Genomic DNA, 144179 nt, shown 5'->3' with positions numbered 1-144179 from the left:
GAAAGGAATCCATCAAAATCCTTGAGGAGAACACAGGCAGCAACCTCTTCGACCTCAGCCGCAGCAACATCTTCCTAGGAACATCACCAAAGGCAAGGGAAGCAAGGGCAAAAATGAACTATTGGGATTTTATCAAGATCAAAAGCTTTTGCACAGCAAAGGAAACAGTGAACAAAACCAAAAGACAACTGACAGAATGGGAGAAGATATTTGCAAATGACATATCAGATAAAGGGCTAGTGTCCAAAATCTATAAAGAACTTAGCAAACTCAACACCCAAAGAACAAATAATCCAATCAAGAAATGGGCAGAGGACATGAACAGACATTTCTGCAAAGAAGACATCCAGATGGCCAACAGACACATGAAAAAGTGCTCCATAGCACTCGGCATCAGGGAAATACAAATCAAAACCACCATGGGATATCACCTCACACCAGTCAGAATGGCTAAAATTAACAAGTCAGAAAATGACAGATGCTGGCGAGGATGCGGAGAAAGGGGAACCCTCCTACACTGTTGGTGGGAATGCAAGCTGGTGCAACCACTCTGGAAAACAGCATGGAGGTTCCTCAAAAGGTTGAAAATAGAACTACCCTATGACCCAGCAATTGCACTGCTGGGTATTTACCCTAAAGATACAAACGGAGTGATCCGAAGGGGCACGTGCACCCGAATGTTTATAGCAGCAATGTCTACAATAGCCAAACTATGGAAAGAACCTAGATGTCCATCTACAGACGAATGGATAAAGAAGATGTGGTATATATACACAATGGAATACTATGCAGCCATCAAAAGAAATGAAATCTTGCCATTTGCGACGACGTGGATGGAACTAGAGGGTATCATGCTTAGCGAAATAAGTCAATCGGAGAAAGACAACTATCATATGATCTCCCTGATATGAGGGAGAGGAGATGCAACATGGGGGGTTGAGGGGGTAGGAGAAGAGTAAATGAAACAAGATGGGATTGGGAGGGAGACAAACCGCAAGTTTCTTTTTGTGGGATTGACGTGAACATTCCTTGGTTCCATAAAGGCCCACCTCTTGCTTGCTTATTGTTTGCTTGCTTTTTAAAATCAGTTCTTCCCCATTTCACATTCCCATTCTCTTTCCCTATGTAGCCAACAATTCTCACATGTTTGATGTATATACAGTTGACTAGTGTCCCCTCTAAAAAATTCATGGCTACCCAGAACCTATAAGTGTGACCTTTCTTAGAAATAAGCTCTGTGTGGTTATAATCAAGTTATGACAGGTCATACTGGATCAGGAGAGGCCCTTAAATCCAACATGACTGGTGTCCTCATAAGAAGAGAGAAATTTGAACACGGAGAAAGACCAAGACATGCAGAGAAGGAAGGCAAAGGCAGGGATTGGAGGCATGAATCTGCAAGCCAAGGAAGACCAAGGATTGCCAACAACCACCAGAAGCAAAGAGAGTCATGGAACAGATTCTCCCTCAGAGTCTCTAGAAGGAACCAGCCTTGCCAACACTTTGATTTCAGACTTCTGGCTTCTAGAACTGTGAAAGAATACATTTCTTTTGGCTTAAGCCATGTAGTCCATGATATTCTCTAGCAACCTATGAACCTCATACAATGGGAGCCCTTCCATGATTTTTTCTTGAAAAACACGAATTGGGGCACCAGTGCGGCTCAGTGGGTTAAGCCTCTGCCTTGGGCTCATGTCATGATCTCAGGGTCCTGGGATCAAGCCCCACATAGGGCTCTCTGCTCAGCAGGGAGCCAGCTTCCCCCTCTCTCTCTGCCTGCCTCTCTGCCTACTTGTGATCTCTCTCTCTGTCAAATAAATAAATTAAATCTTAAAAAAAAAAAAGAAAAACACGAATTGCCTCATCTGACTGTAATCTTAATCCACACAAACAAGATTGCACTGGGAATCACTCCTGCTTCCTTCTCATTTCCCGTAGCACTTTCTTTGTGACATACCCATGGCATATGGACATCCACGAGTGTATATTCCCCTGCTCCCAATCCACCCAAGCGAGGGGCACCCGGAAAGCTTCAAGCTCCCTGCTGTCACAAACAACTGCAATAAACACCTGCACACATGTCAAATGGCTTGCGTGACAATTTCTTCTGTTCCCATACCCAAAAGTAGGATTGCTAGGTCAGAAGGACTGTGCCTGTTTCATTGAAATAACAGCTAGTAGACTGCTTCCCAGAAAGGCCGTACTTTTCTGACTTTCAGCAAAGGCTTCTACCCAACCCCAACGCAGCAACACTTGTCATTACATGACTTTCTGTATTTGCCAGTTATAGGTATAAAGTCATGCCACATTTTTATTTGTATTTCTCTGATTAATAATGAGTCCAAGCAACTCCTCCTATGCCTGTTGGCTTTCTCTATAAATTACCTGTTTGTATCCTTGGCCCATTTTTTTTTTTCCTATTGGGATCCTGTTTTATTATTGATTTGAGGGAGTTCTTTATGTATTCTAGATCAGCAGTTCACATATTGTGAACAGGAGGATGGCTCCTGGTTACGCTTTTAAAAATAACCTAAAGCAAGAGCTCTGGTTTACATTCATTACATCTAGCAATATTTACCATTTCAGAAAACAAGACATTTTAAAAGATTTCTTAACTCATGTAAAAAGAATAAGAAACTCATTATATATAGACCTAAGTAACATTTTCACAAGAACGAACTGTTCTTTCTAACAAGTGACTTAGTGAGAAGAGGAGAAATGTATTTTCATTTTTCCAAATTTTTTTTAATATGTGACTCGGTCAAAGACAATTGGATACAGCATTTCTGTTATAATGTATTGTTTTGGTTGAGTATAGGAAGAAATATAGTTGGGAAAGAAAGTAGTATTTTAATAGCCTTTGCTGATGATTTTAGATATTCTTCTTTGATAATACACCACAGCTCACACTTGGTAGTTTCTTAAAGGCCACTTGTAAGGTGGAATCCAAAACTATCTCAGTGAGCTTTCTGTATGTACTCTATTCTATAGAATCTTACTGGTCTACCTTGCACTTTCAATGGCTCTTCATCCATGCCTGGCTTTGTAGCACCATTCATTGTTCATTTGGAAATATCAATTCACAGAGTGGTACAGATCTTCCATATGTTGACATATTTCGTTATACAGTATCCAAAAATGCACAATTTGTTAGTATCACTACCAATCTCAGCAGAGGAGTCTTGAAGTTATTGGGAGGCTATCAAGCTTGCGATGGCGGATCAGCTTTTCCAAAATTCTCATTTTCCTTGAAAGCATGAATTGTTATCATATCACCGACATCCTGTTAGTCCTCTTCTTTGAAGTGACAAGCTCACTTTATTCATTTCACAGAACGGGAGGTGGGAGGTACTGGGATGGGAGGTACATAAAGTGTTTTACTTTCTGTCTCAAAGACTCTGTCCTGAAAATCTACCAAGGCCAGCCACCGACACAGCCAGGCCTGCAGTTACCGCAATTACCCGGAATTGGAGCGGGAGGGAAGCCCCAGTTCAGAAGACCCCTCACCCAGCAGCAGAGGGCAAGCTCAGCCTGTCCTGTGACCACCTGTCTGGGAAGCCTTCTGGCCCCACAGATAAGGGAGCTGCCTGCAGAGACCCCTCTCCAGCTGGAAGAACTTCTTAGGCTCACATGTCTGACCAGTGAAACAGATAATAACAGCACCTTCCAACCACAATTCACTGAGCACCTGTTATCTGCCAGACTCAAGCGCGCAGCAGTGAACCAGCCAGACAAGGCTTGGCCTGGAGGCATTTATGTTCTGGTGGTCAACATGCATGGGGTCCTCTGGCCAAGATAAGGGGTAGGAAATGAAAGCACAAACATCAGGCCAGGCTCACGGGGTGACCTCGTACTACTGAAGAGGCTCAGGGCATCGTCTAATCTACTGGCCCACATCTGATAATTCCACAACCCCTCCCAATCCCAAATACCCATGACATGATAATCACCCTGACTCGGTCCAAATAATTCAGTTCGCTCATATAAAATCACTGCAGCTCAATAAAATATTTGAAATGGTTCCTGCACATCCCACCATGAGTGCCCCTAGGTCTGAGCATCACAGATGAGTCACAGAAACCTTACCCTTCAATATAGCTGGGACAGATCAAAGACGTGAGGAATTCTAAACAAAACCATCACAGTCTCTCTCCCTCCGCACTCTTTCATTCACACACACACAAGCGCGCGCCCTTTATGCCACCATTAAGACTCCATTCTTCTAGGGTCCTCAAGGAATCTTGGTCTCCTAGGAGTGCATTCTAAAATGCAAATAACCCAGGAGGGGGTCACTCCCACTGCCATCAACAGTTTACACTTCAGTTAACAATTAACTCCTCAGAAGAGGTTTATGGCTTGCGGGACTCTACCACCAGCTGTCCCACAGCCAAAGAGCCCCAGAACATCGGGAGAAACTCAGGCCTAGAACGGGGATGTGTCTTCCCCAGATCACACAGCCACTGGCAGGACAGTGCAGTAGAGAAGCCCCGACCCTCTCTCCTAGCCTCTGAGGCCTCCTATTCCTTTGGTAGAAGGACAGGCTCCCAAAGGAGAGCCAGGACAGCTCTCATCCAGAAGGGCTCCCTCTGCACCATGTTCCTGAGGCACAGGGAGTGTTCTAGAACCTACCTCAAGGCCACTCAATGCTGGTTCTACAGAGTTCATGGGGTTGCCTCTAGCCCCTGGCTGTGCCTCCTGGCCCAGCCCTCAGCCAGCCTCCTGACCCCCGGTGACCAGTCACTGGGCTCCCCCATTTGGCTTCCCCTTTCCTCTGCCCTGTGCCATGCCAGCCCCCTTAGCCCAGCTTGGGATCCTCGGCATAGGCCCAGCTTCAGGTATCTTTTTCTGTCCAGAAAGAGGCATCCAATAGCTATCTGATACACTCCTGTCGCAGAGCACAAAGGACACCCCCAGATGGGTGGCAAGATGGAAGAAAAGATAAGACATCTAGGAAGCGAGGAAGGGAAATGGTGGGTGTTCCTGCGGCAGAGCCTAAAGCAGGCTGTGTGCACGCCAGGGAAAGTAGAGGAGAGAGAGGAAAAAATACCCAGTCCCCATATCACCCTGAGCTCCCAGATCAAGCTCGGCTGGGCATCAGCCCTGTCTCTGGACTTTCCAATTACATGAAAATTCCTGTTCTCTTTTAAACGAATTTGATTTGGATTTACTGTGTAGCGTACAGCCAAGCGCACCTTTCTTGGATCCAGAATTTCACGAATCCACCAATTGAATCCTGAAATTCAATATACGTTTCTGGGGAGTTGAGGCATCAGGGGTGAATACACCCACACCCTAAAATTTCCTCTCAGGGCTTCCGCACTATTTTCACTAACAGCCCCCCCTTGTACGGACATTAAAGATCAACACACGTCAGAGCTTCCCAGATTGTTGTATTTACAACAGAAAACGTTGGGGATGTTCTAACTTCTGCAGCCACCACTGTCTGCCCCAGGGGCGGCTCACTCTGACCTGAAGGCAGGGCAGTACCGATGGGGAAGTTCACCCTTTCCTCCCCCCCTCCTCTTTCCCACCCTCTTCACCCCTGCCAGCCTTCAAAGGGTTAAGCTGGACAAGTAGCTTTTCAGAACAGCTGGAAACAAAATGCTGCCCCAGGCTGACAGCAACCAATAAAAGGTCAGGGGGTTGAGGGAATCGCTTTCCATGGGAATAATTTTCTAAGAGAAATGACAAAGTTATTTAAGTCACCAGGTGGGAAGCATAAAGGACAGTCTTTCTTGGTCCTCAAGAAATGGGTGATGTTAGACCTCACAGAGTTTTGCTTGTCTCTGATTTATAGAATGAAAGCACAATTAATTTTGCATGTATATAATGAAAGCAAAAAATGTTTATAATGTATTATATAAATAAAATATATGTATATCATATATGTGTGTGTGTGTGTGTGTGTGTATATATATATATATATATATATATATATATATATATATATACTTTTATTTCGCGAAACAGGGTCCCCTTTTTAGGAATAAGCACGAGAGAAGGGAGAGAGGGACATAAAATGTTGATACCCTCTGACTGAGTAATCCCACTCTTGGGAATGCAACCCCAAGAAATATATTCAACAGGGAAAATAAGCTTTATGTGCAAAGATGTTCACTGCAACATTATTTATGATAGGGAAAAAGAAACCTAATGGCTCAGTGAAAGGGGGTGAGTCAGTAAATTATTGCACATCAGCGTGAAGGAATATCACAGGCCACCATAAATGCAAAGTAACAAGATGGGAAATGTCACCTTAAAAAAGCAGTCATCAAACAATGTGCACAGGCTGATTGTGTCTATGTTGTTTTGTATCTTGAGTACACAAAGACTAGAAAGGGAGAGGTCCTCTTTCTCTCAGCTTTGTTTAATGTTACTTTCTTTTCTCTGAATAAAAACATAATGTTGGGAGGCGCCTGGGTGGCTCATTCAGTTAAGCAGCCAACTCTTGATTTCAGCTCAGGTCCCAATCCCAGGGTCCTTGGATCGAGCCCCAAGTAGGGATCCATACTCAACATGGAATCTGCTTGAGGTTCTCTCCTTCCCTCCCTCTGCCCATCTCCCTCTTCCCCTATGCTCGCTCTCTCCTATGCACACTCTCTCTCTCTCTCCAGGATGAATAAATAAATCTTAAAAAAAAAAAAAAAAGGGGCACCTGGGTGGGTTAGTTTGTTAAGCAGCTGCCTTCAGCTCAGGTCATGATTCCAGAGTCCTGGGATCGAGCCCCGCATCAGGCTCCCTGCTCAGCGGGGTGTCTGCTTTTCTCTCTCCCTCTGCCTGCTGCTCTGCCTATTTGTGCTCTCTCTATCTCTCTGTCAAATAAATAAATAAAATCTTTAAAAAAAAAAAAAGTCACGTCGCTGTGGAAATGAAGATGTTCATAAATGTGGTTTAGGATGTGCACAAAGGTGACAGTACACCTCTGTGAACATATTAAAAAAACACTAAATTAAACACTTTCAATGGGAGAACTGTATGGTATATGAGTTGTTTATCAATAAACCTGCTATGAAACATCACTTTGTTTTCAAAAAATGTGAACCACTTTCAGTGAAGAGAGAAAAAAAATTTTGTTTCCAATTTAAGTAAGAGAGCCATTTAACAGCTGGATTATGCAAGATTTTTTAATAAATTCTCCACATAATCTATTAAGTTGGTGACAAATATGATCTCGGGCCCTGTTTTAACCAAAGCACACCCAATGTACTTAAGGAGACAGGTTCCTCCCTGGTCCCTCTTGAGATGGGACAGACACAATTGGAAAAGAATTTCCAAAATCAGGCAGACGGAATTCAAATCACAAATCGACAGCTTAATCATAGTATTGCTGAGGGCAGCTGACTTATCCCCTCCAAGCCTCTGTTTTCTCTTCCATAAAATGGAGCCATTTCCACCTTCCCGATGTGGTGGTCATGAAACTCAAAAAACATCATGTACGTAAAGCTTCTGAGACCCAGAAGACATTCAGGAGCTGCTTAATTTTTATAGGAATACAATACAGAGATGCAACTGGACTGGGTTTTTTAATTATTCTGGGTTTTGTTCAGAGGAAGGGGTCCCCCCATGACAATACCAAAGGGACTTCTGCCCATGACAAGCCTGGTTAGTAGTCTGCACACGTCTGTCTGTCAGAGCTGCATGTGTCTGAACTACCCCCTGAGGAAGCTGAGGTGTTTTCTCAGGGGCTGACCACTGGTCCTGGTCACTGGTCACTCATCCCCAACAGCCTGACCCAACAGCAACCATGTTTGTCCATACGGCCCATCCCACAACACCCGCGCCTGGGAAGGCGAGAATTTCATCCTTCATCCACAGGATCCCAAGCCAACCGCTCAGTTGGATAGACTGGAATCAGCTAGACCAGTTCCCAAAAGTTCCCAAAGCCATCGAGATGCTAACTGGAGATTTCCATCCACAACAGAACAAAACTTCCCCCACCCTATAGCATAAGAGTGATCACAGCCTTGGGGTCATAAAGTCCTGGGCTTGATATTGTCTCTACCCTCCTTCTAGCCTTCAGTCAAGTCTCAAACACTTACTTATGTCTAAATTCAGTTTACCTCCTTTGGAAAATGGGACTTGCCACAGTCTGACTCATACTGCACAGAAGATTAAATGAGACAAAACACCAACATAAACATTCTCTGACACATGACGGATGCCCAGTAAATGGTCATACTCCTCCCCCTACACTTCCTCATTATGTTTTAATTGATGGGCTTCTCTTCTAAGACAGGCTCACCCTCTTCCTCGTTCTCTTTCTCCTACTTCTGGGCCCCACGCCCACCCTCTGATTTCTTCTTCCCAAACCAACAAGTCCAAGAACATAAGCCTCCAAATATCCATCAGCACCAACTCGGCCCACGGCATATGGCCCCACACAACCTTGCCATGATCTCATCCAGTTGGACTGTTATTTTTATAGACTGGTATTAAGAAGCATAAGCCAGAAATTTTATATACACTGTCACGCTGGGTATTCTCAGGCCTGCAGTGCAGATGGAGCGTTCCTAGAATTTTATGGTGCAACACATGGGCCTCTGTCCTCCTCTTCAGACCTTCCACATTCTCCAGGGTCCAGAGGTAAGTGCTGAAGAGCTCCATGCTCCATCCTGCCCTCTCTTCTCCTCGTTTGCCAAATGAGATCCCCTGCCCTTGCCACAGTCAGCCAAGCAGCCACAGCTTGGAGAGAAAGAGCAGATTGCCAGGGGAAACAGGGAACAACGCAGGCTCCCGGGCGTCCCACCACAGGGGAGAGTCATTGGTTCAACAACCCATAAACCAGGAAGCTGAGCTGTTTGTCCCCGACAAGCAATCCTGCTTCTCGATGCCCAGGAACTAGGAACATAGCATGGAGGAGGGCTGCGAGAGCAAGCGTTCCTATCCCCCAGCCTCCCACTGAGGGAAAAACGAGAATTTCACAACTGTTGGATGTGTATTAGAGTGTTCAAAACTGTAGTAATTCATCTCTATAAATTATGAAACATAAACCATGGGTGTTTGTTCTATAATTATGTCATCATTCATATATATATGTGTGTGTGTGTGTATATATATATATATGCATATATATATATATATATATCTTTTTCCTTTTTTTAATGGAATTTTTAAAAGATTTTATGTATTTAAGAGAGAGTGAGAGAGAGAGAATGAGTGGTGGGGGAGGGGCAGAAGGAGAGGGAGAAGCAGACTCCATTAAGCAAGGAGCCCAATGCCAGGGCTTGAACCCAGGACCCAGGGATCATGACCTGAGCTGAAGGCAGATGCTGAACCAACTGAGCTACCTGGGCACCCCCCATGTTTTGTTTTGTTTTGTTTTGTTCCTAAAAGTAGAATGGCAAAGAAAAAGGTAAAAGCACTTTGGTCTAACAAAAGGGAGGGCGGATACTTCAGTAGCAAGAATCCCCCCACCTCCCCCACCTCCCCCACCTCTCTCTCTCTCTCTCTCTCTCTGACTTACACTGCTTTTCCTCACTTATTACACGCATTTCTGACTCTCAGTCACTCAATAATTTGCTGTCATCAGCTGTGGTTTCTTTCTTGGTAACTGTAATTATTTGAAAACAATGTCAGCATGATCGTCGTTCCTCGTCCTCCCTGGCAACTGCTCCTGGCTTCGCCTCTCGCATGCCCCGTCTTGCTCCCTCTCCCACCGGCTCCTGTGCTTCTTCCTCTCCTCTTTCCGCCTCACCCTTCACCTGGTTGGGAACATCTCTGAAAGACAAGGGACAGGGTCCCCAGCATTGGTACCCATGGAGCAACCACCACTGCCCTCACACACAGTAAATGGGTTCAAGGCAGAAACTGGCAAACATGTTAACCATCCCTGCAAATATGGTGGTGATGCCACGTGTATGTGACGAATGTGTCCCACCACGGAGGACCCCAGAAGGGACACACAGATCCCTCTCTCCTTCACTCAGACCACAGGGCAGAACAACTTCAGAAAAATGAAGGGCTTGGGGCGCCTGGATGGCTCAGTGGGTTAAGCCTCTGCCTTGGGCTCAGGTCATGGTCAGGGTCCAGGGATCGAGCTCCCTGCTCAGCAGGGAGCCTGCCTCCCCCTCTCTCTCTGCCTGCCTCTCTGACTACTTGTGATCTCTCTCTGTCAAATAAATAAATAAAATCTTAAAAAAAAAAATGAAGGGCTTGTTCTCAGCCTGAGGTTCAAAGGAAGAGAAGATGAATGTTTGCAACCACATTTGGCATTTTAAAAACGTTAATAAAATCCATGCACTGACCCAGAGGAGCTCTACACAGGCTGGTGACCTTGTCATAATTCTCTGTTTGGGCCCCACACAGTATTGTCTCACTCTGGCGTAACTGTTGAGCTCACACAGATCAAAGACCCGGAGATGACAAATGTATGTCTTATTAAAATAAAAAGTAAAGAAAATAGTGACTACTTAACAAAATAGCATGGTTAGTGTGGGTAGAGGAATCTTCCTAAACACAAGACTAGTAGGCAAAGAATCTTGAACAAAGTGATCCTTCATAGAGAAATAATTGGGAATCTCTGAATTGAACCTCACTCTAAAAGAAAGACTTCTTGGTCAAGGTCACCATAAAAAATGACCCTAAAGTGACAGGAGCAGCTGTCATCAGTCTGGAACTCCTCCTTAGCTTCCCAGGAAATTATGCAGAATGGACATCCTCATGATTCATTCTACCAAGCGCTGAGAAAGTGAAGTGACCATTTCTACCCTTTGATCCACATCCCCACAGTCCAAGGATGGCCGCTGAGGATTTCCTAGTATTGGATACATGGTCTCTAACAGGCTCAAAACGAGCATCTTAGCCTCAGACTGCAAAGATGTGGCTAAAAGTGTAGCACTCTCTAAAACACTGCTGGGAGTCTGGAAATGCATTCCTTCCACTAACCCAGATAACTTTGCCATCTTCCAAAATCTCCTGCAATCTCACCTCTTCCCAAAACCCTGGATTTGTGGCGATCATGGCAAGCTGCTCTTTTGGACCTATCCCTTCCCACAGAGTACATTACGCCCTGCATATAAAATACATTCATGTCAATAATAACAGGCCATATTAGCCATTATTTCCCACTCACACCTGATGCGTGAGGGCCCCCAGCCAAGGGAGACCCCAGAAGTGTATATCACAAGTGTTCCCCCCCACAAAAAAACATGACTGACCCTATTCTTACTACTTTGGGGATCCCAGAGGTGAGGCCACCACTGCCTACCAGGCTATACCCTATAGCAAGGCATCTTGCCCTGGGCCCTTTGACCACAGTTGAGCCATTTCTGCCCAGAACTATTGCCACCTGCATGATCACCTTGGGTGTTGTCCCTGCTGGGGACCACCAAGCCTGACAGCCATCACTGTCACTCCCACTAGATGGGCCATCTCTGTTGGTTCCCTTCACCTCCATCAGCAAGCTAAAAGAAAATACCCCTTCCTCTTTTATGCTAAATGCTGCTAGAGGGATATTAGGGCAGCACAGCTGTGCTCCAGAGCTGCCTAAGATTTTGAGAGAAAACAAGTCCTCTCAATCTCTACTCACAACCCTCCATCTCCAGAAGACCTGGACATGAGTCTTTGGTGGTACTGGACCATAGGCAAATCTGAGATGAGAGTCACTGGGCCATGGATAATGTATTGGCTTCCTTCCAATGGTTGAAGCTTGGTAATGACGTCAAGCCCATTTCTCTGTTGCCTTGGACCCTCACAAAGAGCTCTTTTCTGGGAAGCCTCTCAGTCCCTCATTAAAAACATTCCAGAAGGATCTGCAGGTGTGCTTGGAGACTATCATCTGCTATCACCTACCTTTCATTTAAGGAAGAACACATTACCACTGGAAAAGACACTGCCCTCAAACAAGAAAGTGTGTGCGTGCGTGCGCGCGCGCGCGCGCGCGCGCGCGCGCGCTTTCCCTTCCTACAGCCTAAGGTATGAGGGAGAGAAAGAGTAAGGGCATATAACAAGAGTTTTTGAATCTTGGGCCTGGGCTATTTGAATCTTGGGGTGTGCAGATTTGATTTTGGCAGGTAGAATGCGTCAGAGGAAGAGTGTCATCAGAAATGAAAGTGTAAAGAGAGGTTAGGGTTAGTTAAGCTCAACTACATAACAGGGTGACCACTTACTCGGCCCTCTTGTCACAACTTAGAGAAAATACTGTCACAGACTGGATAAAGATTCATGCTGACAATCTTCTGGAATCACTGTACTGTATCCCTCCTCTTTCCTTATATAACTCTAGGAACCAAGCCCACCTTTCTTGTCCCACTTACGTGAATGAGGACACATTAGCAACAAGTTGTCAGAGCTGAGGAAGAATCCAAACCTCCATCTTGAAGGCAAGTGCTATTTCTGTGACAGGATCCTGTCTTTATTCAATACCCATAGGCCAATACCTAGCAATTCCACATAATTTGTACAACTATCTTTGCCGCTCTACCCTAGAATGCACTGACACTTGAAAGCCCATTGGTAAAAGATGACGGTAAGAAGAGTAATTCAGAAGAAGGTAGATTCCTCATGTGGGTCACCTCAGTGATTTCCACCAATGGCTTCATGCCTATCTCCCCATTACCCAATAACAATGGATAATCTCTGACCCTCTTTCTTCTCACTCTCTTCTTGTCTCTCAAACCAGGGCAGACAACTGGTTTACCATTTTTAAGTTTACCATTCCACTGTAGAGTTCAGTTTGGTAACCAGTACATTTTTCATCTATATCCCACATCCCAGAGACTATTGCTAAATAAGTCATGTAGAAACAGCATTGTGGAGTCCCCCCAAAATTCATATACTGAAGGCCTGATTCTCAATGGGATGATATTTGGAGGTAGAACCTTTGGGAAGTAATTTAAGTTTAGATGAGGTCACGAAGGCGGAGCCCTCTCTATGGGCTTACAGGCCTTATGAGAGGAAGAGACACCACAGAGCTCTCTCTTTCTCCATCATCTAAGACATAATAAGAAGGCCACCTACAAGCCAAGAAGGGAGCCCTGACCAAGAAGCTGACCATGCTGGCACACTGATCTTGGTCTCCCAGACTCCAGAGCTGTGAGAGTTTTATTTATTATATTTATTATAACAGCCAGAGCTGCCTGAGACACCATACAATAATGAACATAAACCCATTGACATCCCTAGACAAACAATCAAAATCCAGATTAACCTTGAGCTTGGAGACCATGAAAATGGCATCAACATTTTATGGCCGAGGTCACAACAACAGCTGAATTGCTCAGAAGCCCTTAGTAAGCAGCTTTCAAGTTCTTATTGAGTAAATTGATGGAAAAAAGAGAGAAAGGCATTTCCTGCAGTCAGTTCTGCTGACTGTAACCAATAATGATCGGACTTTACTCGATCTTACTGATACGAACACTCCTTAGTCTCCCGTACTTTGGTGAGAGGGTGAGAGAGGAAAGATGGCGCCATTGTCATGGCTGCCTCAATGGCTCCCCTTCTCCAGAGGCCTCTGAGGTGTGGCACTGAATACTGTTGTTCCAGAGCCACCAAGACTGTTCTTTTACAAAGCACTCACGTCTGCCTGAGGGGGCGGGGGTTTCTGCCAATGTAGAAAAAAGAACAAGGCAAGGAATTGAAGATGTGTATCCCCGAGTCCCCCAAAGGAGGTATGGAACTGCGAAATCCAGTGGCTGTGGCTGTAGCTGCTCTAATATCCTGCATTTCCTCCACCAAGACGTCCAACACATGATTCCTGTGGAATCCAGGCTGTCCGCAAAGATGAGTTTTGTATTCTTACTCCTGATAGTGTGTGTAGCTTCCTCAAAGGAGCCAAAAATTCAAATTCCCCAGAAATCCTCCTTTACTGGCTCACTGGGGAAAGTAGGACATGGTTGCTACTTTTTGCCAGTTCTTGTCAGAAAAAAGACAGACTCTACTTGACTTCCTGAGGGCAGACAAGGAAGACTGAAGCCCGCAAAACCTGAATGTACTGTAGAAATTCTTCTTCATGCAGCAAACCAGGCAGAGGCTCTGGTCTCTGAATTAACAATCCCCTAAGATCTGTGCTTGTCATCCACTCTTTTAGAGAGGCTCGGGGAAATCTTTCCTGCCTTCCTGCTTAAATCTCGTGTGCCTGTTTGTAATAAGGCTAGGAAATCTTTTCAAAGAGGCCTCCCAGAAACTTGAGAAGGGGCTCCCTGCCCCCCTCTACCCACTGATCTGACTGCTAATCCCCAGCTGAGGTACTGGGGAACCCCAAAACGCTGTCTGGACCCCAGGTCTGAGAATTGCCGTGTCAGTAAGAGAAGGAGGCACACAGAGAAGGGGCAGCTGGACTGTCAGCTCCTGCCACGAAAAGCATGATTGATGAGAAGCCCGGCAGAGTTCCTGGCTGGCTCGCAGAGCGGAATACGTATGCAAACCAGTAATGCTCACGGGGGAGTTCTGCGTGCCATGAAACAACCCAAAGGCACAGTATGAACTGTTTTAGCCAGTGCACCCCCTTCCTTGGAGAAAGACACTGCCCTGGGACTCAGTGAATAGAAAGGTGCCAGAGAGGCAAACTCAGCCCAGAACCCTGTTGATCTTGGGAGTGATTACGGATCACAGAGATCACTCCCACAGAGAAGCCAAAGCACAGGTAGCCAAGGGTCTGGAGGGAGAGATGAAAAAGAGGGCGCTGCCCCTGAACCTTGCCAGCACACCACCAAGGGCAGTGCAGGGATAAGAACACGGGGCGCAAGTTTAAGGGCAAGAGCCTACTGTGCTTCAGGGAGCCTGCCCAGAAATCAAACCGAGCAGAGGAGCGACCTGGAGAACTGACACCTCTGGGGCGCCTATAACGTACCACACCCCACATCACTCGAGTGTATTCTCGCCATCCGTGGCAGGCAACGATTCCCCCCGTTTCACAAATGAGGCAGGTGAGCATCAAGGAACGTGTCTAATGTCATAGTAAATGAAGGACTGGAAATTCCAATGCACATCTGTCGACTCCAGAGCCCATCCACTACAACAGCTCGTAATATTCTGCTCCAAGAAAAATTACATCTTCCTTAGCGTATAAGAAGTAAGGACTTTTTCAGGGCACCTGGGTGGCTCACTCCATTAAGCAGCTGCCTTCGGCTCAGGTTATGATCCTGGGGTCCTGGGGTCCAGGCCCATGACCAGCTCCCTGCTCAGTGAGGAGCCTGCTTCTCCCTCCCGCTCTGCTCCTCCCCAACTCATGCTCTCTCTCTCACTCTCAAATGAATTAGAAAAAAAAGAAAAAGAAAAAGAAAGGACTATTTCTTCGCCTCCTTAGCCAGCAAGCCCAACCCCTGCCCTCCCCTGGCCTGCACAGCCAGGGTGACGCTGTCCCTTCTCCCTCCCATTCCAGGCACACCATCAGGCCATCTTTTACTAGATCCATCCTAAACCCTACCCAGGGGCCCCGCGATCTGGAAGAATAATCCCTGCTAATATACTATTGTCCGCCAGTAATTGCCTTCCCCTGGTTCCACCTTCTCCAAAGCCGTGGGCAATTTCTCCCAGCTTCTACCTTCTTGAAGCTTTTGTTTAAGTCTTTACAAGACACGACTTTCCAAAGAAATAATTAAGGCTTTCATGCCCCACACTTTTAACAAATATAGTTTGACCTCGTTTCATCCCTTTGGATGGAAGCTGTTTTCTGGCACCTTAAAGGGATTTCCATTCAATTATCCTCCGGAATCCTCTTTTCTCTTCTTCTGTCTTTCAACACAAAAAGCTTCCCATTTGCCTCCAAAGGTGAAATTAGGTGCTTGCCCATTCAGCAGCAGGCAGAGTTTTAAATTGGATGAAGTAATAATGCTTCTTTGAATTTCAGGGCAGCCTTCAGAGAAAGAAATTAGAATCTGCCCTCCAAAGCGGCTCCATCATTTTTGGTGACTTCTATTCTCCAGGCTCTGGGGAAAGGGGCAGAGGCAGAGCAGGGATTCACACAAACAGACAAAGAGTCTTTTTAAGAAGTTTATTTGGCAGTTAGGATAAAGGCGGGCCGATGGTCCCTCAGCCCTCAGTGTTCCCGGACAACCTCCCCCTCAGCCTCTGTCTCACGCCTGGAGGAAAACCTTCCAGAGCAGGACCCGAGGGGTGAGCACCACCAAGTCAGTAACATTTGCTTTTCAATAGAGGAGAATTAATTCAAAAGGAATGATGATTCAAATCAGACAGAAAGCACTAGCGGGGAGAAAATGAAAACAAATGATTGGGATTCATTTGACCTGAGCCTTCATCCTTTCACTTGAAACAATTTCTCCCCGGACATCAGACCTGAAGATGAACAGCTTCCTCACATTCTGCATAAAGCATCTAAATGTCTCCCCTCCTCTCAAGACTACCCACTGTATGTGTGTGCGCACACACACACGCGCGCACACGTGCGCGTGCACACTCAAATCCTAGGCATCCACAAGAACTATTTATGGGACCAACCCGACCGATTGGCACCTTCTTAGTAATTGGATGTATTTTCAGTAACTGATGGAAAGATTCATCCATACGCCTTCTCCGGCAGGTGTAATACTTTTACTGTCAGCGCCCACTGACTTCATCCCAAGAAAAGTAGGGAGTATGTAACAAAGTGACATGTCTCTGGGATAACCTGCCAAATTTATAACAAAATTGAGGGATTCACCTGTCTAATTAATCCAGTGTCACCTGGCAGAGGAAAGGGCCTAAACAGCTCACAAAAAAAAAAAAAAAAAAAAAAAAAAGAGCATGTTTTGATGAATTCTGGGAGAGATGAGGTAGGGCAGCAGGGAGACTACAGAGCTCCCAGGAGTCCTAGAAAAGGTCAGGGGCAGGCAGGAGGGAACCAAAAAGCAGAAGCCAGCCAACAGAGGCAGCCTTTCCTGCTTCTCAATGATGCCTGAGACCAGACCGGGTCTTATTCTATGAAATCCCCTAAACGTGGTACATCCAATGCTCAAAAACCCATCAACCCAAGAGCCTTGTGTGATTTGGAAGCATATCTTTCCAAAGGAGAAACCTGCCCTGAACTAAATGAGCCTTTCCAGGAGCTTTCTCCTTTGATAGGCACATTGTTCCCCATCGTGCCTCTAAATTATATCCATCTTCCCACCTTGTTTCCATGAGGAAACCAAAAACTTAGAGCACAGGTTGTTCCAAAACGTACCAGAATATTTGCACCCACCAGGCACTCTTTGCCAAAAAGAAAAAAAAAAAAAGAAAAGAAAAGGGAGGGGTATCCAGACCATTGCCTACCCAGCCCAGAGGGACAACACACTCCTATAGAATCGGGCCATGTATACCCAGCCTCCCTTTTGAAAATGTGGAATTCCTCAGCTATTCGTTTAACCGACTATTCTCACGAGGCTCAAGCAGGTTGCTGGACCCCCTCCCCAGGGTTTCGGATTCAGCGGGTCTGGGTTGGGACCTGAAAATGAACGTTTCTAATCAGTTTCCTGGTGACGCTGATGTTGCTGGTCCAAGGACCCTCTGTGAGAACCACTGATCTCAATGACAAATTCTTTTATTCGTGTGAAGTCTAGCCCTTGCAGTCAACTTAATTCCATCTCTAACATGCCCCAAATTGGGGAGTCAACAGTTTGCCACCAGTGTTTCTTTCTTTCCTTTTTGTTTCTCATCCAGATAAAGATGGCTACAAACTAACAGTTATGGCAGGAAATGAATTCTAAAAATCCAGGCTACCACCCACACTGGAAAATGATTAAAAGTGAATTTGGAATGCCTGTAGCAACTCATTTTTAAAAGGCACCAAAAACTGGAAACAAGCCAGGTGCCTTCAGGTGGGTAACGGGTCAAGCCAAATCTGGCCCATCCTTACAATGGAATCTTCTTCCTCAACAAAGGGGAATGGATCATTGATACAGAGTAGCAACTGGGATGGATCTCAGGGCCATTGTGCTCAGGGAAAGAAAAGGCAGTCTCAAAAGGTGGCCTTCTATATTCCTCCTTTTATAGACCATTCTCAAACTGATGGAAGTTTCATGATCACTGAAGAACAGATCAGCAGTAGGGGTTGAACTAGGGGAGGCTATGCCTATAAAGAGGGTCAAGGACATTTTTGCGGGACGATCAAACAGTTCCCTTTCCCACATTGTGGTGCAGCCATCCAGATGTGGTGGAATTTCATGGAACATACGCTTTTTTTTTTTTTTTTTAAGGAGCTCATGTAAAAGTAGTAAAAAGCTGAATAAGATCTGAGGTCAAAGTCAATGTTTTGATCATTGTGCTACTGTGTTAGATCTTATCGTTCAAAAGCTAGGTAAAGGATATGGAAACTGTACTATTTTTGTAACTTCCATAGATGTTTAAAATGATTTTAAAAGAAAAGCTTTTGTTTTTTAAAACACCCAGGCATGGAGAGGAGCACAGAATTTATTTGCATAAACTCTGAGTAAATATGGGAGGCAGTGGTTTGAGGTGGAAACACTTGGTGGGCTGGAACAGGTTATGGTCCTGAATCTGTTACTAAGGCTGCAGAGAGACCCCTGGCAAATTACCGAATCTCGCAGACTCTAGTTTTCTCATCTGTAAAATGGGAAGGGGGTTAGACTATGATTTTTTTTCCCCAACATTTCTAGTTCCCACCTAACACCAAAGTGTTTTCCATTATGTAAGCCTCCTGCACCTGAAAAACAAAATCTCCTAAAACATCCTCGTGAAGTTTCTGTTGGTTGCTGACTTTGACAAATCTGTGGGAATTCCTTCTTCCAGTTTTACCGTGATTCCAGTGGTAGTCAACAAAGGTGCCCAATTCTGCCCATTGAAACTTGAGAGGTCCCCTCTCTCATTTGTCTCCATCACTCCTCAAACCCAGAAATATGCTGGGCTGAGCCCACAGCAGGGCTCAGAGGCAAAACCAAAAAAACAAAAAAAATCTACATCTGGGGAAGAGGCAAGCTAGGACTTAGCAGTGAGATGCTAACGTCCATGCCCAAAGGACTCGAGGAAATGCAGAGAATCAAGAATAGCTCGTGAACAAGAAAGACTTCCATAAGTCCGTAAGCTCTGGGCATGCAGGGCAGATATGTCAGGTTCCTGAGCAGAAGCAACTCCTTAACAGCCCGTAAGATAAAAACCTGCTCATCGCCAATGCATAATAAGGAAGAAATGCTAGCTGGCAGGGGAGCCTTGGTGGCTCAGTCGGTTAAGCATCTGCCTTTGGGTCAGGTCATGATCTCAGGGTCTTGGGATCAAGCAAGGTCTAGCTCCCTGCTCAGCTCCCTTCTCATTCTCTCTCTCTCTCTCTCTAATAAATAAATTAAATCTGAAAGAAAGAAAGAAATGTTAGCAAAGATACTTTGAGTTTTTTAATAGCTCAATTATCAGGAAGAGGCATATGGGTTCGTATTAGGACAGAAAGAACAGACAATACCGCCTTTTCAAAAAAGGAAACTTAAAGACACAATTAACTAGAAGTCCAAAGATAAGGCAAATTCCTGTGTTGGTTGCTTTAGAGATATACTGCCTGCATTTGGCTGCTGAGCACTTAAAATGTGGCTAGTGAAACCTGAGGTATGTTTTAAATGCATCATACTCACTGGTCTTGAGAGACTTTGTACCAGAAAAGTAAAATATCATTAATATCATTTTATCAAATATCATAATATCATTTATTTAAAAAGTAAAATATCATTTATATTATTACAAATGGAAATTATATTTTTAATAAATGAAGTTAAAACATGTTACTTAAGTTAATGTCACCTGTTTCTTCTCTTTCTCTAATATGGCTCCAAGAACATTTTAAATTACATATGTGATTCACATTATATTTCTACCAGACAGTCCTGCCTCAGCACAATTTTGTCCCCCAGGATATATTTGGCAAAGCCTAGAGGCATTTTTGATTGTTGTGACTAGGGTCGGGGGGTACCATCTACTGGCATCTATCATTGGTTTATCTACTTTAGCAGAGATGCTGCTAAATGTCTTAAAATGCACAGGACAGACTAAACAACAAGGAATTATCTGGACTAAGACATCAACGAGGCTGAAACTGTTCAACCCTGCTGCAGAGAATTCTCTTCTCCACTGCTGACATGACTTGGTTCCTTTTAAGACTGGTTGTCCTGATGGTGGAAAGATGGCCTCCTATACCCTTCTTTCTTGTTGGTGCCTAAGGAAAGAAAGATGGCTTCCCTTTGCTCACTCTCAAGACCAAAGCAGAACTTTCTCCCCCACAGAGGAGTCAAAAATTCAGAGACTTCTTTTGGTGATCAACGGACAAAGGACTACTCTCATTCACAAATTCCAGCGTGATACAAAATATACTTCTACTATGTAATCTGCCCATCATTACTCTCTGAAATAGACCTGGTAATGGCACCGATTGTTACAAGGAGAAATGGCTACCCACACAAACCTTGGGAGATCCCACCCAGTTACTGCAACAAACTGCTTTAAGTAATTCTTGGTATTTTTTATTATCAGATAAAGATGTGTTCTTTTCCACCACGGCATTGGCAAAACAGTGTTCTCATCAAGCGATGTTTAAACAATTAGCTTTATTTCTCCCCCCACTAAATAATCAAATATCTATTTGCTCGGTTCTGGGACCAAACAATCTTTCTTGTTATTATTACTCATTCTTTACATGAAATTCAGTAAACCCTACATGGCATTGTAAATTCAATTGATTTTTCAGAAAATGTAATAGAAGTTAGGTGGACAACCAGAGGAACAGTGAACTGACGGTTTAAGCAAAGACATTCTCCATTTTTAACCAAATCAATATTCAATCACCTTAGTGTCCAGAAAAGCCTATCTTTACAAATAAGGGAAGTGACTTAGGGTTTATGTTATGGAATGGAAAAAACCTGTGCTTTTCATCTTTTTCATTGCAGAAGAGGACCCAAGATTTGGGCAGAAATGAAGCAAGGCAAATAGGCCCTTTTCTGGTAAAAGTAATGAGACATCAGGTGAAAGCCTCTCCAAAAGCCATTTCTTCATACCTCTGCACCTTCATTTTCAAGACATTTTAAAGACATCGCCTGCTCTCCACTTTTTTTTTTTTTTAATCTGAAGTTATCTCTGGGATCCAGAGAGTCTCATATAATTGACGATGTGCTGAATGGACTACAGAGAAGAGAGAACCATGCAGAACTCCCTTCCCCACCACTCGCATCTCCCACCCCACACGTCCCCTACTCCATCCCCTCTCACTCCAGGCTCATAGTTAAAAAAAAGTCTGGCCATCAGTATACGCTTATCTTTTTTTTTTTTTAAGGTTTTTTTTTTTTTAAGATTTTTGAGAGAGAGACAGAGCATGAGCAGCAGGGAGGAGGCAGAGGTAGAGGGAGAGCCCAATTCCCTGCTGAGCAGGGAGTTCAACCCAGAACTTGCTTCCAGGACCCTAAGATCATGGCCTGAGTCAAAGGCTGACGCTTCACTGACTGAGCCCACCAAGTGCCCCTCAATACACTCCTCTTAATGAGGTAACTGGAGAAACCTCTGGGAAGGTGAAGAGGCAGCCCAACCCTTTCCAGCTGTTCTAGCCCCTTCATTTCAGTTTGCCTTGTACCCTTGCCTCCTAAAAGAAATGCAAAGAACAGTATATTTTTGTCAGGGTCACATTAACTGTTGTAACAAAGAAAACCTCAAATGGCCATGGCTTAATGATAAAAAGGTAGTCCTTGCTGGGGTAACACATCAGTATCTCTGCTCCTGGTTGGGGTGGAGGAGGGAGGTCTGTCCGGGGACCTGGGCAGAGGCTCCAAGGGCTCCTACAGGTCCTTCCTAAACCTGCCCGGCGGTCACCTTCCTGGGGCGTTACGGGAAGGTATGCACACTGTTTAACCGCTCCCGCCTCGGTGCTGCCAACATCTGTCCACTCCCGGGTGAAAGTAAGTAACATTCTCGCCTTCTTTTCAGGGAGCATCCTGCCCTGGGGAAGAGCCCGTGGATTTGGGGTAGACAAATCCGTGTTCTCTCCACCACTGATGGCACACCAGCATTTTCATGGGCCTCCCCCCAGCACAACAGACTGGTCTAAAACTTAGTTATTCTAGAAGCCTGGGGCCTATTCCTCCAACGGCACATTTGTTCCTTGCAGCAGGTTAGAAAAGACACATTTTCCAAAGATTGCCAACGCTCACTTGGGAAGGGAATGGGAGTTAGAAACAGGCTCTGAGTTTCTGCAAGGTGGTTTTAAATAGCAGCTCTGCTACTGCCTTCTGCTACTACCAGCCTCCTTAAAGCTCCCTGGAAAAACCAAGATTCTAACAAGTCTTAAATTAGACGTTTTTGCCGGTTTAAAAGACAAGATTCTCCTCTGAAAACACACATTTCAAATCTCCTGTCTTCCCTTTGATTCTACAGGCCTCACATTGAAAGAACTTTCGAGGTTTGAAGCAAAACACATTTGTTTGGCTTGGTTTACTTTGTTGACATGACTTATTTTTTATGTATGACTTTGGGTGTGTGTGTGTGTGTGTGTGTGTGTGTGTGTGTGTGTGTGTATAAATTACTGTCTCCTTATTCAGAGTTGTACATGCATTTTAAGATGGATCCAGAGATTAGTAATTCATGAGATTCTTATAAACCTGAAATCTGAAGAAATGATCATAGATTATATTAGTATAAATGGGACCAGATGTTTATTCTTTGATGTTCTAGAAGGATTCCATCAGCTCCTGAACATTCTCAGCCTGGATGGATGCAAAACCCTCGCCTTCTTTAGAGACAAATACCAAAGTGGGGAGTTCTAACATAAAACCTCGAACAAGTCTATGGCCATTTATTACTTTTAACCTTTCCTGGGATCCTCTTCCACACATGTATTATGTTAGGCTCCTGTTCAAGTAAAGCGCCCGATAAGATTAAGTATTTGTGTCATGACAGAGAAGGAAAAAGATAAATAATAAAGTGAAATACAATGGGACTAGGACCAGAGCACACAGTAGCCTTTACCTTGTCCCTGGTCTCAATGTCACTACTCTTCCTGTGGTTCAGCACTTAACACAACTGCCAGTGAACTTTGCCCCTAACAGTCCATCACCAAATCGCAGAGGTCAGGGGACAAAGAGAGATAAGGAATGGGATGTGAGAATGAGGGCAGAGGATGGAGCCAGTGTCCTGCGGCCAGAAGCCCCCAGTGATGAAGAGTCAGATGGCCAGTCACCGTGAGGTCCATGACTGGAGCCAGAGCACCAGCTGAGGCTGGACGTTCCAAAGAACTCGAAAGTCAAGAGCTGGCAGAAACCGAAGCAGAAAGGAGGTTGGGTGAGGATCAGAGTTAAAAGAGTCCTGATTAACCGCCATGACTAGCCCCAAAATTCCTGCAGCTTGACTTGGCATAGCAAGATGGTAGGTTGGGAAGGCTTCAAGGGTCAAGGTCATGTCTGCCACTACAAGCTGTCAATAATGTGAACAAATGGCTGTGTTTCATGACTTCTTTCTCCATTTGTCCAATGAGCCCCATTAAGTTCTGTTCCAGGCCCTAGAAATACCAAGTTGTAAAGGAGACAGTCCTTGTCCTTGAGGCAATCAGGACAAAGAGAGAAATGGACAAGGAATGAAGTGAACAATGAACGCAGTATAATGAGCAACAGGCACAGGGCTTTGGGAAGCATGGAAGAGGAGTATATAAATCAGAGCAAACCAAGAGGAGGCTAATAAGGAAGATGAGGGAGCATGGCAGAGCCCTGAGCTGATTTTCCCAGGCCTCCAGATCACATACACAAAGGGCTGAATGGCAATCAGCTCTAATATCAGTTATCCATTTCTTGGGAAGCCACCCAAAATATTTATCATTGCTCCTCATTTTACGGGTTTGGGCTGGGCTCAGGAGAGCTGTTCTTTTGTGGTCCTTCTGGGGGTCATTCATGTCTACAGCCATCTGACAGCTCAGTTGGGAGGGATGCTCTAGTGTGGCTGGACTCATGTGCCTGACTGTTGACACTGTTCCCTGGGTTTCTCTCTTTGTGTGGTCTCAGAAAGCACGTCCCAAATACAAAAGGTGATCAAACTGCTGCTTCTGTCATCACTACAAGTGTCCAACTGACCAAGGTAAGCCATTGCATGGGCCATGAGGAGGCGTGGCTCAGAGGGGCAATTATTGTAACAATTGACCAGAGCTCTCTTCTCTGAACGATCCCAGATCCAATATTACGTGCAGTTGAGGCAGAATGGAGGCTGGGTGAGGAGCTTCTCCCCACCACCTGTGTCCATCCTTCAACAGAGGAACCAAGCTTAGTCAGGGGCCTGGGGCAGGAGTCATCTCTGCTGATAGCCAAAGCCTCCAAGCCTAGCCCAGCTCCATTGGGTCAAGATGGAACCTGAGCCCCCTCATGCCTGCCAGTGCAAAGTCACAGGAAACAGGGGCCTGGGCCCAAGTCACCCAATACTTCACAATCCACACACCAGGATAAGAAAGGAAAAAGAAGATGCTAGAGAAAAACTGAACCACAAGGACTGGTGGATATTTGGGAAGAGCAAAAAGAGAACTTGGCAGCTTTGGGGTCCCTCTGAATCCTAGAGATCTAGCTCCCAGGGGTCACAAGCACCCAGCCTGTTTATGTATCAAGACCCTACGTAGTGACCCCCACTCAAAATATGTCCCTCCCCAACCCTGCTACGCATACACACCCAACAATTCTCACAAGAGCACAGAATCTCAGTGTTGTGAGGAACAAGGGAGGTGGCTTATCTGGCCCCTGATTTTTCTGACGAGTAAACGGAGACCCAATGTAATTAAGTCATCAACAAAGTAATAAGTGCAGAACAAGGAGGGGAGCAGCAAAAGGATTAAGAACACAGAATCTTAATTTGTGCTGGATATTAGAGATTTGCAATCCCCTGAACAGTATGATAGTTGCGGGTTTTATTCCCATAACTGATTAAATCAAAATGAGATTTTTTTTTTTTGCTTAATCCAATGATTAGAAAAGATGTGAAGAATCTCAAGAATCTTATTAGAAATAAGTTTTATTCCTAGAACTCTTTTTTTTTAAAGATTTTATTTATTTATTTGACAGACAGAGATCACAGTAGGCAGAGAAGAAGGCAGAGAGAGGAGGAAGCAGGCTCCCTGCCGAGCAGAGAGCCCGATGTGGGGCTCGATCCCAGGACCCTGGGATCATGACCTGAGCCAAAGGCAGAGGCTTTAACCCACTGAGCCACCCAGGCGCCCCCCTGGAACTCATTTGACCATAGCTTTTCTTCCCGGTTTCATTGAGTTACAATTGACATACATCACTGTATAAGTTGAAGGCGTACCGTATGATGGTTTAATTTGCATATATTGCAAAAGGATCATCACAACAGGTGCAGTTAACATCCATCTTCTCACACTGATACAATAAAGAGAAAAGAAAGAAAAAGAAGAAAAAGGGAAAAATTTTCTTCTTGTGATGAGAACTTGTAGGATTTCCTCTCTTATCAACTTTCTTGTACATTACACACCGTTACCTATGTAACTCTTCACTTGGGGAAGACTCAGAGTCAAATCACAAATCTCTTTTGACCACAATCACCATTCAATAATTCACATTAGACTTTTTAAAAATAGACTTTATTTTTGGAGTAGTTTCAGGTGCGCAGCTAACAGGTTAGACTTTACAGCAATAACTGAGTAGGGTTTTTTGATTTGGGGTGTTTTTTTTTAAGATTTTTATTTATTTATTTGACAGACAGCAATCACAAGTAGGCAGAGAGGCAGGCAGAGAGAGGAGGAAGCAGGCTCCCTGCTGAGCAGAGAGCCGGATGCGGGGCTTGATCCCAGGACTTTGGGATCATGACCTGAGCCGAAGGCAGAGGCTTTAACCCACTGAGCCACCCAGGCGCCCCTGGTTTTTTTTATTTTAATTAAAGCCTAAAAACATGGCCACTCCATCACCAGTAGTAAAAAATGAGATCCTAAGATCAAAGAACTTTTTATGAAGCTCTATATATTTTCCTGAAAGATCATGGGTAGATAGGCTTTCAAAACTCAGGACTAGTGTAATTTACTGAAGAAAAATCTCCCCTCACACATATAGCTTAAGGAAACCAGGATCCATCTAAAACCAGCATTTCTCCACCTCAGCCCTACTGACATTTGGACCAGAGAATTCTCCATGTGCATTGAAGGGAGTTTAACAACATTCCTGGATTTTCTGTTCAGTAAATGCCAACAGCACACACACACACACACACACACACACACACACACACACACACACACACATGATCCTCCCTCCCTCATCGCCTCCAACCCCACGTCTTGACAACCAAAAAGTCTCCAGATGTTGCCAAATGCCTCTTGTGGGTAAAAAATCACCCCTGGTTGAAGATCACTGATCTAAGAAAATCAAGGTCAGTCAGAGCCTCAGACACATTTAATACAGTCCATTCTGTTCCCTTTACGTTTGAGAACAATCTAGAGAAATAATTAGAGGTGCGTTTGTCACCAGCTTCTACGTGCCAGTTAAAATGTTTGCCATTCTCTTACTTACTCCTCACAATTTTCTAACTTAGGTATATTATTCCTAAGATCTTTGGTAGAGCATCAAGACTGAGGAGAGAAGGGAGAAATCTTACAGACTTCTGGAAATGTCGAAAGTGAGCCTCTGAGTGGAACAAGGCCAACGTTACATACCGACTCATGACTTCTCACCCTGGTTATGTCTTTTGCTTTAAGACCTAAATCACACATTTTCCTCAGGACTCTCTTGAAGGTTCTTCATTTACTCCATAAAGACTGAGGCCCGACAATAGCTGAGTGTCTTTGCAAATAAATAAACGGGTTTGGGTTTGGTAAAATGTAAAATGCTCCGAGTCCCTGAACTATTGGTTTCAGTGTGTTTCCATCCCAAGGCTACATGGGATGCATTTAGCAAGATTCTTCCTTCCAAGAGAGTAGAAGGTCTCAGACTGCTCAGAATGTTGTAAACACAAGGATCATGCTAGAAAAGGCAGTCAGCATCTTTGCCTAATCTAAGGTCGCTGTGAGAGAGCCCCATCATCCTGGATTCTCCGATCGGCAGCCGAGCCTCAGAGAGCTTCAAACCCCCGACTATGGGGGTGGCAGAGCTCAGACTAGAACTCAGGTCTGTGTGGTGACAAAACATGTAAGCTTAGGATGCTAGCACATTCTCCACAGTTCAGCCTCAGACCAAGCAGAGGGTAGCACCGATTTAGGGAGAAAATGGGTTATACAGTTGACCCGTGAACAACACGGGTTTGTGCCATGTGGGTCCACTTATGTGTGGATTTTTTTTTTTATAAATACAATACAGCACTATGACTGTACTTTCTCTTCCTTATGGTTTTCTTTGTGACATTTTTCCTCCAGATGATGTCATTGTAAGAACCCAGGCTATCATGCACATAACCTACAAAGCCCGTGTTAGTCGCCATTTCTGGTATCAATAAGGCTTGCGCTCAACCGTGGGCTGTTAATAGTTAAGTTTTGGGGAAATCAAAACTTGTATGTGGATTTTTTTACTGCATGGTGGGGGGGGGTCAACACCTCAGCCCCCACATTGTTCAAGGGCCAACTGCACCTAAATGAGGGGAAAATTTTCAGGTCAGTATGATGTTTGAGAAGATCTTCAAAATGGCACTGGAGGGACACCTGGGTGGCTCAGTCAGCTAAACATCAGATTTCGACTCCATTGTGGTCTTGGGGTCCTGGGATCCGGGCCCCATGTCCATCTCCCGGCTCGGTGGGGAGTCTGCTTCTCCCTCTGCCCCTCCCCCCACTCATACTCCCTCACTCTCTCCCTCTCTTAAATAAATGAATAAAATCTTTAAAATACAAACATACATACATACATAAATGGCACCGGAGAGAGACATCCATTTGGAAACATTTTGTATATACTTCAGGGAGAAATGAAATGAGCTCAGGGAGAAGAATTTAAAGATCCCAACTCAGTTAGCAAGAGGAACATGTCTCTGTGTGGAAGCAGGAATTATCAAGGAAGCAAAAGGAAAGAACTGGGTCTGGGAAGGAGCTTGTGAGAACCTGGAGCATCTTGCTATAAGGAAGGCTTGAACTGTGAGGAAAAAAAGGATTGCACTCAGTTGTTTGTTCAAGATTTCCCGGCAAGGTGCCTTTCTCCCTCTGGTTTCATGGTGACCCCATTAAGTCAACCAGGTGTCTGTGAGTCTGTGATGACCCCCCTCTCCTACTCATCCTATTATCTCACAGAAGGAAGCCATTCCAGCTCCCTGGACTGTAAAAGATTTAGGGAGGGCACACACAGTCAACTAACTCTTTCTAAGACCTCAATGACCCTCCATTTGTCCCTAGGAGCTTACATCATCACCAGACACTTGGGTTTTCTTGAGGAGCTAAGGTCGGGAGCTTGCTGTGTCTGGCCTTGGATATGCAGTGGTGTCTGCTGGGGGTTCTCCAGTTTTGAGAACTCTGTTCCAAGACTCCAGGAATGAGGTAAGAAGAAGAAAGCAAACTCATGGCCAGGTAGACTGAGTCCTCACTGTGAAGACAGGTAGTCACAGAGCTGTCCCCTGTTTCTCAGGAAGAAGGGTCTACAGTGCCCAGTGGTGGGGACAGGCCAGGGTCCTCACCAAACACTTCCCTCTGGAAACTGGATATCAAGACAAGAGCATCTGAGACACCCATTTTCACCCCAAGGGCTGCCAAAGCATTCCTGAGCCCCTTCCACGAGGCAACCCAGATCTGATGATAATTCAGCTCCTTCTCAGCTCCAACCAGCTGCCCATCTCCAGGTCTTAGGAGACACAGGACCTTCTGCACGGGAGCATCAACACCAATCAAAAATCTGGTGAAGAAAAGGTCACTCTTACTCATAAAACCAAAATGGATATCTTATGGATCAAAGAACTAAACTCACAAGAATTCTTTTAATTAAAAAAAAAAAAAAAGATTCTGAATGAAAGTCACACCTTAACTGAACTACTTCAAAGACTGTCCCCTCCTCAGATTCACAGATGGGGGTGGCATGGCATGCGGATTAGAAGTTTACTTGTTCCGGGTGTCCCTGCTTCTGGGGGAAGTAAAGGACTCTACATGGGAGTCTCAACTTCTGAGTCCACACCAGACTGACCTCAGGGCCTGGGCTGGGGAGGAGGGTCATGGCAGTGGACACACTGGAAATAGCCACTATTTTCATGGGGCTCAGAGTCCAGCCAGCTGGTTAGAGACCCAACCCAAGAAGAACGTCACAAACTGTTCCTGTCCCTTGGAGGAAGGCCCACTGATAAAAGATAGAGGAGAAGAAAGAGTCCAGACTGAAAAAGCAGACTAGCTTAATCAAAACTTGAGACCCCTTTATTTCTCCCCAGAAGCTCAACTTCTGGTAGCAATGGATTACAAACAGTTTCTCCCCCCCACTCCCCCTCCCCACCCGCCATGCTGATTCTGGCGGGTAAGATCAGGAGGTAGCTATTTTCAGCTGGAGATCCTCACATGGGTTTTATTTTAAGTCTGTAAAGGTGTTTTTGGCGGGGAGGGTGGGTTGTGGAAATACAGATAGAAAATCTTAGAGAGGATGATTCATGGGCTTTTGGCTTTGGGGTTTGTACTTTTTTTTTTTTTTTTTTTTTTTTAATTTTTGTTTTGACAAGAGATACAGGTGTTCCCATTTGGAACATAAACTCTCTTTTAAAAAATTAAAAATGCCTAAAATTCCCCTTTGGCCAAAAAAAGGAAAAAAACAGACAGACAACCTTTGGGGAGACAATACCTTTCTGGCAGGAATTGAATTGTCTGGGATAACACTGTCCAGATTCCAGCGTGGAAACGCACCTCGAGGGGCCTGCAGCAGATCCCGGAGTCACGAAGGGGAAGAGGACCCTCCGCGTCTCAGCCCTGCTCGAAGCTGCCTAAGAGGGCTGAGGGCTTGAGGCCAGGGGCCCTTGAGAGCAGAGGACCCCCGCTGCAGGCAAAGCCCCCCCACCCAGACCCCCACAGGCCAAGTGCAGGCCTTGTTAAGGAAACACCCTTCTCCGTGGAGGTAGGGCAGCTAATTACCAAACCACCACTACAAAGGAAATCACAAAAGAACAATTAACAAGCAAAGGCAGGCACTGACAGTTGAGCCCAGAAAGAAAATTGAGAAAAGTGGAAGGGAGGGAGGAAGGAAGGAAAAGGAAAGGAGAGGGAGGGGAGGAGAGGGGAGGGGAAGGAAGGAAGAAGGGAAGCAGAGGGGGAGGGAGACAAAGTCCTACACGACTTGTCAGGAGCATGTACAGGGGTAGTTTAAATCGTCTCTCTGCTTCTCCGTGATGCTGAGAGTGTTTGCTTGTGAAATCTCGGGGCATTAAGTCTGCCAAAAGCATCAGTGGTGAAAAAAGGCAGTTCCAGCAGACAGCAAGTGAAAGAACAACGAAGACCAATTATTTATGGATTGTTCACCTGAAATTCCCAAGCTTCCGCTCGGCTCAGATTGATCTCCAGTTGGCTAGAGACATCTGTTTTTCCAGTTTTGTCAACATGCCCAGAGCTCCTTTGCATAAGTTATGATTGGCCCCTAAGCTCCAAAACTGGGGTGTTGATTTCACAGCCCAAAAAAAAAAAAAAAGTGTATCTCTAAAATGGGGAAACCAAAATTCCTGAAGTTCAAGTCCTTGCGCGTGATACAGTTCACAGAAGAATTCTTCTCTCCGCTGTGATGAGTTGGAGTGTGCCTCTCCGACCAAAGTCCTAGGTGGAAGCCAGCACCAACCCCCTCCCCACTTCAGTATGTGACCTTATTTGGAAATAGGGTTGTTGCAGATGAAACTGGTTCAGGTGAGGTCACACCGGGGTAGGAGAGCCCCCAATCCAATATGAGCACTGTCCTGATATTTGGACACAGACACCCACTCCGGCAGAAGACCCCCATAAAGAGGAAGGCAGAGCCCCCACAGAGTGATGCCCCACTATCCAGGGAATAGAGAAGACCACCGATAAGGCCCCCGAAGCTAGGAGAATGGCATCAAAGAATTCTTCCGCAGAAGGAACCAACCCTGGGAAACTAATACACGGAATGATTCTGCCTCATGACGCCCTTCCCACTGGGCCCCTTTCCCTGGTCCTCAAAACAGCAGTAAGAGGGGCACCTGGGTGGCTCAGTGGGTTAAAGCCTCTGCCTTCGGCTCAGGTCGTGATCCCAGGGTCCTGGGGTCGAGCCCCGCATGGGGGGGGGGGGGGTCTCTGCTCAGCGGGGAGCCTGCTTCCCTCTCTCTCTCTGCCTGCCTCTCTACCTACCTGTGATCTCTGTCTGTCAGATAAATAAATAAAAAAAATAAAATAAAAATAAATTTAAAAAATTAAAAAAAAAAAAACCAGCAGTAAGAAAAGCAGGCCAGACTGATGGGAGCACTGCCATGGGCCATTTGGCACACTAGACGCTGTTCCCCGGGGCTCCCGTAACGGATCCCCACACATGTAGTGGCTTCAAACTACAGAAATCCATTCTCGTGGTCCTCGAGGCCATGAGTCCAAAATCATGGTGTCAGCAGGGCCGTGCTCCCCCCGAAGGTGCAAGGAAGAATCCTTCCTCTTGCCTCTCCCAGCTTCTGGTGGTTCCAGGCGTCCCTTACCTCGTGGCCACATCACTCCAGTCTTGCCTCCAACGTCACAGGGCCTTTCCTTGCTGGGTCTCAGCTCTCCCTCTGCCCCTCTGCCTTGCTCCTACAAGGAACCAGAGGCCCCAAGAAGTTAAGAAGTTGCCCAAGATGAGAGGAACTTGGATTTGAACCCTGGTTGGTCTGATGTCTCAGTGCTCCTTTCGAGGGACCCTTGTCCTCCATGGGTCCTGTCAGAATGGCTGTGAAGGGGGCAGCTCCAGCCTGGCGGAGCCAGCCCTGAGGGTGAGGGCAGGTGAACGGGAGGAAGAAACCAGGGAGGCAGCCCATCCGTGGAGCCCGGGGCCACCTAGATCCCTGTGGAGGAGTGGACTGTGGGATGCAAGGCGAGATGTGAGCCCCGGAGGAGAGGGCTCAGCGGGGCCAGGGCACAGAGGGGCTTGGATGCCACGGGTACCAGGCTGACCTTTGCCCTGCAGGCTGTGGGAACCCCTGACCACACTAAAGGAGGGCTATTCAGATGCTGGACTCCGGGAACACGGACCGACATGGAAAACTCCACTTCCTTTTGGCCAGTCTGCCTGATGGCCGTGTGCAAGTGTGAGGACTGGTATAACTGGTGTGACTCGGGACCCCTGGGGGGCCGAGGCCTCTGCTCCACCACATCTGTGTATGCTGCACCTACCAGGCTCGGAAACCTAAGCCTAACTCTCAAACAAGCCGGCTTTTTGGAGAAGGCATTTCTGAGAGCAGTGACAGCAAGAGCCAGCAATTACCACCCAAGAGTAAGAACTCCTCTGCTGGGAGGGCTGTAAGCATTCCAAGGCGCCTCTCTCTCTCTCCGAGACTCAGGAAAACAGAACCGGACATAGTCCCTGCACTCATGGGCAGAGAGCCCCGATAATATACCAGGGCAGCACAAGGGCCCAGGAACGCAGCTCATGGCACGAAGCAAAGGGAGAGGCGGCTTCATCCCAAGTTCTGGCTGCACTGGGATCACAGCCGGGAGAGGAGGGAGGGGAGGGGACACACTGAGAGAACACAAGATTGGAGGTCACCTGGCTAGCAGCGGCCCCCTCCGGAGCGCCTGGGAGCCCAGCCGCCCACCCGCCCACCCGCCCCGACTTCCTGCGGGCATACCTGTGGCCGACGTTGGGTAGACTCTGGGCAGGCAATTTGCTGGAATCCTGGAATACACTGGAATCCTGTGTATTCTGTGGGCAGTGCCACAGTCAGACCTACACCTCACTGTAAAAATATTCATGCTTCACCCGGGGGGTCAGCTAGAGGGTGGCTGGGACAGGACCGGCGGTGGAGGGGAGGGCGCCCCTGCAGGGAGTTCTGAAGACCGGCCGCGGTGCCCGGCCCCAGCCTCTGCACTGAAATACCAGCCACGATGTTCCCCACATGTCTAGCGGCTGTCCTTCGTGAACTAGAGAATCTTTCTTAAGGAAAACACAGTTTTTCCCTATTTTTTCTGTGGTTTCCCTCATTGAGGAAAATCACAGAAGTAAGGAAAATCTGGGTGAACTAGGCGGACAGGACCAGCGGCTCATGTAATTAGGCTTGACTTCAGTTTACGTTTATTGAGAATCCACTGTGTGTCCATCAACACTATCTATGGCCTAGCAGCCAGGGCCCCCGTGTTCTCGGGGGGCCTTTCAGGACCCTATGGCCATTTCACCTGAATGAGTTTTATGTAATGATTCAGACCCAACATTTCTCCTCTGTGACCTGCCTGCCCTCCAGCTCCTAGATACAGAAAGGTCAAGAATGGGGAGTCTGGGTGGCTCAGTGGGTTAAGCGTCTGCCTTCGGCTCAGGTCATGATCTCATGGTCCTGGGATTGAGCCCCTGCCAGTGGAGAGCCTGCCTCTCCCTCTCCTCCCCACTCGTGTTCTCTCTCTCGCTATCTCTCTCTATCAAATAAATAAATAAAGTCTTAAAAAAAAAAAAGGGCAAAGAATAGAATGTTTCAGTGCATGGAGCCAGGCTTCCTGGGTCCAATCTTGATGCCACATGGCTCAGTTTCCTCATCTGTAAAATGGGTGATAGCCCCTTCCTTACAAGGCTCCCTTGAGGATCAGTGATCTCCTACCTTATAAGTGCTGAGTCCAGTGCCCAGCACACGGGGAGGCCTCAGCAAGCACCCCCTCTTATTATGACTCAGGGAAACTCAAGTGCCCAGTTCCCTGCTCTGTCTGACAGGTTTCCTTGGCCATATGAGCCAAAGGAATTTCTGCCTCACACAATATCAGATTTTTTTTCAGTCTCCACCCCTCCCAGAGGAGCCCAGGAGCTCCTGGTTAAGTACTTCTAGTTACCAATGATCACAAAATTGCTTCACTGGCCGTAACTTTTCATAATTTATCGGCTCCATTTAAAGTGATTTTAATTACAAATGTTCTAGTTCAGTTAAATACGAAATTAAATGCAGGCAAGTAATTGTATTTCCCCCATCTATTATGTTCGGGAAGAAATGAGAGTGGCTTAGTGTATCCTCATTGTCAAAGGATTTCTCAGCCCACGTGCTCTCTGCAAGAAAGGAACTTTCTGTTATTTGCTAAAGATGTCAGCCACCAGTGAGCCGCAGGGGCTGGGCAGGGAGTGAATCAGATGTCATCAATCTTGCTGGGGTGACAGACAGCAAACAGTTGTCTCCCTGGGGCTGCCCTTCCAGCTCACACTAATCCATTCTCCTCCTGGGCCCTGGAATTCTCTCAGGACTTCCCTGACAAGTGGCCTCCTTCCCCAACTTCCATACTTTCGCTGCCTCCCTCTGTAGCTCAGTTGGGGAAACAGGAGATAGGACACGGGCTGGTGTACCCTGGGTTTATGGGACTCCAGGTATGAACGTCTGTGTGCAGTCAATGTCCCTGGGCAGGCTGGGAAGATAGTGGTTATTCTGTGGCTGGGAGATCTGCAAGTACCAGAAAAATTCTTCCTATGATAGATTTCTTTTAGGAGATGGGCTAAGAGAAAGAACTCTGAACTCAGGTAAGCCTGCCCTACATGGAAACACTCGAAAAGGGGAGCCCCATCCAGGAGCCAGCTTGCCAACATCAGGAGAACTTTCCTGCATGAGCATTTTTTAAAATTGGTAATTGGTTGAATAAAACCGCAGGTTGGTAGAATGATTTGACTCATTCTCATTTCTTCATTACTTGCAAATAAATATTGGGTCCAGAGGTAGGAGTTTTGGAAACAGAACCACTCACATGAGGTGTCTTTAGCCCCCTCTGACATATGAGGAAATTGGGGTTACAGAAATCTGTAGCCAAGAGCACAGGGCTACAAAGGGACAGAGTTGTACCAGACCAGGTCTGTCTGTGGTCCCTGGCTCAGTCAGGGTTAGGGCTGGGTGCCTGTCCCCCTTTATGTGGCCTAAGACAGGGATTAAGTCCACTCCTAACCTTTGTCTCAGACAGAACACTTTCCTCCCACGGCAACCGTGACAGAGCACAACATGTTGTTTTAAAGGGGAGTGGTTCATCTCTCACAATGTCCCAATTTCCCATGCCATCCCAGAAAGAATGGATCCTCCCTTCTCCCCACCTCTACCTCTTGGCTGGGCTGCCCAGGAGGGGAAGTTAGAGCTTCCCTTCCTCCACGTCCCCAACTAGGTGCACATGGCACCAAGACTATGGACAGATTACCCTCCCAGGTCTGAGGAAGAGGGAAGGAAATAACACTGCAGAGCAGTCTTAGCATGTTGGACGGCATCATAAGGGAGGAGAGGAGCAGGTGTTCCGGGACTGGAAGTGCTGGCCCTTTAACTCCTCAGCCTGTGACCTTGGGCAACTTACTAAACTTCCCCATATGGCTTTAAGTCATTCAAGTAGGGCCCAATTTGGGGGGGCTCTCTGCTACTACAGCTAGCGTTACCCTCATACAGCCAACATGCCAAGCTACAGCAAAGGACTTTTTTTTTCCTCCTCTGTGAATTGACTCATTTGAAAAGACATAAAGGTATAGAAACTAAAAACTTAAAAAAAAAAAAGTGTTTATAACATTTAATCCCTTGCTATTACTGAATAGCATTTAAAAAATCATGTGTTGGAGCCTTGACAATTTTAAAAGAATTGTCTTCCTAATCAAAGACATCGGACTTATCACGGATGCCCATGGGGTGCTGAAAATAAATCACCCTTGGAGCAGTCCCAGGAAGGCTCACCGCCCTTGGGCTTTGCTCTCTTGCCCTTGACGGGTCAGCACCAGCAAGCAAAGACTTCACCATTCTGGACCAACAGGCAGAGAAGGTGCGACTTCAGGTAATGAGGATGCTTCCTTACAACGGCCTCTACTATCCTACCTGAAGCTAAGCTCATTTCTTGTCAACAAATACTACAGTGTTTTGTTGTTCTAAGCTTACGAAAGGTTTAACAGTGAATTTCCAAGTTAATAACTCCAAGTCTCTTCTTAAGGAAAAGAATAAAGGCAAAAGATGATATGACCTTTCCAGAAATAGTTCTTTTTCTGATTGCAGAAGCAAGAGGGGTTGACTTCAGTGTATTTGGGAAGTACAGAAAAGCACAAAGTTAAGGATTCTAAATGGCTGGGCATCCAACTCATCAGGAAGTGTGTCTACATGTTACCACTTTACTTTGCCCCAAATTGAAGTCCTGCATACAATCTATTTTGCAATTGGTTTCACGTTGAAAATATTGTAGACATTTTTCCCATTTTACTGTTGTCCTACATCACTTCAAACCTTCTGTGCCCAACCTCCCATCCGGCCTCCTCCCCTCCCACGTGAAGCAGCCAGCCTCACCTCTTCCTTCTCAGAAAAAAACAGAAGCTGTTAGAAAGAAGAAGCTCCCTGATTTTCCTGTAACCGAAGCTACAAACCACCCCACAGCCACACACATGTTTTTGTGCTTCCCTCTACCACGATAGAGAAGGTCATCTTTTGCTAGCTCGTCTTGGCCCTCCCGAATCTACTTTGGGTCCCACCTTCCCCCATGTGGTCAAGATCGCCCCTAAGCTCTTGGCAGAATGATCTAGTAGCCTTCCAGCCTCTTCTCCTGAAAGACTCAAATTCACCTCAAAGCCCACATTCCCAAAACAAACCCATGACTTCTCCCCAAGCCTGACGCTCATCCAATGTCCTTGCCAGGCAGCTGTAGGTGCAAGACACCCGAAGGCGGCCTCGTGCTTTTCTCTCCCTCACACATGTCTGGTCAATTACTGAGTTCATTCACGTTTCTTTTCCAGAGATCTCCTGAATATATCTACTGCTGTCCGTCGCCATCACCACCACCTCCCTGTCTCTCACCAGGGACTCTAAGCCTATCCGGTCTTCCTGCACCCACGACACCCTCCTCCTGCAAGGTCCTCTCCATCTGCTAAAGCATGCCACTCCCTGGCTCAAACCTTCACTGGCTCCCCAGACTCTGGGGATAAATCAAGTTCAAACTGGCTTCCATGGCCCTGCAAACCTGGAGGACACTCACCAGACCCTACACTGCTTCATCTCTCTGCACCTACCACACCGACCATGTCCATGCCCAGACTCCTTCTGCTCTGGCGCACCTGTTCTCCCTGTCTAGAATGTTCTTGCCCTCCTTTCTTCTAGACCCCTCTCTTAAAGTGCCTCTTTCTCAAGAAACCTTTTCTTACTCTCTCTTATGAAGCTTGAATCTCTCTGTTATTCGCTCTCATACTGCTTCGCACTCGTAACAAATGTTACACCTGCAACTTTATCCTCGACTCTGTGTCCGAGGTCTAGCCCCACTGGGTTCTGAGCTCCTCAAGGGCAAGAGTTCAATCTACTCATAGCTATGTCCTCACCACTTAGCCCAGCACCTGCCACACGCTGACGCTTAGTAAATCCTTGAGGATAAATGAGTGAATTCGAGGTACTTCAAACTCAAAAGACTCATTTCTTGTCATTTCTTGTCAACAAATACAACATCTTCCCCCCAGATGTGGTTTTCATCCAATGTGTCCACAATCATGGACTAGCACCGCCATCCACCCAGTAGTGTGGTCAGAAGCCCAGAAGGAATCTCTTATGGATTGAATTGTATCCCCCTCAAAAAGGATGTGTTGACCCCCCCCACTGATCTCCAGCAACCAGCACAGGGCCACACACAGCTGTCAAACGAGTGAACAAAAACCAATCCATTTACTAAAGTACAAATAAGCCACGATGTATTTAACTGATCTTTTTTCTGGCCATGAAGACTTTTTCACCAATGTTTCACCAATAGAGCAGGGCCGCAAGGCATCACAGAGGATACTTTGTGCAAATATCCAATTATTTCCTGAAGACAAATCATTGCAAGGAACAGGTTTCTCGAAGATTCTGAAGCTCGACCTCGTTGTATAGAATTTCTCCAAGTGAAAGAGATACTGACCAGTAGCTGTTGCCAGAGAGGGAGGGAAGCAGGGAGGGAGAGAAAGAAAGGCAGAGAAGGGAGGGAGAGAAAGACCACCATCCAAATGAACAAGGCTCTGTGGGCTTGAGAAGTTCTCTTGGCTGAGCTTGCTCTCCGACCCATTTCCTAGTCCCCCTCTCTCCGTACCCCTGCCAAGCCATCCCTGGGAAAGGCCAAGTCAGACACTCTCAAATCCCAGGGTTTCACATGATAAAGACCCTGAGAGAAAGGGGCCAAGCACTTGGGGGCTTTTTGTTCTGTCCCTTTGTTCCAGCGACTTCTCCCATCTCAAAGGATTTTCAACAGCACCAAGAGCCCCACACTTTGCCCATCCTGGTTCTCACAGACTTCTCCAAGGAAGGACAAAGCAAAGCTGGCACGGACAACGAGGCGGGCAGTCAAGGGGGACTGGGAAACAAGGAAGCCCCGCGAATCTGGCTGGCCTGGAATCTTCAGTTGCTGGAGCAACTGCAAGTTAATGAAATGGGGAGGAGACCGCCATTTTCTTCCCCCTGGCCAGTTGTCATGGATACTGGGATTTGAGATGTGAAAGGGTGAAGGGTTTGTGCTCGAAGAACAGTGCCTTTTTTCACTTGCTCCCTCCAGGTTGGAGTCTTACTCACGGGAGGCTCGAGGAGGGGAGTGACAGGGACGCTCGCTATTCAGGTGCCCCTGTGGCCCACAGCTTGAAAATCCATTCCCGTCTGATGTCCGGCACAAATGCCTAAGCATGAATGGAAATTTCCAGCCACCAAAGCCTTCCCATCTACACAGCAGGCAGGCATCTCTCTCCCCGAACGCTTTCCTCTCTCAGTGTCCTGATTCTCCCAGCTTTGCTCATACACGGGGCCTAAAGGGTTTAGCTTTGGGACCTCCCCAAATCCCTGGCTCCCAGAGACCACCAGTACTTTCCCTCCTCCCCTCCCGACCCTTCCTCCTCCAGGACTGGGCAGGACAAATACAGCTCAGGCCCTTCTCAGACATTGGGTCCCGCCTCTTCCCACTGTGACACTGTCAGGCCCTGGCCTGTGTCCCTGAGCCCTTCATCACCTTATGGCCAGGAGGCCACAGGCTTGAGTGATGGCATCTGGGCTCAGCTCTGCCACCCCCCCACAATGACTTTGGACAGCATATTTAATCTCTCTGAATCTTACTTGTGCACCTGGAAAATGCAAATTGTAACACCTACCATGTAGCTTTGGGGAGGGTGTTCCGTGAGAAAAGGAACGCCACGTGGGGGCTTATAGCAGGCACGGCCAAAATGATGGTGTGTCTGCCTGTCTCTTCATTCCCTCCCCATCTACACACACAAACTCACACACTCACACGCTCCGTTACACACCCTCAGCTTTCCCTTGCTGACCTATCATTTAGTCTTTATCAAGCAGGAGGGAATACAGCTGTTTGACATGAGCAACTCCAACTGTCCATCCGCCCATCCGAACACTGATTTACAGAGGGTCTAATGTGTGCCAAACACAGAGGTCATAAAGGGTCACCAGACAAAGCCACCAGCCCCCTGCTTGTGCCTGCCAGGATGCCTACGGCTGGAAATCAGGGTAATCCTGAGACACTCCCTCAGCCTCCGTGTACCTTCATTTCCCGATACTTGATGACATGGCCTGAAACCCAGGTCACGGCACAAGGGCTATGTGTGTTTCAGTGACCAGGGCAAGGATGGGCTCACGGCTCTGTGCTCGCTCCAGGCTTCCGACAGGCTGCAGCTCTCCAGCTCTGTGGAGGAGTCGGGGGATGGTGGAGGGGGTCAAGCTGACACCAGTATCTTAGACACACTGGGAACAAATGTCGTCGACCTTTCCAGGACATGATCTGACTTCCAAGCATGGTTCAGTTTTTCCTCTGTCCTATGCTGTGTGGGACCTCATGTCCCACGCCTCCCCCTTGGCAGCTGGGAAATGGGGTCGGGGCTACTGGCGTGAAGTAGGGGGTCTGGGTCGGGTCTGACCATAATCATGTTGATGCTGTTTCCCAGGCTAGGAGACCTATGCCGCAGAGTGAAGAAGGGCTCACATACAAACCCCACCTCTCCCTAACACTTAGTTTCCTCATCTTTAAAAGGGGATAATTATACACCTATCTCATAGGATTAGTGTGAGAACTCAAAATTCAAAAATACCCATGAACCATTTTTGCCTGGCAAATAATAAGTACTTATCAATAACGGCCTTATTTTTTATTAGAATTCCTACTACCAGTTCTGTTATGGCTCTAACCATGCAAAAGTCACATGGATACCTCTTAAAGGGAACTAGGACGAGTCATAGAAAACTGACAGCTGTCGATTTGTTTGGAGTAGTGACATTGCGTGCTTTCGACCTTAATTATCTATGTTCACACTATTCCAATATTACTGCAAGAAATAAAAGTTAAAATTATAAGCACAGGTATCTGTGTTTACACTGATTTACAGTAACCACACAAACAAAATATTGAATTTTTATGTTTATATTGTCCTGTATATTTGCATGACATACAGTATTAATTTCTCCTAAAAGAACAGAAAGGAGTATCTGGAAGCATCCATTGAACCCATAACTAGAACTCAGACCACAACCTCAGAAATGTCCCCAGACTCCCTCATCAAAAGGATTAATTCCTTAGTCAGGAAAGTTTCATCTATGAACTTAGCAGGAATTTCTCCTATATGCTTCCTCTGTCCTGCACCAAGGCTGCCAGATAGCTGCCATCAAGCACGAAGCCCACCCTGCATGAAGCAAAAGGTAAATGTTCTAGACTGTTCTAGACACAGAAGATATTTGACCTGCAGGGAGCTGGAAGATCAGCTTGGAAGGAAGAAATACCATGAAGCAGGTAGGAATAAATTAAGCTCTCACTTGGGTAGTCCTAATGAGGAGCTGTTTCATTAAGGAGGACCGTTAGAGACCGAGCTGTTGAAGAAGTAAAACATGTTCAGTCTTGAAGGGTGAACAGAAGCCATTATTCCCACCCAGGAGACCACTTGAGCATTCATATTTTACGCTCAGCCAGTGCACACTTTCCCCCGATGCTGAGCATCGAAGGAGACACAAAATACATACTGATAAAATGAACCGTATTTCCTAGGATTTCAGAGAGAAACAGATCTGCACGGCCACCGTCTACCTGCATCCGTCTGGAGAAAATACACTCACAGCTACTGACCCACACAGACAGAATCTGGGGGTTCTGGGGTCACAGCTACTAACCCACACAGAATCTAGGGGTTCTGGGGTCACAGCTACTCACCAACACAGACAGAATCTGGGGTAGGTCATCCTTTAAAAAAAAAAAAAAAGTGCAGAGATACTGGGGAACGTCTTTTAACATAGAACATTTACGGTGAGCCCACCACTGTCCTGAGCATGTCCCATGGATTATCTCATTTAATCACCATTAGAACGATAACAAATAGATGGGGGAACAGAGACTCAGAGGAATGAAAGAGACAATATTATATGAGGGCAACAGGAAGAATTCGTTTTGCCAGACAAGATGATTATATAGGAGAGACAAAGAAAAAGACTCGGGAGAGTAGTTTGTGCCACAGTCCTGAGGTTCCTGGTTGTGGGTCCCAGGAGACTGATAATCTGTTGGGAGGAATCGAGGTCTCAGAGCAGGTGGGAATATGCTAAGATTTCCTTCAGATTTTAAGATATAAAGTACAAGTGGAAATGAAGCAGACAGAAGCCCCTTAAGACAGCACCACCTTCACTGTACCAAACCCACTGTCCTCTAATCCTCACAACAGGCCTGCAATTATGGATTATTATTTTTTTTTTTTTAGGTTTTTATTTATTTAAGTCATCTCTACACCCAGCGCGGGGCTCAAACTCACGAGCCCAAGATTAAGAGTCACATGCTCTGAGTGAGGCAGGCACCCCTCGATGTAGGAATTATCCTCTCTCCTTAATCCCTTACTACCTGTCATGGGGATATTTCTAAAAATAGCACCCCAAATCACTGTGAACTATTACCCCAAATCATCCTGACACAGGGAGCTTCTAGCATCTGAGAAACGGGCTCTCTGACAGATGATGGCCACTCTCGCCCTGCTCTACCTCCCCTTTCTCTTGACCTTTTCTGTCCTCTGCCCTTGGAGTCTCTGTGGAAAGCCCAGCCCCCCCCAGGCAGCCCTCCACCCCACAGGATCGCCCCAATCCCTTCAGTGCATCTAGGTCAGTGAGGCATTGGGGTCTAAACGATCCACCCAAGTTGATACAGAGAGGAACTGAGACTGGAGAGACTAACTGCTTTCACCAGTGCCCTGACCTTGAATCTCAGCTCCTCGCCCATCACGCTTTTGCTCGGCGGTGCCTCGTACCCACCGGCTGACAGCTTGAAGCGAGCCCCATGTGCTGAGCATCTGACGGCAGGCTCAGCTCCTCAGGACGGGCCCCAGATTACGCTGGAACAATCAGGGCGTGTGGGGCTCGGTCCCCGGGGGCTGTCCCTCAGACCCGCTCCAAAGACCGCCCGCCCCACCATTAGCCACAGAATGCCTGCTGCTGTGCGCAGTAATCCAAATTGGGTTCAAGCCCCCAGCCTCCGTGCTCCATTGTAATGCTCTATTTTTTATTCAGCACCAGATCGGAGATCGGCTAAGACCTCGTGTTGCCAACATAAAAGAAGAAGAAAGATTCGTTAATCCCAATGAAAATGAATTCTTATTTTTTCCCAGAAGGAAAAAGAAAAAAGGAAAATACGAGGGTGTTAACATCAGCTTTTCAGAAAACAGGAAAATCCTTGCCATGGTGAGACGGTTGAAGCAGGCGGCTCTGAGGGTCGAGCCAAAGCGCAGTTACACACCCCTTCACCTCTCGCTGGCTTGTTTTATTATCCTGGATATTCAGACTGTTTGTCCCTGGGATGCTTTTGAATGCGATAATCCTGCCAGCCTTGAAATAGAGTATCAGAGAGGAGGAGGGTCAGAGGTGGGGGAGGTGTTCACAGAATAGAAGAGAACAAGGGGGCAGGAGTGAGCAAGAAAATCTCACCCTATGAAATCAGATATGTTTTTTAGGAAACCCAAGTTTCAGAGCCAGAAGGGACCCTGGGGTGCCTGGGTGGCTCAGGTGGTTAAGATTCTGAGCCTTGATTTCGGCTCAGGTCATGATCTCAGCGTTGTGAGTTCGAGCCCCACATAGGGAGCCATAGGTATCTTGAAGATACCTAGTCACGGCTTCCCATTAAACACACACACATGCACACACATGTACATACAAACATAGAGACATGTGTACACACATACACACAGGTAAACACACATACACACAGATATATACACTCAAACACACACATATATACATACACATCTATGCATACAGACATACACAAAAACATGTGACACAGACACACATACATGTATGCAGACACACACACAAACACGTGTACACACCCATATACACACACACACACACAGCAAGTGAGGTCAACAGAGAAAGTATGAATTGTCTGAGGGAACAATTCAAATCCGTTTAGACCTATAGGTTAAAAGGAACAGGGACTACAACGTGCTCATGTGTCTGGGAAGAGCCTGTGTGAATTTCAGCAACCATCTCCTAGGAGAGAAGACCACAATGACTCCTCTGCATCCAGTCAATACTCAGCACTCCCTCCTCTCTGAAGCCCTCTTGTTGATCTGCCCAGTCCCTTACGAACTGATAATGGTGTAGTGTAGGGGTCTTCGGACCCCTGCCTGGGGTGGTATGGCCCACAAGTGAAGAATGGTTTTTACACTTTTCAAGGATTCAAAAAAAATTTAAGACTGATATTTCATAACACACGAAAATTATGTAAAATTCACATGTTGGTGTCCACAAATAGAGTTTGCATTCGCACATGGTCTGAGGCTGCTTTCACACTAAGTCAAGTAGGTGCGATGGGCACAGCATGGTCTGCAAAGCCTAGAATATCAACTGTCTGGCCCTTTCCAGAAGAAAGACTGCCAACCCCTCGTCACAAGAGGAAGCCTTAAACAGCATGCACTGGGGGCTCTACAAGGTCCTCCACTTTACCTACATGAATATTGAAGCCCTCCAGCCCAGGGTCACCCCTTAGGGGCTGTGTGACCTGGAATAATTTACAAGCATCTCTTTGCTTTGAGTCCCTCATCTGCAAAATGGAGATCATGTTTATTGAAATAGTATCATTGAAACCTAACGGTCTATCTGCTGAGGTCACCCTTCCCTCAGATTTAAATAACATTGGTTCAAGTTCAACCCCATGTCCTGGCAAAGCCCCAAGTCCTGGTCAATATTCTCAAAGCCTTGCATCCTCTTGGTCACTTTGGCTTAAAATTCCAACTCTTTCCAAACTCTGATCTCACTCATCTTCCCTTTCCTCAACTGGTCTCTCTGCTTTGGGCTAAGACTTTATAATTCAGCTAGCTCTCCCTCAAAACAAAGTCCCAGGAGGCACTGTATAAGAAGCAGATTTCATTATTGGTTTGGGGCCATGGGAAGGAGATGACATGGCTAAAACCCAAATAATTTAAAAACAAACATTCAACTTCTCTCATTTCCATAGGCTCATGACTGGCCCACCACACCAGCAATTTCCCAGTGGCAACCTTCTCTGTAGGTTCTGGCCTTCTGCCATGCCAACCCACCCCTCCATATGTACCCATCCCTCCTTGCAATTCCCCTCATATCTCCCTGCTTCTCTATTTCCTGGAGTCCTTCATCCTCAAGATACCCCCAGAAGCTTAATCTCCCCTTCTTATTATGCAGGACAATCTAGCTCACCACCCAGATGCCTACAGTTCCAAAGTCGTAGACTCCATGTTTTTGCTAAACAAAAGGCCCCTTGCTGTGTCTTGCCCTTAGCCCCCAGAACAACTGTCAGAGCCTCATACATACTTTCTCCTTGCCCCAGCAGCATCTAAATGTATATTCAGCGTCCCACTGATATAAATTATATCACCCCCTTGCCCTTAGAAGACAGAAGAACTATTATCAGCAGGTTTGGGGTTGACTTGCTTTTTTCTTTCCATTAAAGTACACAAAGTATCTATCAGGCTGCTTAACATATAAAAAGAACCAATAAGTGTTGTTCTTTCCATGACTTCCTTTGCTTAAAAAAAAAAAAATACAGCCAAGTACCATAATATGTAACAATATATACCTCCCATGGGGATCGCCAACACATCCCTGCCCACAATGGAATTCTCTATCTGGAGAGTACATGGGGGGTGAGGGGGACCGGACTGGGTTGAGAAACACTACCTAGGACAAGGTGAAAAAGATTTGTTTCTCTCCACCATTTAAATGCACCAGGAACTGAATAAAAGTCACCAGAGGAGACTCCTTTGGGGATTTCTAGAGGCTTTTCCTTGACAGCCAGGAAGGGTTGTAAGACTTCGTATCTACTACACCCGTTACTGTGTAACAAAATTCCTCACAACATAGCAATTAAAATAAAAACATTTTGTACGTCTCACATATTTCTGAGGGTCAGAAATTTAGAAAGGCTTAGCTGGGCCATTTGGTCTTCAGATCTCTTGTGAGGTGACCTTGAGGACGTTTGAGTGGGTAGCAGTTATCTGAAGGCCTGACTGGGGCCAGAAACTTTGCTTCCAAGGTGGCCGTTGGTAAGAGGCCCCAGCTTCTCACATACACCTCTCCAGAGGGCTGCTGATGACATGGCTTCCCCTGGTGTGGCTGATCCAAGAGAAAGAGAGAGAGCCAAAAACAAAACTGCAGCACCTAATGACCTAATGTCGGAATGATGTGTCGTTCCCCTTGCCACATAGACCAACCCTGGTACAATGTGGAAGGACACTACACGAGGAGGAGAAATGGACTAACTACTGGCCTTTGGAGCTCTGCAGACCCTCTAGGGTGTTCCAACACATTCCCCTTTCTTACTTAAGCTAGTTTGCAAGTTTGACTCGAAACAAAGATGGGCTGGAATGAGGCGGAATTCTGAGACTAATGCCCCGTATTTCTACCACAAAGAAAGAGAGAAGAAGAAATCCTTCCCACGTAATTGTTGGGAAGCTAACACTACAAATCAAAAGCAAATGAAACAAAAGAATGAGCAGCTTGGATGAGGGTTACTTTGCTGCAACAAATGATTCAAAAACTTAGTAGCTTAAAACGACCATTTACTCTTGTTCACAATTTTGTGGAACTGAGGGGAAGCTCAACGGGGCAGTCCTCATCTAAGGTCCCATGCTGTGGCAGCCACACGTGTGCAGGAGTTGCAATCATGCGACCTCGGCGCAGCTACACAGGGCTGGGTATGCGAGGTGGCTCACTCACAGGGCTGGCAGTCCATGCAGGCTGTCCGCTGGGCACTCAGCCAGGGCATTCAGACGAAGCCCTTAAACATGGCCACTCCAGCATGGCCACCTCAGGTAGCTGGACTTCCTCTATGGTCACAGCTTCCCCCAGAGCAAGCATCCCAAGAACCAGGTAGAAGCTGCGTCACCTTTTCTGACCTAACCTCCAAAGTGGTACAGCATCACTTTTACTGTACTGTGTTGATTAAACCAAGTCATCAGAGTCAACCCAGATTCAGAAAGAGGGACCATAAACCCTATCTTTCAGTGGGAAGCCTGGGTATGGCCAGAGACAACTGATTATCCCAAACACAGGACCTAGCCATGTCAAGCTCTCAGGGGAGAAACAATATGTCCCACATAAGAGTGGCAGGGAGGCAATGTTTACACAGCAATGTCTACAATAGCCAAACTATGGAAAGAGCCCAGAGGTCCATCAACAGATGAACGGATAGAGAAGAGGTGGCATACACACACACACACACACAGGAATATTATGCCCCCATGAAAAATGTGAAATCTTGCCATTTGCAATGATGTGGGTGGAACTAGAGGGTATTATGCTGAGCGAAATAAGTCAATTAGAGAAAGACAATTATATGTTCTCTTCTGACACATGGAATTTGAGAAACAAACAGAGGATCATAGAGGAAGAGAAGAAAACAAAACAAAACCAGAGAGGGAGACAAACCATAAGGGACTCTTAATCATAGGAAACAAACTTGAGGTTTGCTGGAGGGAAGAGGGGTGGAGGGATGGGGTGACTTGCTGATGGACATTAAGGAGGGCACGTGATGTAATGAGTGCTGGGTATTATATAAGACTGATGAATCACAGAGCTGTACCCCTGAAACCAGTAACACATTATATGTTAATTGAATTTAAGTTTTAAAAATGTTATAAAAAAAAAAAAAAGAATCACAGGGAAGCATCTTCCCAGTCAGAACGTATATATCCTTGAGTAGAAGAAACGGTCCTTTTGGTCCAAGACATCTCTCCTGGAAACCTATAGACATCAACCAAACGACATTTATCAAGAAATCTGTTTAGATTCAAATAACAGAAAACTCTAGTCAAACCGCCATAAACAACATAGAAATTTATGGGCACGTATACCTGGAAGTTCCAAAAGAATAGCCATCTTTACAGTTGGCTTAAGTCGGAGGCTCTGCGCACATTTTCCAACCCCTCTCTGTCCTGCCCCTGTTTCATCCGAGCGGGACAGTAAGCAAAATGCAGCTGGTCTGACCCCCATTCATGCATGACTATTTCCAGAGGGGAAAAGAGTGGGCTGCTTCTAGACACTGTCCTAAGAGACTGCAGATGAATGGATTTTTCAAACGTGCATAGCTAGCTCCTCTCCACATATTATTTAACCAAACTGAGTTATATGACCAATATTAGCCAATCGCTGGGGACAGGAACAGACTGACTCTTAAACCAACCAGTCTCACCCTTAACCCCTACGAGTGGGATACCTCCCATGCATGAAGGGAGGATACCTGAACAAAATCAGGATTTTTTTTTAGAACTGAGGAAGTAGGAAACAGATACCAAGGAAATAATCAACGATGTCTGCTCTACTACAGAAAACGAAATCCTAAAACACTAAAATCAAGTATAACCTGGCTTTTGCTACCTTTTTTCTCCACATACAAATACAGAATCAGTTCTCTGGAAGTGAGTCGCTGAATCATTCTGGGCATTTCCAGAAAGCCATTCCCCTGGGTTATAGGCAAGTGCAGAGTCACCAGTGACATCTGTAGCTTTCTCCTGCTGGGCTCCAGGGGCCGGCCACTCACTACCACCAGCTCTGCCAAGGAACTCTGCACCTGCCAGGTATATCCACCTGCGTCCAGAGCCCATGCTCAGTGGAGAGTAGCAACCCAGGGAGAATGTTCTACTGTCTGTTGGGAAGACAGTAAAGCAATTCTGTCTGACCCCAGGGGAGCAACAGGATTTGTTAAAAGAGCTAACTTTCATATTTTAATTGTCACATCCCTAAACCCACATCCTAGAATGTCCATAGAACACAATTATTATTCCTTGCAGATCTTAGCCAGGAGGTAATGTCAGTAACAAAGTCTTGTAAATGGGGGCCCAGAATCGCCTCCTTCTGAATTTAATAACCAAGGTTCTTTTTCTAATTGCATTTGTCATTTCTGACTGCCTCTTCCTTTAAGGTAAATTCTCTCCTAGGAGGCCCTCAACCCTCTCGCAACCTCTAATGGACGGACTCACCAGCTTGCCAGGCATCCCAGGCACCCATGGACCCCAATGGACCAGCTTTATCTTGAGCGGGGACTCCCAACTTGATATCCAGCCAACCACATTCACTGAGGGCAATCTCTTCTCTCCTCACCCCTCTGTTTGCAATCTGTGATCCGGTCATACTGGGCCATTCCATCCACGGGGACACAGAACTCCATCCTCGTACGTATTTGCCACCTCACAGGTCCCAAACACCTGAATTTCTCAAACACTGCTGTCTTTACTAGAACTCTCTGTGGCAACCTAACTCCTTCAACCTTGCAAATTCCTGAACACCCATTAGGATATGAGATTCAGCTCTGCGCCTGCATTATTGACAGAAGAAACAGACCTGCAGTGTTTATAAAATTCAAGGCAGTAACTCTCAGAGCATTCATATTGAAAGATATCTAGAGTCAAAGGGGGGAAAAAAAAAGTATTGCCCTTAGTTCTATTCTAGAACAGGGCTCCGGGGCATTTCCCTACACAGACCATATCACCAGGACGCGTCTGCCAATTAGAGTCAAAAGGCAACCTTTCTGCATCTCTTTCCATCCTCAAGGCCCTTCTACGGCCTGATCTGACCAACCCAGCATCCACTCCTGGACTGCAAGGCAGTTTCTCCCCTGGCTCAGGACGTAGAACCAGATTTAGAGTATCTCTCAAATGAATTGGGGTTTTGTTCCTTCCAACCTGTGTTGAAATTTACAAGACTAAAACAAAGGCACTCAGTTTGCCCTGGCCTTGGCTTTGCCCAGGACACTAATTACCCAACAACAGCACACGTGGGAGACAGTGGCCAACTCTGATTAAGGAGCCCCACGGGAAGGCACTGAGAACAATCTTTTCTTTTTCTTTCAAAGTTGCCTTTGTCTCTATCCCCAGCGGCCACTCTGTCTCCTGCGCTGCTGGGCATGTGTAGCTACAGCTGAGCTGCTGGGCGGACACCATGCTAGAACAGAAGCCCTCCATGCACTGGGTCCCTGCCATAGGCTGGGTCTGGGCAAGATTATCTTTGTGCATGAGCGCTGGTCCTCCAACAATTATGCTAAGTAGAAAGATGAAGCATCAGGAGCCCAGAGCCACAAAAACAGAGAGAGACTAAGCTAGATTATAACCCAGTTCTGTCTCAAAAGCCATGACCCATGCTTCCAGAATAAACTAGAAAGTGTGGTTCTTCCCAAATCCCAGACTTGTGGCCTTTTACAACTGGAAGAGACCTTTCTAATAACCATCATGCTCGGCCAAGGCCCAAGACCATCAGTGAACTCGACAAGAAAACACATCTGATAAGTAACTGGCTTGAACCTAGAACCCAGGTCTCAAACTTTGGGGGTCAGCACTCTTTGCTTTCCCATCTCCTTGCTCCTCCCTCATGCTGTAGCCTTCCCAAGGCATTCTCATCACTGACTGCTGACCGGACTGATCTACGCTGAACAAGGAGAGTTCATTAATTCTACCATCTTGGTAAATGCAGCTGAAAACAAGTATCAATTTTCCAGTTGCAGAAGGAAGAATCTGTAAGTAAGTGTCGATGGGTGGTAGGGGGGGCATTTGTAAGATCCTGTGCATGGAGGAAAAATAGCCATCTGCCCCTCTCCCAGCTAGAGGAACTCTAGAGTAACCCTGGGAGACACTAACCTACTTGGACTGACTAGAAGGCACTCAGCCCTGTGCTGCTGGACTTAAGGAGGCTCACTTGCCCAATGCCTTGCCACCATGTAGTCGGGTGCCTGCCAACGTGCTCATCATCAGCCCAGCACCGTGGTGAGCTGGGGTCTGACTCAGCAAACTCAGGTGTATAGAAACACAGCTAAGAGCCTTGTGATAGGAGGGAAAAGCCCTGGAGGAAAGACCAAAACCACAATAAAATACACCAGCACGAGCCCGCTTCCCCAACCTGAGCCAATCAGGTTGAACCAGATGAAAATCAGGCAGCAAGCCAGACCAAGTGGACCTTGCCCGTGCAATCCTTCCCTGTTGCTCTGCGCAGGAAGGGGACAGCCTGGGCCCCATGTAAGCATATTTGCTCCCAATAGATATTTCTCCTCTGCAAGTGATAAACAATGGGGAGGTCGGCAAGGTGGCTTTGAGCGGAGAAGTCTGTTTCCAAGACCAGTACAGAGAGTTCAAACTCTCCGTATCAGAGGCAGGAAGTGTCCAGGTTGAAACTTACTGAACTCTCCCAGAGAATAAATGGGGGATAAATAATGCCAAACAGACTCCTCTTTTTAATCCATTAAGGGCAAGAGAAGTGACAAAGGTTTTAAAAGACAGTAAGAAATACTGAATTTAAACATCAGTCATAATGGAACGCATGACCAAGGTTAAATCAGCTCATCAGGTCAGAGGACGAGCTCCCACATTGCTCACCCACCACGTGAGTGTCCCAGCACCGGCACTCCCTCACGTTGTTGCTGGAAGAAGGCTCTAGAACATTCAGTGTTTAAGGCACTGTGGTCACTATTCAAAGCGTCCTCCTTGCTTATCCCACTTAAATCTTATGACAACTCTGGGAGTTAGTTACATTACACGCATACAGGCGCACACACACATATACACGCATACCACATACACACACAACACACACACACACACACTGCACAGAAACAGAGGCATGACATGCCCACCATCACCCAATGGTAAACAGGAAAGTTGGGATCTGAACCCAGGAATCTGACATGACATCCTGTGGGAGACATTTGTCATTCATGTAAATGTCCACCCCAGTGCCTGGCACCGAGCGAGCCCTCAGGAGCCTTCGGATTCAGTATTGTTCTCAGAGGTCCCAACATTGGGAAGCACTGCCAAGCAAGGCCTCTCTGCTCATTTGGCGGGGACGCGGAGGGCAAGGCTGTCCAGAGACCAACAGACCCACCCGATGGCCACTTTGGGCCCTGTCCATCCATCAGATGCAGAGTCACGGCCCCTCAAGCATCCGAAACAGGGCGGACACAGCACATGGAATGTAGGGGCCAACCAGAGCCACAGAGATGAACTTTAAAGGTTCAACTCAAGCTTGCAAACTTCACCTTAAAAAATCAAGTGAAAGGCTACCCCAAACATTGACCCCACGTGTCCCGGGGAGCATGACATGTCCTCTGAGGCTCAGACTTGACAAGTGGCCTTTCTGCCGGCCACCAGCTGGGCCCTCCCACAGACTCTCCCTTCCTGAAAATCCGACGGACCTCAGCTGGTGGCAATGGCTTAGCAGCGCACGGGCCGCTGTCTGTGCCTTTTGTCCCCTGGGGTAGCCTCAGATGGCTTCCAGCAATGATTCAGCCCTGGCGAGAAGAGTATACCGTGCGTGCCCATCGCAGCTGCTGCCTCTCACGGAGCACCACCACCCACACGGGCTTACACAATAGGCGTGTTGCACCAGGAGGCCCAGGTGCCTGCCAGGACTGTTTATCAGCCGTGTTATAAAAACCCATGGGAACCTGGCTTTCCTGCCAGCCCGCTAGGCCTGGTTCCTGCTCTGCCTGACTTTCTGACTGAATGTCACGGCTGGGCTTTACGAGGAGAATTTCTTAAATCCACACGACTGCAGAAATACACGAGTGTGGCAATCTTCCCCTCCCTTCACTCATTCCTTAGCAGCAATACTCCTTCCTCAGGAGGTACCAAAATGAGAGAGGGACACCAAGACACTGGGAAACTATTCATGTCATTCCTCCTGGACTTACGCACCCCTGGCCCCAGAGTCACGACCTTGGCTCAGAACCCTCCGTGTAAGATGAGAAGCAACTCGGACGTGTGAACACCTGAGAGGCAGCCCAAGGTTCAGGACTCAGACCCCAGGAAGGCGTGTCTCAAGAGAAGGGCCTAGGCCAGACCTCGCATTTTTGTGATAAAAGAGAACCTGCTCCGTCTTGCAGAACCCATGACTCTCCCTGACGATGAGAAAGCATTTTGCCTGGCTCTCCCTCAGAAGGAGAAGCAGCAAGGACAAACCCCACCAGCCAACAGGGGCCGAACTTTCTCTGGTATCCCTTGTGCTTATCCCATTAGCTGTTCTTTTTTTTTTTTTTTTTTTTTTTTTGACAGACAGAGATCACAAGTAGGCAGAGAAGCAGGCAGAGAGAGAGGAGGAAGCAGGCTCCCTGCCGAGCAGAGAGCCCGATGTGGGGCTCGATCCCAAGACCCTGAGATCATGACCTGAGCTGAAGGCAGAGGCTTCACCCACTGAGCCACCCAGGCGCCCCACCATTAGCTGTTCTTAATCTTCACGACAGCCCTGGAGATGGGCTGAAAGTTTGCCGCTGATCTACAACCACACCAACTCTTCCCTTTTAGGAGAAGGAGGGCTAGACCCCTGATGAGCATTTTCGCACAGAACTTCAATTTTTTCACTAAGCGATAACTGAAGTTTAGTGAGAGATGTCTGTGTATTGCCTAAGTTTAAAAAAAATGAAATTTTTTTTAAATGAAGTTTAAAAAAAATGAAATTTTTTTTAAATGAAGTTTAAAAGGAAGTATATTCAGCATCACTGACCTCTACCTCTGAAACTAGCAATACATTATTATGTTAATTCATTGAATTTAAATTTTTAAAAAAAGAAAAGAGAGAACTATATTCACCGTTCCTTCGTTTTTTTTGAAAAGTCTATGTGGAATTGGACAAAGCACCAACCTGAACGCCTGCCCACCCAGAGATGCTTGCCTGAGTTCTATTTGGATGGCTGGATTCCAGCTGATTCTTATTTTCTTCTTGTTTACCTGTATTTTCTACCAAGACATGGTAGAAAGGGAAAAAGGAAAGGGGTGAAGTTTGGTCTGTGGGTTTCCAGAGGCCAGGATGGAGGTGTGGAGATAGCGTGAGTGGTTCAGTTCATTTCTACTGAGAGAAATGCGGAATGGTGGGACGGCAAAAATGGAGCCCACTTCCAGAACAATTGGCCAGGTGGAAAGCGGGCGTCCACCTTGGGGATGCTTTAGAATCCTGCCAGGGAGAAACCCAGTGGAGTTCTCAGCTCCAGAGCCTCTCTGTAAAAACTCAAGAACCCCGTTTTTTAAAAGATTTTTATTGTTTATCTTTTAAAGATGAAATCGTTGAGGCATAACGTTGGTGATGTGGGAAAGGAGGGGGGATAGGGAAGAGGGAAGAAGTAAGAGGGAGGGAGGGGGGAGGAGATCCCTGTGGGGCTCCTCTGCATCCTGGTAGCGCTAGGGAACTCCACTGAGCACCTAGGGCATCAGGAAGCCCGGCTGAAAAGCAGGAATAGGGGTGCCTGGGTGGCTCAGTGGGTTAAGCCGCTGCCTTCGGCTCAGGTCATGATCCCAGAGTCCTGGGATCGAGTCCCGCATCGGGCTCGCTGCTCAGCAGGAAGCCTGCTTCCCTTCCTCTCTCTCTGCCTGCCTCTCTGCCTACTTGTGATCTCTGTCAAATAAATAAATAAAATCTTAAAAAAAAAAAAAAAGAAAAGAAAAGCAGGAACATGTAGGCCAGTGGTAAATGTTTCTCGACCCCTCTTTGTTCCCAGTTGGTCCAGATTTCTGTCGGGACAGCTACCTGAGAAGAGCTGATGCTCTGTCGTTTAGAAGTCCTGTCCATAATTGAGGGGGTGTCCTTCCCATGAAAGACAGTGATCATGGATGCATTTGCATATGGACAAATTCGTTGTTCATAATTGCTTCTAAAATAATATTTGCGATGTACAAAGTCTGTGGAACACCATTAAAGAAAAGCTTCAAAATAACCTTTAATCTCCCTAACTCAAAATAGCCATCGTCGTTATATCTGGTATATGTCCTTCCATCCATTTTATAATTCATTTATTTTCATAAAATCAAGCACATAGGTCACTCACCTTAACATTCTCAATATGAGATTATGAACACTTATCATCTCTGTAAATATTTTTCTGAAGCTATAATATTCCATCTAGTTTTAATATGTATTTCTTTGATTTCTGGAAATTTTTTTCCTTGTGCATACTCAATATTTTTATTTTTTTCTATTATCAAATTATCTGTTAATATAATTTGACCATTTCTTTTTTTTTTTTTTCCCCAGGTGCCCACAACTTCTGGGTTAATTTAAAGCAGTGATTTTTTTTTTAATTTTTTATTTTTTCAGCATAACAGTATTCATTATTTTTGCACCACACCCAGTGCTCCATGCAATCCGTGCCCTCTACAATACCCACCACCTGGTGCCCCCAACCTCCCACCCCCCACCCCTTCAAAATTCTCAGATCGTTTTTCAGAGTCCATAGTCTCTCATGGTTCACCTCCCCTTCCAATTTCCCTCAACTCCCTTCTCCTCTCCATCTCCCCTTGTCCTCCATGCTATTTGTTATGCTCCACAAATAAGTGAAACCATATGATAATTGACTCTCTCTGCTTGACTTATTTCACTCAGCATAATCTCTTCCAGTCCCGTCCATGTTGCTACAAAACTTGGGTATTCATCCTTTCTTTTTTCTTTTTCTTTTTTTTTTTTTACAGCTTTATAAACATATATTTTTATCCCCAGGGGTACAGGTCTGCGAATCGCCAGGTTTACACACTGCACAGCACTCACCATAGCACATACCCTCCCCAATATCCATAACCCCACCCCCCTCTCCCAACCCCCTCCCCCCATCAACCCTCAGTTTGTTTTGTGAGATTAATTTGACCATTTCTATATTGAAAAGGGAGTTGGGTTTTTTTCCTCATTTATTGTAGCCTTATCAATTTTATTGCAAGTATTTTTTTCAGCTTGGTGTTAACTTTTTAATTTGGTTTTGATCTTCAGACAATTAGCTTTTAATTTACAAGCGTTACATCTTTGAACAATTGTGTTTATGATCGTTCCCCTTCTTTCATACCTTCAAATTCTTCTGAGTGCCTTAAAAAATTAAACATTTAGAGAGGAGTCAAGATGGCGGAGAAGTAGCAGGCTGAGACTACTTCAGGTAGCGGGAGATCAGCTAAATAGCTTATCTAAAGATTGCAAACACCTACAAATCCAACGGGAGATTGAAGAGAAGAAGAACAGCAATTCCAGAAACAGAAAATCAACCACTATCTGCAAGGTAGGACTGGCGGAGAAGTGAATCCAAAGCGACGGGAAGATAGACCGCGGGGGGAGGGGCCGGCTCCCGGCGAGCGGCGGAGCAACGGAGCAAAATCAGGACTTTTAAAAGTCTGTTCCGCTGAGGGACATCGCTCCAGAGGCTTAACTGGGGTGAAGCCCAGGCGGGGTCAGCGCGGCCTCAGGTCCCGCAGGGTCGCAGAAGGATCGGGGGTGTCTGAGTGTCGCAGAGCTTACCGGTATTAGAACGGGGAAGCCGGCTGCAGAGACAGAGCCGAGGAGTGACTCTCAGCTCGGGGTTGCCTTGAACCGGTCGCAGGCTCGGTCAGCTCGGAGCGCGGCCGGAGGCCAGGCTGACGGGAGTCATTGGGCGCTGTTCTCTGAGGGCACACTGAGGAGTGGGGCCCCGGGCTCTCGGCTCCTCCGGGCCGGAGACCGGGAGGCCGCCATCTTCACTCCCGTCCTCCGGACTCTACGGAAAGCGCTCAGGGAACAAAAGCTCCCGAAAGCGAACCCGAGCGGATGACTCAGCCCGGCCTGGGTAAGGGCGGTGCAACTCCGCCTGGGGCAAAGACGCTTGAGAATCACTACAATAGGCCCCTCCCCCAGAAGATCAACGGGAAACCCAGCCAGGACCAAGTTCACCTAACCAGGAGTGCAGTTTCAATACCAAGGAGAGCGGCGGAATTCCAGAGGAGAAGAAAGCAAAGCACGGAACTCATGGCTTTCTCCCCATGATTCTTTAGCCTTGCAGTTAATTTAATTTTTTTTTATTTTTCAATTTTTTTTCTCTTCTTCTGCTACATTTTTTTAACTTTTACCGTTTTCTTTTTTAACGTTTTTTAAATAGTTTATCTAATATATATATATATTTTTTTTTCCTTTTTATATTTTTTCTTTATTGGCTTTCTTTTTTTAATAGTTTTTTTTTTCTTTCTGAACCCCTTTTTATCCCATTTCTCCCCCCTCACGATTTGGGATCTGTTCTGATTTGGCTAAAGCATATTTTCCTGGGGTTGTTGCCACCCTTTTAGTATTTTACTTGCTCCTTCATATACTCGTATATGGACAAAATGATAAGGCGGAAAAATTCACAACAAAAAAAAAGAACAAGAAGCAGTACCAAAGGCTAGGGACCTAATCAATACAGACATTGGTAACATGTCTGATATAGAGTTCAGAATGACGATTCTCAAGGTTCTAGCCGGGCTCGAAAAAGGCATGGAAGATATTAAAGCAACCCTCTCGGGAGATATAAAAGCCCTTTCTGGAGAAATAAAAGAACTAAAATCTAACCAAGTTGAAATCAAAAAAGCTATTAATGAGGTGCAATCAAAAATGGAGGCTCTCACTGCTAGGATAAATGAGGCAGAAGAAAGAATTAGTGATATAGAAGACCAAATGACAGAGAATAAAGAAGCTGAGCAAAAGAGGGACAAACAGCTACTAGACCATAAGGGGAGAATTTGAGAGATAAGTGACACCATAAGACGAAACAACATTAGAATAATTGGGATTCCAGAAGAAGAGGAAACAGAGAGGGGAGCAGAAGGTATGTTGGAGAGAATTATTGGAGAGAATTTCCCAAATATGGCAAAGGGAACAAGCATCAAAATCCAGGAGGTTCAGAGAACCCCCCTCAAAATCAATAAGAATAGGTCCACACCCCGTCACCTAATAGTAAAATTTACAAGTCTTAGTGACAAAGAAAAGATCCCGAAAGCAGCCCGGGAAAAGAAGTCTGTAACGTACAATGGTAAAAATATGAGATTGGCAGCAGACTTATCCACAGAGACCTGGCAGGCCAGAAAGAGCTGGCATGATATATTCAGAGTACTAAATGAGAAAAACATGCAGCCAAGAATACTATATCCAGCTAAGCTATCATTGAAAATAGAAGGAGAGATTAAAAGCTTCCAGGACAAACAAAAACTGAAAGAATTTGCAAATACCAAACCAGCTCTACAGGAAATATTGAAAGGGGTCCTCTAAGCAAAGAGAGACCCTAAAAGTAGTAGATCAGAAAGAAACAGAGACAATATTCAATAACAGTCACCTTACAGGCAATACAATGGCACTAAATTCATATCTCTCAATACTTACCCTGAATGTTAATGGGCTAAATGCCCCAATCAAAAGACACAGGGTATCAGAATGGATAAAAAAACAAAACCCATCTATATGTTGCCTACAAGAAACTCATCTTAAACCCGAAGACACCTCCAGGTTTAAAGTGAGGGGGTGGAAAAGAATTTACCATGCTAATGGACATCAGAAGAAAGCAGGAGTGGCAATCCTTATAGCAGATCAATTAGATTTTAAGCCAAAGACTATAATAAGAGATGAGGAAGGACACTATATCATACTCAAAGGAACTGTCCAACAAGAAGATCTAACAATTTTAAATATCTATGCCCCCAACGTGGGAGCAGCCAACTATATAAACCAATTAATAACAAAATCAAAGAAACACATCGACAAGAATACAATCATAGTAGGGGATTTTAACACTCCCCTCACTGAAATGGACAGATCATCCAAGCAAAAGATCAACAAGGAAATCAAGGCCTTAAATGACACACTGGACCAGATGGACATCACAGATATATTCAGAACATTTCATCCCAAAGCAAAAGAATACACCTTCTTCTCTAGTGCACATGGAACATTCTCCAGAATAGATCACATTCTTGGTCCTAAATCAAGTCTCAACCGGTATCAAAAGATTGGGATCATTCCCTGCATATTTTCAGACCACAATACTCTGAAGCTAGAACTCAATAACAAGAGGAAATTTGGAAAGAACCCAAATACATGGAGACTAAACAGCATCCTTCTAAAGAATGAATGGGTCAACCAGGAAATTAAAGAAGAATTGAAAAAAATTATGGAAACAAATGATAATGAAAACACAACGGTTCAGAATCTGTGGGACACAACAAAGGCAGTCCTGAGAGGAAAATATATAGCGGTACAAGCCTTTCTCAAGAAACAAGAAAGGTCTCAGGTACACAACCTAACCCTACACCTAAAGGAGCTGAAGAAAGAACAAGAAAGAAACCCTAAACCCAGCAGGAGAAGAGAAATCATAAAGATCAGAGCAGAAATCAATGAAATAGAAACCAAAAAAACAATAGAACAAATCAACGAAACTAGGAGCTGGTTCTTTGAAAGAATTAATAAGATTGATAAACCCCTGGCCAGACTTATCAAAAAGAAAAGAGAAAGGACCCAAATGAAATCATGAATGAAAGAGGAGAGATCACAACGAACACCAAAGAAATACAGACAATTATAAGAACATACTATGAGCAACTCTACGCCAACAAATTTGACAATCTGGAAGAAATGGATGCATTCCTAGAGACATATAAACTACCACAACTGAACCAGGAAGAAATAGAAAGCCTGAACAGACCCATAAGCAGTAAGGAGATTGAAACAGTCATCAAAAATCTCCAAACAAACAAAAGCCCAGGGCCAGATGGCTTCCCGGGGGAATTCTACCAAACATTTAAAGAAGAACTAATTCCTATTCTCCTGAAACTGTTCCAAAAAATAGAAATAGAAGGAAAACTTCCAAACTCATTTTATGAGGCCAGCATCACCTTGATCCCAAAACCAGACAAGGATCCCATCAAAAAAGAGAACTACAGACCAATATCCTTGATGAACACAGATGCAAAAATTCTCGCCAAAATACTAGCCAATAGGATTCAACAGTACATTAAAAGGATTATTCACCACGACCAAGTGGGATTTATTCCAGGGCTGCAAGGTTGGTTCAACATCCGCAAATCAATCAATGTGATACAACACATTAATAAAAGAAAGAACAAGAACCATATGATCCTCTCCATAGATGCTGAAAAAGCATTTGACAAAGTACAGCATCCCTTCCTGATCAAAACTCTTCAAAGTAGGGATAGACGGCACATACCTCAATATTATCAAAGCCATCTATGAAAAACCCACCGCAAATATCATTCTCAATGGAGAAAAACTTAGTTCCACTAAGGTCAGGAACACGGCAGGGATGTCCTTTATCACCACTGCTATTCAACATAGTACTAGAAGTCCTAGCCTCAGCAATCAGACAACAAAAGGAAATTAAAGGCATCCAAATCGGCAAAGAAGAAGTCAAACTATCACTCTTTGCAGATGATATGATACTACATGTGGAAAACCCAAAAGACTCCACTCCAAAACTGCTAGAACTTGTACAGGAATTCAGTCAAGTGTCAGGATATAAAATCAATGCACAGAAATCAGTTGCATTTCTCTACACCAACAACAAGACAGAAGAAAGAGAAATTAAGGAGTCCATCCCATTTACAATTGCACCCAAAACTATAAGATACCTAGGAATAAACCTAACCAAAGAGACTAAGAATCTATACACAGAAAACTATAAAGTCCTCATGAAAGAATTTGAGGAAGACACAAAGAAATGGAAAAATGTTCCATGCTCCTGGATTGGAAGAATAAATATTGTGAAAATGTCTATGTACCTAAAGCTATCTACACATTTAATGCAATTCCTATCAAAATACCATCCATTTTTTTTCAAAGAAATGGAACAAATAATCCTAAAATTTATATGGAACCAGAAAAGACCTCGAATCGCCAAAGGAATATTGAAAAAGAAAGCCAAAGTCGGTGGCATCACAATTCCGGACTTCAAGCTCTATTACAAAGCTGTCATCATCAAGACAGCATGGTACTGGCACAAAAACAGACACATAGATCAATGGAACAGAATAGAGAGCCCAGAAATAGACCCTCAACTCTATGGTCAACTCATCTTCGACAAAGCAGGAAAGAATGTCCAATGGAACAAAGACAGCCTCTTCAATAAATGGTGTTGGGAAAATTGGACAGCCACATGCAGAAAAATGAAATTGGATCATTTCCTTACACCACACATGAAAATAGACTCAAAATGGATGAAGGATCTCAATGTGAGAAAGGAATCCATCAAAATCCTTGAGGAGAACACAGGCAACAACCTCTTCGACCTCAGCCGCAGCAACATCTTCCTAGGAACATCGCCAAAGGCAAGGGAAGCAAGGGCAAAAATGAACTATTGGGATTTTATCAAGATCAAAAGCTTTTGCACAGCAAAGGAAACAGTGAACAAAACCAAAAGACAACTGACAGAATGGGAGAAGATATTTGCAAATGACATATCAGATAAAGGGCTAGTGTCCAAAATCTATAAAGAACTTAGCAAACTCAACACCCAAAGAACAAATAATCCAATCAAGAAATGGGCAGAGGACATGAACAGACATTTCTGCAAAGAAGACATCCAGATGGCCAACAGACACATGAAAAAGTGCTCCATAGCACTCGGCATCAGGGAAATACAAATCAAAACCACCATGAGATATCACCTCACACCAGTCAGAATGGCTAAAATTAACAAGTCAGGAAATGACAGATGCTGGCGAGGATGCGGAGAAAGGGGAACCCTCCTACACTGTTGGTGGGAATGCAAGCTGGTGCAACCACTCTGGAAAACAGCATGGAGGTTCCTCAAAAAGTTGAAAATAGAACTACCCTATGACCCAGTAATTGCACTGCTGGGTATTTACCCTAAAGATACAAACGGAGTGATCCGAAGGGGCACGTGCACCCGAATGTTTATAGCAGCAATGTCTACAATAGCCAAACTATGGAAAGAACCTAGATGTCCATCAACAGACGAATGGATAAAGAAGATGTGGTATATATACACAATGGAATACTATGCAGCCATCAAAAGAAATGAAATCTTGCCATTTGCGACGACGTGGATGGAACTAGAGGGTATCATGCTTAGCGAAATAAGTCAATTGGAGAAAGACAACTATCATATGAACTCCCTGATATGAGGGAGAGAAGATGCAACATGGGGGGTTAAGGGGGTAGGAGAAGAATAAATGAAACAAGATGGGATTGGGAGGGAGACAAACCATAAGTGACTCTTAATCTCACAAAACAAACTGAAGGTTGATGGGGGCAGGGGGGTTGGGAGAGGGGGGGTGGGGTTATGGATATTGGGGAGGGTATGTGCTATGGTGAGTGCTGTGAAGTGTGTAAACCTGGCGATTCGCAGACCTGTACCCCTGGGGATAAAAATATATGTTTATAAAAAATAAAATTAAAAAAATAATAAATAAATAAATAAAAATTAAACATTTATTTCTCCCTCTTGCACTTGTTTTTACTTCATTTCTTTAACTTTAACTTTTTTTTATTGTTTGACTTGGTGGAGTTTTTTTTTAATTTTTTTTTAATTAACATATAATGTATTATTAGCCCCAGGGGTACAGGTCTGTGAATCGCCAGGTTTACACACTTCACAACACTCACTATAGCACATACCTTCCCCAATGTCCATAACCCTACCACCCTCTCCCTACCCCCCTCCCCCCGGCCACCCTCAGTTTGTTTTGTGAGATTAAGAGTCTCTTTTGGTTTGTCTCCCTCCCAATCCCATCTTGTTTCATTTATTCTGTTCCGACCACCCAAACCCCACCTCTCAACATCCTCATATCAGGGAGATCATATGATAGTTGTCTTTCTCCGATTGACTTATTTCGCTAAGCATGATACCCTCTAGTTCCATCCACGTCATCGCAAATGGCAAGATTTCATTTCTTTTGATGGTTGCATAGTATTCCATTGTGTATATATACCACATCTTCTTTATCCATTCATCTGTTGATGCACATCTAGGTTCTTTCCATAGTTTGGCTATTGTAGACATTGCTGCTATAAACATTCGGATGCACGTGCCCCTTCGGATCACTACGTTTGTATCTTTAAGGTAAATACCCAGTGGTGTGATTGCTGGGTCATAGGGCACCTCTATTTTCAACTTTTTGAGGAACCTCCATGCTGTTTTCCAGAGTGGTTGCACCAGCTTGCATTCGGTGTGTTTTTTTTTTTTTAATAATTATTTTTCTATTCACAAAATAACTGAATTTTCAATTTAGAAAATTTAAAAAATATAATCACTATAAAAATCTTTATAATCTCACACACCAGATGACCACGGCTAATATTTTCCTGTACATATGTGCAACTGTTTATACTTTTATATTTTTTAATAAAATTGAGTTTGCTTTATATAGGCATGTACTGCTTATATCATCCTTTTTGTTTAACATTACATCATGAGTATCTTATTTGTCATTACATAGTCTTCAAAATTCTTGTTTATAAATATATAAATAAATATTTCATCCTTAGGACTGTGTGATATTTAACAAATTCCCAGTTATTGGACCTTATTACAAATATGATTAAAATATGGAGGCTTTGTGGGCGCCTGGGTGGCTCAGTTGGTTAAGCGACTGCCTTCGGCTCAGGTCATGATCCTGGAGTCCCGGGATCGAGTCCCACATCAGGCTCCCAGCTCCACGGGGAGTCTGCTTCTCCCTCTTATCTTCTCCTCACTCATGCTCTCTCTCACTGTCTCTCTCTTCTCTCAAATAAATAAATAAAATGTTTAAAATAAAATAAAATAAAATATGTAGGCTTTGTATCTATATCTACCTATCATCCATCTATCTATCTATCTATGTATCTTTTTTCTCTGGGATAGATGCCAAGGCATGGAATCTTTAGGTCACAGAGCTTGAACTTTTTTAGAGGTTTTTAATAAATATCCCTCTTCAGAAGAGCTAAATTCATTTAAATTAGGACCTGAAGTCTGTGAAAGTCCCTCCCCACGACACTCTACCAAAATCAAGTGTTTGTTGTTGTTTTTTAAAAATCTTCGCCAATATCACAGAAAAAGAAAGTAACATTTCACTCTAATTTGCATTGCTTGATTAGCAAAGCAGAAGAATATTTTTGCATTTAAATCTTGACTCCATCTGGAATTTATTTTGGTGTTTGAAATAAGGAGCAACTCTGACTTGATTTTTCCCACAAAGAACCAATATCATTTGTTGAAAGAGTCGATCTATTTCCCATTGTATCATGTGTCCTTGTTTAGACCCTAAGCTCTTACACAGATTTGAATTAAAAGATTAACCACTCAGCCTATCACTAATAGGTCTCCTGGTTCGATGACTGTAGCTTTATACATTTTATACCTCTGGTCATCATTTTTTTATTCATATCTCCTTTAGTCCATGTACTTTAGACTTATTGGTCAAATTCCTCCCCAAAAAATTACAGTGGGAATTGTGACTGAGATTTATGAAGCCTGTAGTTAACTTGGAACAAACTAATATATTTATATCATTAAGTCATACAGAATAATAGCTCCCCCTATCATTTGAATCTCCTTTATTATCTTTGTTTTTTTAGGATTTATTTATTTATTTATTTTAGAGAGAGATAGTAAGCAGGGGGAGGGGCAGAGAGAGAGAGAGGGAGAGAATCTCAAACAAACTCCATGCTGAGTGCAGAGCCTGACATGGGGCTCCATCCCAGGACTCTGAGAGCATGACCTGAGCCAAAACCAGGAGTCAGACGTTCAACCGACTAAGCCACCAAAGTGCCCCCTTTACTGTCTCTTAATAAAAATTAGGAGTCTTCATATAAAGGTCCCTTTATAGTATTACTCCTATGTTTTTTGTTGCTATTTTAATACAATCATTTTCCCTACTACGACCTCCTATTCTATTATTGTTGGACTTTGTATAAATGGCAAAGCTGGCTATTTCTTTAGTATATTTTATGGGGCTGGTGTTTTAAAATCTGAGTGTGCATTGAGTTTTATCTATTATGTTCCAGCATTAACTGATATTATCAGGTTTGTTTTGGCTCACATGGCATGACCAATCAAAAAAATTTCCACATACAAAACTGTCCTTGGATTCTTTACATAAATCCCAGTTTTGAATTTAGCTTTCATGATTTCAAATTTTGCATCTACATCATATAAAATATGCACTTATAATTTTCCTATTTGTGCTATCGATGAGAAGTTTTAAGATCCACATTAAGCCAGCTTTGTAAAATTAGAATTATTTTCCATGAGTTTTTTTTCCAGCACAGAAACTAGCTCTTCCTTCAAAGTTTAAATAGCAAGAGAAATTTGTCTGGCCTTAAGATAAATTTTAGAATAAATTCTTTAACAATTTCACATTTCTTCCAAGTATATTGATTTGTTTGAAGCTTTTTATTCTTAGAACAATTTTTATTCTTCCTAGCAAAATGTCTATCATCCATTCCTTTGAAATTTCCCATTTTTCCACAGTATTAATTCCCTTACAATTTTAAAATCTCCAGATCTATGATTATAGCTGTTTATTTCTCTGAATTTCCATTGTCTCTTTTGTTTTCCTAAGTGTTCCAGAAATTCAACCAGAAAACCAGCTCTTAGATTTGTTAGTCAATTAAACCAGGGGGTAGGAGGGCTCTCCCCTTTTAAAATCAGAATTTCTGCTTCAATTACCTTTTCCACTGACTTGCATCTTATTTTATCTCTTACCTGTTTTCCTGAATGACTATGCCATCTATTTCTTTGTATCTTTCTTTTTTAAAAACGTAATCATTTGCTGTTATCATGTGGCCTCTAAGGACAACTTTAGCTACATTTCATATGTTTCTGAGAGAAGTATTCCCTTTCTATTAACTTCCCAATAAACTATTAAGAAATGGATTTGAGTTTTGGAGAGGTATGAGGGTGTCTTCTTGTTCTATTTCTTAAGTGATCAGATAGATATTTTTATTTCACTTTTATTAATAGTTTCGATTTTCACGGCGTTGGAGTCAGAGAACGTGCCCTGGACAGTTTCCACAATCAATCTGGAATCTGCTGATATGTCCTTTGTGACCACATATGTTTTAATCACCGCTCGCAAAGGTCGGTAAAGATGGTGCAAAACATGACACTACTTCACCGTTAACCTCTATTTTAAGCAACATTTGGTTGACACATACGCTATGAGGCTGCTGGGTGCGTGAAGTGGGTTGTGGTGATTAAGCATCAGGCTCCGAGATCAGATTCTTAGTCTATCCCCGATTAGCTGCAATGCTCTAATCCTGGTTACCCTTCATCTGACATGAGGATAATAACAACACATACGTCAAAGGACTTTAAAGAAATAATGCAGGACGCGTGCCCAGCATAGTACTGGGACATTGTACACACTTCAAAAGTACATCTACTGTAGGACATACAACTTACTGACATAACATGACTCTGTTTCCCATTTAATGCGTCTTGCTTTGAAGATCCCTTTTGTGAATGTTAACAGTGCCAGCCATGCTTTCTTGAAATCTGGGTTGCGTGTCCAACTTTCTTTTGTTATTTTATTTTCAATCTCGCCACATTTTATTTTAGAGGTATTCCGTGTCAGCAGACTATATACGTCACTGGTTTTTAAATACAACTTGAAAGCCTTTGTAAAGAGTGTAAATCATATATATTTATCGTCTTAGCTCATAGTTGTCTTATGTCTATCAAATTATTTTGTGCATTTTGGCTGTGAGGTTGTCATGCTATATTTATTTGCTCTCATTTGCTTTTAGGGTCTATTTTTTGTTTGTTTTTTTAATCTACTCTAGAGTTGTGAACTTTATCTTCATCGCTTTAAAAATTCTACCATGATGAATTACTGATCTCTACATCTGAAACTAATAATGTACTATATGTTGGCTGATTGAATTTAAATTTAAAAAAAAAAATTCTACCAATGGCTGGCTTTCATTTTGTTTTGCTCTGTTTTGTTTTTATTTGTTGATGTGAAATTCACATGAAATGAATCATTTTAAAGGGAACGATTCAGTGACACTTTAGTGTTGGCAATGTTGTACAACCACGTCTATTCCTTTAGGTTTTAGCAGGAGGATTTTCACTTTTGGAATCTAATTATCGAAGTTTGCATTTCCCTGAATCAGATGGGGATGACATCAGTTCTTCCTCCTTTCCCTGTTTCTCTATCATGGCTTGAATTTGTGACTCATTCACAATAACTCAGGGTGGGTAGGATTAAATTTCTTTAAACTCTATAACCTCTCTCACAAATTACACCTGTTACTAGCATTCAATTCTGAATCTCGGAAATTTGCATTCTGTTGCCCGGTAGAGTATTATGGGTTGAGTTGTGTCCCCCTCAAAATTCCTATGTTGAAGCCTCAACCCCAAGTAGGTCAGAAGGTAACCATATTTGGAGAGAAGCTATTTTGAGAAGTAATTAAGTTAAAATAAGATCATGAGGGTGGGCCCTATACTAATGTGACCGGTGTTCTTAGAAGAAGAGAAAATGTGGACACAGACACGCACAGAGGAAAGTCCGTGTGAAGACACACAGAGGAGGCGGCTTTCTTGAAGTCAACGGGAGAAGCCTAAGAAGACACCAGCCCTACCTACACCACCACCTCAGATTTTTAGCCGCTAGACCGTGAGACAGTAACTCTCTGCTGTTTAAACCACTCTGCCTGAAGCACTTTGTTATGAAAGCCAATCCAAACTAATGTATGAGGTAATCGCCTTCCTACCCCAGGACCTCAGTACACTCTTTCCATTTCAACACCGCCAGCACTGAGCATACGTGCATATGCGCATGCGTGTGGATGGACACGTAAGCGCACACACTTCCTCTGGTTAATTCCCACCATCAGGGGACCGCTTTTCTGACCATTCCGCCCATCGTTCCATTGCACTCTGTACTTTGAATGCCCAGCCATTTGAACAAAGGCTTATCCACCTGTTCCCGTGACAACCCTTTACTCTGGATCCCCAGGATCTAACTCACGGATTGGCACAGGTCAGGGGCCACCAAATTAATAAACAAATTAATTGAGCAAATTAATAAATGGAGCACTGAAAAAATGGAAGACATTCTGTTTTTGCTACCTGTGTTGTTTTCAGCTTAACACATCCTTGCATACTTGGTCCAAATGGTTTACATTTCCACAGAATAGATTTATTTTCTTCAATTGCTCTGTTCTGGCCCTTAGCCTTTATTTTGAAATGTCTTGTTAATGCCGATTATGAGAACAATGCCCACCGAAAATCTGGCTTGCAGGCAGCAAGTGCAGGTTGACAAAAGCTCACATATTTTTTTTTATGTCACTCAGGCAAACGGAGATGAAATCCATTTATCATGAAGGCAAATACCTATCCTGGAGCCCCCAAGCCCCAAACCTATATCTGACACCATGATTTGCTTAAAATAAATGAATCTGGCTGGAAGGATTGATAGGTATTTTTCGACATATACAAATCTAGATAGTTCATAAAAATATATCCCGTGTAGTCCCCATCCTCAGATCCTGTGGATAATTAAAAGCACACCAATGCATCGTGCTGAATTTTCTGCCAGGAGTTTGCAGGGGAGAAAATAATTATTCTGACAATTAGTCCCAAAGCAGTGTGCTCCTTGTCAGAGAAGGCCAAAGATGCCCGTGCATGCTTCTGTGTCACCTTTTAATAGCTTAATTTGCACACTGATGAGATCTCAAAATCAGTCTAGGAACCCACCTGTATAAAAATGATGAATGAGCTTCGTGTGACTTCTTTATCCTGGGGGCTTCCTACCGAGCAGCATTTGCATATTAGAAACCCTTTGGGTCTCTTCCGCAGAGGCTGCTGGCTTCCAAGAGCCATTCACAGCACACAGTGAGTGCTCTAAATTCAAATTCAACTGCTCTTGTTAGCACAAAGCCCACATCGCCTACCCGGGCGCTGGGTCATCGTCTCTACACAGACCCTTCTCTGCCCTGAAGCAAGTGCCCTTCATTATAGTCTGACATAGTTTTTGATCCCATATTAAAGAAGCACTCCTTTCTAATATAAGAATGAAAAATCTATCTGAAACCAATAATGCCTCTCAAAATTCACACGTGGGGACCTGTCTCCTGCCCTAGGGCTTCTACGCATTGTGCCATCCTCACAGCTCCCTGCCTGGATTCTGCTCTGTTGTCAATCAGGATTTCTCACAGCTGTCAGGAAGCCAGATAAAACTCTTCACCTTGGCAAGGGTCCCTTCTCCCCGCACCCCACAGCTCCGCGGAGCGCAAAACAGACCAGCAGGGCGGGGTCCAGTGGAGGCGGCTTTGGGCAAGGAAATATGGTGAACAGTCACGGCTGGGTACCTTCTGCCCAGTAACCCAAGCAAAGTGTCAACAAGTTTTGGTGGGGAGGTAAACGGGATGTGGGGGGAGAACAACTTTACTTTCTTCCCCCTTGTTTAAATCCTCCCTCGATCCCCTGCTTCGACTACATTTCAAAAATCATATAAATCACATGAGATAGGAATTCCACCCTCCAAGGGAAGAGGGAAGGTAAAAGTGCAGGCAGGGAGTGATTTCTAAGGGGCACCAACTTAGTGCCCAGCTGATTGCGACACCCACATAAATTTCACAACCCACATAAATTTCACACACACACACGCGCGCGCGCGAGATTGGTCTGATCCTTCCCTGTTGACACGTCAAGGATTGACAGCCCAGAGATTTGCAAAAAGCCATTCATCATGTGAGCGACAGGGAGAGAGCCACAGCAAGGACTCCAGACCTGGGCTTTCTCCCTACCGGCACCTTTTCCTTCCTCTCTCCTGCCTGACTTCCAGGATCGGCAGACCCAGGCAAGCCAAGGCTGCACTTGGGCGGCCCCAAAATTCTGACTAAGGCGCCAGCAGGAACAAAAGATACAAAGCCAGCCGGTGGCCTTTGTAATCACTGTTCCTGCTAGGAAACCACTTCGTGCCTCACTTGTGCTTCTCTGAGGCTGAATGATACTCTTGGAGCGGAAAACCCATGAGAAAGTTCCTTTCCCTCTCAAAACTGAGGGCTTCCAGTGGGCATCGCAAATGTGCCAAGACCACCCCCTGCCCCAGCTTTCCATGGTGAATGCCTGCGTAGGGCAGGAAGTGGGCCTGCCAAGTACTGTTCTCAGGGAAACATTCCCGCCCGACCCCCACCCCATCCCCAAGGCAGGCACCAGGTTCCCAAGCCACCACTGAGCTCCTTAGTACTTTCTGAAGGCCCAGGGCCTTGATGAATATGTGAGAAAAACAAACATTTGTCCCAGGGTTTGGGAAAGAAAGGGATGCTTAAAGAGAGACTCTCCCAGGCAAGCCTGGGAAACCCCCAGCAGAGGGAGGGGGGCATCTCATCGAAAAGTTTTAAAATAGTAAATATGAAATCTAAACCCAGATGGTGCTTTTTCTAAGGAAGCCAACCACTCCTCAAGCTGATTCCTTCATATAGATCACCTTAAAAACAACACCATGAAGCAAATGTTCCCCCACAGCCATCTGGCTGCCATATCCCATTTTGATCACACAGCTGAGAGGACGAGAGCCCTGAGCAAAGGAGGGGTCCCTGGGAGGAGGGGGGGTGGCTCTCTCCTTGATTTGTTATCTTGGGTCAAGCAGCGTTCTGGATTTTGTTGGCTCCTTCTGCACCCTGATTTTGGTCTCAAAATCCTTCCCTGAAAAGAGGACCCAAAGGAAAAGGAAGGCTGTGGAAGCCAAGAGACCTAGAGAAATCCAACAAGACAGATTTGGAAATGGGGCATGGAGAACAAGGTCAGCAGTGCCCCCACCTCTCCTGTCCCACCTAGTTCAAGCTGTCCTGGTTCAAAATGTCCTAAAAAGGAAACAGGGCCCTAAGATGGGAGACTGAACAAGGACATTTGAAACCATGGGGATTCCTCCAGAGAGGGATGGGCCTACCCGCCATTTTTATTTAGCTGTCATTTGATGCTTCTGTTCAGGGACCAGTGGGAAGATGAGCTCTGCTTCCAGAGACCGGAGATTCCCCAAATTCCAGTACTCCCCCAGGAGACCTTGTGATCACAACACCTTGCCCCAGGAGCAAGGTCTGAGACACCGTCTATTGTAAGATGCACCATTGTTTTAGAGACAACTAAGAAGGAAAAATTGCCACCATTGAGATCATGAGATGCCATCAATTTTGAGAAACAGACTGATTTCAGAGATGTTAATATGGGAAAGAAAGAAAAAAAAAAAAGAGCATCTTAGAATCAATGAAATACATTAAAAGCTGACACTTACTGGGAACACAGCCGGTGCCAGGCCCTGTGCCAAATGCTTCCCATGGATTATCTCATTCACTCTTCACCACTGTAATTATCCCCATTTTTCAAGTGAGAAAAGCCGGTCTTGAAGCATGGAATTAACTTGCCCGGTATCACACAGACAGTGTGGTCAGTACCACATTCAAGCCAGTCCGAATCCAGAGCCCAAGAATTTACACTTGTGGGGCCCCCAAAATCCCTTAGGATGAATCTTGAAAATAGACACGTTCAGCCCTCACCTCCTTGTGTTTCTAATTCATTAAGTCTCCAGCGCTATTGACAAAAGTGCATTTTATACCAACAATGGGTCATTCTGATGAAGGGGATGAAGGGGCAGCACTTGGAGAACCCGAAGGAAGTCTCCGTGGGTAGGATCAGGAATGTCAGCCCCAGGGTATGGCATAGTGAGCGCTGGAAAATACTGCGTGATTTCTTCGGCAGGGGAGGAGGGGTCGGGGGAGGAGAGCTTAGAGCTGATGTCCTGCAGTCAATCCGCAGCTTACAGCATTTTAAGAATACTCTTAATGCCTTAAGAGAATTACTTTGTCCTGTTAAACCAGCCTGTGCACAGCTGCAAAAACACACCGCCAGTCCAAAATCAATGTCCTTCAATAGCTGAGGACTGGCAGGGTTGAGGGCTGGACGCAGAACATGTGGCACTTCAAGGTTGCTGAACACAGACAAACATGGGTCCACTGAGCAGAGGACCAAAAAAAAAAAAAAAAAAAAGTGTTTTGTTTTGTTTTTTTTAAGATTTTATTTATTTGACAGAGATCACAAGTAGGCAGAGAGACAGGCAGAGAGAGAGGAGGAAGCAGGCTCCCTGCCGAGCAGAGAGCCCGATGTGGGGCTCGATCCCAGGACCCTGGGGGGCTCAATCCCAGGACCCTGGGATCATGACGTGAGCCGAAGGCAGAGGCTTTAACCCACTGAGCCACCCAAGCGCCCCTGTCTTCTTCTGAAGCATCCCCCAGGCCACAGCAGGACACACACTCCCCCTTCTGTTAGAATACTGATAGGCTCAGCAGGAAGAGGGGCCCATGGGGACACCTGTGGGGCTCAATCTGGTAAATTAAGGGTCTGCCTTTAGCTCAGGTCAGGATCCTAGTCCTAGGATCCAGTCCCACACTGGGCTCCCTGCTCCCTCTTCTCCCGCTGCCTGTGGCTCCCTGCCCTGCTTGTGTGCACTTGCTCTGAGCTCTCTCTCTCTCTCTCTGATAAATAAATAAATCTTTAACAATGAAAAAGGAGGGGTATGTGTTTGAATCACAACTTCACGACGCTAGCCTTGCAACTTCGAGAATCCCGCTCAACCTACTTGCTCATCTGTAAAACGAGGGTTACTAACACCTCCCTTAATGTGGCTGTTGTTAAGATAAAGTGAGATCTTGGACTCAGGCACTTGTCCTATTAACAACTAAATAACCACGAGTTCCTTGTATTTCCTAAAACGTAACCATACACAGTGCGGTGTTTTCACACAGAAGAATACATGAATAAGACAATCAAACGATAGCAGAAGAGCAACTCCAAAAAAGAGCTCAGCTGGTTGGGTTTTTTGGGGTTTTTTTTAAGATTTTATTTATTTATTTGACAGAGAGAGTCACAGTAAGAGAGGGAACACAAGCAGGGGGAGTGGGAGAAGCAAGCTCCCCACCGAGCAGGGAGCCCGATGAGGAAGGGGGGGAGGGGCTCGATCCCAGGACCCTGGGACCACTACCTGAGCTGAAGGCAAATGCGCAATGACTGAGCCACCCAGGCGCCCCTCATCTGGTTGTTCTTAAGCTAGCTCTGGGTTGCTGGGATTTGCATCCTGACCACGTGACTTTAAACTAATTCCTTACTTTTTAAAAAAAATTTTTTTTAATTTCTTTTCAGTGTTCCAGAATTCATTGTTTATGCACCACACCCAGTGCTCCATGCAATACGTGCCCTCCTTAATATCCACCACCAGGCTCACCCAACCTCCTGCCCCCTCACCCCTCTAAAACCCTCTGTTAGTTTTTGTAACCCATGAACACCTAGGAAAGACGTTGAAATGGACAGAAAAAGATAGCTGGGTGTTCTGCCTCGCATATCCTCTGAGTTGCTTACGTCCCGACACTTTGCATTGACTTAAAGCTACTTGGCAAGCCTGTGCTTATCACTGAAAGTTTCCCACAGAACCGCAGCTACGTCCTGTGGAAAGGGAATTGGTGGATCACTGCCCAGCAGATATTGATGAGTTCACAAGACGTTCCAGGGTTCCAGCGTTCCTGACCACCAGCGTATGCTCTGGTCTGTGGATTCTCCCTTGAACCCACTATCACCCCTACAGCTTCTCTCATTAATGAACGAGTTTAATAAAATCTCTGACATGTTTTCATGTTATATGCAAGTCATGAGTTTATTTTTTGAAAACATTTATCCTCTCATACCAATCCTCTGCTTCTTCGTAAGGAGGATGAAATAAGAAAATGCCACTTCAGGGGCGCCTGGGTGGCTCAGTGGGTTAAGCCGCTGCCTTCGGCTCGGGTCATGATCTCAGGGTCCTGGGATCGAGTCCCGCATCGGGCTCTCTGCTCAGCAGGGAGCCTGCTTCCCTCTCTCTCTCTCTCTCTCTCTGCCTGCCTCTCCATCTACTTGTGATCTCTCTCTGTCAAATAAATAAATAAAATCTTAAAAAAAAAAAAAAGAAAGAAAATGCCACTTCAGTGGGGGGAGTGAGGATACCTGGGATAATCCATGCAAAGCCCTTAGCACAGTGTCCAACACATTCATAGATAAAATGTTCTCGATTTTAAGTTGCTCTCCAAAAATTGTTTTCTTAAAGACTTATCACCGATTTTTGCTTCTTTACGAATGAGCACTCACAGATCAAATGAATAAATAAATAATCAGCAAATAAATGTTAATTAAAAAAACTTGGAGGAATACACTTGTGATTCATTTAAGGGCTTGGATTTTGGAGAATTTGCTCTTTGTTGGTTTCCTCTGGACACACATACATGCCCTTAGGTGCAATCTTATATAGCTTACATTTGTCATATATTCTAGTCATCAGTTATTTCTAGTTTACATGATGAAGACAAGTACATTCATATTTCCTAGTGCTCCCCCCCCCAACAAGGAATACAGTAACTTCCCAATGTTCCACACCTGAACAACTTTGGAGACCACTGATCTCGGGGCTTCCTTAGAAGCAGGAAACAGGGATTCAGACCACCTGTTCCTGATGGAATTATTTTATGAGGATGTGATCACATCATTTTAGTTCACCTGGGATTAAGGACTCTTTAGCATGGGGACTGGAAAAAGGCAGAAAAAGAGAAAGACAGCAGGTGACATTCACACATCACTTAAATCATCTGTTGATCCATTCAGCAATAAACACTCCACATCCTTTGAGAAGACCAGAGACTAGTCTAGGAGAGGGACAATTTTCAGGAAAGCTTTCCAACTAAAAACAGAATGTGAGGAGCCACAAAAAACAGAGAGTGTGATGAGCTCTAGCAGGGGTGGATAGAGGCAGACAAATATCCCAGAGGAGACCACACTCTGTGATTACCACTGAAGGATGGAGGGCTTTAGAGGTAAGTAAGTCAGGGAGGGTGCAGGCAGAGGAGCTGGCAGGTGTAAAGGGACAAAGGTGTGAATGAGCCCCTATCATAGAGAAGAGCAAGGACCTCCATGTGGCCTGACATACTGGGGAAAATGACACAGAGCTAGAACGGTAGTCGGAACAGCATCACTTATGATCGGCCGTGGGAGCCCCAAGATCCGCTGAGGAAGGTAGTGCAGTAAATATGTAAATATTTAATATGTAAATAAATACATAAAATGGAGAAAATTGAACATCAGCAAAATTTGAGGATCTGAGACTCGGTATTCTGCTATCACTAGAAATGGTTTTGTTTTTTAAGCTATGCTTTTCCTCCGTCTGCAGGATTGTAAAGACCTAAGAACCACAGAGAATCAGAAAAGTCAACTGAAAGCCCTAAAGAAAGACAAATTCTCGAGAATGCATCTCAGTCCTTGAAAAAGGTCCCTTATTTATGGTGAAAGTCACAGAACTAGGCTCTGGCCAGACACAGATGCCCAAGGCTCCTTCTAGCTGTTGCTTAGCATGGCTTGTGTTAACAAGTGAAAAAGTCCATGGGAGCACCTTGCTGTCTCCTACCCAGCTATCTTCCATTTCCCCAAAGTTCTTCTTGGCCAAGGAAGCAGCAGCCCCTCACTCGCCCACCTTCAGCTCCCGTTTTCCCCCACACTGAACTGTATCTTCATCTCCAGGCAGACCTCGGAACCGGTACCAGGGAGACCTTCTGGAGGCTGGTTGACCTTGGGTCATCCTGAGCCCTGAATAGGTCACACCCATGAGCTCCTTGCAAGAGATGAGGAGTCTTTCCTTGGTTCCTCTTTCCATTCTGTGGCCCATAGGGAAGGGCACCCCAGCAAGGAGATGGCCAAGAGCCATCCATCCACAAGCATGCACACTTCCGTGCAATGGGTTGCCAACAGCAGCTAAAGTCACCTGAAGGGCTCGCCAGCCCTCCCTGACCTGCATCCCAGCAGAGAAGCAAACAACAAACAAACAGAGCCTACCAGAGCAGCAAGGTTGACGGAGAGGCTCTTCTTGATCGAACTCTGGCCAGGCTCCTCTCAATCTTCTTCTCATCTAGACCTCGACTTTTGGACTCCATGTCTGCCTCACTATTGCCCAGAAAGAATCCTGTTAAATCAGTTTAGCCAGAATCCCCCACCCTCGATAACAGATCACTGTAGATATCTGATCAAATCTCATACTCCCCGTGATGAGCAGGAGACGTCTAATCACCCTGGTCCACCTTCAGCCAGAATCCCTCCTTAACCCTGACGTTTCTTCTTAGTGATTTTCCATCCACTAACCTCCACTTTGCTCACTGACCATAAAGCCCCACTTGTCCATGCTGTATTCAGAATCGAGACTAGTTCTTGACTGAAGTCTCTTTCTCCCAATTGCAAGAGTTCCCAAGTAGAATCCATTCTTTACCACTTTCACTACCATCCAGCTCAAGGTTGGCAGGAATGTGAGCTCCAAGAATCAGCCCCACTCATTCAAGCCATGCCTCTAATGTTCCAATATGGCAGCTGAGATCCCAAGTGCTGACCTTGAATCTCTTATTTCCTCCAGCCACTCCTACTTGAGCATAAATTGGAAACGCATGTCAATCCTGCAGCCTGTTTCCCAGAAATACTGACTTATATTTAGAAGAGAAGAGTCAAGACTTTGACCTTCATGATATATGATGCTCTAAGCCAAGACCTTACCTTACTGTGAGACATGTTAGGAATGGGACCCAGTTTTAACCCTTAGAGCAAAACTGCATGAATTCTAATAATAACTTTTAGTGCATTTGGGAAGCAATGTTTGGCAGGAGAAATGGGGAGGCTTATAGAAATCTCTCAATATTCAAAAAGGGTATGTTTTGCTGTGAAATCCACATGCCCTGGGTTGTCCAGGACAGTCTCCTTTTTAAACAGATTGAGAGATCTATCTTGCTATGGGGGTTGGGGTTGGTTGTACCAAGCAAATCAGCAGAAAAGCGGACTGACATCTAGGAGAAGTTGGGTAAGTGGCTTTAGTCCAGCTTGGCATTCTGGAGAGAGAATGAGCATTCTTCACAGAATGAGCCACAGAGGTTAAACAGGTGACCGGAGGAAAAATTATAAAATTTTATTATATTTTGCAACCCATTGGTTATCAGTTGCTTTGTTTCTGAAATGCTGAAAACAATGAATTTCTTCTTGTGGGCTATAAGGCAAGCATTTTAATTACTAGGAAGTTTTTATTTGTACAACACAAAGAAAAAGGATTATAGGACCTAGGCAGCTAGAGTTAGTTTTAGACTTTCAAAAAAATAACTTTGTTGATTTCTTTTTTATTATAACAGGAATACTTATAAACGAATGTCTAAAAATCAGAAACAGGCAAGTACCAAGACGATGATGACTATCACCCATAGTCCTAGCACCCCAGACATAAAAATCTGAGTGTCAATCCTTAAAGACTTTTTTCCTACTTACCTATATAATTTGGTATAAAGGCACAAGAAAGAACTACCTATAGTATATTATAAGCTGCTATTTCCTTTAGCTTTTCTGTAGCTCTCTTTCCACACCAGTGACTATAAATCTTCAGGATCATTTTTAACAGCTCTATACTATTCCATGAGATGTTGTGCCAACTTTTTATTTTTTAATCCTACAGAGAGAAAGTCAGGATGTTTCCAGTCATGCTGCATTGTAAGCACTCCTGGGACAAACATCCTTGTGCTCTTTCCTCCTGTATTTAATTATTTTTTTCCAGGAAAAAAATCCCTAGACGGGGAATTACCCAGTCTAGCATTTGCACTTTCTGAAATGGGGCTGAGCAATATCACCGCAGTGTCTGGCCCCTCCACACTCCCCTAGCAATTTAGGGAAACACCCATTTCCCTGACCCTCAACACTGGGGAGTGTAAACCATCTCAACCTTAGTTTATGCATTTTTAGTAAAGCAGGTCACAGTTCTGCTGTGTCTCCCCCTCCTCCAAAGCACCTGGACAGAACTGACCAGACAGAGGCAGGCACTCTGGGCACTCGCAGCATCTCTCCCGGCTTTTCTGTTCCAGGACAGAAAATGAAAAGCTCTCACAGGGAAGGATTTCTTTGAGCGCCAGCCCGGATGTTGGAGGAACTGGGGCAGGGGAAAAGAAGGGGCCAAGGGTGTCCTAGCCTGCCTCCTTCACATCCCCAGGGCACCACGATCCCTGCCTGGCCTTCTCCATCCCCAACAACACCTGCTGGAGAAAGCCTCCAGGAAGAAAGGGGGAAGCAGGGCAAAAGCAAACACAAGGGCAGAAGGGAATAGCATGGACTGGCAGGTTAGAAGGGCAGTCCGTTCCCACCAGGGACCCCCTTTTCAGCTGCAAACGGTTGCATTTGACATTTCAATGCGACCAGGGGAGGAGAGTGGGAGGGACAGGAGAGACCTGAATAGGGACTAGTAGACAAAAAAAAAAAAAAAAAAAAATCTGCATCTCTTTAATTCTGCCACATGTTCTTTCTCCCTTCTCCCCTCCCCAGAATGTGACATTCAGGAGCCAGAGGGTTTTCCCCTCCCTCTTGCTTTTGCTTTTTCTTTTTCTCTTTGACATTTAAAAACAATATACACTTGGGTGCATTGAAAGTTGGGGAGGAGTGGAGGGGGGAGGAGGGAAGAGGAAGATTGTTTCTGGAAGAATTGAACCTCAGGAAAGCTGCTTTCATCTTCCCTGGGACTGGCCTGGCACCGGATTCCTTTTCATCCCTTTGCAGGGGAAAAGTGAAAAGACTTGGATTTTGCAAACAAAAAAGTAAATTCTAACCCCATCTAGTGAATGTGGTCTCTGGTGGGGGAGGGAACCGCTTGTTCCTTGAGAAGGATCTTAGAGCATCTAAGGAAGCTAGCTTGAGAGAACAATAGCAACAAAGCCTCAGAATGGGGTTAGGATTAAGGTGGGGTCAGAGCTAGGCTTCCCTCTCCCCACCCCTCCCTGAGGCTGGGGGGCACCCGCCGCAGGCCAAGGAGTTCTGCCCTGAGCCCAGACCCTGGGCTCCAGCGAATTTCACAACCAGGCTTGATTCTTCCCGTTCTTCCTCTGCTCTCCCCAGTTTGCAGATGAGAAAACTGAGGTCCAGGAAGATGAAATATGATAAACTCACAGAGTTGGGTGAACCAAGCCCTAACCCACATCCTTTTTCTTCCATTACAAGGAACGCCCCATTTCACGCCTCCTCCCACATCTGCTAAGAGAGACTGAGCCACGTCTAAGACACAGAGCCACTGGGCAGCATCGACTTTCTCCACCCACCACAGAACAAAAATAGCAGGGAAATCTAGTGCAGTGCTCCCCTGGGGGAAGGAGGGGCAGGACTATTGCTCACGCTGGAGGGGGAAATGGACAGGCTTGAAAATGAGGGAGAAGAATACTGTTTTCATTCTGGAGTCCTCCAGGCTTTCTGGTGACTGAGGCTGGAGAGGTTTTGTGACCTCACCGCCACCGGGAAGCCCGTCTTTTCATGGCCTGGAGAGCTGGGTACCTGAAGGGGCCTGGGCCATCAGAGACCCAGGTCATTAGGGACCCAGGCCTGATGCAAAGCCACACAGATGCCACAGGCAGGGTGGCTCTCCAGGTTCTCCCAGGGATGGATGGGGGGCAAAGCCCCCTCCTGGGGAGGACAGAAGCAGGCCGGCACAGCACAACTAGACTCTCCATGTAGCCACAGGGGGTTGGTTGGGAGCCCATGAACACGTAAGCGTAAAAAGATGTGACCTTCCTCTGTACCCCAAGCTGGTGAAGTGAGACATGGATTATACAAGTTAAGGTCTAGACCCTTGTCACAGTATTTTAAATCCCTTTAGCCGCCCTATATGACCAGAAAGTACTAGACAGAATCAAAATACCCTGTTTCTCCAGTAGAAAATACTATGGCATAGAGTAGACCTACTTTTTTAAATAAACTTTTAATTTTGGAATGGTTTTGAATATTTTTTTCATTGCTAAAGATAGTACAGAGTTCCCAGATACCCCTTCACGCTGTTCCCCTATTATCAACATTCAATGTTAGTATGTCTCCCCTGTTACCAGTAATGATCCAACATCAATGCACTATTAGTAGCTAAAGTCCATGAGGGTATTCAAATTTCCTTTGTTTCTACCTAACATCCTCTCTCTCTCTCTCTCTCTCTCTCTTGTTTTTAGAGAGAGAGAGAGAGAAAGAGCAAGGAGGGGAGGGCATAGGGAGAGGGAGAAAGAGAATGTCAAGCAGACTCCACACTGAGCCCAGAGCCCAGCTCGTGGCTCAATCTCACAACCCGGACATCATGACCTGAGCTTAAATTAAAAGTCGGACACTTAACCAATTGAGCTACCCCTGTACCCCACAACCTCTTTCTACTCCAGGATCCCTCCAGGGCACCACCTCCCATGGAGCTCTCACATCTCTTAAGGCTCCTCCTGGCTCTGACAGTTTCTCAGATTTTCCTTCTTTTTGATGACCTTGATGGATTTGAGAGTTACTGATAGGTATTTCATGGAATGTCCCTTAGCTGAGGTTCGTCTTACTTTTTTGGTTTCCATGATTTGATTAGGACTCTGTGTTTTTGAGGGGAGAATCCCAGAAGTAAAGAGCTTTTCTCATCACATCACATCAAGAGTATATCCTACCAGCATGACTTATCGCCGTTGATGTTGACCTTGATCACCTGGCCGAGGTCGGGTTGGTCAGGTCCCTCTACTGGGAAGTTCCTCTTTCTTCCTCTCATCCTTGGAAAGAAATCACCACACACAACCTACATTTCAGGAATGGGATGAGAGGGTTCCCCTCCTCAAGAACACAGTTTCTATACATATTCCTCCAAATTCTTCTGCGTGGAAGATTTGGAATAGATGATTTTTTTAAAATGTAGACGGAGATGACTAGTGTAGCATCTGTATTCTTCAGAAACAGGCAATGGAATATATCAGGGGTTCTCAGACTGTGTTCCACAAAGCCATAAGATGCCAGGGAGGAAGGCAGTGAGCAGGGCTCCGGTCTCTGATCTCATCTCATGCAGCGTATCCATATAAAGTTGACTGGAGGGGGTACTAATTTTATGTATAAGGAAGAAACTTAAAACACTCTGAAAGAGAAGGCATTTTGCCTCAGTTGACTGGGAACGCCTCTATCACTTCTGATGTCCTAACTTCTAACAACCTTATTACAAGGTAACAAATTTTTCAATCAAATCCCATTTTAAAAGCAGGAAGAAAAATATTCTGTAAGAAGCCTTTTCTGTGTTTCCCAGGGTTTTCCTGGAAGAAACATCCTGAAGATGTTCAGGTCGGAAACCTGGGTATCCAGATGTACCGGACACATAATAACAGGCAGGTGAAGAGCCAGCTGTCTATAAAGCCCTCAGCTCGCTTGATCCCATTTCCTAGCGAGCCGGGCGACATGAAGGGCCTCAAACTCTGCACACACAACAGCTAAAAACCCCACCTCTCCCCCTTACTCACAAGTCTCCATGCAAACCCAGTGTCCTCAGGCAACAGTAATCCCTCCCCATTACCAGTCACTGTGATCTTCCAAAGTACCAGATTTCAGACAGGACAGCCCCAAGAGCCAGCTCAGTGTTTTCCTGAGAATTACCTCCCTCATCTCTTTCTAAAAGACCTGATGCTGTCCCAGTTAAAGCTAATGAGGTCTCAGTTCTCCTATCTACAGAGTAAAACCCCTTCCTTATTCACACTTTTTAACAGATGATTTGGGGAGCAATTAGCCAAATGCAGTAGAACCCACCTACCCTTGGGCAGAGAGTCCCATGGTTTATTGGAAAGAACTTCACTTGGCAGCCAGACTGAAGTTCATGCCAACCCTGGTGCTTACTAATTGCCTCTGAGTGTGTGATTCCACATGCTGAGGATCGTGGCCACTTCCTACAGTGGTAGCAAGGAGTATTGATAGGCATGCCAAGTCTGGCGAAGGTATACACAAGGTCCGTGATAAGGTATGTTTAAAGGTTGGGGGAGTTCTTTCCAAGTGTACCATTCTATAGAACCTGCTTCTCCTTCTTAATCAAAATTCTAAGCCACCATTTCTGAGGAAGACAGCTGGTGCTATCACCCTAGAGTGGAAAAGGTCTTAGAGTACTATCTTCCATGAGGCGCTACTTTCCAAGGGAACGGGTGACCCAGGGAGCGAGGAATTGGAAGAACAACTTACTGGGAAGAGGTCACATTATTGAAGAGAGCTCTTACACAGCACTTACGGTGTATCCAGACAATGGATCAATGCCCTTGACAACCATGAACTTGATGAATCCTGCCAACCATCCACTCAGTAGAAATGATGATGATGATGATGATTAGCATTATCATTGTTACATGTTTTCACAGTTTGGGAAGCTGATCTTCAAGGTGGTTAAGTAGCTTGCCCTAACTCAGCCAGTTAGTGGTGGGGCTCAATTCCAAGTCGGACTGTGAGGCCTATTCTCTGAGCCACTACTCCTTCTGGAGTGTGAGGGAAGACCATCTTCCCATGTGTGTGAAAGTGCCCCTTCAGTAAGGAGAGTTGCATGGACAAGACCCAATTTGAGTCAGGACAGAAGGAGACTTTGGTTGGTTTGGGCAGAAAAGGAGTTTATCAATAGTATCTAAAATTAAAAGTATTTGAAAAATGCATCCAATACACAAAATGGCTGGAAGAGGGAGTGGCTGTTCTAATATTAAAGAAATGAAGACAGGAGACATTGGGGGAATGGTAGAAATTTGAATTAAGTGCTGGGTATTAGATGATATTATGGAAGTGTTAATTTTCTTTCAGCAGGAATGGAAATATGTACATAGATAATGTGCTTGGGAGACACAAGCCAAAGTATTTAGAGGGGCAGGGTCATGAGGTGGGCAACTTAGATTCAAATGGTTCAACATATGTGTTTTGTGTGTGGAGAGAGTATGTGCCCGTCAAGGTTGAAATGTGGAAACGTGGCTCTGTGGAAACTGAATAAAGATAAATGGATGTCTATTGTAGTCTTTAAATTTCATTGTGATTTGAAATTTTTCAAAATTAAAAGTTGGAGGAAAAAAGCTCTATCAAAGGGCTCCTAGGTGGCTCAGTTGGCTAAGCGTCAGATTCTTGATATCAATCAGGTCATGATCTTGAGGTCATGGGATCAAGCCTTGTGTCAGACTCCACACTCAGCATGGAGTCTGCCTCAGATTCTCTCTCCCTCTCCCTCCCACAGTCTCTCCCAAATAAATAAATAAAATCTTAAAAAAAAAAAAAAAGCTCTATTGAGTGAATGAATCAACACCCTCTATCTTGATGCAGAAGGGTTGGGGAAGGACACTATGTCAGCCAGAGCAGCCTGCCTTCTGCCACCAACCTCCCCAGAACTGGTCACGTGTCACTGCCACTAGCACCCCCATGACTTCAGGTGCAACATCCTGATCTTATCACAGTCATATGTCACAGCGTTGTTCCTGGGCCATCGCCACTCCCAGTTCAGGCTCTGGGGCAGGTGAGTCTAATGGCGTTATGCTCCCTGCATGCAAAGGTAACCAAGAAAAGAGTATGAGCCATTCCAGTATCTATGGACCCTCCAAGTCCCATGAGGTAGACAAGGTCTCCAAACAATGGGTGGCCTAAAAAACAATAACTACCCCAAGAGGAGATAAACTTATGTATACCCCTTTTGTCTTAGCTTCTGAGAACTCAAAGCTAATTGCTTAGTCGAGAATTTTGAGGGACGCCTGCATGGCTCAGTCGGTTAAGCATTGTCTACCTTCAGCTCAGGTCATGATCTCAGCGTCCTGGGATCGAGCTCCACACTGGGCTTCCTGTTCAGCGGGGAGCCTGCTTCTCCTTCTCCCTCTGCTCGTCCTCCCCAGCTCATGCTCTCTCAAATAAATCAAAAAAATTTTTTAAAGATTTTTGATAGCTGCTCTTACTACCATTCAGTTCTTGTTCTCATCTCTTCATTTCTTTATCTTTTATTATCTTTCTCCCTGTAACTATTAGGCACTTCCAATTCTTAATTTTTTCGTAAATAGGTTAGTTATCACTGATAAGGGAATAATCAAATTAACAAGAGACAGACAAGAATGGTGGGAAGAAGCTGGGCCACTAAGCCTGGCTATCCACCACAGCCATCAAACGCTGTTCAGGACACACAGCCCGAAGCACCTTCCTCTTGTTCTTGACGCATCCAGTCTCTGCCACCACTTTACCCAAAACTGAGGCCAAGCCCTCAACTGCCCTGAGCCCCACTTTCCACTGCCATGACTATATTCAGAGTTTACACCCATTTGGTGCTTTCTATGGGCCAGAGGCTCTATGAGCTTCATTCAATTTTCTCCTCATATCACCTCTCTGAGGTGGATACTGATTTCATCTCCATTTTATAGAGAACAAACAAAAGCTCAGAGAAGCTGGAATGAAAGTAAGAGGGGTACCAATCACTGTTACCCTAGTGACTCACTAGCAAAGTTTTTGCTTCTTGTTCCCGCAACTTGAGGCTGTGTGGGCATAGATGCCTTGGTTCCAGAAGGAAGAATGCTTCCACCAGGAGATACAACACTGATCCTATTGAACTGGAAGTTAAGACTGTCATGGAACCACTTCCCATCACACCTCTGAACTCACAGGCCAAGCAGGGACTTCCGTGTTGGCTGGTGTCATCGATCCTGACCACCAAGGGGAAACTGGATTGCTAGTCCATAATGGAATAAGGAAGAGTATGGAAAATAGGAGAGCCCTCAGGGGGTCTTGGTGTTATCATGTCCTGTGATCAAGGTCATTGGAAACCCACACAACCCAATCCAGGCCCACATGCTCGGGAATGAAGGTTGGGGTCACCCCACTAGGTAAAGAACCATCACCAGCTGGGGTGCTTCCTGAGGACAAAGGAAATCCGGAATGAGGAGGAGAAGAAGGTAGTTATAAACACCAGCTGTGACCATGTGGCCAGCTGCTACGAGCAGGACTGTAATTGTTATGGATATTTTTTTGGATATTTATATGGATATTATTTTGTCATGAATGTATTTGTGGGTGGATACATATATATTAAGCAAATATCTTCGTTTTCTTTCCTCTCTTACTCCCCTATTATGTAACATAAGACACATTGATTTCAAATCAGTATTTAAGTATCACTAATTTTCCATCATCCTACTCAGGTTACTGGTTATCAAAAGAGTAAATATTACTTGAGGACTTTATCTCCTCTTCCCAGCAAGAGATTAGCGGGCTTATAGTTATACACAGGACAGTTGTATCATGTTCAGTGGAATTATGATCTTTTTATTGTCTTTATTTGAAGAACTAAGTATGGTTTAAGGAGCTGTGTAGAGCTGTCAAGTTGACAACTTGACTGGGCTATGGGATGCCCTGAGAGCTTGTAAAACATTATTTCTGGATGTGTCTGTCCACGAGGGTGTTTCCCAAAGGGATTAGCATTTAAATTAGTACTCTGGGACAAAAAGATGCACCCTCACTCATCCAATCCTGGGGGCAAATAACACAGGAATAAGAGGAAGGGGGAGTTCTCTCTGTCTCTGGAGCTCTGTTATCCATTTTCTCCTCCTCCGGGTCATCAGCATTCAGGGCCTTCCTACTCCAGAGCTTTCAACAGTGGTTCCCTGGTTCTCGGGCCTTCAGAGAATGACACTACTAGCTGTGTTCATTCTCCAGCTTCCAGACAACTGATGGTGGGACAGCTCAGTCTCCGTAACTGAATAAGCCAATCCCCCCCGTAATAAATCTCTCCAACTGTCTATCTACCTACCTGCCTACCTACCTACCTATCTCCTATTGGTTCTGCTTCTTTGGAGAATCCTAATACAATGGACCATAGCTCTATGAGCACTATTTAATATCTTTCTCATATGACTACCTATGAAGTACATACTCATTTTATCTCCGTTCCATAGATGAGAAACAAACTCGGAGCTGAGGGTGTTACCCACACCAAGTTATTAGCAAGAAGAGTGTGGAGACTCTGAGAGGTCTGACTCCAAAGCCTATGCTTAATTCCCATCCAGGTTCCCATCGCTAGAGCAAGGACTTAATGTGATGTGCTGTGTAAGGGTCACTGCCTGTCACCTGGAGACTCTCAGCGGCTCTATTCCTCCCAACCAACCACTTTGTCCACCATCTGCAACATTTTCCAGTTTGGTAAACTCTTGAATCCAAACCACTTGACATGATGAGATGTCAGAAACCTGCTGTTTGGAAAGCTCCAATCATGAGATATTGATTCTTGGGATTTTTTTTTTTTAATCAGCCCAATGGACTCCCCAAAACTAACTACTCCTCTTTACTGAAGGATGAGATATGGAGAGCATTTCTGTTGCTTCTGCCTACTGAAACTTTCTGAGATATAAGTGACATATAACATTAATTAGTTTCAGACGTACAACATAATAATTCAGTATTTGTATATATTAGGAAATGATCACCACAATAAGTCTAGTTAACATCCATCACCACGCATAGTCCTAACTTTTTTTCTTGTGATGAGAACTTTTAAGATCTACTCTCTTAATAATTTTCAAATATGCAATACAGTATTATTAATTATAGTTGACATACTCTGCTTTATATCCTGTGACTTATTTTATAACTGGAAGTTTGTACCTTTTGACCCCCATCACCCATTTCCGGACCCCCACCACAACTCTGGCAATGTACATATGGGCTCAGTTTGTTTGGTTTGGTTTTAGATTCCATATATTATAGGTAAAATCATACAGTATTTGTCTTTCTCTTTCTGAATTATTTCACTTAGCATGATACCTCAAAGTCCATCCTTATCATCACTAAAGGCAAGATTTCCTTCTTTTTATGGCTAAATAATATTCCATTATGAATAGATATGTATATATCTCACATTTTCTTTATCCATTCCCCTGTTGGTGGACACTTAGATTGTTTCCATGTCTTGGCTATTGTAAATAATGCTGCAATGAACACTGGGGTACGTATATCTTTTTGGAGTTAGTGTTTTCATAGTCTTCAGACAGACACCCAGAAGTAGGCTGCTGGACCATTATGATACTTCTATTTTTAATTTTTGGAGGAGCCTCCTTATCGTTTTTCCATAGTGGCTGCGCCAATCTACATTCTCGCCAACAGTGTACAAGGGTTCCCTTTTCTCTCCATCTTCACTGTTGACATTTCCACTCCCAAATCGGAAAATCACTTTTGGTGTCCTAGGACTTTCTCTCTAGCTTTTTCACAACAGATCCCTGAATTCCTTCCAACCTTAGAACTCTAGGGAAGAGGACTCTTTAAAAGCACAGTCTTTTTGGCCAGCAAGGGAAGAGAGACTCTGCCGGGTTGTGCTACCTTCTTGTCCACTCGCACACATTCTCCGCCATCCTGACAGACTGACCTTCCTGAATTCCAAATCTGAGTGTGCCCTCCCCTGCTTGATGCTCTTCAAGGATCCCGCCCTACTGGAGCTGGAGCCCTAGCCCAGCCTCTGCTCATCAGCCGCATGAAGATTTGCCAGTATTTACTTTGTATGAGGCACAGTGCTTTCCTGAATGTTCTTTTATCTTGCTCTCCGCCTTTGTTTCTTTGCACACATGATTCCCTCTGCCCTCCTTTGCCTTCCTCACTCCTGCTCATCCTACAGGCAGATGCTGCATGTCCCTTCCCTAGGAGTCGTCCTTAAACTGGAGTCTGGCTAAGACCCCCACCACCACCTGCCCACACCCACCCCCGTGGCCCTGAGCTGCACCTGTGAGCTCTCCAACCCTGGGCTCATCTTGCTTTCTTTCATCCTTCTTTTGTCTGGTTCTCCCACTGAAGTCCCCTGTCTGGCAGTACTCAGTCTCTGTCCCTGAACCTCATTGCATCCCTTGGCTGGGTAGGTGAGCAAGGCTCCCTGCCATGGCTTAGCAGCAGGGAGACTATGGTTAAGGTGTGCTTGCTCCTGAAGCCTCAACTGCCCCACGATTATGCTGGAGATGATGACTCCTCCTCAGATTGTTGAGATAAGGAGAAGGTCAACATCAGATCATATCGGGCCTGACCCCACCTGGCCCAGTAACCAGTCAGTAAATGTTCTCCTAGCTTGCTAGAGGGCTCGGAAATAGATGGTGTCAGTTATGAAAGAAGGAATAAGCGGGCTCCCGTGAGTAATGCTGAGGGGTCAGTAATACTGAGAGGTGGCGATGCGAAGCTGCACCGTCTAGGGAAGAATGGGTCAGAATGCCCCCAGTTCAACCGAGAAAGTGTCCCCGGCCAGCCAGGAGGGAAGGTGACACTGTTCCCAGGGCCCCTCACTTTAACTCATGGTTACAAGTTCATACTGCTTTTTTTAGACATTTTGACCCTGCAAGGACAGCTGGGGACAAGCAGGGTATGCAGCACCCTCCCCCAGCTCAAACCTCGGCAGGGTGGGCTGCAGCCCTGCGTGGCCCCAGCCAGACCGGAGCTGTGAAGCTCCCCAGCTAGACACAGGCCCAGCAGCCACCAGAGGCCGGATGGAGGCTTGGAAGAAGGTGATCAGGCTGACAAAAGGGAACCACCTGGACAGAGAGCAGGGACGGCTGGCTAAGGTCTATCCCAGGCTGCAGAGATATTCACCTATTTCAGAAGCTTCTCTCATTGTAAATTTGAGGAGAAAACAGACAAGAAAATATCTGGACTTGGAGGCCCCCAAAGCTACAGAAATAGCTTATTTTTATCAACAAGTTTGAGGATACTGTGTTGTCATTCTCCCCATAATGGAGGCTAGAGTTCCACTAGTTATACCCCTCCTTTGGGTCAAAGCATTGCACCCACTAAACCCTCTTAACAGTTAGTATGTTCCCTGAGACCAAGAACTGCCCATAGAAACAGGATATTGCTTTTCTTTTATTACTTTTAAATTAATAAAAGGCAATTTCTTTCTGAACACAGTAGTTAGGAAGGACCAGTTGTGGGATTCAAAAGACTACAGAAAACAGCCCAGCCCCAGTGCCTAAAATATCCAAACCAGACCTAAGTTAGTAGCTGGGCTACTAACTGTTCATTACTGTTAGTAACTAGGCAATTACTACCGCTAGTAGCTGGGCTACTAACAGTTCCAAGAATTGTTAGAAAAGTATATCTTAAGGAAAGCCCTACACGTACAACACCAGGGACTGGAGTAAAACCCAGAATAAAACCCATGCAGCGAACTTCCTCCCAGTTGGTGTCCACACATGTCTGGACATGCCCAGCCACCTGCCACCATGGCCTGTAAAACTGACACGGTCAGATGTCATGCTAGCGGAAGACTTTAATTGAAGCTGAGTTAAATTAATTACATCATTTCGCTATTCAGGCTTAATTCCCCTGAAGTTACATCATGAAACCAGGGCATTACAAAGGATTAGGGACCAAAGGAAGGTAGATGTGAATAAGGTTTCCATATGGCCATGACTCACGTCTAACAGTCATGCCCCAAATGTGGGCCCTTGTGACTCACCACCGATATCAACTCCACTTGCATGTGGCCCCCACGCGTGTGGGAGTCTAACATTGCCTCCTGCTGCTGAGAACACTGAGGGGACCTTGGTTTAGTCAGAAGAAAGGGAAGCCACAGACAGGACTCCCCATCCCAAACAGGGCCTCCCAAGGTCTACGCTGATTCTGGAAGACTTCAAGATCACCTCAGGTCACTCTTACCCCAAAAGTGGGGTTGCCTGGGATGCTAGTTGATACTACAAAAAAACAAAGGGTTCTGTGGTCAAATAAATTGGAAAAGGATTGATAAATGGGTTTCTTCACCAACCCGCGCTGCACTCACTCTGATTATCCAGGATGGCAATTACGGATGTAGTGTTCCCCAAAGTTGGTTCACTGTGGACCCCATGGGGTGACTGTAGTGAAGAACACACTCTGGGAAAGTCTTTTTGAGTTGTAGCTTCTCAGTTTGCCACTCTCCCTCTCCAAGAAGGCAGAGCAGCCTCTAGACACTTGTGTTTCTAAGGCAGTGAACTGATGTCCATCCCTACCACATGACACATTCTCAGCATTTTGTCCCTTGTCCCTATATGCGATAAACATTTTGGCCTCTACCAGAGAAATGCTATGTCATGTAGACTGGCGATGCCAAGAAGGACCTCTGGGACTGCTTGATTCTTGTGTTACCACCGAGGAAAGCGTGACCCACGGAGCAAATCAGACCAGCTGAAGGCAAGGCATCTAGAGAGATGTAAAGCTCAGGCTGCACTGTTGTCCTAAATCTCAGCCCACAGTTACGGGAACAGCTTCTCATGTATAAATAAATGGACTTACTAGTTGATTAGCTAATGAGTTACTAACGTCACTGGTTACTGGTTACTAAACTGGAGAATCATTCTTAGATCTGTGGGTCACTAGACAGATCTAGCAAGAAACTTTTATTATTATTATTATTATTATTATTATTACTATGTTCAGTTAGCCAACACTGAGTACATCATTAGTTTTTGATGTAGTGTTCAACAATTCATTACTTGCATATAAGACCCAGTGCTCATCACCCCATGTGCCCTCCTTAATGCCCATCACTCTGTTACCCCATCTCCCCACCCCCTCCCTTCTGTGACCCTCACTATGTCTCCTGGAATCCAGAGTCTCTCATGGTTTGTCTCTCTCTCTGATCTCTTCCCATTCAGTTTTCCCTCCTTTCCCCTAGCAAGAAACTTCTCAATGGAAGAGGCAGCAACATCCAAGGGGTAGGACGTAGGGCTAACTAGAGATGAACGCAGGGGTAACAGTTATTTTTTTTTTTCTAGGTTCCCATAAAATCCTGGACAGAATGCTACACTATCGTTTGGTCTCTGCAAGGATCTTCCCCTTGTGTTAGAGTTTCTCAGTTGCAGATACCAGAATCCACACTAGCTAGTTTGAGCAAAAATGATTTATATAACAGTGCATGGAAACTTCAGAGGGAAAGAAGACAACTGAGGTGACTGAATGCAGCACAGCAGGGCTAACAGAGGCAGGAGGAACACCCAGCCACACCCTGGGTCTCTCCTAGAGAAAACTCACTGCCACTACCATCTCCCACTCAACACCTCCAAAGACTAGCTAGAACCTAAAAACTCACAGTGGCCCTCGAACAAATACCTCGACCACCATACTTATCAGAACACCTGCAGAAGCTCACCCCCACACCTGACTCACTGTCTGGGCCTCAAGCAGATGCATCTGCCAGGCAAAGTGAGGCCACAGGCTTCTGTCAATGTTTGGACTAAACTGCATTTCCCCAAAATTCATAGTCATGCCCAACATGACTGCATTTGAAGATAGAGCCTTTAAGGTAGTAATTAAGATTCATGAGGTCACAGGGCACCTGGGTGGCCAAGTCGGTTAAGTATCTGACTCTTGATTTCAGCTCAAGTCATGACCTCAGGGTTATGAGATCAAGCCCTGAATTGGACTCTGTGTTCAATGCAGAGTCTGCTTGACTCCCTATCGATTGATCTTTCTCTCTCTCTGAAAAAAAGAAGAAAAAAGAAGATTCAATGAGGTCACAAGAATAAGACCCTAATGCAATATGATCAGTGTCCTTATGAGAAGAAGAAAAGACACCAGGAATATGTGCATCCAGGAATGGACATGTGGGGACATGGCAAGAAGACGGCCATCTACAGACCAAGGAGGGAGGCCACAAGAGAAGGCAAACCTGCCGACTCCTAGACTTTGTTCTTCCAGCCTCCGAAACTGGAAGAAAACAAACCCCTATTGCTTAAATCACCCAGTTTGTGGCATTTTCTTATGACAGGCTTACCGACTACTACTCCCTCTGCGCAAGGGAATCTGGGAAACACGCTTGGTAGCTTTCCAACTGCAATTATAGAGGGAGGAAGATTCAAGGAGCCAATCACAGAACCCACCACACTTGGTCTAAGCAACAGGCTCTCAACGAAGATCAGAAACGTGTGGGCGCATTTTTTTGTTGTCAAAATGGGGAGGGGCCGCACTGCCGGCATTTAGACGGTGAGAGCAGCGATGCTAAAAGTCCCGCGATGCTTGCTCCATCCCACTTAATACTTTGTAGTCAGAAACGATAGTAGAAACATGTTAGACTAGCACGTGAGCTTCATGAAGACAGAAGTGGTGTCTCTTTTCGTCTCTCCAACATAAAAGACGTGCTCAGGAATGTTTTGCTGTGTTGAATAAATGTATAAAACATGAATGATTGCACGAAGGGGTGAAACAATGGATGAGTGGCCAGGATAAGAATGGAAACCTGGCCCAGAACCAGAAGAAAAAAAAAAAAATGTCTGCCCCCTGGAGTACATGAAACTCTATTTTTCTGTGTTTCTCAGCATTGGACACTAGACCTGAAATGGAGGTACCTTGAAGCAACCGGTTGTCTGATTGGTGGGTCCGTGGCGATGGAGTCAAGCAGGAGAGGGAGACCGGCGTTGGCCGTGGGAAGTCATCAGGGACACTGTGAGTGGGCATGGGGCCATTCAGTCCTGGGGTCACAAAGTTTACATTCAACCAAAATGCTCTTTTTTTTTTTTTTTTAAGATTTTATGTATTTATTTGACAGACAGAGATCACAAGTAGGCAGAGAGGCAGGCAGAGAGAGAGAGAGGAAGGGAAGCAGGCTCCCCGCTGAGCAGAGAGCCCGATGCGGGGCTCGATCCCAGGACCCTGGGATCATGACCTGAGCAGAGGCTTTAACCCACTGAGCCACCCAGGTGCCCCCAAAATGCTCTTTTTCCATGTATCCATTACCATGAAAGAGCCACTTCACTGGTACCAAAATTCCCATTATTTCTGTCATTCTTTTAGGTCAAAGCGTTGCCCCATCAAGCACTCTTTAGTTAATATGTTCCCTGAAAGGTGACAGAGTGACCAATAACCATCCAGCAAAGCAGTTTTTGGATTAGTTTAGAATAGACGTAAGCAAGTCCCTTCTCAAAGAGTGTAGCTGTAGCTAGAGAAGACCAGCGGTAAAAATCAAAAGACTTCAAAAAACAGCCTAGCTTGGGTGCCTACAGCCTCCGCCCCGGTCCAAAATCAACAGCTGTGCCGGTGGATGTACACACAGCCCTGGACATGCCTCGTCACCAGCCTCCAGCTGCCTTATGAAACTGACATGGCCAGGTGTCACACGATGGGCTCTCTGCACTTCTCGGGGATTCACCCAAACTTTCCCCCTGGTGCGATCACACCACCTCCCACCTGGACCATGACTACTGCTGGGTCCCCACCCCACTGAAACCCCTCCACACCCACCTGCTCAGCTAAACTGCACCTCTTCTCGTCCGTTCTGTGTAACTGCGTTTCCTGCCATGCCCCCCGTATAGGAACACATTCAACGATGCGTCGGAAATACTTGTGGAGATAGAAAATGCAAACTGAAGAGAAAAGAAACACGCGCAATCCAGCCATTTGCCTCGACATTTCCTGGAAGCCGTGGTATAAAGGAAGTCCGAATTGTTAAGTAAATGTCATTACTGGGAAAGAAAGCCACGCACTTCTCCAGGAAAGGTGTTCTTGCCCAGTTCTACCTCAAGAAATGACCCTCTGGGATTTCATGCAGGGATAACTAGTGACGCTAGGCATAAAGTCCTCGGCAGTCCTCACTCCCTAAGATGCACTAGGAGCCTTTATACGATGGTTCCTTCCTTCTGAGCCAAGAGTATAAAATTAAACTGCCATTTAGAGAAGGCACCATTCCCAACAGGCTGACTTTTCTTAAATCTGCGTGTATCATGTTACTCCAATGCCCAGAACCAGTGATGTCTCTCTGTTCCCCACCACTTCTATGTGAGTATCTCTAGCCTGGTTCCCAGGCTTTCTAGATCCATGGAAACTCCCTCTCTAGCCCTCCTGGCATGCCCTCGGGCTTCTCCCCATTGCTTGCTACAAAGTTTTCACTTATTCTTCTGACTTACCCAAATCCTGCAGACCCTGCCAGGAGACAGAGAAAAGGATAAAAAAGAAGGGAGCACAAAGTGGGGGATGGCAGACAGAAGAGACAGAAAGAAGGAGCAGAGGAAGCAGCCAGGGAAGGGAATGGAGGGATGGAGAACACTGGGGCACTCCAGGGCCATGGACTCTGCCAGATAAGTTCGCATTTAAGGCTCAGTCCAAGAGCTGTCACTTTCCTAAACTTTCTCTTCCTATTTCAGGCACAAGGACTTCCCTGTGCCTTCCCTTGCCCTGAACTCCTGCTGCCCGACAAGGTAGCACCATGTTCTTCCCACCACATGCCCTCTGCACCTTAGGCTCTGGCAATACCAAGAACCAAGAACTTGACGTTCCTCCAAGCACACCATGGCAGGCTACCCAGTATCCTTTCCTCTCTTCTTCCTTAATAACAGACCTTGGGATTTATTCAAGTTTGCAGTGTGCTCAGCAAAAAGACTCTATTTTACTGCATCCTTGGATTCTGAGCAGAGCCTGAGAAGTCTCTCTCTAAGGGGATGATTCACATGGAAGGAATAACCTTGTGCCCCTCTTCCCCCTTCTTCCTCTCCACTTAGAACACAGACATCCTGGGTGGCTCTCCAGCAGCCGTCTTGTGACTTTGAGGATAGAAGTCACATGCCAAGGATGGCCAAAGCAGAGATTGAGAAGTTGCCTCCATAGCACCCCTCAATTGTCTGTTTTGGGACTTTTTTTTTTTTTAAAGATTTTATTTATTTATTTGTCAGAGAGAGAGAGGGAGAGAGAGCAAGCACGGGCAGACAGAATGGCAGGCAGAGGCAGAGGGAGAAGCAGGCTCCCCGATGAGCAAGGAGCCCGATGTGGGACTCGATCCCAGGACGCTGGGATCATGACCTGAGCCGAAGGCAGCTGCTTAACCAACTGAGCCACCCAGGCGTCCCGGGACTTTTTTTTTTTTTAATGAGAGAGAAGTAAGCCTTCATTTAATTGAAGCCACTTACTTGGTTTTCTCTTTTAGGCAGCTAAACTTAAATCTGATTCGACAGCCATACGATTTCATGCCTCTGAGCCTTTGCATAGCTGTTCTCCCTACTGGGAACTCTTTCCTTCCAGTCCTCTACCTGCTAAACTTGTAGTCAAGTCTGAAGCCTCCACTGAGGTCTCCCTCCCTGTGTGAAGCCCCTTCTAACTGACCCCTCAAGCAGATATATAATACTTGTTTAATAAATAGTCACAGAAGTCCATAATAGTTGTTGAATAAAAACATCTGAGAAAGAAAGAAAAATGAGCGGGGCGCCTGCGTGGCTCAGTGGGTTAAGCCTCTGCCTTCGGTTCAGGTCATGATCTCAGGGTCCTGGGATCGAGCCCCGCATCGGGATCTCTGCTCAGCAGGGAGCCTGCTTCCACCCACCCCCCACCCCCTACCCCCCACCCCCGCCTGCCTCTCTGCCTACTTGTGATCTCTGTCTGTCAAATAAATAAATAAAATCTTAAAAAAAAAAAAAAGAAAGAAAGAAAAATGAGTCACTTCCATAAACACAACAATATTCTCTACTCCAGGGCGCCGTCTCCTCCTCAGACTTGACCCTTAGCAGATCTTCTTTGGTCCGAAAGCCCGAGAGGAACATGCAGTCTCTAAACCCTACAGATGTGGCAGGGATTGTAGTTCAGGCTGGAGATGCTATTTGGCACTGCTCCCACAGAGGAAAGAAAAGAACAGCAAGAGAGAAAAAAGAAGAAAACATATTTCTGAGGGTTAAAAGAAACGCCTAACATTTCATGGAAAATTTGAAGCTGTTTTGCGCCTGCATTAGAACTGGGTACACCCCGAGATGGCTTTCACACTGGAGTGAGCATCCCAGAGTCCCCACTGGTTCTTTGCAGGGAGAAGTAGGGAGAACAGGCACACACATTGCATGAGATAACTGGGAGAAAGTCCCCGTTCCTTGGAAACAGGTGGGGAGAACTGACTGCCGCTCCTGGGAAATACTTAGAAGCCAACAGTGGTGAAAAGGAATGTCCCTCTCAGCAAATGAATGGATATTCAGCTAAGCTGGGACCAAGATTATGAGCTTCTGAAACGAATGAAGCATGCCAACACATTCTCTATGCTTCTCCCACGTGGCCACGCGAGAAGCAAAAATGAAGCTTGGTTTTTCCTACCTATCGATTCACCTCAACAAACTATTCTGAGGACCTAACTGGGCCAGGCAGAGAACTAAGATGAAAACAACACAACTCGGACATCAAGAAGACTAGCCCATAAGCAGATGCTTATAATAAATGTGGTAAGTATTAGAAGTTTGTATGTAATGAAGTCATAAAGAGGAGAGAGTGCTTATCTTGGAGGATCGGGAGAGGTGTAACCAAGAGGGAGATATTGGGCAAGGTTTTGAAGGATATGTAGGAGTTTGCTGGGCTTATCCTGAGGTAGGACACCTGTAGATTCCTTTGTCACCAGAAGTCTTTAAATATAAATTTGTCCGGGGCACCTGGGTGGTGCATTTGGTTAAGCATCTGACTCTTGATTTTGGCTCAAGTCATGATCTCAGGGTCCTGGGATGGAGCCCCACATCGGGCTCTGAGCTCAGCAGGGAGCCTGCTTGAGATTCTTTCTCTCCCTCTCCCTCTGTCCCTCACCACATTTGATCTCTCTCTCTCAAATAAATAAATCTTTAAAAATAAATAAATGCATACATACACACATAAATATTTGTCTGGTGGATCCATTTCAATTAATTTGTCAAGAAGATGACTTAGAACAGCACATTTCAAACACTGATGTGCGTATGAGTCACCACAAATTTTTTTAAATGATTCTGGTTCCAAAAGTCTGGTGCTAAGCCCTAAGAATTTACAGCGTGGCAGCAAGGAGATGGCACAGGGGCTCTGAACACTTAGTGTCTGCGCGTCCCTCACCAACCAATTACAAGGAGCTCTCCAGCAGCACAGATCCATAGACCATGGTGAGAGGAGAATGGACCTTCAAAGATGACGGGGATCTTTGCCATGTCTTCCCTCCGGGCTGCCTTCAAGACGGTGATTCTCATCCATGCATGGAAATCCCTGCGGATCTTCAGCCCTCTCTGTGCTTGGGCCACTTGGAACAGTTCTGTCAGAACATCTTTGGGAGGAAGGATCCACGCCTCCATCGTTTCTGGAGTCTCCCAGTGAGCCCAGTGTGCATGCAGGGTGGAGAACCAAGCTTTAGGGCACAAGAGTGCCACTGGTAATTTACAATGTCTGTGACATGATCTCTCCCAGCGACATTACTGCCACCCCACCTGACAAGCAAGGAAACAAAGGCCCAGAGAGACAAGTGACTTTTCCAGGGCCACACAGTCAAACACATCCTCTGACCTGGCCTCTCACTTCCCAAAGCACAGTCCCCGGCCAGCAGCGGCATTCCCTGGAAACTTGTTAGAAATAGGTCACAGATCTCTTAAATAAAACTACTGGACCCTCCCCGCATCGTGCACAAAAATGTCAGTCTCCAGGGAGCTACCCTTTGTGCTCAGCTGCCCAGCTGTTCCGTGACATCAGAGACTGTCCCTGGACAGAAGCAGGAGGAGCCTGGGGCCAGATGTCCTGGGTGTGAACCCCAGCCTGTGTGATCATCACTGCAGTGCTCTAACCTGGAGTTCCCCACCCATTCCAGGGTAGACGAATAACAGCACCTGTGACTCTTCGGGGAACCGTGCTGTCCACGTGCACATCTGGAGGGCTGAGCCCCGTGCACAGCGGACTTCAGCAAACAGCAGCTACTGGCTCGGTGGTCAAGAAAAGCATCTCAGCCATGGTGTACCGAAGCCAGTGCAGACAGAGCACTCCCCCATCTCTCCTGGCAAAGAGCTATTCCCACGTTCCTTGTGACAGATGTGGCTCTCACTTTCACCCCTCCCTCCATCCTGGGGATCTTCTGCAGGCCCTTTGTTCCCAGGGCAGTTTAGCAAAGAATCCTCCGGGCCGGGCTGCTGTGGGAAGCTATCTGGGCATAATCCCTGGTGAACAGAGCAGCTGGCCCTACAGCTGGGCCCAGGTGGCGAGTACACAGGCCAAGGTGGGCTGAGATGAACCCGCAGCAGCAAAAGGGGTGCTCTGTCGGCCCTCAGCAGCAGAAGTCTCCACTCTTCCAGCCACCTGGAGAGGGGCTGGTGGCCCACCACTTCTCTGCCCCGGGCTGCACTGGCCCGTCAATGGGCTAACCTCAGGCACTAAGATGAGGCTCTTTTCTCTTCCAACTGGCATGGGGGAGCCTGGCCCCTCTGGGCACACAGCTAATGAGTGCTCCCCCCTGCCTGCGGGGCTCCCCTGGAACCCTTGGCTTTGGTGCTCTGAATTAGAATGGCTACCAGGGAGGAGGGAGAGACAAGATTCTGCATGACAAGCTCCCGAGGCTGCTGGTCCACGGACCGTCTTTGAATAGCGAGGACATAGCACCCTTAATTTTAAATACTTGCCTTGATCATTCCTGACTGGGTGGCACAGAGACCAGTATTCCATTCTGAGACTCTTTTCCTTCATCTGCAAGGTGGGGTGAAAGTCAGCTGCTACTTCGGAGAGTGGGGAACACCCTGAGCTTCCCAGCGAGTGAGGGGAGGAGCCAGGGCTCAACCCCATGCTGTGTGTGCCTTCCCTAAAGCAGGATAAAGACGCTTTGTGATATCATTATTTCCAACAGGCCATGTGCGGCATGGGTTTCTAAATCAAACAGACCTAAAAGCCCCTGTAACTTACAAGAAATAAGCCTTAAGTAGGTTTTGTTGTTTGGGCATTAAAAAAAAAAAAAATCTTTAAAGTTCTTTGCACAGGGCTTAGCAGACAGGAGGCATTCCGTGTTTCTTTTTCCTGTGTTGTTTTCCTTTTTCCTATCTTCCCAAAGAAACTGTGACAACAAAACAACAGGTCCAACCAGGGGCTTCTATGGAAAGTCACTTAAAGATCGTGATCATGAATGCTTATCTCTAAATCACACTTATTAGTCTGGATCCTTTGGTTATAAGTGACAAGAACCCCAACTCAAACTGGCCTTGGAAGATATTAAAACGGCCTCAACTGAACAGCCTAATGGGAATCAGTCACAGCTGGATCTAGGCGCTCAAGTGTTATTGTCTGGAATTTATTTCTATATTTATTTGCTTTCCTCAGTACTGGATTCATTTTTGGGTAGACCTCCAGCGGCACTGGGTTGAGAGACCTAGCAGAAAAAGAGATCCTTTACCCCAAACAACCTAGAAAAAGTCCCAGAGCTGATTTTTATTGACCCAGATCCAGTGATGTGCCTTTGCCTGAGTCCAGCACTATGACCTGCTCAAGTCCCGTGTGACATGCCATCCTGGAGACAGGGATGGAGCCCTGGCCACCCGATCACTCTGACTCAGTGAAGCATGGTTATGTTCACTTCCCAGGACTTTCAGAGCAAAGGATCACACGCTGGGTGGCTCAGACAACAGAAATGTATTCTTTCCCACTTCTGGAGGCCAGAAGTCCAAAGCCAAGGTGTCAGCAGGATTGGTTCCTTCTGGAAGCTCCATGCCTTTCTCCTCAATTCTGTTTCCAGCCATCCGTGGTGTTCCTTCCCTGCATCACTCCAATCTCTGCCTCCATTTTATCCTATTTGTTTCTCTGTGTCTTCACATGGCCGCCTCGTAGTAACACTGGTCATTTGGTGTCATTGGTCATTAGAGCCCACCCTAATCCAGGATGACCTCACCCTAACTGATCACATCTGCAAAGGCCCTATTCCCATATAAAGTCACATTCTGAGTTTCCAAGTAGACATGACGGGGGACAAGGGGGGAGGGGACACTAATCAACCCACTACAGGTGGTAAACCAGAATAAAAACTGAGTATGAATACCAGAAAAGATAGGGTATGGATGCTCAACAGGCAAAACCCAAAATCAACAGATGTCCCTAATACCACATAAGACACTGGTTCTCAAATCATCAAAACAGAGATCATCAGCAGATCTGTGGTCCCGCTGCCTAGGAATGACGATATCTAGTTAACTGCACACAAGAAATCCCACAGTGAACCCAATCCCACGGCAGCCAGGAAACCTCTTTCTTTGATGGGAATGCTTCTTAGAAGCTGAGCTAAATTTGTAACAAGTCTGAAGACTGTAATTCTCTTCAGGCAAACTCTGCAGCCTCCCCAACTGTTCTGGCTTCCCATATGTCTAAGCTATCGAGAGGCCTGCCCTCCAGGGAATCGAACTTCCGGTCCTCGAGCCCAGCTGTGTCTAAAAATGTAGAGTCGCTTTGTGAAGACAAAGTCCACCGTTTCTGAATCTCCACCCTCAGGAGGGAGACCCTCCCACTTGGCTAAACCAGACCCATCTTCTCAGAATTACCACCCCCAAGACTCTAACCCAGTTACAGATTTTACTTCTTTTCCCCCCTGATGGAGGAAATTCAACTTGCAAATTTGGGGGGAGCAGTTTTTGGGGTGGTGGGGGGAAGGGTGGTTTTAAGACAATTTCTTTTAACTGTGATAATTCCTGGATGGTAAGATAAAGGAGGTTTTCACTGGAGCAGAAATCATTTTGAAATAAGAAAAAAAAATAGTAAAAATACGTCTAAATTTAAAATATCTCTTACTGGTTCTATTAAGCTCCCTACACCATGTTGGTGAGCTTAAGGACTATTGATTTAGGAATGTCTAGGGAATAAGAAAATTCTTCCTCAACAACAGAAACAAAATCTAAATAAAAAGAAATCAGTGGAAACAGAAAAGTACACAGGAAAAAAAGATAGATATCCCAGCCAAGGGACATTTAACATTCTTCCTTCCTCAAAGAAGCCAAGATCTCCTATTTGGTGCCGTGATGTTCCCCGGGGACCCGAGACCACTACACAGGTCTGACTCACAGATTGGGCCACTTTCCAGCTGTGTGACTCTAGGCAAATCCCTTTCCCCACCTGAGACTTGGTCTCCTCATTTTCTAAAAATAGCGCCATCCTCCAACTGTTTTCTACAGCTGTCCTGACACCCCAAGAGGCCGGTCTCCCCACGAGTGCTTTGACATTATATAGCACGATGAATCAAAGCATGTGCTGGCACATACTGAACAAAAGGTAATCCTTTTTCTCAGAAACACAGTCTGTTTGGTTCGTGCAAACCTCAGGTGTGCTGAAATTCTCGCACTCCTCAGCCCACGGAAAGGGAGCAGCACGGCCCACGCACGGTCCGTCCTATTACGATTTATCTCCCTTCGGCTCCACTCCCCACTCCCCTTCGCCTCCTCCCCACTTACAGGCAAGTATTTTAATCTGTTTATATCTGATATAGAACCTTTTGTCCGTATTCCTTAAAAGCCATATGTATTTGCCTGTATGTATTTTTAATTTTCATAAAGCGGTTTCACTTCAAGTCTCGTTTTGCTTCCCAGATCCTCGCTAAATTGAAGATCCAGCTGTGGGGCACTGATATGTCTGCTCCGTTTCCTCTGAGTGTGCTGCTGTCCTTCAGGTGCACGGCACGAGGCCAGCCTGGCCTTCCAGCTTGACGTGCTGTTCCCAACCACCGCAAAGACACTGCAGGGAGCATCTCCGTTCAGACCTCCGGGTGTGGGCGGGCAAGTGCTCTGCTTGCTGTCCCGACTTGTCACCGTGCCCAGAGGCACCCACCCCTCCCATCCCTACCACATCGGCCCTACCCAGCTTCCTGATAGAGAGATAGAAAGGGACACCTCTCGCCGTTGGATTTTTCATCTACCGGAGTACTAACGATACCAAGGGCTTCTTTGTGTGCTTTTCACCTGAGATGTGGGGATTCTGCTTCTGAAAACTGGCCATCATAGTCTTTTCCTATTTCGTTACAAGTAGTTATCTTTTTTCCTGTGGATTTGAGGTTTTTCTTGCACAGCCTACCTACATCTCCTAATCTGTTCTCTAGTACCTTTGTCCATGGTGACGTGACCGGAGGGATGGAATCAAATCCATCTCTTTCTTACATTTGAAAGGCACCAGAATCTTTTTTTAAGATTTTATATATATATATATATATATATATATATATATATATATATATTTATTTAAGAGACAGAGGGAGCATGAGCAGGGGGCAGGAGCAGACGGAAGAGAATCACAAGCAGACTCCTCATGCCAAGCATAGAGTCCAACATGGGGCTCCATCCCACGACCTCACGACCCCAAGACCACGACATGAGCCGAAATCAAGAGTCAGATAGTTAACCCACTGAGCCACCCAGGTGCCCCCAGACTCCTCTTATTAACATCCCCTCCGCTCCCCACACCCTCGGTGTCCCTACGTCACTGTGAGTACGCCGTCCTGGCAACCAACCCCGGCCCTGTGGCTTCAGCTCTCCTTCTGGCTCAAGGATGAAACCATGGCAACCTACTCGGGTACAAAGGGCCTTCCTTTACCACCTAATCCCAACCTTTCCACCTCTGCTGCCACATAAGCCCCCACGTCCATCCACGAGTCTGCCTTACATACAACGTTCACACTTCTAAGATACCCTCTTTGTCCTTCTAAGCAGGTAAATTGTGAAGATTCTTTTAATGATTGCTTTTGCTTTTGAGTAGTTGTGTTTGTTGTTGTTGTTGTGTCTGTTGTTGTTTGTTGTTGTTTTTCCGTACTCAGGACACCACTGATAGATGCACATTTAACAAACACGGTTTCCACTTTGGGAGACAAGCCCAGTGGCCCGTGACATGTTACTGTCCATATAATCCTAATCGGAGAGCAGTGCTCAGTAGAAGAAGCAACACTTAGTATCTCTAGTTTGCAGGATGGGAGGCTGAGCCTTCATCAGAGAAAACCAGCGCAGGACCCGTGACAAAGGCGGTCAGACAGATCTTATCCACACTATTGCCGTGGAGGAGAGAGACTCCTGAATAAAGTGAGCTCAACTCTAGCTAAGACAAAGGTACACGAACTTACAAAGGAGCAACAGACATGGAATGGAAAAAGGGCTTTGGGGACATGAAGAGGGGGAAACCAAAGAGGGACCAAGGAGCCGTGGAGAAAATGGAAAATTCCAGAAGGGGAGTGAGTGCAGAATTACTGGTGATGGTTGGGCAAAATGGGTCGGGACAAAGAACATTCTGTGATGCGACAGTATTGTACTTTCTTGAGCAAACACTGACCACGGGGCCTGGAACCACTTTTAAGGACATGACCTAGGGTAGGTGGAAGCCAGGAGGAAGCTCCTCAGTACAGGGGTGAGGCCAGGGCCCTGTGTGGCGTGGGAGGCCACGGTCCATGCCTTCCAGTGGTTAGCGAGCCCGCTAGCACTTAGCGAGCACGAGGCTGTACAATGAACACGGCAGGGCCGAGACTTAAACGCCAGCCCGCCAGACTACGGGGCCCACGTTCCACTCCGGTTCTCGGGTGCTCTTTGTCACCTTCGCTGAGATGCTGATTTGGGGTGAGCCCCGTGGAGGCTTGTGAGCAGGAGGGAGACAGGTGGCTGGTGAGGCTGCCCCACCGCCCTCGGCACAGTGGGTCTCCCCTGGTCCTGAGGGGGAGGCAACTGACAAGAAGGGGCATAAAAACCAGTAGAAAGGAAATCACTTGGTAGAAATGTGTTGTCCAGTGGGGCAGGGCGGGGGGCGCCGGGGGGAGGAAGCCACTTTATGGGGCTGTTGAAGGAATGATTAATTTAAGGTGTAAGAATATCCAAAAGCTATTTGCTTCCAAATAGGACTATAATTCAGGAGGAAACCTAAATATGTCCTTCATAACCACGGGAACTCTCATAGGTTTCTAGAAGCTGCTCTCTCCACCGTCACCATTCTGAGTGAGGTACAATGAACTCTCTGACTAGGTTTTGGCAAACGAAGCAGTTTTAGGAATCACCTGGAAGGTAGCCACGAGGCACTTTGGCGCAAGCCACACCCTGAGGAAAAAGAGACATCAGCAATAGTTCTTTCTGTGGCAGAGATCATCAGGTTGTAAAACTCAAGTCCCCCTCCGAGTCTAATTTGGATAATTATAGCTTGCCTCCCAGAACTCTCCGGGCAGATCCAACTGGCTTTGGTTGTCATCATTCCGGCTATTCTTCTAAATTACTGGGCAGGGCAGGATTACAAGGCCAAGCCTACCACGGGGACAATCGGGGCGGGAGCGTGGAGTCCTTTATCAGCTAACTCGTCCCTGCCTGACAGAAACGATTGTTCGGTACAGAACACAATGCACTTCCATCGGGGTGAGGTCATCGGAAAACTGAGCTAGTGTCTCATGGTTTTTTCCTGTCCGTCAGCTCTTCCCAAGGAGATGGACCTCCTAGGCTGCCCCGGGACCCCAAATTCTCCTCCACAGCAGACTGGGCCCTGGAACACCAGCTGACTCATTGGCAGTGTCATGCAGAAGTTGGAAACATCTTGTCAGAGCCACACCGTGTGGATCCAAATCCGAGTTCTGTGGGTGCTTGGGTCTCCTGGTCTGCAACAGGGCAGGTCGGAGAGACACCTTCCTCAGGGGCAGCCAGGGAGAACCCCGGATTCAACCAAGCACCACATGCAGGAGAGAGAGCCTGGCCCTGGGCCACACTCAACATGCTTAGTTCTTACCCGTCCTCCCGGATCGGGCCCCCAGCCTCTCTGAGCTGGGCCAAGGCCAACGTCACGCACTTGCCACAAATGACAAGAGTGGTTAGCGTACAGACCCCCCAGAGAGATGAACTATTGCAAGGAGTCATAGCCCTTGCTCACCTCTCCACCTCAACTCTGCTGCCCCTCCCAGGGGCCCCCCACCCCCCAGTGCGGGGCACTGCACCCAGGGAGCCATGATTGACACCACTCCCACTCCCTGGTCCACTTCCAAATCCTGAGCCCCCATGACCCCCCGCAGAGCTTTCCAGTTCCTTCTCCCACGCTGACCTAAGACACCACTCCCTGCCTCGTGCCTGGACTATTCTAGGTGCTCCCCAAGCAGGTGTCCCCACCTCTACTCCTGTCCCCACATATCCGCTCACCCTACTGTGGCCAGAGTGAACGTCCCAGAGAGCTCAGCCTCCAAAACCCTTCTTCAGTCCAGAACAGTGTCCAAAAGGGCCCCCAGGAACTTGGTCCCGGCCTCCTCTCAGGCCTCATCCCCAAACACTTTCCCCTTTTGCATCCCTGACTCATCAAGGGGCCTTTTCCTAAACACTTAGATGTTTCCAGACACAGTGCCCTCTACCTCAAATGCTCCACCCTCCTTTCTCCACCTGGGAAACCCATTCTCTCTGATGACCCCCTCACAGCGTCCACCCCCTGGGAGATGTTTCCCTGGCCATGACCGCTGAACCCCACTCTATACCTGCCCAGCCCTCTGGAACCCAGCTGTGCTGTTAGCACCTTACCTCTCTCACCCTTGCCTCATATCACAGCCTTCAATTCTGTATTCGGGTAATCTGTCCTGCCCTGGTGTTCCCCATCAGCCTGAGAGCCACGGGGACGGGAGCTGCATCTGTCCCGTCCCCCTCTGTGTCTTTGGAGCTTGGCTGGTGCCCGCTCGGCTGCGGCTGCCAACCAAATGATCCCATGGGAATCAAAACTGTCTTTATTGTTATGTTAATATTTTTTAAAAGGCTTCCCATTGGGGTGCCTGGGTGGCTCAGTGGGTTAAAGCCTCTGCCTTCGGCTGGGGATGTGATCCCAGGGTCCTGGGATAGAGCCCCACATCGGGCTCTCTGCTCAGCAGGGAGCCTGCTTCCTCCTCTCTCTGCCTGCCTCTCTGCCTACTTGTGATCTCTGTCTGTCAAATAAATAAATAAAATCTTAAAAAAAAAAAAAAAAAGGCTTCCCGTAAATATTTTCATTTTATCTGAATGGTCTTCAGGTCAATACACTGTTTACCAGGAGTGTAAGGCAGTAGTTCTCATACCTGCAAGCGTCTTATACCAACAGAGGACTTTCAGAAACTATAGAAGCCAAACTCCCATCCCCCAAGGATTTGTTTTAAATGGTCAGGGAGGGATCAGGCCCTGGTACCTTTTTAAATACCCCCCACCTGTCTGGTGGTGGGTACTGTGGAGGGCATGTATTCCATGGAGCACTGGGTGTGATGCATACACAATGGATTCTGGAACGCTGAGAAGAAATTTAAAAATAATAAAAATTTTTAAAAAAATAAAAAAACCCACCTGACTCCCCCGCACAGTCAGGACTGAGAATGCCATCCATCTCTGGCCCCAGGGGTCCATTGGCACTAGTACCTTCGGTCTGGGCAGCCCAGCTGACCTGAGGAAGAGCCCCAGCCATCAGATGGGAGGAAGGGCAGTAGGTCCCAGGTCTCAGATAAGGGGCAAGTAAGATTGAGGCTACTCGCCAGTGCTCTTAGCAAGCAACGGAAATAGTAGGAACCAGGGCAAAGGCCTAAACCTTCAGACAAGCTGACCATCTGCCCAGCTGTCAAGGCAATGGCCAGCCAGCAGGGCAGACTGCCGCTCCAATGCTGGCCTCGGGCTCCAGAATAAGCCTGGGCTCGCACCGGCTCGTGAGGACAGGGTCTTAACACACTGCCAGCATGCTCTGCTTTGGCTTGTGCCTGGGACCTATCGATCTGACACACCAGCTTCAGACTCTTCAGGGCCTTGAGCCGGCAGAATCCGGGGACAGCAGAGACCAACCAGGGTCAGAGAAAGTCCTCTCTAATTCTCAAGGCGCATTGAGAGTTTGATGGTTAGAAGGCAAACTATTTGTTCAGAGTGAAAGTATCCAAAGCCCCCAGTAGACAAAGGTGCCATTTCTGAGCTTGTTCCCGCCCACTTTCCTCCCCTCCTCTGGCCTTCCTGGTCCTCAGCTCACCGTGCCAGCGTTTTGTCTGTTTGGGCTTTGTTCTCCTTTTTCAAGCCGGTCCTGTGCCCCAAGAGAAAGACAAGATTGACATCTTAAAGAGAGTGTGGGCCTCTCCTCTTGGGCCTGCAAGGGTCAACATCTTATTGGCCATCAGCCAACCTGATTTAGTGTCCTTCCTAATGATGGGAAAGGGCCCGTGATTAACAACCCACAGACCAGGCCCCATGAAGAGGCAGGGCCGACCCAAGGGGACTGCAGGGTCTGCACAAAAGGGGCTACCAGTAGGTGGCGCCCCGGGCAGCCCACATCTAGCGACAGATGTGTCACCTGCATGGCCCTCTCCCCCTCCAGGCAGGAGCCCCCAGATGCCCAGGACATGGACCCTGGCTGGGATTTGTAGTAAAACCGAGTTGCCCTGCAGATGGCGAGGGCAGCCAGCAAGGAAACTGGGTGCAGAGGGACACAGAAAAAAGGTGTTGCTAGGGAGCACTGTATTCCTCCGTGAGCCGACAGGAAGATTTCAGGTAGAGGGGAGGCCGGCCAGTGGGTCAGAACTGCAGGGTTTGGGGGTGTCTAGCTTGAAGGCCACATCCACACAGGGATGAAGATAGTCTTAAAATTGGAGGGGGGGGAGGGCACCTGGGTAGCTCAATTGCTTAAGCTTCTGTTCTCAGGGTCCTGGGATAGTGTCCCGCGTTGGGCTCTCTGCTCAGCGAGGAGCCTGCTTCTCCTTCTCCCTCCGTTGCTCCCCCCTCAACTTGTGCTCTTGCGCTCTCTTTCTCTATCAAATAAGTAAATTAAATCTTTTTTTGTATGGTTGGTTTTTTTAATGGAGAAGGGAACAAAGGCAGGGGGACACAGAGAAAGCCTAAGGTCCAGCCAGATGGGGTGGAACGAATGGGCAAAACTAGCCTGGCCTGTCAGAAGCTGCCCCCAAGAGCCATGCTGGAAGGGACGTGTGCAGAATGGCAGCACCCCTCTCCCCCATACACACACGCAGCCTTGCTTGCTGGTTCTGGAGTAATTCCTCATGGCCTACAGAGGTTTGTGGGTTTTAGGAATTTAAGGAGGGCAAATTGCAATTCACTGTCCCCAAGGCCTGCTGGAGGGTCTGGCCCAGCAAGGGGCACAGGGGTAGGTGACACCATGTGCCAGGCTGGGAGGAGGGACCCCAGGGAGGCAGCCCTGGCATTCCCGGCACCCTCAGTAAGACGCTTAACTTGCTTGGCCTTGTTTCCTCATCCATCTGACTAACATTATTGAAGGAGTCTGACTAACATTATTCTGTACTTTTGTTAACTCCTGGGTAGCTGGAGGGATGAAAAATTCTATGGGTCCTACGGATTGGGCCCCCCTCTCTTTTGTAACTTCTTCCTCCTCATTGGCTGCCTTTGGTGTTCATGTCCATGACTGAACACTCCTTCCCAAGATAAATTGTGAATGTGTGAAAGGAACAGAACAGAACAAAGTCGGCCTTAGAACCGGCCTGACTCACCCAAAGTCATACAACCGTGCGTATCCACTGAGCAGGACACACCAAGGCCACTGCTAATGACTGGCACAGAACAGTGCTGAAGAACGTCGTTGAACATCTAAGGTAGGTCAGATCCACTGTACTTCTCAAGCCATTGACCCCCTTAATCCTCCCAGCCATGTAAGAGCTCAAGACTCTTATTTTTTTGGCCCAACAGATGAGGAAAATGGACACAGAGCTAACAAGTGGCAAGCTAGGAAATGTGTAAGCCAGATTTTAAACCCAGAAAGTCAAGCTCCCAAAACCCATACGCACAGCTTTTACCAAACACTGACTCTTAGTAGTAACAAGCCAATAAAAGAAAATATTCATGAGTGATTCGTTTATCACTTAGCTTCTGCCTTGTAACAAGTCATCCCAAACCCCATCTTGGTGGCTAAAACATTTATGTTCCTCAATGACTGTGCATGTAAATTAGGTGATTTTTCTGGGCTGGGCTGGTTCAGCCAAGGCTGATTGGTCCAGGATGACCTCAGTTTATGGATCTGGTGCTGGACTACTATGAACTGCGTTGACAGGAGCAAACCCAACACCCGGCAGGCTAGCCTATACTCAGTCACAAGGCTGATCCAGGGTTCTCCAACGGAAGGGTAAGCCTCAATACACAGAAGTCTTGTAAGCCTTTATTTATATCACATTTGCTAACATCACATGGCCCAGATCAGATTCAAGAGGTGGGAAAGAGACTCCTCTCCTTGGTTGGAAGGACCAGTGAAGTCGTTTCACAAACAGCTGACACGCCAGGATGGGAGACACCGGGAGCCATTTTTTATAGTTACCACCTATACCCAGAGGTGAGCGTGTGCAGGTAAACACACACACATGCACACACACACACACACACAGAGGTCAGGAGTTTAATGCAATGCTTAGCATAGTACACACTCAGACATTTATTTTGATGACGACTCTACTGTAAGATTCAAGTGATGTCAGGTACCCAGACATTCATAAGCCCGAGGATCACAGGAGTCTCAAGATTACTACATCAAGATCACTGACTTGGTTATCTTGAACACTCATTACTAAGGTTACTGCAGGAGTCACCCACAAATAAAACTTTCTTTTTTCACCGGAAAGTGCTAAAGTTATTCCTGTCACCGTGACCATAAAACGCTCCATCCCTCACTTGCCTCTGAGCTCGAGGAATATATATACAACAATCTATCCAACATCTGGTCTTGGCTCGAAAAAGCCTCTCAGGCATATACACTGTACCAATGACTCACTATCCATCCCCTTTATCCCTTATGAACAGAACCTTCATTTTTGTCTGGGGTGCACTGTGCTCCCCACATTGCCTTCCCAGAAGGGTTGGCCATGAGCACAGTTATGGCCAACAAGACACAAGCATAGGGTGTAGGGAGAAACCTGGACTTCCCACCCCCACCCCTACTTTCCCCTTCCGGCTTCTTCCTGCCTGCATCAGGGAGGAGAAGCTAGAGGCACAGTGACCACCTATGACCCAGAGCCACAAATGTAAGCACAAAGGTGGCAGAGCAGAAAGGTTCAAAGAGTTTAAATTTTAAAGGCGTCTTGAAGCCACCATTCCAGCCTTAGACCAGCTCCCTCATCCCTCTCGTTACATAAGACACACAAACCCCTTACTTGTTTAAGCCACTGTTTATTGTACTTTTCTGCCACTTGTCCTGAACTCCATACATCCAGAGCCAAATGGGTGATTTCCCCCAAACCTGGTCCTCTGCCAGTTTTGCATATCTGCAAGTCAGAAACCAAGGGCCACCATGAATTCCCCATCTCCCTGGTCCTCTGTGCCGAGCTGGATCAATGATCTCATACCTGTCTTCATCTCCTCCCCTCCTCCAACGGACCACAACTCCCCACCATTCATTTTCTGTCCAGCTGCCAGAGTGAAGGGTCTTTCCCACGTACAGATCTTCCTGGGGCCTCCTTCTGCTTAGAGCCCTCCTTGCCCCTCCCTCAGGTGAGAAGCTCGGTGCTTCACCTGATGCCCAGCCTGGCAACCTGTGCCTCCTCTCCATCCCTCTTCCCCCTTCTGGACTCCATGCGGTTCCCAAACACGTGCCAATTTGGAATGACCCCAGATTTAAAATTTAACTAAATCACAACCTCTAGGGGTGTGGCACAGGCATTGATAATTTTTGAGGCCACCCCCCCCCCCAGGTGGTTCCAGCATGGAGGCAAACTTGGGAACCACCGTTTCTTTAACCAGTGGTGCTCTCCCCACCCACCCCTGGACCCTCACACATGGTCTTCCTCCTGCCTGGACCACCCAGCCCACCCAGGAAACTCTGTCCTCCCCCAACACCTCCCCATTCTTCTCATCCTTCAACTGACCCTTCAAATGGCAATGTCCTAGGGGAGGCTTTCCAAACCCCCAAACTAGGTCAGTGTCCAAACTCGGAGCCTGTGACTCTGTCTTCCAGGATGCCTACCTCAGTGGGCCCTTATGCTTTGATTTTGTGGTGATTTGTTCAACACCTGTTTCCTCCACCAGGCTCTAAGCTCTCCGATCTGGGGTCCTTTCTGCTTTCACTTGATCACGCCCCCAGGTTGAGCCCACGGTCTGGGCTTAGTTGGTGTGCAGTGCATATTTGTGGAATAGAAGGATGTCACCTTCCTCTTGTAGAAAGAACACCGAGACTCTACACCAAAGATCCCACTGCTCAAGATCCAAGCCCAGATGTCAGCACCCTTCTAAACCAGGGGTTCACAAACTTCCACTACATGCCTATCACCTGGGAGGGTGATAAGCACAGCCTCAGCCCCAGAGCGTCTGGGGAGGAGCCGAGGCATGGGCATTACTATCAAGCTCCCAGATGATGCTGATGCTCGAAGTCCAGGGTCCACGCTTGAGGACCCCTGTTCAGCCTCCCTTCCTGGTACCTTCTGGCCATGGGGTGCATGGGGGGCAGGGGAAAGTCGAAGTCAATTCAAATCCACTTTTAATCTGACAACAACCTTTTCTATTTTTCTTTTCTTTCCTTTTATTTTCCCCCTTAGGTTTTTATACAAGGGGTATATTTATAGAGTTAGAATCCAGCGTTTGTCCCAAGCTGTAAGAAGGGCCTCCTTCCTACCACCGCCCTGCGGACAGAGAGAGCCCAGCTGTGGCAAAGCTCAGAGTCTCCCCAGAGCGCTGGCAAAGGCTCCAAATATATTGGCAGCCGAGTGGCCAAGGGGTCTGGCAGGCCGATTTCTATCCCAGCTCACCCGACTCAGGTCCAGAAAGGAGACAAGCATGAAACTCTGCCTGGAGAGAAACGAGAAACGGGCAGGCTGCAGCCCTCCCCACAGCCCCGGAGATTTCCAGAAGGTTCCAGGGCCTCACTTTCAGACACCCCACGTCCACTTAAAACCCCGTCCCCTGCTTCCCTCTTCTTCCTTCAGCTTCTATCAACAAACAGCTATGAACAAACCTGCACGTATCTTTAACACACATTTGGGGTGTGTGAAAACAAAAGGTACAGATTTTGCATCATTTACAGCTGGTTCCACCCAGATAATTAACATTTTCAGCCTGTGAGGTTTGTTTATATTTTGAAATCCCAATCCACAGATCTGACACTCATAACTGACTTCCTTGTCAGGAACGGTGGCCACAAAAAAAAAAAAAAAAATCATAGCTCCTAGTTAATGGTTCATTTCAGGATGGAGATTGCCATGTCAGAGGTATTACAAGTAAAAACAGCTCCATGGGAAAAAAATTGAGAAAGCTGAAAGATTTTGAACAAAATTCACTGGATAGAGCTGGGTTGCATGGGGTGCGGGGGGGATTGCCTGTAGTAAATGTTTTTTCAGCTGATTACAAACCAGAACCAAGACCCCCAAAACCCTCTCACCTACATTTCACACACAGGAATTTTGGAAATAATTGTGTCTCCCCCAACACAATCTGAGAAGAAAGCATTTGTATCTATTGTTCTGTTAATTAACTGTGTCAACAAGATTGTAGAGAAGATGTTTTTAAAGCCTCTTAAGAGGGCAAACATTTTTAAGTCCCTCTAAGTACTCTAGGAATACCCAAGGATTTAAATTGACAATGATAAACAATCACTAATTATAGTCATTTTAACTGGTTCTCACCAAGGATCTCTTTATTAGATAACACTTGTTAACCTAGTTTCAACTCCAGTATGTATTAAAGGAAGATTAAGTTCAATTTAATTCAAATCTGCATTTATTGAGTTTCCTATAATGTGTCAAGTAGTGAGACTGATTATTCTGAAATATGCTATCATTCGGATCAGCCCTTCTCAGTTAGCCAAAAACAGAAAGATTTGCCTCTGCATTCAAAACCTATAACCACAGAAATGTAACATTATTATACATTGTATTAAAATTCTAACTCGTCCCCTAACAAGGACTGAGATATTGTCTTTGTACCCCCAGCACCTAGCACAATGCTCGTCCCAAAGAAAGCCCCAGTACATGTTTGTAATCACAGAAACAACACTAGCTCCATCACGGATTGTTCCAGAAGATGAAAGAAGAGGAATTAGTGTCACCCCTTTTTGAAAACAGGACTCATTCTCTTTCACAACAGGTTTCTGCTGAGCTGAGTTGAGCGAGTCAGGATAACCTAGGAGGAACATTCTTCGCAGTGTACCCATTTCACGAATGCAGACAAGGGCCAGTAGGCGGTGAGGTGTGGGAGGGAAAAGAGAACCCAGGACTGCTCAGCTCCCCTCCAGTCCCCTCAGCCACAGGGCACCATGCTTCCCATGTGAATCCAGCCCTAACCCCCAAGCCTGGGTCCACACAGCGTGGGGCCTGGAGTCTTAGCTCTGTTGACAATTCAAGAAAGTGAAACATACTAGAAGCTGCGCGGGTACCAAATGTGGAGAAGAAGGAAGGGGTGGGTCAGGGAATGAGAGTTGAGGAGAGGAAAGAGAAGAGGTTTGCCTACATCGCACAAAAGATTGCCTCACGTTTCTGTCCTTTGTAGCGTCCACACGATGTGGCTGAACAGAGTAACTACCCCCAAAGAAACCCACGAGTCCCTCTCACCACTCAACAGTGGCTATCTTGTCCCTGTGACCTTTGAAGCCAATTAGCTGAGTAGGAAACACGACAAGGTATTCAACATGCAGTGAGGAGTATTGTTGTTGTCATTTAAATGACTGTCACCTCCCTAGAGTCAAGTAGGTTTTGGAAGGAGAACAGGAAATCGAAGTCGGTTTGTGTGAAGGTTCCTTCAATGAAAGAAGCTGGGGATAGAACTACACAGTTCGAGGAAGGGGGTCTCGGATTCCGGAGGACATAACCATCTCCAGGGTGGGGTTCCTAAAAAACAGATCTGGGAGTCACATTCCCAGAGATGAGGCTAGTGGGCAGCCCAGACTTGGCACTTTCACTCCCAGAGCCCAAGCAACTTACTCATTCATTAAACATCTGTTTATTGAGCACTTAACCACGTGCCAGCAGCATGCTGGTTGCTGGGAACACAGAGGTCAGCGAAGCCCTCCAGACCCCTGCCGTCATGGCACCTCCTCTCTTGAGTGGGAAACAGTCCGTGACTGCAGAGAAGGTGCCAGGTCACGGTAGAAAGGCTTAGGACAAAGAACAAAGCCGAGTTAGGAGTGAGGGGACATTACCTCTATTTCTGGAATGTTCTGAGAAGCTTTTCTAATAAAGAAACAAACTAGATTTCAATATGGATTTTTCCAGAGGAAAAGCATTCCGGAGAGAGGGAACACCCAGTACAAAGACAGTAAAAATTCTGGGGCAACGGACTTATTCTGATTCAAAGAGCGCTTGCCGTGTGCGGATGCTTTGTGGCAATGATCTTTCAAAGACAGAACAACTCTGCATCACTGATGATTTTGACTCCCATTTTACCCACAACTACACGGGAGAGGTGGCTGCAAATGTCACAGAGGACAAAGGTGAAGGCTGAGGAAGGTGTGACAGATGGAATTCCCCGGAGCACAGAGCTTTAGAGGAATTTCACCCCCTTCCCCCCCGGGGAACAGGTCCCTCCTGACAGCCAGCGACTATGCACAGGGGAAAAAAAAAAAAAAAAACACTTAACTACATGATAGCACAATAATGCAGTGATCTCAAATGATATTTAAGGGGCTCCCAGGTGGTTCAGTCTGTTTACCGTCCGACTCTTGAGTTCAGCTCAGGTCATGATCTTGGGGTCCTGAGATCGAGCCCTGTGTGGGGCTCCGCACAGGACTCAGGGTGGGGTCTGCTGGAGAGTCTCTCTCTCTCTCTCTTTGTCCCTCCCTGCTGTGCACAAGCTCGCTCTCTCTAAAAATAAGTAAATAAATCTCCAAAATGATATTTAGGAAAAGTTTTTAATGATTTGGGTACATGCAATGCCAAAGGAAGCAGAAGAGTGAGCTTAACTATATAAAGAAAATACTGCACAGGAATATAAAATGAGAGGGAAATATGCCAAAAATGTGAGCTCGGTGGCTGTCTCCCAATAGTACATGTCTTTAACTCTTCACTTGTCACTATTTTCTAAATATATCTGCTCTGATAAGTAGATTTTTCTTGATCCTCGGGAGGAAAACCATGAAAAAATACTGTGAAGACATGCATAGCCTTCTCCTTCATAGGATCATGCTTGGAGTTTCAAAATTTCTATTTATTTGAGAGCGAGAGAAAGAGAAAGAGGACAAGCAGAGGGAGGGACAGAAGGAGAGGGAGAAGCAGACTCCCCGCTGAGCAGGGAGCCCAATATGGGACTCGATCCCAGGACCTGAGATCATGACGGGAGCCAAAGGCAGAGGCTTCACCAACTGAGCCACCCAGGTGCCCCCATGCTTGAAGTTTTGACCATGACCTCACCTGCAGGTATGAGTGGCCACACCCCTCATATTAATTCCTCCCTGTCGCACTCCCATCCCACACGTGTCTCACTTCGGCAGGCCCTGAGCTGGGCTCAGTCAAAGGTCCCCAGAGCCAGGGTCTGGCCATCAATGGAAGGAGGCAAGAAGGAAGCGTGCAGTGTCTTCATCCATCATGTGGGCTGGCCAACGGAGTCATATTTTACAAGAGATATAAGGGCTCCACTTGCAAATCTTTCAACATTTCACTGCTATAAATTCTCCTGGCTCTTATTAATAAAATATAATAGTAATTCCTAGAATAATGGCCTATTATCCAAAGTCACCAAATGACAGAGCAATCAAAATTAGAGTGAATTATAGGGCCCGAGGATATGGTGGAAGGGTGGGTAAATTCTGGCTTCCAGAGGAGCAACATTAGGCCCATGCTACAAATCAAATAATATGTGAGCCAGTGGTTTAAATTGCTCAAAGAATCACAATAGGATTACAAGGTCAATATCACCCCAGAAACGGCTGACAAACCAGAGTCAGGTGGGCAATGGATAGGCCCAATGGATGGGCCACCCCCAAGTGGCTACATCCGGTTTACCTCTTTACTTCCTTCTCCTTCCCTTCCAAAGTGCTTTTATTTCAACTTTGCTTTGAGCCTAAGCTCCAGGTTGGTAGGTAGAGCTATGGTTTCTTCTTCCATCAGGTAAAAACTGTTCCATACGTATGACCGAGAACTGACTGGGCCACTTTGAGGATTTAAGTGAAGTCTTTGAAGTTCAAAAAAAAAAAAAAAATCCCCTAGGGGCCCTCTCTAAAAGAGAACCAGAGCCATAGGAGGATCCAGGATCTAGGAATTTAGCTGAGATTACCCTGAACCCATACAGTGAACTTCTTCTGCCAAAATGGCCAATGTCACCTGCCACGATGGATTATCTGTGACTCCCCCAAGCAAAGTTGCAGATCCTTCTAGCTGACTCTTAGACCATGTGCCACATCCTCACAGAAGGACAAACATACATCATGGCAGCCCCTTCAATTTTCTGCATTCCTGTCTTTTATTAGGCTCTAAGGTAATGAGTCTCAACCCTGAAAATCTGGGGAATTTTAAAAACATCCAAGGCTGGGCTCCACCCCAAAGAGATTATGATTTAAATGTTCTAGATCCTTGCTACTCAAAGTCTGGTCCTTGAGCCAGCAGCAAGAGCATCTCAGGGGCTTATTAGACATACAGCATTTCAGACCCTACCTGAGACCAAATTCATCAGAATCTGTATTTCTTTTTTTTTTTTTAAGATTTTATTTATTTATTCGACAGAGATCACAAGTAGGCAGAGAAGGCAGAGAGAGAGGAGGAAGCAGGCTCCCCGCTGAGCAGAGAGCCTGATATGGGGCTCGATCCCAGGACTCTGGGATCATGACCCGAGCCAAAGGCAGAGGCTTCAACCCACTGAGCCACCCAGGCACCCCCAGAATCTGTATTTCAACAAGACTTCCAGAAAATTCTAACGCACAGTAGAGTTCAAGAAGCAGCAGTCAGGGTAGAGCCCAGGAATTGTTTTTAATTCCCCAAATGAGACCAGTGTTTGCGCAAGACTAAGAAACCCTCCCTTAAGCTCTGTGACTGATCTTTCCTTCTTCTTAGTGACCACGGTTAAGCCCAGAGTCCTAGGCCACAGACCAGCTAACCCCGACTTCATCCCTCACAAGAAGGGCTATTGTTGCCTATGGAAAATTCCCTCCATCCCCGTCCAGCTTCCCTGAGGCTTATCCCAGGCAACCACATCTAGGTTGGTCTCCCCCCAAACCCCACACCCCACCTCCTTCCCTCACCCTGTAGCTGACCGTCTTCCTACCCTGCTCAGGCGCTCCAGCTCCTCCCCGTCGCCCGGCCTCTCCTCCGCCATGTTTTGCTCTTGGCAGCTCTCAGCACCAGTGTTTCTACGACAAGAAGCACTGAATGAAAGAAGGGTGGGCTTTCCTTTCTCTTGTCTTCCCAACACCCTCTCCTCCCCTGCCCACAGCTTTTCCACATGACATGAGTAGAAGGGACGCTAAGGGCAGGAAGGCAGAGAAAAGGAGGAGGACACGGCAAATGGGGAGCTGCGGGACAGCCATCATTTGACATCCACAGAGAAGAGCAGAAGCGGCAGCTTTTGTACTATCCCAATAAGACAACGCAGAGCTAGCCGCAGACCGAAACTGGGGACAAACCTTGCCTTCGAACATCAGGAGGTCCCACAAAATATTAAAGGCAGCCAAAGACCCGACACCTAAAATTATCCCATTTCAAGTCACAGCCCCAGGGCTAGGAATCAGCCATCTCGCAAAAGTGACCAGAGCCATCAAGGTGCTGTCGTCACCTCCCAGGACAATGGTCCGGTCCCGGAGCAGCAGCAGACTGTGGAGGGGGGCGGAGTCTTTTTGAGCCCTAGACTCCTGGGCATGAAAAAGGGAAAAGAGACACAAAGATTTTTTCCCTTAATATTCAGAAGTAGAGAGAGAAGCCTGAGAATAGATCCAGGGGTCTCTTCACCTCACCCCAGCCCCTCAGAAACATTCAATAAGATGAGAACAAAAACTAGGAAAGTCTTTCCTCCTGAAAAAGCGACTCTGCTTCAAGACATCCCGGCTTGGTATGAAGGTCGTCGGGTGGTACAGGTTCCCCAGCAGCCAGTCACTGGGACACCCAGAAGCCACTGGACAAGGCAAAATGTTCCCTGTGTTGTCTGTTTCTTAGCATCCCTAAGAGTCAGTCTCCCTGAGGCATCTGCCACCTCGTCTTCCCTGTCTCCTCTGCTCTCTCCTTTACCGGGTCTCAGTGCCAAGTCACCAGTCACCAAGGGGCCATCACTCCTGCCTCTGTCCTGAAGGCAAACCTGTCAGCCCTTAGCATCATCCACCTCTTTCCTATTGTTCAATGAGAAGCATTGGTACGACAAAATGACATTTTTCCCTATGAAACTGCATCTGAGAACATCATCTAAATGCATTGTTATGGCAAGAGATCCTCTGAGTGCCTGGGGTGAAGAAGTCAGGGAGACGGAGTTCACACCGACACCTGTCTCTTGGAGAGTTACACCCGGAGAGGGAATGGTCCCAACAAACAATATGTTCCATGCCGACAGCGGGACTGTCTGTTGTTTTCCAGGACTGATAAGTCTGGCAAAATTTAAGACAGGACCAGTCATCAGGGAAAGGGAGAGAAGCAGAGACTCTCCGAAGAAAATTCCTTATGGGGAAAGAGGGCATGTCACCTCCTGAAAGGCTGGTGAATCACACAGGGAACCCATGAGAGCACCCTTTCTCCATCCTCTCTCCAAGTAGAAGAGACCAAGCCCTCTATAAGCCTAAGTGTACTCAAAGACTCAAGCTGTATGTGGAACGTTCATGCCAATCTTGCAGTCTTACTCTGCATGTTTTCATATGAAAATAAAGTTCCTTTCCAGTTCAACTATCAAGCAGACTTCTAGAGCGGGTTCAATGGAGTAAGGACACTCCACTATGTCTCCCAGTGATTACAGCCAAAAACCCTGGACAGGATTCATAACACAATCATCAGAGAAGTCTAAAAAGGAAATCAGAGAGCGGCAGATGGAGGGAGGGTAAACACTCAGAGCGATGGATGTGGCAATGAGTTCTCTGGCTGTCTCTTTGCTCCCATATCCCCCCGCTTCTACTTGGGGAAAAGGTCAAATCCCAAAATAGCTCAGCAGTCACAGAGGGGAAAAGGCCCAAGAGAAGCCACCTCTTTATGGTCAGAGAACAGAGAGAGGAAAACCCACCATTTTTTTTCTTTCTCTCTGGGTCCTGCCCAAGGCAAATGTCCCAAAGCTGTCATCCCATGATGGCGGCAGCAGCAGCCGTAATGGCGTAGACAACTCGGACAGAAAATCCTCCCTTCTGACCCAAAGAATAAAAAAGCAAGCGGGAATCCTGATTATGCTGTTTTCTCTCCTCCCTCTTGCTCCTTCCTCCAGGCCAGACCCAGTCACAGGAAATGCGCTACAGGGCCGGGAAGTTAGAAGCTCACCTTTCTGGCTCAGGCAGCAGGAAAGGGAATCCAGAGACCAGGGGAGTTTGGGGAGAGTCACGAAGAGGATGGAGTTTTCAAACACGGATCACACAAAGACAGGTATGCAGTTCTACATCCATCTCCAACTGTGCCCACATAGGACAGACCTCAAAGAGCATGCCAAAGGCCTTGAGAAATGAATGAAGGTCCAGGTCATCCCTCAGGTCCTGAGCTTGTCCCTGGAAGGAACGTAAATGCAGAGGGTCAAAGTAGTGCAATTAACTTTGGCAACTACACTAACACACATAGATAGTACTGCAATACAATAACGGTGGGTACGTTTCACCACACCTTTGTCAAAACCCATAGAATGAACCAAGAGGGCAGCCTAACGTAAACCATGGAGTTTTAATGACAATGATGAGTCAGTGTAGGTTCACAGATCGTAACAGATATATCTCTCTGGTGCCGGAAATTGGTGAGAGGAAGGCTGTGCATGCGGGCAAGGGGTGTGTAAGAACTCTCTGTAACTGTCACTAATTCAGATCATACAAAGTATGTTCCTTGATCACCATGGAAATAAAGTGAAACAATATCATCAAGATATGTGGAAACCAACCCCCCAGATACGTGGAAATTCAATAAATAATTCAAACTAATCCCTGAGTCAAAGGAGGAAATCTCAAGGAGAACTAGAAAATAGTTTGAACTGAATTAAAAGTGAAATTACAACATATCAAAATTTGGGGTTGCTGTTAAAGCAATGCATACAGGAAAAATTATAACATTAATTTTAAATATATTATATACATATGCATATGAAGAAGAAAGGTCTCACCTTCTTAAACTTTCACCTTATAAACTTAGACAAAGAAGAGCAAAATAAACCCAATGTAAGAAAAGGAAGGAAATAATAAGTAGAAGAACAAAAACCAACAACATTGAAAACAGAAAATCAATACAGAAATTCAATGAAACCAGTGTTTTTTTGAAAATCTCAGTAAAATTGATACACTCCCAAGCAGACTGACAAAGAAAATTTCAGGGAATCTACAAAAGATCTCCCATAACCACTGAGTATATCAAGTTTGCAAGGTGCAAATTCAACACACAAAAATTAATGGCGTTTCTATATAGTAGCAAAGAATTACTGAAAACCAAAATTTAAAAAATCATGTACAGTACCTCAAAAAAAATGCACAGAATCTGGATGCTGAAAACTTAAAAATGTTGATGAAAGAAATCCAAGATAGCTAAATAAATGGGAAGTCATGTCATATCATAAATGGGAAGACTCAATAGTGAAATTATCAATATTCTCCAAATTCACCTTTATAGACTTAATATAACCACAATCAAAATCCCAGAAGAACTTTCTTATACATTTAGACAAGCCGATTCTAAAGTTTATATGGAAAGGAAAAGGAGCTAGACTAGTCAAACCAATTTGGGGGGGAAAAAAAAAGCCTGGAGGATTCATATTACTCAATTTAAAAATTTACTATGAGAAAAAAATAAAAATAAAATTAAAAATTTACTGTGCTTCTATAGTAATCAAGATGTGCATTACCAAAAAAAAATGTGTACTAGCAAAATTAATGAAATATAAATGAATGGAACAGACTAAAAAGTACAGATATAAAACTATACAAATACAGTCAGTGGAATTTTATAGAAAGGTGAAAAGGGAAGAAAGATATTCTTTTCACCAAACGGTCCAGAAATGAATGGACATCTATATGCAAAGAAAAAAAGAAAGGACAAAAACCTTGACCTATGAATTCTATATGCAAAAATACACTCCAAATGGATAACAGACTTAATGTGAGATGTAAAATTACAAAACTCTGGAGGAAAACATAGAACATTTTTGCTACATTGCGTAAAAGAGTTTTTAAGTTTGACACCAACAGCATGATGAATAAAAGAAAAAAATCAATAAACTGGACTTCATCCAAGACAGTCTTAAGAGAATGAAAATACAAGTTATATACTAGAAGAAAACATGTTACATATAGCTGATAAAGGGCTTGTGTTCTAAATATACTTAAAAACTCAAAATTCATAAATAAGGAAACAAATATAAAAATGGGCAAAAAACTTGAATATTCTTCACCAGAGAAGATACACAAATAAAAAATAAGTACATGAAAAGATGCTCCAAATCATTAGTCATTAGGGAAATTCAAATCAGTACCCCAAGATGCTATTTCACACTAAAGTAGTGGGTGAAATTTTTTAAGAGTGAAAAACTAGCATACGCATTGCTCATGAGGCTTGGTGCAGTTGAAATCATCTATTGCTGGCAGAAATGAGATGTGTGTGGCCACTCTGGAAAACAATGTCTCATAAAGTTAAATACATGTTTACTATATTGCTAGCAATCCCACTCCCCAGATATTTATCCTAAAGAAATGAAAATCACATTCACATAAAAATACAGATGTTGTAACAGCATTATTCATAATCCCCAGAAGTTATCAACCAAAGTGTCCCTCGTTGCAAAATGTTGTACATACATATAAATGTAAATTTATATATATATACAAATATATATATGTACACACACACACACATATATATACACCAATGTGAATGTAAAAACCACATATAAATGTATGTACATTTTTTAAAAAATAAAAATATACCCCTTGGAAAACTGTCTGGTCATTGTTAGTAAAGGTGAACATATGTATACCCTATGATTCAGCATTTTCACTCTTAGATATAGACTCCCAGAGAAATGCTTCCATAATTCACCAAAAGATACGCTTTGTAATGTTCAGAGGAGCACTGTGTCATAGCCAAACCCCAGATACTACCCCACAGGTGCATCAACAATGCAGTGGACCAATAAAGTGTGGGACAAATCACACAACGGAATACTGTAAAATAATGAGGACAACTACAGCTACACACAAAACACGGACAAATCCCACGGTCAATGTTGAGTGAAAGAACTGGACTCAAGAGAGTACCTAACATCTGATTTCATTCATATAAAGTACAAACACAGGCAAAATTAAGCTTCTGTGTCAGAAATCAGGGTAGTGGTGACTCTTATGAGAGTAGTAACTGTTCCTTGATCTGACTTCTATGTTACAAGGATGTGTGCAGTTTTTGAAAATGCAGTGATACGTACACTTGTGATTTGTGTGCTTCTCTATATATGTGTTATATGGCAAATTTAAAAATTTTAACAAAAAAGTTATTAGCATTTATTCTAAATATTTAAGTCAAGTGCCTCCAGGAAAATACACTGGGAGCTTCGGATGACTCCTGACGTGAAATGTACTGCAGTTTGAGACATACAGTCATAATGTTAACTGGTCCTCATGATTTTCCTGGAAATGACAGATCCTGTCCAATGCTCCATGGGTTACCCAGAAGCCTCTAGATTCCTGTTTATTTGTTTGATTTTTAATGATCAATTTTACCAACAGCGAGATAAAGTGTCAGTGCTATCTTAGGGTTGCAAGTGGTTAGGGTAGAAAATTTCACAAAGCAAAGATTGTGTGCTCCCTGTGGGTTAGCTTCCTCTGCTACTTATTCCAAATTAGCAACAAAAAGAAACAAACTACTGACAAATGCAACAACATATATAAATCACAAATGCATTATGTTCAGTGAAAGAAATCAGACTTAAAAGTTGTGTAGTGTAGGAATAGACAACCACAACTCCCAGTTCATATATTATAATCCCAGCATAGAGGCATCAAAGGAACTTTGTGATCATTCTTCTTTTTCTTGCTCACTCATATTTTTTTCTGCCTGTGTATCAGTTAGTATAAACTAGATTGTGCTGCAGTAACAAACAGTCCCATCTGAATGGCTTTAGAACAACAAAGTTTCATTTCTCACTTTTTTTATAGTCCGTGGTGCATTGGCAAGGGCTCTACTCATCATACCTGCCATGGCACCCTAGCACATTACCATGCCAAAGGGAAAAAGATTTCTGAGGGTCTTGTATGCCCTGAAATAACCCACCTGGCTTCTGCTCACAACTCTTTGGTTAGAACTATTCCAAGGCTCTATCCAACCACAATGCAGTCCTACCACCTGTTCAGAAGGAGAACCAGCAGTATTTGTTGAACTATGTTCAACAAATTTGTTGAACAAATAATAGTTCAACAAATAACTATGAACAAAGAGTTCAATAAATAACTATGTTATTTACTACTATTAACTTCTAAATTCAAACTCCCAGGAAAGGGACCCCTGGGTGGCTCAGTCAGTTAAGCGTCTACCTATGGCTCAGGTCATAATCCCAGACTCCTGGCATCAATTCCTGCATTAGGCTCCTTGCTCAGTGGGGAGCCTGCTTCTCCCTCCACCTGCTGCTCCCCCTGCTTGCTCTCTCTCTCTCTCTCTCTCTCTCTGACAAATAAATAAAATCTTAAAAAAAAATATTCCCAGGAGAAGGAATGCAATTGGCTCCAACTGACTGAGTTGTCCTTCCCTACTTGAATTAGCCAGCTCATTGGTTGGTGGGGGGAGAAGTGTCTTTACACTTCCTATATGGCTAGGAACTTGGGATGGACAAGTAAGGATGATGAAGGCAAGTCACAGGCTTCCAAGCCAAACAAATAAACCATAAGATACAGAAAAAGGACTCATGGGTTTAACAAGCACGTGGATTAACAAGCACAAAACAAAACAGTATGACTGCCAGGATGAAAGTGGCAAAAACCAAAGCAAATAATGCTCATTATCAAGACTCAGTCTCCTACTAGAATATTCTCTCAAGGAAACGTTTCAACTGTGTAGCCATTGACATGTTTGCTAGATAAGAAAGCTTCCCAATCGGAGTTAAACCATCATGGGGACTGAGCTCATAAAAGCACACTCCGATTTCTCTGCTGCTTTACTACATAATTTATGTACTAGCCAGGCACCAGTTTCATTAAATCAAGAGCTATCTTGTCCAACCTTTCAACTCTGAGTAACTTTGTACAAGATGAAAATAACCTAATCTATCATGATGGTAGAAATTTTTCTATTTCTTCCAGGCATTTGCTGCCAACAAAATGCCAGGGATCTTGCTTCTTTGGGTGGTTTATGAAAATGCAGCAGACCCAAATTTCATTAGGGCTGTGTAATAGCATGTTCTGCCCACCATCTAATGCTTGCCAGATGTGTAAGTTCGGCCACATCTGCAAGCACCAAGCCACCTGCTCAGAGACGTGGGCCTCCAGAACCAATGCATGGGCAATGCTGCTAATGCCTTATTTGCCCTCAAACTGATGTACCCTGGAGCAAAAAATATATATATTTAAATCAAAATGGGGACAGGGGTTTGCCAGGGCAAGATGGCAATATTCAAAGGGTCAGTGGTTCAGATGAAGCTATACTTTGCTAGATTTTTGTAAGCATATTCCCTGGACTTCTGCACCCGTTCATTTTGAGCCTGAACATCAAGTTCCCATCCCTACGACAATGACCTTGGGTAAGTCCCTTAACCATCCTGAGCTTCACATTACTAATTTGTAAAATGGGAACAACTACATGCATTTGTATGTGTGCTGTGAGGATGAAATGAGAGGAAATACAAGGAATTGCTTTGCACAGTGAGAGGGACCCAGTAATTGCTCAATAAAAAACCAGTCCAAATATGCATTTGTTAACATATAAAAACCTGGATCTCTCTTCCATTCTCAAATCCTATCATCTTACACACACGCAAGCACACACACACACACACACACACACACACACACACACACCTCTCACTCTTCCTATTATTTATATCTATCTATCCATCTATTTAACTCTTTATTCTCCCATCCTTCCTCCCTCTCTCCCAGCTTTGGCTGGGACTGTGCTATAATGCAGGGGTTAGCAGGAGGAGCAGGAGAGCCAAGGAAGCTCATTCTTCTCTCGGTAAGAATTCAGAAGCAGGCAAAGAAACAGAGTAATGGAGGCTGATCTCTCCATGCCAATCCCGTACCCCCCAGAGGGTAGGGAGTGGAAGCATGAATCACCAGTATACCTAAGCAATATGTTGTTCGCTTTGGTCTGTTTTTGAATGTTATATAAATGAAATCCTCTTTATGTATCCCTGTGTGACTGGCATTTTACAACCAGCATCGGATTTTAAAGATTTACTCGTGTTGAGGCATGAGGCTACAGTTTATGCATGTTCATTGCCATATAATATTCCACCATGCACAGCGATGGCCTAATTTGCTCTGCCATTGAGGGCATTAGTCCTGTTGCCAGGTTTTCATTATTTGAGACAGCACAGCAAACGAACATTCATGGATCAAAATTCCCTGATGCATGCAGCCAGAACACGGCTCCATCCCAGGCTGTGTGTATTTTCAACTCTATTCTGTAGTTTCCAAAGGATTTTTTCTAGTTTATACTCTGATTTCCCAATTCCTGGCAGAAGCATTGAAAACTACCTTGGAGAATGTTATTTCTGCAAGAAGAGTTTGTGGGAGTTTGGGAACACTGGCCAGATCGCCTCCCACATATGCCACCTGGAAGTTCAGAGTCACACCCATTCCACCAGAGCAAGGAGAGGTTTTGTCGCGTAGACAGCTTCCAACAAAGACAGTCTTGAGGTGAGCGGTTTTGTGGCCCCCTGGCTCTGGGGATAAAACCTCTCCAGGATTAACTTGCACCATTCAGCCTGTGAACAGAACACACTGTAGCTAATACTTTTTTTTCACATGAGGACAGTGGAGGCTAACCTAAGACTTTACTTCCAGGGGTGTCTAGGTGGCTCAGTCGGTTAAACACCTGCCTTTGGCTCAGGTCATGATCCCAGGGTCCTGGGATCAAGCCCTGAGTCAGGCTCCCTGCTCAGCAGGGAGTCTGCTTCTCCCTTTCCCTCTGTTCCCTCCATCCCACCCATGCTCTCTCTTGCTCTCTCTCTCTCAAATAAACAAAATGTTCTAAAACATTAAAATTAAAAAATAAAGACTTTACTTCCAGACCACCTTTCCTCAACAGACTCCTCCAGCTAGACTGCTCTGTCTTTGAGAACGAGTTGTCTGGATCTGTAATGCTCGGTAATGTGTCTGCCCATCACGGGTGCCCCATTAAACTTCATGTAATGGAATTAAGACTTAATCACTACGGCAGACACTGCTATGTGTTGCCAAAACCTGTCTCCTAGACCTTCTGGGTCCAGCCCCGGACTATTATTTCCCAGTTTCCCTTGCCATGTTTTGTGGCATGTGACTGAATTCTGCTAACCAAAGATGACTGGGGAGGGGGGGATATTTGCCACTGCCGGTCCTGGCTTATCAAAACCTCCCATAGGATCGCCCACGCTCTCTCTCTTCCTGCCTGCCAAGCTGGACACTTCTTCTCCCCATCATTACCTGGTTTACATCATGAAAGGTTGCAATGGCCCCTCCTTTTTTCTTAAGATTTTTTGTTTATTTATTTGAGAGACAGCGAGAGAGCACAAGCAGTGGGGAAGAAGGGTGGCAGGAGAGAGAGAAGCAGACAGCCCACTGAGCAGGGAGCCCGATCTGGGGCTACATCCTAGGACCCCAAGATCATGACCTGAGCCAAAGGCAGATGCTTAGCCAAATGAGCCACTCAGGTGTCCACAATGGCATCTTTTTAAAATCAAGCAAGGAAATAAACATATTTTCTCTTTAAAACAAACAAAGCTGTGTGAGTGTCTCTTTGTGTGTTTTCAGTGTGATTGTTTGAGAGAGCAGATGGACACATTCATGCTTCAGACCCTCGTGAGATTCACTGCTCAGCTGCCCAGGTTAGCTGCCAGGTTCCCCTTACTGGATAGCCGCTGGTTAAAGACAGGAAGCATAAGGAACAGGGATGTTGAAATTCAACAAGGAAGTAGTAAGGTATATTACTTATCTATTGCAGCATAACCAATTTCCCCAAATCCCAGTGAATTAAAACAAAACCCTTATTATCCCCATATTATTTCTGAGAGTCGGGAATCTGGCCAACTTAGCAGAGTCCTCTGGCTCAAGAGGTGTCACCGGCTGCAGGTAAGGTACTGAAGGCTGGGGGCCGTCTTGGAGGGTTGCAGAGGCTGTGGGAGGCGGGGGGGGGGGGGGGGCGGGAGACAGCGGAAGGAGAGGACTTCTTCACAACATGGCAGGTCACATCATCAGCATGAATACGGTTGAAAAGAGAAGAAGGGGCAAAAGAGAAGTCACAATCCTTTGCAACCTAATCTTGGTAGTGAGCTCCCATCTCTTTCTTCGCTAGAAGTCAGTCACTAGGTCCAGCCCACATTCCAAGGGAATGAGCCTTCTGAGAAGCTGCCTTCCACACGGGGAGCCTCAAAATGATAATTCTGCCAATTCGCTCCTACATTTCTCTGAGCTTAATCTCTAAATCTGATTCATCTCACCAAAAGTCTTGGTAGTCCTTCATGCTATCTCAAACCTTTCAGAAGCCAGGATTACAGAGAGAAGACTATAGTGAATGTTATGCTCCTCTTAGCTTTTTCCTTTTCTGTGAATGAAGCTACCCATGCCTGCAGTGGGGAAATATGGAGAAATAATGCCCAATGGCCCATCTCCTCCTGTATGTCAACACTTAGATATAAAACTCAGAGTTCACATTAATTAACCAATTTTTTAAGTCAAAATGCAGGACATCCAGGGGTACTTGGGTGGCTCAGTCAGTTAAGCATATGACTCCTGATTTCAGCTCAGGTCACGAACTCAGGGTCATGAGATCAAGTCCCGCTTTGGGCTCCCTGCTCAGCAAGGAGTCTGCTTCAGATCCTTGCTCTCCCTCTCCCTCGGCCCCTCCCCCTGCTCATGCACACTCTCTGTAAATAGGTAAATAAATAAAAAAATCTTTTTTTTAAATGTAGGAAATCCAAACATGTGGTCACAAAAGCAGGTTTTGCCTATGTTTAATGTTAACACATAATTAAATTTCCATCTGCATTTTTTAAAAAGATTTTATTTATTTGACAGAGAGAGAGAGATCACAAGTAGGCAGAGGGGCAGGCAGAGAGAGAGAGGGAAACAGGCTCCCTGCTGAGCAGAGAGCCTGATGTTGGGCTCGATCCCAGGACCCTGAGATCATAATCTGAGCCGAAAGTAGAGGCTTAACCCACTGAGCCATCCAGGCGCCCCTCCATCTGCATTTTAAAACTTGTGTTTCTCAACCAAGTGTGATAAACTACGTAATGTGTGAGTGCTTATTGACAAATCATGCTTCTTACATAATTAATTTCAAACAAATTAAACAGCCTGCATCACTTATGAGACATGAAAACAATGTTTAAAAATTCCTAAATGCAATTTTCAGAACATACAATGTACAAAAATGACAGAACAGGTTTTTCTTTTAAATCCTACAGGATGAGGAAAGGTAAGAGATTATATGCTCCCAGGAGGAGGTCCCAAGGGCAAATTCTGGAGAAGCATTCTCCATAATTCTCCACATTACATACCCTCCCCTGCTCTCCAACTTCTGTGACCATGGACAAATTAGACACATTGGAAAGGACCCACCATAACCTTCCCATGGCCCAGTGAGCAGCCCAGATATGGAAATGTCAGACCCCTGCAAGCCCACACATTTTAATGAGCCATGGCCAGCTGGAGTGACGGAATCCTTCAGCCATGCCCCACACTGCCACAGCTGGTCCAGGGAGGCAGAAGCTGCCTCCTCCCAGGGACACCACCCTGCATTTGGTCACAACTGCCTGAGATCTAAACGCAAAGTGCGTTTTCCCAGCTGCTCCTGGGAGAAACTCGGGCTACACTGGAGAGCTGGGAACATGGATTTCTGGCCAAAATTCAAGTGCGCTGGAGGAACACCAGCTGAGGCGGGAGATGGGCGGGAGGGGGAGGGTGGGGATGGGGGTGTTGGTAAGAGGCAAGAGGCAAAAAGCAGTCATTATCAGTCTGACAACCTTACAATGACATTTTAAATTGTGAGGTCGTTCTGAGTCCCAGTACCGGGAACATCTTTCAATATCGAAATGGCTTTTGCTAAAATGCCTGCTTGGCAAATTGGTCTTTCCTTCGGCTCATTACAAGAAAATGATCATTTATGAATTTATAGAAAGAAATATGACCCTCTCAGAGCCAACCAGCATCTACCTGGAGGCCATCCCAGTCTCTCCCTGTAAGCCAGTTTTGCTCTTTCTTTATGTCATTAAGGGGCCACAAGGTGCCTGAGAAATGGTTCCTGCCCTCAAAGAGCTTTCAGCCTGGTGTAGGGACAGCAAGAATGCAGATGACTGAAATACAAGATGGACTGTGGCCCCTTCTTCCAAATGCTCATCACCAAGCCGCAGGGGATCCCGCCCCAATGGCACAGGTGGGTTTCTGGGTTACAATTAGCTCTCGTGGAACTGACAGTTAGCTGAGACCCCAAGAACGAACAGAAGTGAATATGAGAAAGTGTGAGGGAGTTCAAGACAGAAAGTCTGTGTATACAAAGACGCAAGGGAAGGTGGCATGGTCTGTGCCTGCCTCTGATCAAAGCACAGATCAAAGCTCCTGTGTTAATTATTTTGTCCTTAACAACTCTGGGCATGTGCTGCTACTATCTTCACTTTACGAAAGAAGAAACTGAGGCAGGGGAGGTGAACTGATCTTCCCAAGATCCCGCAGCTAAAGAGTGGCTGAATGGGGTTCAAAGTGATTACAGCATGCTGGGTTTGGGGGCGCACCAGGAGGCAGCCAGAAGGTGGGGGTAGGCACGGATTGTCCAGAGATGTAAAAGCAGGCGGGGGCCAAAACCTGAAGGTTCCTACACATCATATAAGGAACTTGCAATCACCTAAGCAACCCCTGAAGGGGTTCGAGTTGGTGATGGTAGGAACTGGTGTGAGCTCTAGAAAGCTCATCTCACATGCCTTATGGCAAATGTAGTGGAGGCAAGTGAGCTTGGTTGGGGGGTAGGGGGGACTACAATCTGGTGAGAGATGGTGGCGTCCTGACCTAGAGCAGTGGCAGCAGAAAGGATGGGAACTAGGCTGATGCCCAGAGTAAGTACAATCAACCAGACAATAGCTGCTGGAATGGTCGAAAAGGAGAGACAGAAAGGCTCGAAGGTCAACTGCCAGGCTCCTCCTGGCTTGGGCTCTGCACAGATGGTGGGGCCACCAGAAGAATTCTCTGAGATCCTAGAATAACAACAATGAGGGCTGGCTCTGTTCCTCGACTATTTAATGGCACTAGGTTGGACACTTGGAAGACTGCATCTGCCCCAGGACTAGTCCTGCCAATTGACCAGAATGTTCCCAGACACAGGCTTCTTCTCCTTCACATGGTGTTTAGGAGAACAGGGCCAGCACTGGTGTCCCTAAGTCCTCCTGGTCTGTGCTTCTGGGTAATTCCTTTTTTCATGGGGCCTGGCCTTGGTCATCTCTGGAGGGACGTGTGACCCCAAAGTTCCTGGTAAAGAATAAGCAGAAATGCCCCATTGCCTCTGGACTTTCCATCTTCTCCCAATATGTATGAATTCTCTATATCCCCAGGCATATTTTACCAACACATGTGGGTTTTCAGTGAAATTTAATCTGTCTATTTCTGATTCTTAACTCAATCACATGGTGTGAGGAAACAGCTCCTTGACTTCCAGAAAACCTTCCCAGACATTTTATGACATTTTAAAGCCTTCTTTTCTTTTGTCTTAGACATAGGAAGCAACAACGTGCCAAGTGTAAACAAACTTTCTCCAAGATGTCTGAATCTCATTTTAAATGTCTTCTCAGATGGAAGTCAGAGAAAGGAACACAAGGGATGGAAAGGGGGCAGAAAATATAGTGAAAGAAGGAACAGGGTTTGAGCATTTGAATTAAACAAAAAGGACAAAAAGAAGGGGGAGGGGGAAGAAGTGGGGAGGGGAAGGAAATAAGGGGAAGGACAGGGGGAGGGGAGAGGACAACGAAGGGGAGGGGGGAGGGGGGAAGGGGAAGGAAGAATACAGTAACCAGAGCTACAATAAGAAGTACCAGAGGCACTATGGAAAGAACCTAGATGTCCATCAACAGACGAATGGATAAAGAAGATGTGGTATATATACACAATGGAATACTATGCAGCCATCAAGAGAAATGAAATCTTGCCATTTGCGACGACGTGGATGGAACTAGAGGGTATCATGGTTAGCGAAATAAGTCAATCGGAGAAAGACAACTATCATATGATCTCCCTGATATGAGGGAGAGGAGATGCAACATGGGGGGTTAAGGGGGCAGGAGAAGAGTAAATGAAACAAGATGGGATTGGGAGGGAGACAAACCATAAGTGACTCTCAATCTCACAAAACAAACTGAGGGTTGATGGGGGGAGGGGGGTTGGGAGAGGGGGTGGGGTTATGGATATTGGGGAGGGTATGTGCTATGGTGAGTGCTGTGAAGTGTGTAAACCTGGTGATTCACAGACCAGTACCCCTGGGGATAAAAATATATTATATGTATATAAAAAATAAAATTAAAAAAAAAAAAAAGAAGTACCAGAGTCATCACCAGCTCACGGCACTTCTTCCCCATTGGCCTTGTCTTATGTCCCTCCACAGAAGGCACTTGAACATGGTAATAGCACAGATACACTGAATGATCACCATGTGCATATTTTCAACTATCCTAACATCTGTAAGTTACCTAAATGTCCTGAATGAATCAGCGCTTTTTCTATGCTCTGGCCCTATAGATGGCTATAAAAGGGAGGTCAGTTGATACATAAACTATTTAAGAATCAATTCTTCTGGGGCGCCTGGGTGGCTCAGTGGGTTAAGCCGCTGCCTTCGGCTCAGGTCATGATCCCAGGTCCTGGGTTCAAGCCCTACATCGGGCTTTCTGCTCAGCGGGGAGTCTGCTTCCTCTTCTCTCTCTGCCTGCCTCTCTGCCTACTTGTGATTTCTCTCTGTCAAATAAATAAATAAAATCTTTAAAAAAAAAAAAAAAGAATCAATTCTTCTGTCTTTTGGAGACCTTCTCCTACTTCTTAGGAAAGAAACTCTGAAATTCACCCAGAAACATTTTTTGGGGCGGCTGACACATCTGGGGGTTGTGAAAGATGCCTGCATTCTTGCTTTCCCTTCCAGCCAATGTTTCAGAAAGCTTGCTTTTTCTACGCTGTGCCTTTCTCTTTCTTCCAGAAGGATAAGCTAGCCCAGGCTCTGTCCTCTTCTGCTGTGCCATCACCTAGGACCACCTCTGAAGCAGTTAGTTTATTAACGGTTCTGAGCAGCAAGAGGTCAAAGCAGGTGAGAGCCTGTCCAAAGAAGCATTTACAGATGGTGAGACTCAGGAAGAAATGTGCATTCCAAAGAGGGCAATTCTGTGGTGTGTGTTGTAGCTGGACCCAAGGAAAATATGCCCTCTCCTCCCAGCTCCAACTCCTCCATGATGGGCTGATCCCAGTCGTTCAGCGTCTACTGATGGATCCCCAGTGAGGGAAGGGATCTGATGATGAATTCATCTGGGCTGATTGGCAGAGAATGACCATAGACTACTTTGAGTTTAAATCTGTTTCTCTCTAGACCAAGTGTAATCCAGAAGAGCACACGGTGAACCAAGTGAAGCCACAGTCAACAAAGGTTCTGTCCACACTCACAAAAAAGGCTGAAAGGCAGCGGTACAGAAGGCATCCAAACAGGATGCCTTCTGATACTTCAATGACTCCATCTTGTTTTCTGTCTTTTCTCCTTGACTCTTAGTCCCACCGAGACATGGAGAAGGGGGCTTCCTTAGAAACTTTGACTTACTAATATCATCAACATTCATGAAGTATTTCTCCCTCGCTTCCCTCCTCCATCCCTCCCCCGGCTAGAAAAACAGCAGGGATGAGGCAGGCAATTTTTTCAAACTCAGGAACCATGGTTGCCATTTTTGTGTTCGTTTGGGTATTTATTTTATTAATTGGTGCCCAGCCACTCCCACAAGGAATTTGAGGTGGCTGCAAGAAAACCATAAAGCAGAAATTATAAATGAAAAAATACCAGAACCAAGCAAACAGATGGATTGGGAGGCTCAGGCTCCCAGTTCAAGATGGCAGCCTGATATGAGGAAGTTGAGGGGCAACATGGGGGAGTTTGGGGGTAGGAAAAGAATAAATGAAACAAGACGGGATCAGGAGGGAGACAAACCATAAGAGACTCTTGATCTCACAAAACAAACTGAGGGTTGCTGGGGTGAGAGGGGTAGGGAGAGGGTGGTTGGGTTATGGTCATTGGGGAGGGTATGTGCTATGGTGAGTGCTGTGAAGTATGTAAACCTGGTGATTCACAGACCTGTACCCCTGGGGCTAAAAAAAATTTTTTAAAAAGGATGGCAGCCTGAGATCCACCCCTCCTCATCTCTGTCCCTCCCAGATACCTCTGAAATAGAAACACACAAGGACAGACATGAACCTGCTTCCATAGTAGCTATGCCACATGGGGACTCTAATGAGCTAGAATTGAACTCATGTCAGCTTAGTCCTAAAGCCTTTGAGGCTTCCACCATGCTAGGCATCCAGCATGCAGGAAGGGAAAACTAATGGGCTCAAATAAAGATAAAGCCTATAAACATATCCACAGGGAATGGTGCTTTCCAACACTGAGCCAATCCACATGCAACAGAGCTGACATTTGCCTCTTCCTTCCTGGCCAGCGGAAGGGGAGCATCACCTCTACGCAAATTGAGACAGGCCTCATTAAACCAGACCATTGTACCCAAGTGACCATGAGACATAAATTCCACAAAGACACCCAAAGCCCAGTCAGCACCAAGTATTTTCCAGAGAGGTCCAGCAACCAAGGTCTTCCCTCGAGATGTTAAAAGGGAGCAGCTGGGGAACAACTAGGAAAATGGTATCCAGCAACTCACCCTTGTCAAAAAGGAGAGATGGAAATTGAAGGCCAAGTCCAGATCATCCCATATATGAGATTCTGTCTTCAGGCTAAGTTGAGAGACCCAGTTTCCTCATCAGTAAATAGCCATAATAATACTGCCCACCCCACAGAGATACTATAGGGCTCAATTATATAATGTGCATAATGGCTTAAAACAATGTCCACCATATTGGAAACACTCTCTAAGCAGTTTTTCTCATTATCATTCTCACTATAAGATATCACAAATGTTAGTTTTAATTATGATAAATAATAACTAAAAGACCATCAACACAGAAGTGTTTGGGGTTTTTTGTTTGTTTGTTTGCCTGTTTAAGCTGTGGCCTCTTCATGGTCTTGCAAAGTCCCACTGATATGCTTTAATAGGCAAAGTAGGTACCTTTGCCCACTCAGTTTTCCCCAAACCAGGCTCCAGGCCCAGAGCTGGCTGGAGCTGGTTGTCAATCCCTAGGTATTTTTAGATCCTGGCTGAGTGGTTTCTCTCCTTTTTCAAAAGGGCTGGATGACAACTTGCCACTAAGAATAGCAGTTTTCCAGTGTAATCAACACATCTCCAGGCCTCCTAACATGTTCGTACTCATGGGAGGTCAGCTGGCCACGTTCACCTGCAGATGCTAAGCTGCCTACTCAAACACTGGCCAAGTCTACAGCCTTCCCCATGCCCCACTCTTCATGGACCTATCAGGACACCAAAAGGAGGTGTAGAAACATGTCCTCTTTGAGGAGAGAGGAAGGAGGTCTGGACCCAGAATCTTTGGCATTTCTTCTGAGATACTTGCATTTGCAACTAACACATGGAGTTTGTAGTACATAAAGAATTCCAGCTTAAAACTCATCTTCAAACTTCAGAATTGGGAAGCAGATTTTCCTTAGGGAGCACGAAGGTCTGAAAGTTTGTGTGCTCCCAAAATTCAAGTGATGAACCCCTAATGCCCAGTGTGATGGTATTAGGAGGTAGGGTCTTGGGAAAGTGATTGGGTCATGAGGGGGGAGACCCCATGAATAGGATTAGTGCCCTTATAAAAGAAACCTCGCAGAGCTCCCTAGCCTATTCCACTGCATGTGGATACAGCAAGAAGTCAGCAGTCTACAACCTGGAAGAGGGCCTTCACCAGAACCCCACCATGCTAGAATCCTGCTCTTGGACTTCCAGACCCTAGAACTGTGAGGGATCCATTCCTGTCATTTACAAACCATCCAGTCTATGGCATTTTGTTAGAGCAGCCAGAATGGACTAAGATGGGAAGTGCAACTGGGGCTTTTGTTCAGAGAGACAGGGTCAAATATGATGAAGGAATCCTCTCCCACCCATGGTTCTCGGGGCCATGATTAGCCCCATCTTACAGAGAGGACAGTGGGGCTCACAGACCTCATCCCCCACTTGGGGTCACAGAGTTGGCCAGTGAGAGGGCAGGATTTGAACCCAGGCACTCTGACCTGACCCACATCCATGCTCTTTCAGTACTCCAAGATGCCTGGGACCCACCCCAATCTCAATGCCCCCTCTCAGTGGGCACAGTAGCTCACCATTAGGTCATCCCAGCCCACGGCCACATTCCACCACAGCCCTCTCCTTGCTTGCCCATCATCTCATGGCACCCAGGCCCACATCCTAGTCACTGGCCCAGGACACCCAGTGGCTGGCCAGACATCCCTTAGCTGTTTCCATGTGGTCTGTGCCCCCCCCCCAAAACGAAGAACGTGCCCCTCGCCAGGCAAGATGACAAGAAGAAAGCAATCCCACCATAAAATGAAGCCTCACTGTGTGACATGTGGATCCAGAACTCAACTGTGTATGCCTTTTGACCCAGCAAGACCACTTCCGGAAATAAAACACACAAACAAACAAACAAAACTTATGAACAGAAGGTTCATGACAGACTCAAACAGCAAAGGACTGAAAGCACCTAGGAACAGGGGGGTCATGTAGCAAATCAGTGCATCTTCTCTAGTTACAAAGTTACAGTAGGTAAAAACTATGTTAAAGAATATTTATGATGTAGAAAATACATATAATCTAAATTTCCATGTAAAAGGGTCTATGAGGTAGCATCTCAGTTACTTATTAATAATGTGATTCTGAATATAACTACAGTCACGCATTGGTTCAGCACATATGCGACGCCACGCAGTGCTCTCTGTTTGTATACACAAACCTCATTACTTGAGCAGAAGAGCAATATAATAAAATGAAACAAAAAAGAAAATGAAAGTGGGCCAGAATTTGCAAAGGGCTTTGAATTTCTCATAAATAGACATTAGATTATATTGTTCACATCAGGTGCAATGCTTTTTGATGTGTCTAACTTGTCTGATAGCTTTAACCAAGTCCATTTACTTTGATAGCAATATACCGAAGTATGAAAAAGCACACAAAGAATGTTCTTCCCCATTTTCTGCTGCATTCCTACAACTCCCTCCCAATCCCCTTGGAGTATTACCTTTGTGCCAATGTCTTCATATTCCCCTGAGCCCTGCAACCATTGTGTTCACCCACCGAGGCTGTATCAATTGCTTTCTCCTCTGTGTTCTATAGAACTTCCTAAAAGCCAGTGTCATAGAGGTTATCAGATAATTTCCTAGTTGTTTTGACTGTCTGCTCCACTGGAATAAATGTTAGTTATCTTTATATGCCCGGTTTCTTGAATATTGGACCCATTCTCTCCTCCTATGTCTATGGCAGACATGACTAATTGATTGCAATGCTCTTTCCCACTGAGCCTAGGCAGAGATTCAGAATACTTTTCCACACAATGCAATCAACAATCAGGGCTGGCATGCACAATGAAGCCTAATTGCCAATCAGACTTAGCATGGTGCCTGGGGCTGGGTAGCTGCACCAGAGTTTTGTTGATTGAATAAGTGAAATGAACAAATGTCATTAGGTTTCTGGAAATCAGAGGAGTAAACTGATGAAGTAGTACAAGTGCCCAACTATGAAAACTAGGACAGGTTTATGTAAACAACCAGTTGGCAAAGTCAGACATGAAACCAAAAGATCTTCATGAAACTCACCCAAACAAGCCTGGCCTCCATGATGTAACCAGAGTTAGGTCAGGACGTGTTGCTAAAACCCATTAGGCAGATCAGCTGTGGTGAATCATGATAGAGTGACCACCACGATGTCAATATGTTTGGTAAGAAACAGCTGTGCCGTAATTTTTGGCATGCAAGACCGCACTCGGCTCCCATGGTTGACAAATAAGTATAGATGAAAATATCAACACAGGACTGCAAGCTTCTCTACTGTTTTTTTTTTTTAAGATTTTATTTATTTATTTGACAGATAGAGATCACAAGTAGGCAGAGAGGCAGAGAGAGAGAGAGAGAGAGAGGAGGAAGCAGGCTCCCCGCTGAGCAGAAAGCCCAATGCGGAGCTCGATCCCAGGACCGTGGGATCATGACCTGAGCAGAAGGCAGAGGCTTTAACCCACTGAGCCACCCAGGCACCCCTCTACATGTTTTTAAATGAAACAACAGCATGTTCTTGGGGAGAGCCATAAGAACACGACAACTTAGGGGCACCTGGGTGCCTCAGTCAGCCAAGAGTCTGCTCTCAGCTCAGATCATGATCCCAGGGTCCTGGGATCGAGTCCCATGTCAGGCTTCCTCCCTCTTCTGCTGCCCCCCACCCCCCAGCTTTGCACTCTCTCTCTCTCTCAAATAAAATCTTTAAACACACACATGCACACGCACAACAAACTCATACTGACCGAAATGCTCATTTTTTTTCTAAAGTAATAAAGAAGGGGACACTTATGGTTATGGTTCTCACACCAGGTAAGAATACTAATAAAAATCTAAATCTCAAAACTTTGTAGTTCTGAGAGAGGAATTTTAAAAAAAGCAAAGTACCAGAAGCCTTCTACCCTGATTTATTCCTGCCTGTGTTTCCATGAGTTGCTCAGCCAATAGCAATTCCCTGAGCATCACACTGCAATGAGTTAGCCCCAAAGCCATCTCTCCCAGCTGTGGTTGTACTTAGAACCATCTGGGAAGCTTGAAGGAAAACACTCCTGCCCAAATAATCAGCCCCTACCTTCAGTTTTGCATTAATCTGGAATTTTCTTGAGTCAGTAAAATCCCACTGAGTTTTCACTCAGCTCGATGATACGCTCACCTGAGAAAACCAAACCTTAGTAGAAACCAAAATTCAGACACCACATGCTTTTAGATTCCGTCTTTGAGGCTCCAAACAATCTTATGAGTTTTGAATATTTTTTTTAATTTTATTTATTTATTTGACAGAGAGAACGATCACAAGTAGGCAGAGAGGCAGGCAGAGAGAGAGGGAAGCAGGATCCCTGCTGAGCAGAGAGCCCGATGCGGGGCTCGATCCCAGGACCCTGAGATCATGACCTGAGCCGAAGGCAGCGGCTTAACCCACTGAGCCACCCAGGCGCCCCATGAGTTTTGATTATTATCACACCTGTTTCATAGGGGAGGATGCCTGTTGTGCAGGTGAGGACACTGAGACACAAAGTCACCTGCCCCAGGATCACACAGCTAGCACGGGGAGACACAGCCCTTGTACTCCGAACCCAAATTTGGAGTTCTTCCCACGTCATCACACAATTTCCCAGAAATAAGTCCTATTTGTTAGAAAGTCATTGTACTTGGCTCTAATTTAACTACAAGGCTCTTCTCTGAACAGACCATAGGTCCAGCCAGATTAGCAGTTAAGAGTTTCAGTAAATTCAGCAGGCAGCTCTCCTCTCCACTTCTGAAAGCTCACAAGTTGGCCAAGAGCCTGCACAGAGATGGGGCCCTGGGGAAGCAGAACAACATAGAGGCAAGCCTCGCCACTGTCTGTTTACCTAGGGCTCGCGCAAAGGGTAGTCCATGAGAAATGCTTAGGCTACTGCCTTTCTAGGCTGCTGGGGACCAAACGGCAATATTATCTGATTCCTGGATTATTCCAATAAAAATAAAGTTGGAGAACAGAGTTCTGGACATCCTTAGCAAAGCTGTTCCAAAACAGAAAACTGAATGTGATAGGGTGTGTTGAGACATCCATCAGCAGGTCCTTCCTCAGCACCCATTAAGTGCTCTGGTTTAAACCTTTTGCAACCATCATTAATGAATGTCCAGTTTCCCAAATTCAAAGGTATGGAAATCTCAGAGATTCCCAAGACCAGCTGACATAAATAAAATGTAGCTTTTAGGCATTGCCTTAGGTACAGCCAATGGGAATTCAAGTCCAAGAGGCTCCTCTCATGCTTTAAGTTGTCAGTTCTGGGCTCTGAGTTCAAGTCAGAAACCCCAGGAGCAGGGAAGAGCCTTGGAAATGCTCAGCATCAGGCTGGCGTGCAGCCGGCAGGGGGCGTGATACCAGACTGCTCCTGCCTCCTCCGGCCTCGAGCAGGACTCACCCAAAAAAAGCCTGAGACCTCCCTGGGGACAGACTTCCCGCATGACCTGTGCGTGTCCTTGTGACAGAGTTGGCGATTTCCTCCTTTAGGTCACCAACAGATTAGGGACTTCCTGCATCTCTTCTGGTACTAGGGCTTACAAAAAGGAGATGGCTCTCTTTGTAGAAAACGTCTCTTCTAAAATATTAACTGCGCCCAGAGAAGTAACACGGAATGCGCATGTCCGAATAAGAAGAGTCACAGGTGTATTCTTGGGTGTGAGGGGGAGTGTGAGGGCCCTCACCGATCCCCACAGCCTTGGAGTTGGATATAGGAAGACCCTGCAACTAAAAATATGTTTTTCTGTGGGAAAGGGGCATCGTCATTAATTGAACACTTACTTCTTGCCAAGCATGTTGCTGGGAAGTTTCAATAAGATCATTTAAGGGAAAGCACTTGGCAACAGAAAAATCCCTCTACAAGTATTAGGGCTTGTATTATTTTGTTACATTCTGATGATCCAATAGAGTAATAAATTATGGAAAAGAGGAATGCACGTGTGGGAAAGGAATTCAGATTATAGACTTGAAAAGATGGGTTAGGAATAAAATTGAGAGGCTTTATGCACAAGGGCTCCTTCTGGCAGGAGAAAGAGTTGGAAGCCACTGCCCTGAATACACTTTACCTGGCTCCCTGCGGTCATCTGTACCAACATCAAGCATATGGGATGGCTCTGAGGCCCCTGACTCCAACACCAAAACCGAAGTAGTTCCACACCAAGGTCCTAGAACCAAGGGTGCAATGGAAGAGATATGGCTTGCGGTAGAACGTGTCCAAAAAGAGCAAAAAAAAAAGAACAGAACAAAACAAAACAAAACCGTTGGATTCAGATGTTCTTATCGTGAGTCAACAGGAAACAAGAAAGTGACTGCGTTAGTTTGCAACTGCCACTGCAACAAATAAGCACAAATTTATCCTATTACTATTTTAGAGGTCCAGGCTGAACATTAAGGTGTCGCCCAGGCTGCACACCCATCAGAGGCTTATGGGGTGAGTTTGCTCTCTTGCATTCTTGAGCACAGAGAGGCACCTGCCTTCCTTGGCTGTGATCCCTGCCCCCAGTTTCAAAGCCAGCAGGAGAGCATTTTCCAGCCTCTCTCTGCTTCCATGGGCAATCATCTTTTTCTCTCTCATAAGGACCCTTGTGATTGCATGGAGCCCGTCGCGGATAATCTGGGATAATTGCCTCCATTTCAAGATTCTTCACTTAATCACATCTGCAAAGTCCCTTTCTCCATGCAAGGTAACGTTGTCACAGAATTCAGGTATTAGGACATCTTCGGGGACCGTTACTCAGGCCACCACAGGGACTGTCATCTTAAGCCACGCCAGTAAAGGTCTTGAGCTGCGGAAAGCAATGATCCTGCTCCTTTCTGTTGTAGAGGACGTATTCACTACCAGGCACCACATTTTAAAAGGGACACAGACCTCCTACTGTGCTGCAAACGTAGCATTATTTTACCATAATATTAAGTGGTGGGGAGAGTGGAGAAACGAATCTTCCTACACATCATTGGAAACAGTGTAAATTGTTATAAAACTTCTGGGAGGGCAAGCTGGCAACCGAGAGCAGAAGTTTTTCAAATGTTCATTTCTATCAATCCAGAGATTGTATTTCTATAAATTTATCCTAAGGAAGTAATCACGAATACTTGCAAAGATTGATCCATGAGAGTATTCGCTTCCAAATTACTAGGGAAAAAATATAGAGAAAAAAATAATCTTCTAATTCTCAACATTGAAATAAAAAATAAACTCTCAAGGTGAAAAAAATTAAAAAGCAGATTGTAAAGGAGCCTACAAAGAATGTAGCGTATTTGTAAAATCCAGCTGTACCCATCAAAGTCCCCACGGGCAAAGGCGGCACCTGGAAGATGGCTGGTGAACAAAGGGCTGGGACCACAAAGGACAGCACAGCAGCCCAGAAGTGGTAACAAAGGCTCAAAGGAAGAAGCAACTGTGGGCAAGAGAAAGAGAGAGCTCTGTTGAGTAGGCTGCCCCGGAAGGAGAAGTGACTTTGCAAGAGACACAGCAGCTGCAGGAGACTTCACCGGGAGGAATCAGGGACAGAGGCACCCTGACCCCTCTTCTCTGCCAGATCTGTGCCCCGAGCATCCCACTGTCTAAACCCTGGAAGCGGGAGGCGCAGAAGCCCCACTGCAGGTGCCATCCCCTGCAAGCCAGCCTCCCGGCCAGACAGAAGGAAAGGAAAGGGTGGCCAAGGTCCAGCAGAGCCACGCATGTGCCTGTCTATAGAGGACTGGTCTCCCCAAATGTCAACAAAAGCCATCTCAGCAGCTTAGTCTCTGGCGAATTTTCATTTTCTTCTTCTTGCTCTTCTGGATGCTCTACAATGGACATGTACAAGGCTAAATAAGAGCAATCCTAGTTGAAACAAACACATTTATAAGCCAGGTAGAGTGTGCTCACAGAAGAGCAGTGAGAAAGACTAAAGCTGATTCTACAAGGTTAGGCTGGGGGTGTGTTTGGTGTGGGAGGAAGACGGCTTCACTCTTTGAAGCAATTTGGAAGCCTCTCCTAGGGAGGAGGGATTTGAGTTGGTGTGCATCCAGCTCGGACCAAAAAGCAAAACAGCAGGCAGGCAGATTCAAATTAGCCTGATTAGAGCTGCCTGAGATTGAGTATATGTTTCCTCCAGAAGTACTAAGCTGTCTGACCCTGGGAGTATTTAAGCAGAAGCCAGAAAACATCTTAGTGGATATTCCATGTAGGCAGGTGAAGGAGACTTTGGACCAGATAAACTTCCAAGTATCTTCTAGGGAAAAAAAGGAGTTAATTCTTATGAAACTATGATTGTTATAACTTAATTCCTTTAATATCACTTCCTCAGTTTTTAGAGGGGGAGTAAAATGGAGCAGTGTGTAGAAATGAATTCCTGTCCTCTTAGATTTTTAATTCCAAAAGAAGGTTTCTGATGAGGAGTGTATCAATAAAGACTCCAAGTTTCTTGAAACTTGAAACTAGAAAACGCAACTCGAGTTGGCATAACCAAATAGTCTCGACTTCAGGTGTGGCTGGATCCAGGCGCTCAAATGACTCATCAGGATACAACCGCTCTCCATCTCTTGGATGCCTCCTTTATCAGGCTTCATCTTGTGGCCAGATGGGTGTCAACAGGCTCACATCTTCACAGCTCCAAGGGCAGTGAAAAAGATGATACTCATTTAGAAGTTGCTGAACCAAAAATCCTGAGATAAGCCCTATTTGGGTCTGATTAGTTTATAGATCAACTACCCATTCCTGAAACATATCCTGTGGCCAAGAGGATGCCATATTCTGGCCATTCTGGCTGGGATCGAGCCCCGAGTCGGGCTTTCTGCTCAGCAGGGAGCCTGCTTCCCCCTCTCTCTGCCTGCCTCTCTGCCTACTCGTGATCTCTCTCTCTCTGTCCAATAAATAAATAAATACAATCTTTAAAAAAAAAAAAAAAAACTGAAAGCAGAGGCACTCTATCTGGAGTAATGCAGAGGAATGGGTTCCTAAGAACAAGCTCCCGAATTGTTGATGCCACCGTGGGGGGGAAAAAGAGAGAAGCTTCCAGAACTCCCACTGTGGAAGTAGTAAGCAGAACCCTGATCAATACAACAGCCTTCCTGAAGTGTGATCCATTTATATTAATTGTGGCCCCTTCCCCACGAAGAAGAGATTACTATTCCCTGGCCAATTAAGTTTGCGAAGTTTTTCATTCTATAAAGTCAAAGAATATTTTTGGCTATAGAACATTTCAGAGACTCAGGTATTCACATATTTGTGACTCTCCAGAGGAGAAAACACAACATGCAAAATTTCCTGAACCAATTTGATCACAAACCTTTCAGAGCACCTCTTGGGACTAGAATCCTGAGGAACAAACTTTGGGAGAACCTGTCACTCTGAATGAAGCAGCTCGTCCTCTCACCCAGTCCCACCTTGCCCTGCCCATCATGTTAACTGAGATCAGAAGGCAATAAAAAGTTATGGGGGAAGGCTGGTTTCAACCCTCCATCACCTCTCTGGAATGTTTAGAAATGAATATAATAACACAGAGATAAAACCCATCAAATCCCAGTCTTCTCAAAAGAAACCTTTTCTCCATCCAACCTGCGAGTCTCTGGAATCAAATTGCAAAAATCCTGCTCCAGCTCCGGTGGGAGGACAGACCACTGGTGGGCTACACCAAGAGGAAGTTTGGCCGCTGCGGGAACTCGAATTCACCTCTGGCAAACCTCTGTCTGCAGCTGCAGGAGATCAAGTCAGACTCACATCTGTTCCCCAGACACCCGACACCCCACCCCAGCTTCCCGGTCCAACAAAGCCTGGCCAGGTTTTCACAGTTAATTCCTCCGGGGCCCCGGGCTCTTCTCCTCCCCTCTTGCTCCTCTGAGTTCTCAGAGATCAAAGCAGCAAGTGAGCCGAAGCTTTGTTTGCTCAGAATTCAGCAGAACACCTTAAATTCCCAGCTTGAAAGGAGGCTGAAAGAAAGTCAGACATACCCTACTGCTGAAAAACATTAAAACGACAAGACATGACCAGAGTATTTGTAGAGGAACCTCTGTGATTCCTCTGGGCTTCGGGGACCTATGCAATGAGGGGCTTCCCCCATCAAGTTTAATGGAAGAAGTCCGAAAGGGTCATTCTTGACTGTCCTGATTCATTCAATCCGATGCCCTGGAGTGTTCTTTCTCCCTCTGACCTTGGTTCACAAAATCACATGGCTTTTTAGAACTCAAAGGTCATCTAGTCCAGAGATTTTCAGACTTTTTGGTAGCAGAAGACATTGTTTTAAACCAAATCTTAAATATGACCCCAATATAAAGCAGAGAGAGTTGGCGGCTCCGGGGGAGAGTGAGTTGGGGCAAAGCCTGGACTTTCCCCTACGAGGCCACACCCTCCACCATTGTGACATTGGGTTTCCATAGTTTGAAAAGTCCCTGATGTGACCCAGGGCCTTCCATTTACTAACCAGAGGTGGAAAGGGAATTTCCAGCCTCATGTGGCACACATTAGCAGAGCTGATGGGAATCCAGGTCTCAATGCTGGGGCTGTCTTCATTCCCCAATCAGTGACACAACGGTCCATGGTCACCTGAGTCTCACACGCTCCAAACCTTAAGTCCCCATTGAGAGCTTGTACCTTTGCTCTTCACGTCAGAACAGTCTCCAAAAGAGTCAGTCCTACCTTCAAAGTGCCTTTTTCTGTTCTCACCATCACTCCCTCCCCTGCTGGGAAACACCCAGGACATCCCCCAACATCTGCCCCACCTTGTTCCCATCTCCCGGCTCTTCCATTGCTAGATCCTGTTTCCTCGACTTATTTAATTGCTAGAATCACCTGGGAGCTTGTTAAAAATTCCTGGGGCCAGCACTAGACCTAGTGAATCAGAATTTCCAAGTGTGGGTCCAAGAATCTGTGGTTTAAATGAGCACTCCTGATGATTTGGGGGACTGACCAGCTTGGGAAAGCACTGTATTGGATCAAGTTGTGTTACTTCTTTGTATCTACCACCAAAATTAAGGAATTCTTATATTAAATCACAGGCCTCGTTGCCGATAGGATCATAATTTCATATGACTCTCTGGATATCCTTTTAGAATAATAATTGTAACGTCTCTGCAAGAGGTTTCAGTCATGTATTCTAAGAAAATAACCATAGACTTTTGCAAATATTTATCTATGAGGATGTACATTGTTGCACTAATGAAACAGAAATGTTTAACAATGAGGGGCTTGAGTCAATAAATGTTGGTACATACACGTAACATTGTACATTTACTAAGAAACAATGTTTAGACGTTTTGCATGTAAATATGTTCACAATATATGTAACATAAACAAAACATGTTACAAGAACAAATGCACAGTAGGATTCTATTTTCTCATATGCATAAAAATACTGGAAGGATAAACAAGAAAATGTTAATATTATCTTTAGGATGGTGGTGGGATTAATAGCAATGTTTACTTCTCACTTGTGTCTCTTTTAATCTTACAAAATTTCTACGGAGAACATGACTTTCGAAGTCTACAAAAAAAAGCTAAAGTCATCTCAAAACTGTCTTTGGGAGGGAGGGAGAAATAAGAGATGGGATCAAAATGGTGATTTAAGATATTAACTACTTGCACTCTTGCCCTA

The sequence above is a fragment of the Lutra lutra genome, chromosome 7 (genome assembly GCF_902655055.1).
Source record: "Lutra lutra chromosome 7, mLutLut1.2, whole genome shotgun sequence".
Classification (NCBI taxonomy): Eukaryota; Metazoa; Chordata; class Mammalia; order Carnivora; family Mustelidae; genus Lutra; species Lutra lutra.
This window is presented reverse-complemented; position numbering follows the sequence as displayed.